The following is a 144,179-nucleotide window of genomic DNA, read 5'->3' as shown; positions in this document are numbered from 1 at the left end:
TGGACTCATTCACTTTGTTGATTGCCCCCTCTATATCTGTCTGTTCCTCAGTTTGTTCCCTGTGTCAGCATCCCTGTGTCAGCATCATGCCTGTTATTTATTAAATATTCACAATAAAATATAGAATCCATGCTTAAAAACAAAAACAAAGTTACCAGGGGATTACAAAAGCATTTTTGAAACTGTTTGTTTGGAATGATAATAATAATATACAAGTTTGAGTGGGGTTTTTTTGTGTGTTTTTTTTCTCTCCAATTTTTTGGCCACAAATACGACTGACTATAAGATGAGTCAACAACATTATTTGGGAATGAGCTAACAAAATATGACCTTTTAAAAGAGACATTTTCACTAGACAGTTACCTTATAACTGCTAAATGATCTTTCCATTGCCACATGTGTAGAATAGCATGAGATGAGCTATAAAACTGCAAACGTTTCTCTTTGGATTTCTTTTTAGACGTGCAGGAAGTTAGCCCCCCCACACAAAAAAAGGGGAATCCTAAAAGTAACCCTTGCTAGGAACTTGTGGGGCCTTGCGAAACTGCAGTACACCAGTACAACAGACACTAACACATAGTTCATTTGAGGTTAACACACACTAAAATACCAAACACTGCCTTCCTGTAGGCTGTAATAAAAACAACAGTCTACACATCAATCTCTACCCAGCTCAAAGCTATACAGCATTTGTATATTGTTCTAATGAAACTGGAAATAGTTCAGAGGAAAAGGTGAGTCACTTGACTCCAGTGGAGGCTCCTCAGAGGAGGAAGGGGAGGACCATCCTCCTCAGTTAAATTTCACAGAAATTAAAATAGTGAAACATTAAAAAAGTTAAATTACACATTTTTGCAGTAACTTCAACAGCACTGTCTAGGGTAGCAAGCACCCTGCTGCAGCCGGAGGACAGCTAGCGTCCGTCCTCCTCAGGCTACATTGACTTCAAAACAAAGCCTAGGAGGCTCGGAGGGCTTACCCACTTCCATAGACATATGGTAATTATGACTACTTCCAGAGGACATCCTCCAACCAATCAAAGCTATTGCAGTGTGAACTGACGTGTTGTCCATCCAATCATAGAATTAGGATCAGAGAACAAACCTTTTGAGTTGTGTTGGGATTGTGCCACAGAGTATTATGGGGGTTCTATGTGTAGAGAAGCTTGGTGACACTGTTGGATAGAGATTAAAAGTGAAAAGTGATAGTTGAGCATTTTTGGGATATTATTCAATTCAAATTAGTTTTTTCAAATTACAGGAGGCTGAGTCCGCCTGTATTGCTGGCCTTGTCTGCGTTTTTGGGCATGCAAGAGTTTGCTTTTAGAGGACACGACAAGATGGAAAGTTCCGCCGACAAGGGCAACTACAAGGAGTTGTAACGCTCATTCCTTCGACAATAAACGCGAGTCCGACCATCTCCCTTGGTGAGACAAAACCGCGACTTGTCAGTGAAGAGCACTTTTTGCCAGTCTTGTCTGGTCCAGCTACAGTGCGTTTGTGCCCATAGGCGACGTTGTTGCCGGTGATGTCTGGTGAGGACCTGCCTTACAACAGGCCTACAAGCCCTCAGTCCAGCCTCTCTCAGGCTATTGCGGACAGTCTGAGCACTGATGGAGGGATTGTGCATTCATGGTGTAACTCGGGCAGTTGTTGTTGCCACCCTGTACCTGTCTCGCAGGTGTGATGTTTGGATGTACCGATCCTGTGCAGGTGTTGTTACACGTGGTCTGCCACTGCGAGGACGATCAACTGTCTATCCTGTCTCCCTGTAGCGCTGTCTTAAGCGTTTCACAGTATGGACATTGCAATTTATTGCCCTGGCCACATCTACAGTCCTCATGCCTCCTTGCAGCATGCCTAAGGCACGTTCACACAGATGAGCAGGGAAACTGGGCATCTTTCATTTGGTGTTTATCAGAGTCAGTAGAAAGGCCTAGAAAGGCCTCTTTAGTGTCCTAAGTTTTCACAACTGTGACCTTAATTGCCTACTGTCTGTAAGCTGTTAGTGTCTTAACGACCATTCCACATGTGCATGTTCATTAATTGTTTATGGTTCATTGAACAAGCATGGGGCACCATGTTTAAACCCTTTACAACGAAGATCCGTGAAGTTACTTGGATTTTTACGAATTATCTTTGAAAGACAGGGTCCTGAAAAAGTTACTTTTCTATTTTTTGCTGAGTTTATTGAGAGTGAATGTGATCAAATTTAGTTTATATTCAAAATTGGGTTGGCTAGGCTGCCTATACATTTTTAATTCATAATGATTAACTAGAACTTATGAATCAACAGAATAGTGACGACAGATGTAAGTAAATGTTTTGTAAGGCCTACAGTTGCATAGGCCCGCATGATCAAATCAAATCAAACTTTGTCACATGTGCCGAATACAACAAGTGTAGACCTTACCGTGAAATGCTTACTTACAAGCCCTTAACCAACAGTGCAGTTCAAGAAGAGTTAAGAAAATATTTACCAAATATACTAAAGTGAAAAATAATAAAAAGTAACACAATAACGAGGCTATATACAGGGGTTACCGGTACCGAGTCAGTGTGCGGGGGTACAGATTAGGGGTAATTTGTACATGTAAGTAGGGGTGAAGTGACTATGCATAGATAATAAAGAGCGAGTAGTGGCTGTGTACAAAACAAATCGAAGGGGGGGTCAATGTAATTGTCCGATGGCCATTTGATTAATCTTTTCAGTCTCCTGAGGGGAAAAAGATTTTGTCGTGCCCTCTTCACGACTGTCTTGGTGTGTTCGGACCATGATAGATTGGACACCAAGGAACTTGAAACTCTTGACCCGCTCCACTACAACCCCATTGATGTTAATTGGGGCCTGTCCGGCCCTCCTTTTCCTGTAGTCCACGTACAGCTCCTTTGTCTTGCTCACATTGAGTGAGAGGTTGTTGTCCTGGCACAACACTGCCTGTTCTCTGACTTCCTCCCTATTGGCTGTCTCATCGTTGTCGGTGATTAGGGCTACCACTGTTGTGTCTTCAGAAAACTTAATGATGGTGTTGGAGTCGTGTTTGGCCATGCAGTCGTGGGCGAACAGGGAGTACAGGAGGGGACAAAGCACACAACCCTGAGGGTCCCCCGTGTTGAGGATCAGCGTGGCAGATGTGTTGTTGCCTACCCTTACCACCTGGGGGCGGCCCGTCCAGAAGCCCATGATCCAGTTGCAGAGGGAGGTGTTTAGTCCCAGGGTTCTTAGCTTAGTGATGAGCTTCGTGAGCACTATGGTGTTGAACGCTGAGCTGTAGTCAATGAACAGCATTCTCACATAGGTGTTCCTTTTGTCCAGATGGGAAAGGGCAGTGTGGAGTGCGATTGAGATTGCGTCATCTGTGGATCTGTTGGGGTGGTATGTGAATTGGAATGGGTCTAGTGTATCCGGGAGGATGCTGATGTGAGCCATGACCAGCCTTTCAAAGCATTTCATGGCAACCAACATGAGTGCTACTGAGCGGTAATAATTTAGGCAGGTTACCTTTGCTTTCTTGGGCACATGGACTATGGTGGTGTGCTTGAAACATGTAGGCATTACAGACTCAGTCAAGGAGAGGTTGAAAATGTCAGTGAAGACACTTGCCAGTTGGTCCGCGCACACTTTGAGTACATGTCCTGGTAGTCCATCTGGCCCATGGCTTTGTGAATGTTTGGCTACCGAGAGCGTTATCACAGTCATCCAGAACAGTTTATGCTCTCGTGCATGCTTCAGTGTTGCTTGCCTTGAGGCGAGCATAAAAAGCAATTCATTCTGGAACATATTCCAGTCTGTGCTAGTAAAACAGTTCTGTTGCGTAGCATCCGCATCATCTGGCCACTTCCATATTGAGCGAGTCACTGGTACTTCCTGCTTTAGTTTTTGCTTGTGAGCAGGAATCAGCAGGAAATAATTACTGTCAGATTTGCCAAATGGAGGTCAGGGTAGAGCTTTGTATGCATCTCTGTGTGTGGAGTAATGGTGGTCTAGAATTTGTTTTCCTCTGGTTGCACATGTGACATGCTGGTAAAACTAATGTAAGTTTGCCTGCATCAAAGTCCCCGGCCACTAGGAGAGCTGCTTCTGGGTGAGCATTTTCTTGTTTGCTTAAGCCTTATAGAGTTGGTTGAGTGTGGTCTTAGTGCCAGCATCGGTCTGTGGTGGTAAATAGACAGCTACGAATAATATAAATGAGAACTCTCTTGGTAGATAATGTGGTCTACAGCTTATCAGAAGGTACTCTACCTCAGGCGAGCAATACCTTGAGACTTCTTTAATATTAGACATCGCGCACAAGCTGTTATTGACAAAAAGACACACACAGCCACCCTTCGTAGCTTCTCTGTTCTGCCTGTGCATTGAAAATTCCTCCAGCTCAATATTATCCGTGTCATCGTTCAGCCACAACGCGGTGAAACATAAGATTTTACAGTTCTTAATGTCACATTGGTTCGATAATCGTAATCGTAGGTCATCAATTTTTTCCCCCAATGATTGCAGTTTAGCAAGTAGAATTGATGGCAGTGTGAGTTTACTCGCTCACCTACGGATTCTCAAAAGGCGGCCTCACGGGGGATGTGGGCCTGTTCCCGGGAGAGCAGTGTGTCTTTCTCATCAGACTTGTTAAAGGAAAAAGCTTCTTCCAGTTTGTGGTGAGTAATCCCAGTTCTGATGTCCAGAAGTTATTTTCGGTCATAAGAGGCGGTAGCAGCGACATTATGTACAAAATAAGTTTAAAAAGTTACAAACAATGCAAAAAACGAACAAAATAGCACAATTGGTTATGGGCATGTAAAACGTCAGCCATCCTCTTCGGCGCCATCTTAACTATGCAAACATGCATAAAGCAAGCTCAGCCCTGTGAGTTATATTGTCTATCAGTTGTTGTCTATGTGTCTGGGTAGAGGAAATCCCCCTCCTAATCTAGTCTAAATATAATTGATATGAACACATTTAAAGTAGCTGCAGTTTGAAAGGGTTTTCATCCCCCCCAGGGCCAGGAGTTTTTTCCAGTTTAAAAAAATCATGTGACCTGGTTAGGAAAAACTGGTCCCATCATAGCCCATATAAAACCTTTTTTCAACTGATTAATCACCTTATAGGGTCCAGAGTTTTCCTAGTTAGGTTAACATATAAGGAAAAACTCCAGGCCCCAGGGGGTAGATTGGCACCAGTCCGCTTGCAGTATGTGGATGATCACGGATTTATTTAGGAACGTTTCTTGGGATACTTTGATGTGTCAAGAGGGCGAGATGCGCACTCTGTGTTTGACTTTATGAATTTTAAGATGTCTGAGTTTAAGTTCATAGAGAAACTCGTTGTCCAGACCTACGATGGAATGGTACTGCTATTTGTATTTACAGCTAAGTCCCTTCCAGTTCCCTGACTAAGAGGTGATGACTACTCCACTACCTTTGGCAACTTTCTCCTGACATGAACTGAAGCAACGGCTCACGTGCCCACTCATCCACTGGCACATTGAATGTTTCCGCTACAAGCACTGTGAGTACCCATATACATTTTCTCTTTCCTTTATGTAGAGTCAAATCATATACACAATCACATTATTACACATCAATGATTTTACTCCTTGCTTGGACTAACTCATTCTGATATCTTTTGTCTAACTGTGTAGTGTGTTATTGTTTTTTGTCTTCCCAGTCAAATCATGCCTCATACCCTCATTCAATCACTGCTTTCCCACACGGTGTAAGTAGCCCTCTCATTCCCGTTCCCCGTAATATTGTACTATAAATGTCTTTATTAAATGCTTTAGGTAAAAAATAATTAGTCTTTGATGATTTCTGAAACACACTTTGTTGTCTCCGTGTGTTACGTGCCTATACCAGGGGTATCCCATCCTCCTAAATGTTTCAAGTCACCAGCCTCCACTGCTTGACTCTGTATGTGTCCTTTGACTCCACTCTTGCAGTAAATTCATTGCGTCTCTGGGGGGATAAAAAGCGAGTACGAAAATAACAAGCTTCCTCGCACACAATTTTACAGCGTCAAACTAGCTGCAGAGAAGTGTTGTCCGGCTCCCTTGGTGCTTTGAAACACTAGCCAATTCAAAGAGGGAGAAACCCGACTGTCTGTCGATGCAGGACTGTCTCATTACAGTATGTCAAAAATAGTGATATTTAACCATTGTAGTTATATGTCACCTGTGCTGACATATTAGTTATATTTCACGTGGTGACATATTACTTATAGGTCACTATAATGACGTATCAGAGGTATGGGGATGTGAAGAAAGGAAGAAAATCACGGGGCTAATGTCAGAAACCTTATACCATAAAAACGATAGCATGTCTGGATTTGGAAGCTGTAGCTCTGATCTTAGACCTGTTTTAACACATAAGCCAGTGAATGTCTGCCAAGCAAAAACTGATTCAAGGCCATTGTCATTACAACAGCACCAGTAATCTCACCGGGACATTTGGGGCCTCTTCTCAGTATGAGAGATTACTTAATGAGACCGAGAAAATACCCATGGCTAGACATTTGCACTCGGGCACCAAGTAGGGCAGTGTACACAGATTTGTTATGTTGCTCCCAACACGCCTACAGTAAAGATCCTAATAGCAGAGCAATGTTTTTGAAACAGCTGAAATGTATAGGCTTTTTCCTTATATTAGAGACTTTTTATTGACTGTTTACCTGAAATTGCAATACTCTGAAATTGACGCTATAGCTTTAAGCAAATCTCAGAACACGGTAATTTCTTTCTTTCAATGCAATAGCGAGCAATAGCGAACTTTTTCAGTCGCAATTAGCTTTTTTCATGTAATGATTTGCATGATATTGATGAAATTAAGCATGGTTTGATCTAAGGTAGGCCGAAATGCAATCTAATTATCGTTCAGCTAACCTTAGCATTCAGCTAACTTAACTAGGAAGTTTGAGGAGGATGCAAACATACCGTTTAGCTTGCTACCTAGCTCTGTATAATATGAATGAAACTGTATGATAACGTTTCTGTAATTTTACGTTTTTGTTATACTTGATGAAGCAAATGTTGTTAGCTAACGCTAACTAGCTGGCTAGCAGCTGTGCCACTTTGGCTGTGTTATTATCTTGTAGCTAAATTTAATGAGTGTATAAATGATTAAATAAACCATTTAAATGTCTGCACATGCTTATGAATTGTTGCATTATTTAAGTGTGTAAGATGGTTTTGTTGCATTAATCAAGAGTGTGTGGTGCATCAAAAGTTGCTTCCATGCAGTAGTTAATTGAATATACAGTGGGGCAAAAAAGTATTTAGTCAGCCACCAATAGTGCAAGTTCTCCCACTTAAAAAGATGAGAGAGGCCTGTAATTTTCATCATAGGTACACTTCAACTATGACAGACAATGAGGGAAAAAAATCCAGAAAATCACATTGTAGGATTTTTATTAATTTATTTGCAAATTATGGTGGAAAATAAGTATTTGGTCAATAACAAAAGTTTATCTCAATACTTTGTTATATACCCTTTGTTGGCAATGACAGAGGTCAAATGTTTTCTGTAAGTCTTCACATGGTTTTCACACACTGTTGCTGGTATTTTGGCCCATTCCTCCATGCAGATCTCCTCTAGAGCAGTGATGTTTTGGGGCTGTTGCTGGGCAACACACCTTCAACTCCCTCCAAAGATTTTCTATGGGGTTGAGATCTGGAGACTGGCTAGGCCACTCCAGGACCTTGAAATGCTTCTTACGAAGCCACTCCTTCGTTGCCCGGGTGGTGTGTTTGGGATCATTGACATGCTGAAAGACCCAGCCACGTTTCATCTTCAATGCCCTTGCTGATGGTAGGCTTTGTTACTTTGGTCCCAGCTCTCTGCAGGTCATTCACTAGGTCCCCCTGTGTGGTTCTGGGATTTTTGCTCACCGTTCTTGTGATCATTTTGACCCCACGGGGTGAGATCTTGCGTGGAGCCCCAGATCGAGGGAGATTATCAGTGGTCTTGTATGTCTTCCATTTCCTAATAATTGCTCCCACAGTTGATTTCTTCAAACCAAGCTGCTTACCTATTGCAGATTGTCTTCCCAGCCTGGTGCAGGTCTACAATTTTGTTTCTGGTGTCCTTTGACAGCTCTTTGGTCTTGGCCATAGTGGAGTTTGGAGTGTGACTGTTTGAGGTTGTGGACAGGTGTCTTTTATACTGATAACAATTTCAAACAGGTGCCATTAATACAGGTAATGAGTGGAGGACAGAGGAGCCTCTTAAAGAAGAAGTTACAGGTCTGTGAGAGCCAGAAATCTTGCTTGTTTGTAGGTGACCAAATACTTATTCCACCATAATTTGCAAATAAATTCATTAAAAATCCTACAATGTGATTTTCTGGATTTTTTTCTCATTTTGTCTGTCATAGTTGAAGTGTACCTATGATGACAATTACAGGCCTCTCTCATCTTTTTAAGTGGGAGAACTTGCACAATTGGTATCTGACTAAATACTTTTTTTGCCCCACTGTAGTTTGCATGCTTACTGGCTAGTAGCTACTGTGATATTTACAGTACATTTTCACTGCAAAGCAAGAACGTCCCCAGAGCCCTCAATGCTAATGTAAATTGAAAAGTTGATGTACATATTATGTAAATAGAATTTATCCCGATGCCTGGCTTCCAACTTTCCTCAATCTGAATAAGCTCATCCTTTGAACTTTGATAGAGGAAATGAGAATCTGATTATGTTATCAATTATTACCTATATACTGAAACATTATGATCATTGTTATGATTTGGATGATCAAGAAAATATATAGGTTTACAGCATATAGCATTAATTCATCAAGAGTCTGATAGTCCTACTCTCAAGTCCTCTTGAAGTAAAGGAGACAAGGAAAGGATATTGACTATTTGGACATTTTGAACATTTTGTTTTTCTAAGGGCAAGGAGACGAGGAAAGGAAACTCAAGTGAGAACTATTGGGATGTAGCCACAGTCTGGCTCTAAAGACCTCTGACGGAGCTGCCCTTTCCGTAAACAGGCCCTGACAGACTAGCACCCTAAAAAGCCCCACTTCAACATCTATTATTCATCCTGTGCTGGGCTGGATGTGGGGCCTTGTCAAGATCAGAACTGAAGCATGGTGGAGGAGAAGATGGGGTGGGCGAGAGAGAGAGAGAGAGAAAGAGGAGAGGTAGAGTAAAGGGGGCAGGCTATTTGAGAGAGTGACTCCATTATTGACTAACATGCAATAATCTTGAAACACACACTGAACTGAGTCTATTGCTATGGCCACTACGGGAAGAAATAGTTGAATAATTCCAAGTCTGTGTCAATCAAAATTGCCTCTCGGTCTCCCCTGCACTATCGGAAAATACAATCTAGGTGGCATTTTCTCCACTTTCAAGCCGTCACTCAAGGACATTTGCTGTTGAAAGGGGCCATCCCACTAGGCACATACTGGTTGAATCAACGTAGTTTCCACGTAATTTCAATGGAATGACGTTGAACCACCGTGGAATAGACATTGAACTGACATCTGTGCCCAGTGGGATGACACTGCAGAAAATAAGTTCTGGTCGGGACGGGCAAAAGAGAGCCAGCAGAGGAGAGAAAGAGAGAGAGAGATAAGAGGATAGAGGGCGATAGAAAAGAGTCAGAGAGAGAGAGAGCAGGATAGAAAGAGAGGGAGAAAGAAAGAAAGATGGAGAATAGAAGGAGAGACAGAAAAGGAGAGGAAAAACACCAGTTTTCCGTTATGATTAGCCTCATGCCTGCATTCCGCAGACGGGCGACATTTGAACAAACAAAGGCCAACAGTATTGTGGGTAAAAATAGAGCTTGAGGGTGGAGCTGACCCCAAATGGATGTCGCTAACTCAATCCGTGAAGACCGAGAGGGAGGGCACGTCGTTTTGATCTCGTTAGGGTAGATAAATGCCCAACTGAGGCCGCCCGCAACATGTGTGAATGCTCTGTGTAGCAGGCAAGCACATCTCTGTGAAAATACAAACTTGTGACTCTAGAAGTAGGAGTGTTGCGACTGTAAAGTTGCACAGATACTGTGTCTATAGCTTGGGGCTGCGATAAAGATATCAGAACAGAAGAGGTTTCAAAAACAGGAAAGTTGGTGGATGACTAGGATCAGTTTGAGCCTTGTTAGATAATTCTTATCAATGATGTCTTCTACCTCCTTGATACCTCTTTGATTGGCTAACCAACTGTCATAAACAAAGTTGCTTTCAGTGGAATGCAGCATTACAGCACATTACAGATGTTGACATAATGTAGAACAGACATACATGCCTCTTTGTCAAGTAAAATATGAAATCATGTCAGCTTCACAAAAGCATTGCTATCTGCAACATGAACAACATTCCAACCTCTTGAACACAACTCAGGCAAAGGTTGGAAGACCTTGTGGCAGGTGTTATTGGTGAAGACTGCAGGATGCTTTAAAAATGGGAAGTAATGATGTTTCAGTCCCATCAAATTCAGTTTCCGCCGAGGATGCGGTTCAGGACAGCCCTGGAGCGGGATCCTATTTTTTTTTAATAGTGAGCACAAATGCTTGTAACACCACTAGCATCTGCTAACTGTGGTAAAATATTAGGATACTATTAAATACTTGTAAATTAAAAGAAATATGACTAACCTGGGTTTGAAATTTAAAACACCCCTCTTACAATACTCTATACCAGTCTATGAACAGTCTATGACTAGGGTGGCTTGAGTCTTTGGCAATTTCTAGCTGACACCGCCTGGTATAGAGGTCCTGGATGGCAAGAAGCTTGACCCCAGTGATGTACTGGGCCGTACGCTCTACCCTCTGTAGTGCCTTGCAGTCGGAGGTCGAGCAGTTGCCATACCAGCCGGTGATGCTCTCGATGCTGTAGAATTTTGAGAATCCGAGTACCCATGCCAAATCTTTTCAGTCTGCTATGGCGGAATAGCCGTAGCCGTCCCCTCTTCACGACTGTCTTGGTGTGTTTGGATGATGACAGTTCGTTGGTGATGTGGACCCCAAGGAACTTGAAGCTCTCAACCGGTTCCACTACAGCCATGTCGATGAGAATAGGGGCGTGCTCGGCCCTCCTTTTCCTGTAGTCCACGATCGTCTCCTTTGTCTTGATCAGGTTGAGGGAGAGGTTGTTATCCAGGCAACACACTGCCAGGTATCTGACCTCCTCCCTATAGGCTGTCTCATCATTGTCAGTGATCAGGCCTACCACTGTGTCATCGGCAAACTTAATGATGGTGTTGGAGTCGTGCTTAGCCATGCAGTCATGGGTGAACAGTGAGTACAGGAGGAGACTGAGCATGCGCCCCTGAGGGGCCCATGTGTTGTGGATCAGTGTGGCAGATGTGTTGTTACCTACCCTTACCACCTGGGGGCAGCCCGCCAGGAAGTCCAGGATCCAGTTGCAGAGGGAGGTGTTTAGTCCCAGGGTCCTTAGCATAGTGATGAGCTTTGAGGGCACTATGGCTTTGAACGCTGAGCTGTAGTCAATGAATAGCATTCTCACGTAGGTGTTCCTTTTGTCCAGGTGGGAAAGGGAAGTGTGGAGTGCCATAGAGCTTCCATCATCTGTTGATCTGTTGGGGCGGTATGCAAATTGGAGTGGGTCTAGGTTTTATGGGATAATGGTATTGATGAGAGCCATGACCAGCCTTTCAAAGCACTTCATGGCTACAGATGTGTTTGCTACAGGTCGGTAGTGTCATGCCTGTGAGGATCCAAGTGGGTCAGATCAGGTTTGCAATGAATTAATTTCAACCAGACCCCCTCTCACCCACAGAGGGGGGAGGAGGGAATTGGAATGGGGGGTTGACACCTCACGCCCTGTTGTAAATTAAAGGAGAGGAGATCCAGGGTCTCTCTCTCCAAATTCACAAAGGAATATGCTTTGTCTCCAGAGACTTTTCCCGCTGAAACTTTACCACGTTCAAAAGTGAGTACTGAACAATATTCCTAACAGAGAACGTGGGGAATGGTCAGAGGCGAACTATAAAAAACAAGTGTCATATGGGTTGTTATTTTGTGATGTCATTAAACATGTTATAAAGGAAATAATGTAACTTGAAAAGTATACACACTATATGTGTGAAGTGTCCATCCTCTACATTGTGTATGAAATATGAAAAAATGCCGAACGTGTTTTTGTTAAGAGAGGGATGTGATCTTAGAAACTATAAGAGGAAATTGTTTCTATAACTTTGAACAAGCGAGTAGTCACCGCCCTCTTGAGTGAGATCAGAGAGCGTGTCAGCCTCACGAACCACCCCTTTCGAACTGTATAAAATATTGAGTTAAGAATTAACATATCAGACCAGGCGTTGAGCTGCAGCTCACGCCCAAAGTGGTTCGAACTCTGAAATCTCAACACGAGGTAGAGACGACAGTCACCCCCCGGACATTCACCGGTACAGCTGATTAGCATCCTAAGTAAAGTATCTAGAAAAGTGAACTTAAATGGGACTATTCTACTACTCTTCTCAAATCACTGTAGTACACTACTCTTATCCCCCAATGGAACCATCGACACGGCTGGCTAGCCTATCTTCAGAGAGGCAGCTTCAGGAGCGAATGGAAAATAGAATAAACTCTGTAGTTCTGTTCAGGACTACGTGACGGGTCGCCGGATGACGGCAGAGGAGAGCAACAGTAGAAGAGACGGGTGGGGACCCCTCTGGACAATCGTAGCCTTACAAGTGTGTCGCCGAAAGGCCCAACACCCTTTCTAAGGAGGCCTGGTTCCGACAGCGATACACAGCGAACCAGGGCATTTACACGTAAATTACTCCAAACGGGCGGCGGTTCGCATGCAAAGTATATGATTACTGTGAGAGTAGTTTCTAAAATGTACCAACGATAAGTGTCTCTCTCGCTCAAATTCAAATGTATTTATAAAGCCCTTCTTACATCAGCTGATATATCAAAGTGCTGTATAGAAACCCAGCCTAAAACCCCAAACAGAAAGCAATGCAGGTGTAGAAGCACGGTGGCTAGGAAAAACTCCCTAGAAAGGCCAAAACCTAGGAAGAAACCTAGAGAGGAACCAGGCTATGAGATGTTGCCAGTCCTCTTCTGGCTGTGCCGGGTGGAGATTATAACAGAACATGGCCAACATGTTCAAATGTTCATGAATTACCAGCATGGTCAAATAATAGTAATCACAGTGAACAGGTCAGGGTTCCATAGCCGCAGGCAGAACAGTTGAAACTGGAGCAGCAACAAGGTGACAACAAGGAGTCATCATGCCAGGTAGTCCTGAGGCATGGTAATAGGGCTCAGGGAGGGACGGACGGACGGAGAGAGAGCAAGCATACTTAAATTCACACAGAATGCCGGATAAGACAGGAGAAATACTCCAGATATTTTTTTATTTCACCTTTATTTAACCAGGTAGGCAAGTTGAGAACAACTTCTCATTTACAAGTGCGACCTAGCCAAGATAAAGCAAAGCAGTTCGACACATACAACAACACAGAGTTACACATGGAGTAAAACAAACATAGAGTCAATAATACAGTAGAAAAATAAGTCTATATACAATGTGAGCAAATGAGGTGAGATAAGGGAGGTAAAGGCAAAAAAAGGCCATGGTGGCGAAGTAAATACAATATAGCAAGTAGAACACTGGAAAGGTAGATTTGCAGTGGAAGAATGTGCAAAGTAGAAATATAAATAATGGGGTGCAAAGGAGCAAAATAAATAAATAAATACAGTAGGGGGGAGAGGTAGTTGTAATATGATCACGTTTTTTGGTTCTTGTCAGGATTCTAGCAGCCGTATTTAGCACTAACTGAAGTTTATTTAATGCTTTATCCGGGTAGCTGGAAAGTAGAGCATTGCAGTAGTCTAACCTAGAAGTAACAAAAGCATGAATTTTTCTGCATCATTTTTGAACAGAAAATTTCCCTCTCCATCTCTATTGTGTCAGTCCTCTAGGGACCGGTTTCTAATGTATTAAGTGTGAATGTGTATCCTGTGTTATCATGTAGTTAGCTAGTAAATCAAAAGTTCAACCAATTTGTGTAGTACTGAATCATAATTAAGGCTGTTTTTTTCCAGAAGTGAGGTTAAGACTGTTCAGAATGATGATATGGGGTTATGATTAATACGTTGACTGTTTTATGGATGTGATAAGTAAAGACCTTGAGATGGTAACTCTTTAAACAACCGCTCTCGTGGTGCCCAAAATCCTATTGAGTTAAGTGTTACATGATTCATTTCAATCGGGTAACAATTAAACATAGTTAGTTGATTAGATAAATAACAGTCATCAGATGAATGAAAGTAAAGTCACGACAGTAGTCATTTAGACAGGTTACCTTGGTGTTCTTGGGCACAGGGACTAAATGATAGCCTATCCACCGTTTTGGAAGATGAATTTGTGATGAAGTGAGGAGAAGCGAGTGTGATTTCCCCTGTGGTGGAGCTCCAGGCTGGAAAGGGGGGTGTCTTGGCTTGATTACCCCAGCCAGGGGGAGCTGTGTGTGGGGAAATTAAGTGTTGAAACCCTGCTTACCTGGTGCTTATCCATGGAGCTCCGAAGCTCATGATTGTGGGAACATTTTTTAAAAACCTTCTGTGCCCTTTATAAAACTTGCCTAGTCGTTTGTCAGTACCCCAGACAGTTTTTAGGTCCATTGCTTGAATATTTAGATAATAGGTAATAAGCTGATTCTACCCCCCGCCTTCCCCATAGAAACCCCATACAACATCAAAGTCCATCATAAATATCACCCAAACACACTGCATTGGCTTCCCATGACCACAATAGTCCTTGTAATGACTTTCTCTGCCCAATTGTTCAGTTAACCAATGTCTTTTGTCATACATATTAAAACCCAGGAAGTAGATTAATGCGTGCTGCGAGTCAGGACCTAGGTCGGGACTTCCGAGGTGGGTGTTGAAGGATTTAAACAACACTTTTCTGTTCTCACTCCCACACAGTATTTGCTGCCCTCATCAAATTGAATTAGAATAAAGAATGTCAGATCGAGGACGAAGAGGAAATTGGAGACCTGCCTTATTGTCAGAATGGTACTCTTGTGCCATATCGGTTGGAGCCGGATTATATTGAGGCTGAGTAGTTCCATTTGCAGGCTGGCTGAGAGAAATGAGCCAGCAGATGTCAAGGAAACACATGCACTTCCCAGAACGCACAGTGACTGGTGGTGCAGTTGCGGGAGATGCCTACCTACCTCTACCAACAGACAGTGAATGTCTTGGCTGTCAGAATGGAACCAGTTTATTCTGATAATGGAGGAGGTAGAACATCAGACTGAAGATGGCGTGTGTGTGTGTGTGTGTGTGTGTGTGTGTAAATAAACACTGTGAGTTCTTGTCTCATCAATCCTGATGTGTTGGAGACTTTCTTCAGAATGCCCAGGATTGACTGGAAATGAAGTGCATCACCAGACGGTCCCCAATCGGAAGCTCTCTGAAGCGTAAATGTTTTGGCTAACATTACTCACAGGATATTTATATTACTCTCTAAAATTAAAATAAATAGACTACCCTTCCGACTGTGTTTTTGAGTGTCCCGCCTACACCCCATAACTGGCTACTGTAGTCCCCTTCAAGTTTGTCTGACAATGATGACATGGTGGCTAGGTAAACCGTGTCTGGAACGACTGGATGCGCGCCATAGAAATAGATTGTATAGGACGGGCACTTCACAATCTGGGTTTACATCAACATGAATTTATATTTAATGAAACGTGTAAGAAGTATAAAGTCCATAGTGGTAATAAAGAAGAATATGTTACTCGCATTTGCCAGTCAAGCCTTTATACAAATAATAGCCTAATTAGCCTGTAATTCCACACACAAGAGGAAGAAAAACAGCCTCACACTAGACCAATAACACCTTTTGAACAATGATTTGGCTATACAGTCTTCAAGTATACAAGACCAAGAGAGCCATCAATAATATTGTGGCGGGTAGCCTTTCAGTTACAGTTATTGGACAGAAACTAAAAAGTTGCTGGTTCAAATCCCAGAGCCGACAAGGTGAAAAATCTAACTGCTCCCGTTAGTCGCTCTGGATTAGCGCATCTGCTAAATGACCTAAATGTAAATTTATTGTGCCATCATCAATACGGCTTATAAATGAATATGCTTAATGATCCCGAGCCTGTTATATCTTATGTTGTACAGGCCTAGGCCTATTTATTGTCTTGATTGTTGCATATAACAAGGTCATGCATTTCTTTTCGGTCTCTCTAGACAATACAGACTAGTCTCTTATCAGATCACTCTGGAGTGGATGCTGAGGGGAGAACGTTCAGGTTGAGGCCAACAACGGGTACTACCAGCCTCTGTGGTGGCAGAAATGACATCCAACTACCCTGACCCCAACAGCAGCCACAGTACATTGGATTCCAGGAAGTTGAGGAGGCATCTTATACGAATATCATTTTCAATAAATAGTTCAACTGTGTAGTTAACACATTTTTTTTATAAACAATTTAATATTATTATAAGCCAACAATTACACAGTTACTATGCCATTCACATGGTCACTTAGCATTAGTTAGACCAGGGATATACAAACATGTTCCTGGGTTTTCCCTCCAACAGGTGAGCTTCATTAGGGTTGAGTAGGATTGAAAACCTTTAGGACGGCAGCTTTCTAGGTTTGAGAACCGTGGGGTTATGTAAAACAATTGCATACTCTGTGTGTCCGCTCTCCTTCTCAAAACACATTGGATGAGAAAGCCAGAGGACCTCCAACGTGTTTTGAAAAGGACACGAGGAGAGAGGACGCGAGGTGTTTGCAATTGAGATCTTCCCACAGAATCCTACTCATTACTTCATGTGCTGGCTCACGCCTGGGAGGCAGCCCGGTTCCTTCATGCCTACCCGTGCCCCCAGGCCAGATTAATCTAATCCCCTCATTGAGGGTAGTGCGTACGGACCAGTACTTCACTGGGGCCAAGCTACCTGCCACCCAGGACCTATATACTAGGCGGTGTCATTGGAAGGCCCAAAAAATTGTCTAAGACTCCAGTCACCCAAGTCAAATAATTTTCTCTCTGCTATTACAGGGAAAGCAGTACCAGAGCTCCAAGTCTAAGTCCAAAAGGCTCCTTAGCAGCTCCTTAGCAGTCCAAGCCATAAGACTGCTGAACAACAATGGCTACCCGGACTATTTGCGTTGACACCCCCTCCCTCTTTGTTTTTTACACTGCTGCTACTCGCTGTTTATTATGTATGCATAGTCACTGTAACCTTACCTACATGTACAAATTACCTTGACTACCCCCACACATTGACACGGTACCGGTACCCCCTGTAGATAGCCTCAATATTGTTATTTTATTGTTACTTTAATTATATATATATATTTTAAACTTTAGTTTATTTAGTAAATATTTTCTTATCCAATGATGAAGTTTTAAGAAAAGAGTTAAGGGCTTGTAAGTAAGAATTTCATGGTAAGGTACCTATAGTATTCGGCGCATGTGACAAATACAAATTTGATTTGATTTGAATAGAACAGGTGTTCCCATTCAAGACAATGACGGCATAATGGGTGGACTGCCGGCCATTGCGAGAGCACCCAAAGGAGCAAAAGCAGGAAGTAAAAGCAGGAAGTGTACCCATCAATCTGTGCTGTGATTTGTTGAATCAACTGAATTGACATGACAACAAAGACATTCCATTGCATGAGCCACATCAGTTAGCATCATTTGAATCAACGGTCTACATTACCATGGAAATTATTGCATCACACATGGCAAGCAGTACAGATGTGCCAAGTCTGGAACCAGCAAGACCCTGAACAGCTTCTACCCCCAAGCCATGACTGCTAAATAGTTAATAAAATAGCTAGCCAGACTATCGGCATTGACCCTTTTTGACTCATCACATACGCTACTGCTAATGTTTATTATCAGTCACTCTATTCCTACAGTAGTTATATGTACATATGGTAATTACCTCAATGACCTTGTACCCCTGCACATCACTCGTGCTGGAACACCGTGTATATAGCAACGTTATTATTACGCACTGTGTATTTATTATTACTTGTATTATTATGTGTTATTACTTATCTATAATTTCTCTATTTTCCTGCTTTCTGTGTTGTTGGGAAGGACCTGTAAGTAAGCACTTCACTGTTAGTGTCCTCTTGTTGTTTACTAAGCATGTGACAAATAACATTTCATTTGATGACAACACCAGGCAGCCATTGCAAGGATACACATGAGTTGACCAGTCAAATTGCCATCATTAGGCTAGCACAAGTTAGTTGCAAAGTTAGCTCCTCCTTGGTTGGTTTTTCAACTGGGGCGATGTTGGAAGATAGATCTGGTGGGTCAACTTTGAAGTCTGGGTCTTTGTGTATGATCTGTTTATATCTTGACAGCCTGCTGGACCAATCTGGTTCTAGACAGCCTGCTGGATATGTAATATGTAATGGAATAACAACAAAAAATATATATAAATAAGTCCTAATTAGTCTATCCTTGCATCCTGGGTGGAGGAACATTGGATCCCCTCTTGAAAAAGGGTGTTTTAATTTAAATAACTCAAACGTTGGGCTAGTTTGTTGTCAGTACAGCTCATGCACCAGCTCAGGCCAAAGCCATATATTTATCTATATGTCTCTGGCTAGGGCTGTGTCCTTCTCATGGACATTAACAAGGGCAAATCATTTTATGCAATCAATAGCACTACAGAAAACAGTGATGGCTAGTATAAAATATACTATTTCTTATCAGTTATGTTATAATGAAAAAGGGAATTGCAACACAAAGCAAAATAAACAGTTAGTATGACAGGATAACGTTACCGCTAAAATACCACAAATTAGTCCAGGGAATGGCAAACAAATTACGTTATAAATGACTTTGTGGTGACTAGCTACAGGTGTTAGCAACTTAGCTAGCTAATAACATACCTTAAATGGTTGGCGCTTTCCCGGTGAGAACAGAACCCAGTTTCAACTGGTCCCCATTGTAGTCAGTGGCCACAAAGAGATTACTGTACATCAGTGGCGGTCGGTGCCGTCTAAGATGAGGGAGGACAATTTATTACTTTCATGAGCATGGCCTTATTTCTATTACAGCATATTGGGTGACTGTCATTCATATTCCATTCACCCAGTTCAATGTAACAGCGATAGGTTTAGGCTACTACATGATACACACATCATGAGGTTGCTACAACCTAGCATATGAATGAAAGTTTACAACGTAGGTGCACACAGGTCGATAGAAAATTGAGGTGAAAGTGAAACATGGACAGACAGTGACACATTCAAAGCCGCCATGAACACTCTTGCCTGCATCTAGCTGATCAAGGCTGTAATCTGATCCAGTCCAACAGTTGCAGTTTCTATTGGAGAAATTCAGGTATGTTTATCCCCGTTCTGTTTAAGAACGTTTTACAACAGAATCGGCGGAATGAATATACACCCCTGATCACTCATAAACACAGTTCACTTTCATAGCAGCCAAGTTGTATTCCTTCTCACATCTATGCACTCTCCTCCTCTCACCTTTTCGCTTCACATGTTGACTTCAATGCACAACACATCAGCTGTATGTGACCAGGTGAAAAAACCTTTCCAAGCCAAACCATATCATAACCGCTACACACAGCCCACATTGTTGTCACCATAGCTAAACTACCATCATAGTCAACATAGCTAATAGAACTAACGCGTTAGTAAACCCACTACAATCATACAGTAACGTTACAGTGTACAGTCAGTAAGCACAGTTTAGCACTTACACTGGCGGGCCCTGTGGCAATACATTTGTAAAAATAAAAGGTTGTCTTGACTTGGAAGAGTTCCAGTGTTGTGTTGAATAGTCATAGCCAGCTAGCTAACATAGCATCCCTCTGTTTGTGCAGGGTGTTTGAGTATGCTAAACTAGCTAGGTGCATTTGCTAGCTAAGTGAAACAAAGTTTAGCAAAAAGGACACTCTCTATTTTGCTTCTTCATTTTGGAAGAAATTAATTAGTTTAAAACTGTTCAACTACTGTCGTTCTCTCTCTTTGAGTCAACTACTCAAAACATTTTATGCACTACAGTACTATGTAGCTATACTTATGCTTTCAGTACTAGATTCATTCTCTGATCCTTTGATTGGGTAGACAACATGTCAGTTCATGCTGCAAGAGCTCTGATAGGTTGGAGGACATCCTCCAGAAGTTGCTGTGTAAGTCTATGGAAGGGGGTGAGAACTGTGAGCCTCGTAGGTTTTGTATTGAAGCCAACGTACCCAGAGGAGGATGGAAGCTAGCTGTCCTCCGGCTACACCATGGTGCTACCCTATAGAGTGTTGTTGAGGCTACTGTAGACTTCATTGCAAAACTGTGTTATAATAAATTATTTGGTAACATGAATATATTTAGTAAAGTTTTATCTAAAAAGGATAACTTTAATATTTCACTATTTCTATATTTATGAAATTCACTGAGGATGATGGTCCTCCCCTTCCTTCTCTGAGGAGCCACCACTGCTGGACATGGTCAACTGCAGCTGGTGAATGACTTCATGCGTCGTATCGACACCATAAGCAGGATTTTGGATGGTCTGCAGCCATACCTGACACAAAGCTCCATCGCTGCCAGGAAAAGAGTGGAAATGTGTAGTGTATTTCTATCTGACCGCAACACTATGGCACCCAGGTACAATGCATTTCATTTTGGCCAAAGTCATTCAACTACTCGACTACCAACGTTATTCGCCGAAACTTACTTTACTTCAGAGATTACTAACAGCCAGCCTAGCTAGCTACCATCTTTGTTCACTTCCTTTCGTTCTGATTTCCTTTCTTGAAGACCAATAGTAAGACGCTCCTTCAGCCCACCTCCTGTAATTATCCATTTTAGAACCACGAAGAAGAGTATCTAATGGATTACAGACTATATGGAAGATCTTTGCGCTAGCACAAAGTAGATCTTCGTTTTTTATACTTTTTACATTAAAACAACACCTTTATTTGGCAATTCAATGTCGAGACAAAAATCGTTGTTTATGCAACAATAAATACACAGTTTCTAATGCATTTTAAGCAATTTTGGAAATTCTGCGTTTTGATATAAAAAAATACAGAAATCTAAATACTCAAACAATGGACCTAAAAACTGTCTGGAGTACTGACCAACAGCCAGGCAAGTGTTATAAAAGGCTCAGACGTGGTTTTGGGCGAACTTCCCCTTTAATCCCGTAATGACTTCCCGAGATGGTAACATCGGATCAGCTTTCCTGAATGGGGTAGGAGGGGGGGGGGGGGGGGGGGGGGGGGTGAGAAGGGAGCTAGAGCTGGATACCTCACCTTAAACCTGGGGCATTGTAATTATATCTGCGGATGAGATTAGTGTTATATAAGTATTCATACACATAGCTCATATAAACAAAGACATTCCGTCGTAAGAACACATACACCCAGCCACAAGACTGACCCCCTCTATTGGTCGGATGCTCAGGATAAGGCTCTGCTGTGCACCAATGGGGCTTCTGCTCTGGCTAGAGCAAGGCCCGCCTCCAACCCTCCGACCAGTCAAGAAGACCGAAACGACAAGACTCCACCTACTTTATTCTATGTATAAAAATGAATGTAACCGTTGTATAGGCTCTCTTTTTCACCAGGCTCCTTGCCGAGTTATGTGAACTAGGTCCGTGCACGTAAAACTGCGGGACAAGATATCTCTGACTCATTAAAACTGTCTTTTGTTACAACTGAAATCCACTCTGTCCAGCGTCCGTGATTTGGTCTCAACTCTCCAGTATTTGAACACTAACAAAACTTGGTAGCAGAGTTTGGTTATTCTTGAATTCGATCTATTATAAGTTAGTGTGAGAGGACGAGACTGATCACGGCTAAAAAATCAGACGGAAGAGTGACTTCCCCAGCCATTCATCTTGCCTCAGGAAATCTGATCGGAGCGCTCTATATAAGGTGAGCAGAGCCCGTTATATCGAAATCTGCATATTATATTATAGCCTAAACCAAATTTTGATCAGAAAGTACTGGGCGTGAGTATGAATCGGTGCCCAAATTTTTACATAAGAACCTAAGACATTGATCGGGGAGATCTTGTTTTGCTCGTTTTTATTTTTTATTTGTATTTTTATTTTTTATCAATTGGCCTATTATTAGAAGTGTAGTATGCATGTAAAAGATCCTATTAAATAAGTGCTTACTGTTTAATTGGTTGTGTTTTAGAAGTGTAGTATGCATGTAAAAGATCCTATTGAATAAGTTCTAAACTGTTTAATTGGTTGTGTTTAGAGGTGTAGTTAATTAATAGATCGACTGAATCTGCATGTAAAAGATCCTATTGAATAAGTTGTAAACTGTTTAATTGGTTATGTTAGAGGTGTAGTCGAATAGATATAGGATATGTAAGTTTGGCCTTCCACAAGACAGAGATCGGGAATGATGTGGCTATTGCACATCAAACAATAAACATAATATGAACCAGAGTTGACATTCCATGATTTGGAGATGGGGGAAATTAAATTGAAAGAAACGTTTGTCGCGGAGTAGGTTGGGATACGTAACTGGGCTATTAGGCACACGTGCTGATAGACAAAGCCACCTTAGTATCGAATGGCCGTGCAACTTTGATTGACAGCAGCCGGGCTGGAATACTGATTTTCGCTTTTTTTTTTTTCATTCCTGTTGATATTGCCTAAAGTTAAAAATTATTCTGACAATTGCTATAGAATCGCTGGAATTTACTGATATAAGTTCATAAAGGAACTTACTGAATTGTTTCTAGAAAGTATTTAAATAAGCCGCCGAGCTTAGTACAGACTTTGTTTGACAGACGCTAAAAGCTACACACTGATTTTTGGGTTTTTCTATTCTATCCATATTTCCTAAAGATATAGAATTATTCTGACAATTGCTATAGAATCGCTCGAATTTACTGATATAAGTTCATAAAGGAATTTACCGAATGGTTTACAAAAAGTATTTAAATAATTCACTGAACAACTCTGAGTTGTCTAGAAATTCTATCTATATTTCCTAAAGAGCTAGAATTACTCTGAAAATTGTTATAGAACCGCATATATTCACTGATATATTGTTCCAAAAGGAAATCGCCGAATCATTTTTAGAAAATACCTAAACGAATCGCTGAACAAATTCAAATAAAATACCGGAGAAACAGACACGTGGCGGGCGTCACATACTGATAACCCCCTTTGTATGCGAGGGTGGGGGTAGAAGAGATAAGCCATTGCCAGTACAGCAGTACATCTAAGCATACAACGATAGAAATAAACACCACATAGTAAGGATTGAATATACCAAAATAACGCATTATACACATTATCAGACGAACTGGATAAAATGTCTGCAGCTACCACGCCCAAACTAAAATTCAATGAATATTTAGATCAGAGTATGATTGATAGATCGGGAGGTAAAGAACAGTATGGGAAAGTGGAGAAAGTGTGGAAAGGATTACGGATAAGATGGACACAAGCAGGTTATTTTAGCGGAGGACCACCTACAGGGGGGAAACTCCAAGATATGCAGACAGAATTAGAGAACGCAGTAGAGCATGCAAAAGCGAGTGAGGCGGAGAGAAACAAGATACACAGGTTCAAAAAAGTAGGTACAAGAGAGAGAGAGAGAGCGGAGGGGGAGCTCAAGATAGGTACATGGGCCATACAGGAGAGTAGGAGGGTACTACCAAAAAACACACCAGACATGATGTGCGTGGCTATTGTGGCGTCGGGGGATGTTAAAGCTCCGCCTGAGAACTTGCCCACGGCTCCCCCTGTGGCCGTTTCTCCCTCACTATATCCACAATTGACAATGGAGGCAGTTCAGCCCCCGCCATACTCAAAGGGACAAAATCACCGGAGCCCGTCACACAACCCATTCCTGCCCAGGGCACCTCCCACAATACAGGCTCCAGTTCTGAGAATAGACCAAGGGGAGATAAAAGGGGAAATTACCCTGGGGATAACGGCTGGCCATATGGTATGTGAACAGTTCGAAACTGGGATTCCAGGAGCAGGAGACCTCCCCCAGGAACGGAGGCCGCAATGCTCCTCTGTGAACTCTCTCACCTCTGAAACCAGAGGACACCTACAAACAAGATTAGATTCAAACCACTTCTATCAGACGGATAGGGAGGACTGTCATCAGAACATGGATATCGAAAACGAAGAAGAAATTGACATGGTGCTCACCCCAGCTCCGATGGGAGCTCCAAACGTGACTAAGATGCAGGAGCTGCTGAAATCATCAATAGCTCGAGCTAAGGAACTCAGGGAGCTAATAGCTAACCAAGATAACAACAGAGAGGGAGCCTACCGTGTGGAAGGCATAATGAGAGGAACAGTAACCAAAGTTACCGAATCAATGGGGTCCGAAACACTCCGTCGGTCCTCCAGAATTGCTGATAGAAGAGAGCGAGAGCAGGAGATGGCAGGACAGTACCCCCTGCGACCGACACCAGGTGATGCACACACTGTGGAGTACCAGCCCTGGAAAATGACTGATTTAACAACACTGATGAGACAGATGCCTAGCCTACATGGAGGAGCTTCAGCGTGGCTACTTCAACTGCAGACACTTACGTCAGGCCTGCAACTCTGCCTAGGAGACATGAAAGCACTTCTAGCAAGAGCCACCGACCACGGAACCATGGAGGCCCTCATGACAGCAGCTGACCTTGGATGGCGGGCCCCAACACTGCCCATAGACCACTTCCGTACCAGATTATGGGAAGTTCTACGGAGAGCATACCCTACAGAAAGAAACCATGCCACCTTATCCTCCTTTACAATCAACCCAGGTGAGCAACCTGCAGCATACCTGGACAGGGCTAAGACCACATGGAGATCGGTCCACGAAGAACCATTCGATCACACTGATACCACACTCAGCATGTGGAAGGAAATGGTGGTCAACGGGTGTCCCGGAGATGTTAAAACCAAACTCAGAGGAACGGTAGGGTTGATTGCACTTCCTCTGACCCAATTCAACACTCCTGTGCACCACCATGTGACCCAGCACAACAAGGAAAGAGGGGGTGCTGAGAGCCAGGTGCAGTCCCTCCAGGTACAACTCCTGAAACTCCAATTGAAGGAAGCACAACAAGGAGAAAAACCTAAGAAACAGATGGTGGCGGAAGAAACGAAGAAGACAGGCACCAAAACAGACATCTCTCAAATAGTGGCCCAGACTATCTCCCAGATGATTCAACAGCAGGCCGGTCCTCAACCAGCCAACCCGGGGCCTTGGTATCCCCCGCAACCACAATTTGCATACCAGCCGCAATGGATACCAGGCCATCCAAGAGGAGGGGTTTGTTTCAACTGTAGAACTCCAGGGCACTACTCACGAGAGTGTCCATACCCACTCACACCACAACAACGCCAGTGGAACTCTACGAGAGGTCCATATGGGAAGGAAAGGGGTGGAAATAGACCTCAACAGTACGAACATCAGCAACCAGGACCCACACCCATGCATCAGCAACCCGCATACAACCAACCGCAGTTCCAGGGAATGACTGGGAACACCATCCCCTGGCCATAAAAATGCCCACCACCCACGGCAGAAGAAGGAAACAGCAACTCCCAGACGGTTCACATGTCACCCTTCAATCAGCCATCATCCCTCAACCAGCATCGGCCAAATTAGCTGAAATCATCGGATTGACGCAGGTCCTCATCAGAGGAAAAGGAAAGACTGAATATCTATACAGACTCAGCCCATGCCCATAAAGCAGGCCACACTGATGGACCCAGAACTTTTATGAGAGTGTGGCCCCACACACGAAGGCAAACTAAAGACCCTCCAAAAAGGCCTCGCACATCTGGTGGCACCCTCACATAAAAAATATGACTGACTTATTTTATTACGATGATTTATTTTGTGACGAATGCAATGGTTGTGACAGACACAACCCAAAGAAACCATATCGAACACCAATGGGCTCATACGTAATACCTAATGCATGTTTTCAGGATATTAGTATAGACTACACCGACATGGGCCCCGAAAATTTATCTAAAGGCAAACTCTATCTTCTAGTCATAGTAGATAGGTTCTCCAAATGGGTAGAGGCAATACTAACAAAAGGGGAGGATGCTAGGTCAGTCTTTGAGTGGCTACAAACCAAACTAATACCCAGGTATAGCATCCCAAGACAAATCAAATTTGACAAATGACTTACATTTAACAAACACCTGAGACAGGTGGAAGAAAGATTTGGCATAACCCACAGATTTGGATCTGTGTACAGGCCCCAATCCCAAAATCTGGTGGAACGTCAAACCAAAAGCAAAAGCTAAGATAGCTAAAGTATGTGCCTCATGGGATAATGACTGGTAGAGTCATGCATGGTCCACCAAGGGAGGGAGGTCATATGCCCGCCCTTGATGTACAACAAATTGTAATGTCTAATTATGTGAAAAAACTGACGGTTCTCTCTGCAGCACTCTCTACCCAGGTTCACAAGGTCCAGGAGGGGGAGCTGCCGGGGGACACGCCACTACTGAAGGTAAAGGTTGGTGACGGGGTGAGGGTTACAGTCCACAAGAGAAAGTGGCTGGAACCCAGGTGGACTGGACCGTACGAAGTGAAGGAGGTTACTTCACACTCAGTCCAGGTCAAAGGTAAATCAGGCACACCCTGGCACCGCCTTACACATTGCACCCCAGCCCCAATTCCTTCTAGAACACTGACTGAAGTCAGAGCTGATTTGAGCGGCCTAAATTCGATTCCAAATGAAGACACTCCTTCCTCAGGTGATGCGGCATCAAACTCCGCCTCCCCTGAGAAGGGAACCTCGCCCAGTTAGAGGGAAATTTCTCCCTCTCTGGGTGAGGCTGGGGATATCTGGTCCCTTATTTGTGATATTCCTACTGATATTTGGAGTAACCCTAGGACTTTCACATGGTTAATTGAACAACTATTTCACCCTGCCACATCACGTACACCAACCCCTACACATGTCCCTAACTCCTTTCCTGATATCACTCCCTCCAATCACTCCCGTCCCAAACGTAGCACTACACCTACAGACCCACCATGCAAACCAGACAAGGTTAGGAGCACCACCTTATGTATACCCACGATTGCAACCGCCACCTTTCTGCTATAGTTTTCACGTCTAATAGACGTGAAGAGAGGGATTTGTTATATAAGTATTCATACACATAGCTCATATAAACAAAGACATTCCGTCGTAAGAACACATACACCCAGCCACAAGACTGACCCCCTCTATTGGTCGGATGCTCAGGATAAGGCTCTGCTGTGCACCAATGGGGCTTCTGCTCTGGCTAGAGCAAGGCCCGCCTCCAACCCTCCGACCAGTCAAGAAGACCGAAACGACAAGACTCCACCTACTTTATTCTATGTATAAAAATGAATGTAACCGTTGTATAGGCTCTCTTTTTCACCTGGCTCCTTGCCGAGTTATGTGAACTAGGTCCGTGCACGTAAAACTGCGGGACAAGATATCTCTGACTCATTAAAACTGTATTTTGTTACAACTGAAATCCACTCTGTCCAGCGTCCGTGATTTGGTCTCAACTCTCCAGTATTTGAACACTAACATTAGGACACAATGCACGGGCAAGCACATGAGCACACACACATGAAAACACAACAAATATACAGCCACACACCTCCCAGGTAGGTAAAGTGCTTCTACCCTTTTCCAACTGCTCTCTAACAGCCATAGACCTTGAGCCTGGAGGCCTTTCCAGTAGACGCTGAGTGAGTGAGGGATTTCTCAAACTACGCCCCTGGGCCAACGCAATGCCATAAACTAGGCAGTCAGAGAGTGGGAGGGACACACACATTTGAGCGATTCAGGGAATCTGGGTGCCGACGAAGCGAAAAGAAATGGGCGATAAAATCCTAATTTTCGCTCATTGCCAGGTCGTTTGTCTCCGTCTCAATGTTCGCCAGTCGTGGAAATGTTTGCAATGGCACTGGAGCTGACTCGACTCTGCGCTTCATCTATCATTCTAGTGTTCTCTCTCTCGTGTGCTTTCTTCCACTCTATCACTCCCTCTCCATCTCTCAGGATAAAGGAAAGTCTTCATAAACTTGTCTATTTGAAAAGACAGATGTTAAGGCACTTGTGGAATGAATGCAGCCCAAAATAAAACACGCGCAGTCGACTCATTTCCTTCTTACTAGAGCTGACATCGTTGATAACTACTTTGAGGAACAAATGTACTTACCGTGACTGTGATATGTGGTTGTCTCACCTAGCTATCTTAAGATGGATGCACTAACTGTAAGTCACTCTGGATAAGAGTGTATGCTAAATGACTAAAATGTCAAATGAATACAAACCAAGTATAACGTGACTAGTTCAGAACTGCTGTACAACAACAACAACAGAGAGAGAGAACAGGTGAAACACCCTGCTCTGCCAGCCTGAAGTGTGTGTGAGATGAATGAATGTGTTAGATTTGAGAGGGAGTGAGTGTTGTGTGTATGGAGTTTTCAAACTTTTGGTCATACAATGTCAAGTGAGTGTGTGTGTTTGTGTGTGTACTGGAGAGTTTTGTGTACAACTGTGAGAGTGTTGGGGTAAATTTAGAGTACGTTTTGGAGTAGCAGTGAATGCTGCTGCAAGTGGCAGAGTGTTGACTTGAAGTGTGCAAGCATTGGGGGGGGGGGGGGGCAGTGAAGGAGTGGGTGTGAGTTGGAGGGACTGGGAGTAAGTGACTATGTGCTGATGCTGCAGTGTGAAAGCTTGTGTGTGTGTAGTCACACGTCTGAGTGTACAATATTCTACAACTATCTTACTATCCGCAATTATAATTCAGCAGGTAGCTTACTATCCACATTTATCAGAGGAACTGGCCAGTAGCCAACCAGCCAGCTAGTCGCAACACTAAAGGGAACCTGGGACTACTAGATCCAAGGGAGTTTTTGTAGCAGAGCAGCGGAGGGTCACTGAAGGCGACTTCAATTTAACTGGGAACAGGCAAATGTCAGGGGGACTTTCTGAAGGCTTTTAGTGTTGGGCTTTCAACAGGATGACTCAGCACCCCCACAGGCCCAGGGGTTAGAACTGTTAGCGGTTAGCTTCAGCTAGTCATGTCTCAATGACTGCCTGGAGACACGTCCAACCTGAATGAACTGCAATCAGGGCTCTAAATGAAAATGTTTCATTGGTAGCACTGGTGATTCCAACTGAAAAAGTTTAGGAGCACAAAATAAAATCTAGGAGCACCAGAAGATATGCATTTTTTTATTGCGATATACCATATTGGGCCTAAATGGCTGCGCTCCTAGGCAGTCCAATTCTGATTGAAAAAAATCAGATCAGCTCAGAAAAAGAATTGGGCTGCATGTTTAAACGCAGCCTACGAATTCTAGCCACTTTTGAAGCGCATGTTGTGCTCTAGACACTAATATTTAACCCTGTAAAGACGTGTTTATTATCAAAAGCTAAAATGTCGATACAAAAACCTGTCATTGAAATTTGCAAAGTAATTTGTGGAATATTAGGTTTCTACATTGTGTAAAAGCACTACCTATTGAGATGCGTTACAATGAAAAGTTTAGATACTTATTTAAGTAACCAGGTTGTTTCCCCCAGTTTTTCACATTCAAAATCACACTTTGTTTTAAATAGAAAATCAACATAAAATGGGATGTGCTTAAACCACATCAGGAGAAAACTTTTGAGATCAGGGAAGGAAAACAAAAAATAAATTTTGGAGGGTAGGCCTATAGCAGCACTTTAATTTCAATTGCGCGCCTCACGAGACTGGTGGTGTTTCTGTACTCCAAGCGCAATATCAGTTTTTGCAAAAAAAAAGACCAACCGATAGATACAAAATCTGCCAGGTAAGCCGACTTTGCAGTTAATGTTTCATTTGGAAACGTTTATAGGAAAGCCTTTGGAAATTACTTTTTTGGCGTCACTAACTAGCTACACAAAGTTGTGGACAAAGGCATCCCTTCCTATGCCTTTATTTCTCCAGAAATCATAACGGATGCATTCTTTAAATGGAGGCTTTGGATTGAACTAATCTGCACTCACTTTTTTTCCTCAATTGAACTCGGAAACAATTGAAGAGTGCAGCCTATCATCACAACAATTATTAAGTTGGTGATTTTTTTCCCTGGTAGCACTGGTGTTCCAGAAATAGAATGTTAGTTCACACAAGAAAATATCTGGGAGCAGACAACAGTTATAGAGAAAGTGGGAAAAGACTACTACTGACAGGCAGGAATACAGACAAACCAGCGACAAACACAGCAGACAGACATACCCAGGCAGGCACTCTCAAACACACACCTACAATCAGCACGCGTGCACAGGCATGCAAGCATCACGCAAAGCAACACACAATGACAGTCACCCAGCCAGATATGGTAGCCAGGGCACATGCCAGAGTCGTACCCCAACGCCAAGCACAGCAGATGGGTGCACACACACACCAGAGGCCATTGCCAACTTCTCACACTCCACGGACTCACTGTCTGCAACAATTTGGCCTTATTTACACCCTTGAGTAAGGTGGTGTGTGTGTGTGTGTGTGTTAGTGTGTATATGAGTCAACACTCTCTAATGTGCTGGGTCACACGAGGTCAGAGAAGAGATTACTATTTGTGGTGTGCCGCTGTGGCAGCTATACAGGCACCACACCGGGCTAGGTAAAACCCTGACAAAACGACAGATATTATATCACTCTGTAAATCATATGAGTTACATTATGCTGAGTAGATCTAGTGCTACCCACATTTATTCAACCCCTTTGTTATGGCAAGCCTAAACACACTGGAACTAAATTATAAAACGCAACATGTAAAGTGTTGGTCCCATTTCATGAGCTGTAAAAAAATGTCCCAGAAATGTTCCATACGCACAAATATCTTATTCGTCTTAAAATGTTGTTTTTCCCTGTTAGTGAGCATTTCTCCTTTGCCAAGATAAGAAGAAGCTGATTAAACAGCATGATCATTACACAAGTGCACCTTGTGCTGGGGACAATAAAAGCCACTCTAAAACGTGCAGTGTTGTCACACAACACCATGCCACAGATGTCTCAAGTTGAGTGAGTTTGCAATTGGCATGCTGACTGCAGGAATGTGCACCCGAGCTGTTGCCGGAGAATTTAATGTTCAAGCCGCCTCAAACATTGTTTTAGAGAATTTGTCAGTACGTCCAAACGGTCAGAAACTGTCTCAGGGAAGCTTGTCATCCTCACCAGGGTCTTGACCTGACTGCAGTTTGGCGCGTAACCGACTTCAGTGGGCAAATGCTCACTGTAGATGGCCACTGGCAGGCTGGAGAAGCTTGCTCTTCATGGATGAATCCTGGTTTCAACTATACCGGGCACAAAGATACCATGATGAAGTCTTGAGGCCTGTTTGTCGTGCCATTTATCCACCGCCATCACCTCATTTTTCAGCATGATAATGCAAGGCCCCACATCGCAAGGATCTGTCCACAATTCCTGGAAGCTGAACATGTCCCAGTTCTTCCATGGCCTGCATACTCACCAGTCGTGTCACCCATTGAGCCTGTTTGTGATGCTCTGGATCGACGTGTACGACAGCGTGTTTCAGTTCCCTCCAATATCCAGCAGTGGGACCAGAGTGGGACAACATTCCACAATCAACAGCCTGAACAACTCTATAAAAAGGTGTTACGCTGCATAAGGCAAATGGTGGTCACACAAAATACTGACTGGTTTTCTGAACCAAGCCCCTAATCTTTTTTTAAAGGTGTCTGTGACCAACATGCATATCTGTATTCCCAGTCATGTGAAATCCATAGATTAGGGTCTAATGAATGTATTTCAAATGAACTGTAACTCAGTCAAATCTATGAAATTGTTACATGTTGCATTTATATTTTTGTTCAGTATAAGTTCAGGAGTAAAAATATGCCTTACAAGTCACATAATAAGTTTAACATGATTTTTGAATGACTACCTCATCTCTGTACTCCACACACACAATTATCTGTAAGGTCCCTCAGTCGAGCAGTGGATTTTAAACACAGATTCAACTACAATGCCCAGGGAGGTTTTCCAATGCCTTGCAAAGAAAGGAACCTATTGGTAGATGGGTAATAATTGAAAAGCAGACATTGACTATCCCTTTGAGCATGATGAAGTTACAGTGCCTTGCGAAAGTATTCGGCCCCCTTGAACTTTGCGACCTTTTGCCACATTTCAGGCTTCAAACATAAAGATATAAAACTGTATTTTTTTGTGAAGAATCAACAACAAGTGGGACACAATCATGAAGTGGAACGACATTTATTGGATATTTCAAACTTTTTTAACAAATCAAAAACTGAAAAATTGGGCGTGCAAAATTATTTAGCCCCCTTAATACTTTGTAGCGCCACCTTTTGCTGCGATTACAGCTGTAAGTCGCTTGGTGTATGTCTCTATCAGTTTTGCACATCGAGAGACTGAAATTTTTTCCCATTCCTCCTTGCAAAACAGCTCGAGCTCAGTGAGGTTGGATGGAGAGCATTTGTGAACAGCAGTTTTCAGTTCTTTCCACAGATTCTCGATTGGATTCAGGTCTGGACTTTGACTTGGCCATTCTAACACCTGGATATGTTTATTTTTGAACCATTCCATTGTAGATTTTGCTTTATGTTTTGGATCATTGTCTTGTTGGAAGACAAATCTCCGTCCCAGTCTCAGGTCTTTTGCAGACTCCATCAGGTTTTCTTCCAGAATGGTCCTGTATTTGGCTCCATCCATCTTCCCATCAATTTTAACCATCTTCCCTGTCCCTGCTGAAGAAAAGCAGGCCCAAACCATGATGCTGCCACCACCATGTTTGACAGTGGGGATGGTGTGTTCAGGGTGATGAGCTGTGTTGCTTTTACGCCAAACATAACGTTTTGCATTGTTGCCAAAAAGTTCAATTTTGGTTTCATCTGACCAGAGCACCTTCTTCCACATGTTTGGTGTGTCTCCCAGGTGGCTTGTGGCAAACTTTAAACGACACTTTTTATGGATATCTTTAAGAAATGGCTTTCTTCTTGCCACTCTTCCATAAAGGCCAGATTTGTGCAATATACGACTGATTGTTGTCCTATGGACAGAGTCTCCCACCTCAGCTGTAGATCTCTGCAGTTCATCCAGAGTGATCATGGGCCTCTTGGCTGCATCTCTGATCAGTCTTCTCCTTGTATGAGCTGAAAGTTTAGAGGGACGGCCAGGTCTTGGTAGATTTGCAGTGGTCTGATACTCCTTCCATTTCAATATTATCGCTTGCACAGTGCTCCTTGGGATGTTTAAAGCTTTGGAAATCTTTTTGTATCCAAATCCGGCTTTAAACTTCTTCACAACAGTATCTCGGACCTGCCTGGTGTGTTCCTTGTTCTTCATGATGCTCTCTGCGCTTTTAACGGACCTCTGAGACTATCACAGTGCAGGTGCATTTATACGAGACTTGATTACACACAGGTGGATTGTATTTATCATCATTAGTCATTTAGGTCAATATTGGAACATTCAGAGATCCTCACTGAACTTCTGGAGAGAGTTTGCTGCGCTGAAAGTAAAGGGGCTGAATTTTGCACGCCCAATTTTTCAGTTTTTGATTTGTTAAAAAAGTTTGAAATATCCAATAAATGTTGTTCCACTTCATGTTCCACTTCATCAACTTGTTGTTGATTCTTCACAAAAAAATAATGTCGTTCCACTTCATGATTGTGTCCCACTTGTTGTCGATTCTTCACAAAAACATACAGTTTTATATCTTTATGTTTGAAGCCTGAAATGTGGCAAAAGGTTGCAAAGTTCAAGGGGGCCGAATACTTTCGCAAGGCACTGTAATTCCACTTTGGATGGTGTACCAATACACCCAGTCACTACAGGCGTCCTTCCTAACTCAGTTGCCAGGGAGGAAAGAATCCGCTCAGGGATTTCACCACGAGGCCAATAGTGACTTTAATACAATTAGAGAGTTTAAATGGCTGTGATGGGAGGAAGGTCAACACCATTGTAGTTACTCCACAATACTATCCTACTTGATAGAGTGAAAAGAAGGAAACCTGTACAGAACAAAAATATTACAGAACATGCATCATGTTTGTAACAATACACTAAAGTAATAATGCAAAAAATGTGGCAAAACATTTAACTTTCTGCACTGAATACAAAGTGTTATGTTTGGTGCAAATCCAATACGACACCTTACCGAGTCCAACTCACCATAATGTCAAGCATAGTGGTGGCTGCATCATGTTTCGGCATACTTGTAATTGTTAAGGACTGGGGAGTTTTTACAGGATAAAAAAATTAATGGAAGGGAGCTAAGCACAGACAAAATCCTAGAGGAAAACCTGGTTCAGTCTGCTTAGAATTCAGACACTGGGAGATTACTTCACATTTCAACCTAACCTAAAACACAAAGCCAAATCTACACTGTCGTTCCTTACCAAGAAGATAGTGAATGTTCCTGAGTGGCCGAGTTAATGTTTTGACTTAAATCTATTTGAAAATCTATGGCAAGACCTGAAAATGGTTGTATAGCAATAATCAACCAATTTGACAGAGCCTGAAGAATTTTGAAAATAATAAATGGGCAAATGTTGCACAGGTGTGGAAACCTCTTATAGACTTACCCAGAAAAACTGACCGCTGTAATCACTGTCAAAGGTGCGTCTACAAAATATTAACTCAGGGGTGTGAATACGCATGCAAATGAGATCTTTCTGTGTTTAATTTTCAGGAGATTTGAAAAAGTTTTTAAAAAACACGTTTTCACTGTCATTATGTGGCATTGTGTGTACCTGGGTGAGAGAAATATATATATTTAATCCATTTTGAATTCAGGCTGTAACAAAATGTGGAATAAGTCAAGGGGACATTTTCTGAAGGCACTCTGTGCATATACTGTAGGTAGGGATAAAGTGTAGGATAGATAAAGAACAGTACCTGTAGTTTATGTGAGTTAAAGTTTATGTTTAAGGAGTTAGTGTAAAGGGGTCACAATGCAGATAGTTAAAATGTTAACCAATGGCTACCTGGATTACTTAGCAGTCATATGGCTTTGGAGTAGAAGCTGTTCAGGGTCCTGTTGGTTCCAGATATGGTGCATTGGTATTGCTCGCCATGCTGGTAGCAGAGAGAACAGTCTGAGGCTGGAGTCTTAAACAATTTTTAGGGCCTTCCTCTGACACCGCCTGGTATAGCGGTCATGGATGGCAGGCAGCTCTGCCGCAGTGATGCACTCCCCTCTGTAGCGCCTTGCGGTCTGATGCCAAGCAGTTGCCATACCAAGTGGTGATGCAGCCAGTCGATATGCTCTCAATGGTGCAGCTGTAAAACTTTGAGGATCTGAGGGCCCATGCTGCATCCTGAGGGGGAAGAGGTGTTGTCGTGCCTTCTTCACAACTGTGTTGGTGGGTGTGGACCATGATAATCCCTTAGTAATGTGGACACTAAGGAACTTGAAGCTCTCGACTCACTACACTACAGCCCCTGTCGATGTGGACGGCGTGGTGCTCAGCCCTCCGTTTCCTGTAGTCCACGATCAACTCCTTTGTCTTGCTGATGTTGAGGGAGAGGTTGTTGTCCTGGCACCACACTGCCTGGTCACTGACCTCCTCCTTATAGACTGTCTCATTGTCGTCAGTGATCAGGTCCACCACCGTCATGTCGTCAGCAAACTTAATGATGGTGTTGGAGTCGTGTGCGGTCGTGGGTGAACGGGAGGACAGGATGGGAGCATGCACCCCTGAGAGTTGAGAGTTGAGGGTCAGCGTGGAGGATGCGGTTGCCTCCCCTCACCACCTTGGAGTGGCCCGTCAGGAAGGCCAGGATCCAGTTGCAGAGGAAGCTGTTCAGTCCCAGGGCCCTGAGCTTAGTGATGAACTTGGAGGGCACTATGGTGTGGAGTGCAATAGAGATTGCGTCATCTGTGGATCTGTTGGGGCGGTTTGCGAATTGGAGTGGGTCCAGGGTGTCTGGGTTTATGTTGTTGATGTGAGTCATGACCAGGCTTTCAAAGCCTGTTATCCACAGCGACTTACAATAGTGAGTGGATACATTTTCGTACAAAATACAACCGTACGAAACTGAAAATACACATTTAGGTTGAACCTTGCAAGATTCTCTGGTTGACAGAATACCAAGAGTGTGCAAAGCTGTCAAGGCAAAGGGTGGCTACTTTGAAGAATCTAAAATTGAAAAAATATTTTGATTTGTTTAACACTTTTTTGGTTACTCCATGATGTCATATGTGTTATTTCATAGTTTTGATGTCTTCACTATTGTTCTACAATGTTGAAAATAGTCCAAATAAAGAAAAACACTTGAATGAGTAGATGTGCCCAAACATTCGACTTTTGAACCCACAAATGCTGATGCTCCAGAAACTCAACTAGTCTATAGAAGGCCAGTCTTATTGCTTCTTTAATCAGCACAATAGTTTTCAGCTGTGCTAACGTAATTGCAAAAGGGTTTTCTAATGATCAATTGGCCTTTTACAATGATCCACTTGAATTAGCTAACACAACGTGCCATTGGAACACAGGAGTGATGATTGCTGATAATGGGCCTCTGTACGCCTATGTAGATATTCCATAAAGCCGTTTCCAGCTACTATAGACATTTACAACATTAACAAAGTCTACACTGTCTTTCTGATCAATTTGATGTTATTTTAATGGACAAAAAAAAATTGCTTTTCATTCAAAAACAAGGACTTTTCAAAGTGACCCCAAACTTTTGAAACTTTTGCCCGAGACAGGAACATTTAATGCTTCATCATCCCCTCCTTGTCAGCTATTAGTCCAAGGCCCCATTCCAATACTTTCAGAAGGAATCCTCCCTTGAGTGCCTTTCCTCCTTTCCTTTAAGGGGGCAGAAATAAAAGCCTGCACACACAGTTGTTGCCCAGGATTGAAGAACACTGCTATAGAGCAATGTCATTTACAACCTTATTAACATTGGGGTCCAGACTCAAATCCACAAGAGCCCGTGTGTCTGCTGGTTGATGTCCGCGGATAACTTTATCTAGTAAATTGATGTCATCATGGCTAACCATGTACAGTGTTTTGGTAATCAACGACCAAAACCACAAGACACAGTGGGGATTAAAGGAAAACTCCATCAGATTTGGGTTTTTGTGTCATTTAGTCCACAGCATCGTATGACGCAAAACGGATCATCATGGGGGAGGTGGCAAGTGACACCTCGCTTCTTGAAAATCCTACGTCTTGAAAACTTGACTGCTGACATGCAAAACATTTTGGGACTGTAATGCAAGAGTGGACTAACGAAAAAAACGACCCGAAAGATAGCTTTTGAGTGGATTGTTCCTTTGGGCTTGAAACATGCAGTTCCTTATGATATAATGTTGTGTAATAATGACAGTGAATCATTTGTATTTCCATACCATAGGTAGCATTGTCAAGATGACTGGTCCAGGTCCCGACAGGTCCAGTCTCTGGGTAAATGTCTCTGATTAGTAATGCTTCCCTGCGTCCATCGGTACATTCGAGTTCGCTGTGAGGTTTATCCCAGTTGAGCCCGGGTGGACGTAGGCCAGAGCGGCGGTGGCGGGAGCGCCCCCAGGGTGTTTCCATGGCACTGCGTTGGACGTGAAGGTCACGTCGGTTGTCATCAGATCAGAGGGAATGCAGGGCCTCCACTGAGCACAGTGTTCATATTAGCAAAGCCTCCAAGTCACAAAGAGTTGGGCTGAGGCTATCATAATATGAACACCATAACCATTGTATGGCTTGTAGCGCATAGAGGTGCTGGTAGGCTCTGGCTACACCGAGTTGAGTCGACGCCCTCCATCTCTCCAGGGTCTTTCCCATTTACAACATGAAGGATGGAGTCAGAAACGCCATGCCCTTATTGCCCTCGCTTTCAACCCCTCATTTGGAGTGCTCTGGCTAGCTCCGATCCGCCACACTTCTCAGCAATGTTCCCTTCACTCCGTTCACGCCCCTTCAAACAGCTGTCAGTCAGATTATGTTTGTGTGTTCGTCACACTGTTGGAGTGAAGGGAGGGAGTGGGAGGAACTACATATTGGAATTCACTGTGGCTCTCCCCAAGCTTGAGGAAGACCATGTGGAAACGTTGCACAACAAAACTGCAGGATTCTATCTTTCTTGCATCAGTTGACTTGTTGTACCCTGCACTACTTCTAAACTAGTTCCTCACTATTGTTAACAAAGTGTTAGCAACATTCTGACTTGACACAACAGGTGTTTGTAGTAGCGTCCTACAGTGGTCCTAAAACAGGAAGGGGGCAAGAGGGGTCAGGGTTCGGGTCCTAAAGCTCTCACAGAGATATTTTTATTACTACATTGGAGATGAGGTCATTTGGGGAGGGGAGTTAGGAATAAAAGTGTCAAGTCTAAGTTTCAATGTTTATTTGCCACAAGCACAGGATTAAACAGGTGTAAAACAGTACTGAAATGTCCCAAAGTACAGTAATAAATGTAATAATATAGATAATACAAAATAAATAAAAACACAAGAGATACAAGATAAAGAAACACAAGAATGAAAATACACTACCGTTCAAAAGTTGAGTCACTTAGAAATGTCCTTGTTTTTGAAAGAAAAGCCAATTTTTTGTCCGTTAAAATAGCATCAAATTGATCAGAAATACAGTGTAGACATTGCTAATGTTGTAAAAGACTATTGTAGCTGGAAAAGGCAGATTTTTCATGGAATATCTACATAGGCCATTATCAGCAACCATCACTCCTTTGTTCCAATGGCACGTTGTGTAAGCTAATCCAAGTTTATCATTTTAAACGGCTAACTGATCATTAGAAAACCCTTTTGCAATTATGTTAGCACACCTGAAAACTGTTGTTCTGATTAAAGAAGCAATAAAACTGGCCTTCATTATACTAGTTGAGTATCTGGAGCATCAGCATTTGTGGGTTCCATGACAGGCTCAAAATGGCCAGAAACAAAGCACTTTATTCTGAAACTCAGTCTATCCTTGTTCTGAGAAATGAAGGCTATTCCATACGAGGAGTTGCCAAGAAACTGAAGATCTCGTTCAACGCTGTGTACTATTCCCTTCACAGAACAGCGCAAACTGGCCCTAACCAGGATAGAAAGAGGAGTGGGAGGCCCCGGTGCACAACTGAGCAAGAGGACAAGTACATTAGTGTCTAGTTTGAGAAACAGATGCCTCACAAGTCCTCAACTGGCAGCTTCATTAAATAGTACCCGCAAAACACCCGTCTCAACGTCAACAGTGAAGAGAAGACTCCAGGATGCTGGCCTTCTTATACACACACGTGTAAAGGGATAAAGAATATGTATATAAAGATATATGAATGAGTGATGGTACAGAACGGCATAGGCAAGATGCAGTAGATGGTACCCAGTATATACATGAGATGGGTATGTAAACAAAGTGGCAAAGTTTAAAGTTGCTAGTGATACATGTATTACATAAAGATGCAGTAGATGATAGAGTACAGCATATACATATGAGATGAGTGATGTAGGGTATGTAAACATTATATTCAGTGGCATTGTTTAAAGTGGCTAGTGATACATTTTTTACATCAATTTCATTTTTTAAAGTGGCTGGAGTTGAGTCAGTATGTTTGCAGCAGCGACTCAATGTTAGTGATGGCTGTTTAACAGTCTGATGGCTTTGAGATTGAAAAACAGCTTCTGTCTCTCGGTCCCAGCTTTGATGCACCTGTACCGACCTCGCCTTCTGGATGATAGTGGGGTGAACAGGCAGTGGCTCGGGTGGTTGTTATCCTTGATGATCTTTATGGCCTTCCTGTAACATCGGATGGTGTAGGTGTTTCATTTACAACATTAACAATGTCTACACTGAATTTCTGATCAATTTCATGTTATTTTAATGGACAAAAAAAATGCTTTTCTTTAAAAAAAAAAACAAGGCCATTTCTAAGTGACCTCAAACTTTTGAACGGTAGTGTATATACTGTGCCAGTACTGTACGGAATGTGCAGGGGTACTGGAGTGGTTGAGGTAGGTACAGTGAGCTCCAAAAGTATTGGGACAACAATGTTTTGTTGTTGTTTTGTCTCTGTACTCCTGCACATTGAATTTGAAATAATATGAGCGTTTAGAAATTACAGTACTTTGTGAACATAGTCGACCCATTGTAGGGGACCAAAAGTATTGAGACAAAGTATCATGTATTAAAGTATTCTAAAGTTTAGTATTTGGTCCCATATTCCTAGCACGCAATGATTACGTCAAGCTTGTGGCTCCACAAACTTGTTGGATGCATTTGCTGTTTGTTTTGGTTGTGTTTCAGATTATTTTATGCCCAATAGTAAATAAGGGGGAAAGTGTCTGATAGCGGGAATAAATTATAAATACAAAAATGGTCATAAATACTAAATGGTAATATTTACATGTAAACAAGGTTAAAAGTGACACACTGAGATAAAAAGATAAATACTAGTTGTAAGGTCAATCACAATAATAAGGTCAATCACAATAATAAGGTCAATCACAATAATCAATGAGTAGTATCATAATGTTAACACATTGAATATATAATATAATCATTATAGCAGCAGCATAGGTGTGAGTGGGTGTGTGCACGTGGGTGTATGGCGCCAGAAATGAGTGTGTGAGCCAGGATGTATGCAAGCATTTGTATGTGAGCACGTGTGCATGGCTGAGTCGGTAGAGACCTGTGGATTGTCCGTGGGAGTGGGAGGGGCAGGGGTTGTTAGCCATTTAACAGTCTTATGGCCTGGGGGTAGAAGCGGTCTCAGAGTGTGTTGGTCCGAGACCCGATGTTCCAGGACCGCCTGCCGGACAGGAGCAGAGAGTACAGTCCATGGCTCTGGTAGCTGTAGTCTTGGGCAATTTTCCAGGCCTTTCTCAGACACCACCTGGCACGAATGTCCTGGATGGCTGGGCGCTCGCCCCAGTCGGCTACGCCCTCTGTAGGGTCTTACAGTCGAGGGCGGTCAGTTGCCACAGGGCAATTCCACGATACCTGAATTACGCTTTTAACAAACCATACAACTCTATGCAGAAAGTCTACTTTGAACAATTTACGCAGACATTTTTATAAAAACACATTTACTGGAAGAACAGTGCAGATGGTAAATAGAATTACGGTCAAATCTCCCTCAGTTTTTTATGCGACCACGCTTTCCAAAAAAGAATGTGGTGTCAGCTATGACGTGACACCGTAAGTATTTATTTTGGTTATTGAACTACAGAAGGTGAAGTGGATTGACATTCGGTCAATGAATTACGGTAACGGATTTACATCCTGGGTCCGGACTTTTCACAGTCTTGCTTTGACAACCAGAAGACAGAATGAGAAAATAAACCGTTATGAGCGGAACATAACAGCATGCCAGTGGAAGGGAGGACAGTAGCAGGTGACCCAACCGTGGTTTGTGACAACTATGATTTCCCATTATAGCCCATTTATTTGCAATAATTCAGCTACATATTTTTTCGGTAATTCTGTTACCGATTTGGTAACATAATTACGAGTATCAATCACTTAATGATTCAGAAACAAACTTGATCTCAGTAAAAACACTAAAACGTATTGGTCGGTCTAACTTTACCTGTGAACTTTCGTTATCCTTCCTCCTCATGAGAGAGAGAAATGAGAAAATATCTTACAGATGTGGGTTTTTGGTAACGGAATTACAAGGCACAAGGCAATGTTTCTTAAAACTTACAGAAGGCAAATCATTTCTCCAAAACTAAATATAAATGTTGATATTAGTTGGCAGGGGTCTTTCCTTCATCATTATTGTGTTCTGATGTGCACTGGCCAAAAAGTATGTGGACACCTGCTCGTCGATTCCAAAATCATGGGCATTAATATGGAGTTGATCCCCTCTTTGCTGCTATAACAGCCTCCACTCTTCTGGGAAGGATTTCCACTAGATGTTGGAACATTGCTGTGGGGCCTTCCATTCAGTCACATAAGCATTAGTGAGGTTGGGCACTGATGTTTGGATATTAAGCCTGACTCGCAGTCGGCGTTCCAATTCATCCCAAAGGTGTTTCGATGGAGTTGTGCAGACTAGTCAAGTTCTTCCACACCGATTTCGACAAACCAATTCTGTGTGCCCCTCACTTTGTGCACAAGGCATTGTCATGCTGCAAGTTGGAAGCACAGAATCGTCTAGAATGTCATCGTTCCTTCACTGTAACTAAGGGGCCTAGCCCGAACCATGAAAAACAGCCCCAGATCATTATTCCTCCTCCACCAAACTTTACCGTTGGCACTATGCATTCAGGCAGGTAGCGTTCTCCTGGCCTCCGCCAAACCCAGATTTGTCCGTAGACTGCCAGATAGTAAGGTGTGATTCATCACTCCAGAGAACACGTTTCCACTGCTTCAATGTCGACAAGATTTACACCACTCCAGACGACGCTTGGCATTGCATTTGGTGATCTTAGGCTTGTGTGCGGCTGCTCGGCCATTGGAGACACATTTCATGAAGCTCCTACAAACAGTTCTTGTGCTGACGTTGCTTCCAAAGGCAGTTTGGAACTCAGTAGTAAGTGTTGCAACCAAGGACAGACAATTTTTACATGCTGTGCATTTCAGCACTCGGCAGCCCCGTTCTGCGCGCTTGTGTCACCTACCACTTCACGGTTGAGCCGTTGTTGCTCCTAGATGTTTCCACTTCACAAAAACAGAATTTAAAGTTGACCGGAGCAGCTCTAGCAGGGCAGAAATTTGACAAACTGACTTGTCAGAAAGGTGGCATCCTATGACGGTGCCATGTTGAAAGTCACTAAGCTCTTCAGTAAGGCCATTCTACTGCCAATGTTTGTCTATGGAGATTGCATGCCTGTGTGCTCGATTTGACACCTGTCAGCAACGGGTGTGAATGAAATAGCCGAATCCACTCAATTGAAGGGGTGTCAACATACACTATATATAAAAAAAGTATTTCTTTCTTTATACATATTTTTTGTGTATTTTAGCCTCCTTTTTCGTGATATCCAAAAAGCCACCCCGACCAATGCTGGGCCAATTGTGCGCTGTCCTATGGACTCCTGGTCACAGCCGGTTGTGACACAGCCTGGCATCGAACACCCGGGTCTGTGGTGACGCCTCAAACACTGCGATGCAGTGCCTCAGACCGCAGCACCACTCTGGAAGCCCGTATATAGTGTCTTTCTAATACCTTTTAAGACTTTTGCAGAGGGAACTCTTCAGTTCCAGGGTCCCAAGCTTGGTGACGAGCTTGGAGGGCACAATAGTGTTGAACGCTGGGCTGCAGGCGATGATCATCATTCTCACATTGTTATTCCTGGTCTAGGTGGGAGAGGGCAGTGTGGAGTGCAATTGAGATTGCTGTATGTAAATTGGAGTGGGTCAACGGTGTCTGGGATGATGGAGATGATGTGTGCCATGACCAGCCTTTCGAAGCACTTCATGATTACAGATGTAAGAGCTGCAGGGCAATAGTCATTGTGTTAGGTTGCCTTAGTGTTCCTGGGAACAGGAATGATGGTGATCAGTTTAAGACATGTGGGGATTACAGACTGGGACAAGAAGAGTTTGAAAATGTCTGTAAAGATGCCTGCCAGCTGGTCTGCGCATGCTCTGAGAACGCGCCGTGGAATACCGTCTGGCCCTGCGGCCTTACGAGTGTTGATCCATTTAACTTGGGATTTCCAATGTCCTGTTCTTTCGGGGAATGTACAATCCATCAAGTTGGATAGCCGTGGGGGGTGTCATGTCAGAGAGCCATGTTTCAGTAAAGCAGGGAATATTGCAATTACGAGAGTCCCGTTGAAAGCAAAATGTGTGATTGGAGGTCATCCATCTTTTTATCAAGTGGCCAATAAAATGGAGGGGCTGATTTTCCCTTCGCCTTAGTCTCACCAGAACGCCCATTCTCTTGCCTCTTTTTCACCTGCATTTCCTCTTGGGTAGCCGAAGATTGGGTCTGAGGTACACAAAGAGCCCAGGGCAGATGAGTCAAGGTCAAAGTTAAACCCGGAATTAAAAGGTTCAATGCAGCTGTTTTTATCTCAATATAAAATCATTTTTGGGTAGCAATTAAGTACTTTTCTAACCATGTTTCCATCCATAGTTTTAATGCAAGTAAAGTCATATCGAAAAAAAACAAATCAAGACAGCTGTCATGTAAACAGGAAGTTTTGGTACAAATTACCTACCCACCAGTTGCGACCCGTCATTCAGGTCAGGTGATGGACAGAGCCCCACCTGTTTTGAGCCCAACATTTTTTACATTGTTTTTAAACGGATACAGTGCATTCGGAAAATATTCAGAACCCTTGAATTTTGCCACATTTTGTTACGTTACAGCCTTATTCTAAAATGTATTAAATAGTTTTTCCCCCTCATCAATCAATACACAGTATCTCATAATGACCAAGCAACAACAGATTGTTTTAAATATCTCATTTACATAAGTATTCAGACACTTACTCAGTACTTTGTTGAAGAACCTTTGGCAACAATTACAGCCTTGAGTCTTCTTGGGTATGATGCTACAAGCTTGGCACATCTGTATTTGGGGAGGTTCTCCCATTCTTTTCTGCAGATCCTCTCAAGCTCTGTCAGGTTAGATGGGGAGCTTTGCTGCACAGCTATTTTCAGGTCTATAAACAGATGTTCGATCAGGTTCAAGTCCGGGCTCTGGCTGGGATACTCAAAGACATTCAGAGACTTGTCCCGAAGCCACTTCTGCATTGTCTTGGCTGTGTGCTTAGGGTCGTTGTCCTGTTGGAAGGTGAACCTTCACCCCAGTATTGCTTCTTAGCAAAAAGCAATTTCTCAAGCAAGAATGTTGTTAGGACTGTCTGGGAGTGGTCTGAGTGGGGAGGCAAAAACTGAAAATTACACAAAAATTTGAAAAGCATTCCAGGTGACTACCTCATGAAGCTGGTTGACAGAATGCAGTGTTGATAATGAAGTGTGAGCAACACGGTCATTAATGCAAAGGGTGGCTACTTTGAAGAATCTCAAGTATCAAATATATTTTGAGTTGTTTTAACACTTTTTTGGTTACTACATGATTCCATATGTGTTATTTCATAGTGTTGATGTCTTCACTATTATTCTACAATGTAGAAAATAGTAAAAATAAAGAAAAACATTTGAATGAGTAGGTGTGTCCAAACTTTTGACTGGTACTGTACAAACAACACAGCAAAATCACATTTTTTACTGCACTGGGCCTTTAAGTTTAGCAACAGCTGAAAAGTGCTTGTTGGTCACATAAAATTATAGCGGATACATTCTGTACAAAAAAAGTAAAGATAAACGCCCAAAATAATCACAAAATAGCAAAGTTGGCTAGTGATACAGCTCGCTAGATGGCAATCATACAGTACGACGCCATCAGAGCTATCAGCTATCAACAGGACAGTAGTGGAGAGTGTAGTACGTTTGAAGTTCCTCGGCGTACACATCACGGACAAACTGAATTGGTCCACCCACACAGACAGCGTGGTGAAGAATGCGCAGCAGCGCCTCTTCAACCTCAGGAGGCTGAAGAAATTTGGCTTGTCACCAAAAGCACTCACAAACTTTTACAGATGCACAATCGAGAGCATCCTGTCGGGCTGTATCACCGCCTGGTACGGCAACTGCTCCGCCCACAACCGTAAGGCTCTCCAGAGGGTAGTGAAGTCTGCACAACGCATCACCGGGGGCAAACTACCTGCCCTCCAGGACACCTACACCACCCGATGTCACAGGAAGGCCATAAAGATCATGAAGGACAACCACCCGAGCCACTGCCTGTTCACCCCACTATCATCCAGAAGGCGAGGTCAGTACAGGTGCATCAAAGCGGGGACCGAGAGACTGAAAAACAGCTTCTATCTCAAGGCCATCAGACTGTTAAACAGTCATCACTAACATTGAGTCGCTACTGCCAACATACTGACTCAACTTCAGCCACTTTAATAATGGAAAAATTGATCCATTTTTTTTTATCACTAGCCACTTTAAACAATTCCACTTAATATAATGTTTACATACTCATCTCATATGTATATACTGTACTCTATACCATCTACTGCATCTTGCCATCTTTATGTAATACATGCATCACTAGCCACTTTAAACAATGCCAATTTATATAATGTTTACATACCCTACCCTACATTACTCATCTCATATGTATATACTGTACTCTATATCATCTACTGCATCTTTATGTAATACATGTATCACTAGCCACTTTAAACTATGCCACTTTGTTTACATACCATACATTTCTCATCTCATATGTATATACTGTACTCAATACCATCTACTGCATCTTGCCTATGCCGTTCTGTACCATCACTCATTCATATATCTTTATGTACATATTCTTTATCCCTTTGTGTGTATAAGGTAGTAGTTGTGGAATTGTTAGGTTAGATTACTCGTTGGTTATTACTGTATTGTCGGAACTAGAAGCACAAGCATTTCGCTACACTCGCATTAACATCTGCTAGCCATGTGTATGTGACAATTAAAATTTGATTTGTTTAATTCTGTGCCCCAGCTATTAAAAATTGCATGTCATATTTTTGCAGCTCACAGTGACATTCACATATTAGGTAGGAAATGGACTATGTGAGAATGTGTTAGAGGCTGGAGAGAAGTGTTGTATCTGGGTCGACATTTCTCTACCTCTCAACACCTGTAGCAAACAGAAAGACACACACACACACACTGTGACATTGCTATGGATGCGATAGTCTTATTAGCTGAATGGACGTATGTATTAGATGGGCAGAAGACACTCGGCCACTCTTGGAGGAAAAATAAAAAAGTGATCCACTGTTGGAGGACAAGGGCAAAAATCTGTCAAAAAGTGCTAATTTATCATTAAAACAAAATCTTTAAAGGGTGCTTCAAAGATAACAGAGAACGAGGAGAGCTACTTTAAATATTGGCTTGATACGGTTAACATTTTGCTTCCTTAAGTGTTGAAAACACACATAGGCATGCATAATGCACATAAACACAGTGCATTGTGCAGCTAATCCCGCCTAAGCACTCCTGTCTTGAGCTGTCTTCTGAAGCGGACTGAAAGATAGATGCTAAGGAACGAGAGCCAGAGCTTAGCCTAGCAGAGCCTAGGCACGTAGCAACAGCAGGTCTTGCTTATTAACGAAGCGTGTCGAGTGGCAAATTAAGCGTGAAATAGCCCTATCGCTGACACCACACAAACGACAGGTATGGAAGGGAAGGAAGAAGATGCAGAGAGAGAGAGCGAGAGAGAGAGAGAGAAATAGAGAGGGAGAGAGGATGTAGAAACATGCTTTTGACATTCATTTAACAATCAGTGTTTCTTGTCGTTGTCGTGAAACTGCACAACTAGCTATTCTACAAATTGCATACTGGTTTGGGATGACTGAATGATGTCATTAGAGCTGTAGGTTAATACTGTACCATTGGCTAACGTGTTTCTGTACATGGGGAAATGTCTGTGATACAGGCATTGGGAAAGGTATAGAATGGCTAAGAGGTGGGTTGAAAATATACTGTGGATACGACAGTGCCATCTATGGGTAGAATGAGACATGATGTGAAGGGCCTCTGTCTGGACACACCTAAACCAGTCATACACCTTTACATCAGGAGGCTCCTCAGAGGAGGAAGGGAGGACCATCATCCTCAGTGAATTTCATAAATATAAAAATAGTGAAACATTAATGTTATCCTTTTTAGATAAAACTACACTAAGTATATTCACTTCACCGAATCATTGATTAAAACACACTGTATTGAAATGAAGGTCTACAGTAGCCTCAACAGCACTCTGTAGGGTAGCACCATGGTGTAGCCGGAGAACAGCTAGCTTCCGTCCTCCTCTGGGTAAGTTGACTTAAAAACAAAACCTAGGAGGCCTATGAATCTCACCCACTTCCAAAGAATTACACAGTAATTATGACAACTTCCAGAGGACATCCTCCAACATATCAGAGCTCTTGCAGTATGAATTGAGATGTTGTCCACCCAATAAAAGGATCAAATAATTAATCTAGTACAGAAAGCATAAGCTACAGCTAGCTAGCACTGCATACAATTTTGCGAGTAGTTGACTCAAAGAGAGAAAGACAATAGTTGAACAGTTAACAAATTAATGTATTCTTAAATTAAGGAGAAGCAAGAGAGAGTGAGAGAGAGTGAGAGCTAGCTACAGTGTATTTGGTTGTATTCTTTTAAAAACTTTCACTTTCAGTTAGCTAGTTGAATGCAGCTAGCTAGTTTAGCCTACTGAAACACCTGGCTCAAACAGAGAGGAATGCTATGTTAGCTAGCTGGCTATTTCTAGCCAACACTGGAACTCTTCCTAATCAAGGTAACCATTTGGATTTAGTCATTTTTTGCTGCCGGTGTAACTGCTAAACTGATTTCTAACTGTACACTGTATTGCATGATTTTTAGTCAGTTTACTAAGACGTTAGTTATAGTAGCTATGTTTACTATGAAGTTAATATGGTAACAACGATGTAGGCTGTGTGTTAGCAGTCATGATTTGAGGGTTTGGCTTGGAAAGGATTTTTCGCCTGGTCACAGACAGCTGATGTGTTGTGCAATGGAGTCCACAAGGGAAGGGAAAAGGTGAGAGAAGAGTGCATAGATATTGTTGTTTGAAGGAATTATATATGTGTATATGCACTGTATTCAGACCCATAGACTTTTTCCACATTTACATTACAGCCTTATTCAAAATGGATTAAAGTTTTTTTCCCTCATCAAGTTTTTTTCCCCCTACACACAATACCCTGTAATGACAAAACAGGATTTTAGAAATTTAAAATAAAATACACTGAAATATCACATTTACATAAGTATTCAGACCTTTTACTCAGTACTTTGATGAAGCACCTTTGGCAGTGATTACATCCTCGAGTCTTCTTGGGTATGACGCTGTATTTGGGGAGTTTCTCCCATTCTTCTCTGCAGATCCTCTCAAGTTCTGAAAGTTGAGATGGTGAGCGTCGCTGCACAGCTATTTTCAGGTCTCTCCACAGAAGTTAGATTGGGTTCAAGTCGAGGCTCAGGCTGGGCCACTCAAGGACATTCAGACACTTGTCCCGAAGCCACTCCTGCATTGTCTTGGCAGTGTGCTTAGGGTTGTTGTCCTGTTAGAAGGTGAACCTTTGACCCAGTCTGAGGTCCTGAGCGCTCTGGAGCAGGTTTTCATCAAGGATCTCATTTCATTTCAAGATTTCATCTTTCCCTCGATCCTGACTAGTCTCCCAGTCAGGCTGTGGGGAAATACATCCCCATAGCATGATGCTGTCACCACCATGCTTTACTGTGAGGATGGTGTCAAGTTTCCTCCAAACGTGACGCTTGGCATTCAGGCCAAAGAGTTCAATCGTGGTTTCATCTTTCGGTGCCTTTTGGCAAACTCCCAGAGGGCTTTCATGTGCTTTTTACTGGCTTCCGTCTGGCCACTCTACTATAAAGGCCTGATTGGTGGAGAGCTGCAGAGATGGTTGTCCTTCTGGCAGGTTCTCCCATCTCCAAAGAGGAACTCTGTCAGAGTGGCCATCCGGTTCTTGGTCACCTCTCTGACCAAAGCCCTTCTACCCTGATTGCTCAGTTTGGCCAGGCAGCCAGCTCTAGGAAAAGTCTTGGTGGTTCCAAACTTCTTCCATTTAAGAATGATGAAGGCCACTCTGTTCTTGGGGACCTTCAATGCTGCAGACACCCTTCCCCTAAGGTATTTCTGTTTATATATACACACACACACACACACACACACACACACACACACACGCATGCATTTGCTAACATTTCTAAAAACCTGTTTTCACTTTGTCATTATGGGGTATTGTGTGTAGATTGATGAGTATTTTATATATATATATATATATATATATATATAAATCCATTTTAGAATAATCCTGTAAAGTAAAAAAATGTGGAAGAAGTGAAGTGGTCTGAAAACTTTCCGAATGCACTTATCATGCTGTTTTTATATGTGGCTGCTATGAAAGTGAACTGTGTTTGTGTGTGATGAGGGTGTATTCATTCCGCCGATTCTGTTTAAAAACGTTTCTTAACCTTTCTAGTGCAGGCGTTCCGCTAGCGGAACCCCTCGACAACATTCCGCTGAAAAGGCAGCGCGCGAAATTCAAAAATATTTTTTTTAAATATGTAACTTTCACACATTAAGAAGTCCAGTACAGCAAATAAAAGATCAACTTCTTGTTAATCTACCCATCGTGTCCGATTTCAAAAATGCTTTACAAGTCAAAAAAACACAGCCATTTTTCCAGCCGAAGAGAGGAGTCACAAAAAGCTGAAATTTAGATCAAATTAATCACTAACCTTTGATGATCATCAGATGACACTCCTAGGACATCATGTTACACAATACATGTATGTTTTGTTCGATAATGTGCATATTTTTATCCAAAAATCTCAGTTTACATTGGTGCGATACCTGCAGTAATATTTGGATTCCAAAACATCCAGTGATTTTGCAGAAATACTAATAATAAACATTGATAAAAGATACAAGTGTTATTCACAGAATTAAAGATAGACTTCTCCTTAATGCAACCGCTGTGTCAGATTTCAGAAAAACTTCACGGAAAAAGCATAATCTGAGAATGCCGCTCAGAGCCCAATCCAGCCAGAGAAATATCCGCCATTTTGGAGTCAACAGAAGTTAGAAATAACACTATAAATTTTCACTTACCTTTGATGATCATCAGAAGGCACTCCCAGGAATCCCAGTTCAACAATAAATGACTGATTTGTTCCATAAAGTTCCATAAAGTACATAATTTATGTCCAAATAGCCACTTGTTGTTAGCGTGTTCAGCCCAGTAATCCATCTTCATGAGGTGCGAGCACTTCGTCCAGACAAAAACTCAAAAAGTTCCGTTACAGGTTGTAGAAACAAGTCAAACGATGTATGGAATCAATCTTTAGGATGTTTTTAACATAAAACATCAATAATGTTCCAACCGGAGAATTCCTTTGTCTGAAGAAAAGCACTGGAACGAGAGCTAATTGGAACGGGAGCACACGTCACGAGCCTGAGACACTCTGCCAGACCACTGGCTCCTTTATAGTAGAATCCTCATTCAAGTTTCTAAAGACGGTTGACATCTAGTGGAAGCCATAGGAAGTGCAACTTGACTCCATAGACACTGTGTATTCCGGAGGCCAAGCTTTGAAAAACTACAAACCTCAGATTTCCCACTTCCTGGTTGGATTTTTCTCAGGTTTTCGCCTGCCATGTGAGTTCTGTTATACTCACAGACATCATTCAAAACGTTTTAGAAACTTCAGAGTGTTTTCTATCCAATACTAATAATAATATGCATATATTAGCATCTGGGACAGAGGCAGTTCACTCTGGGCACGCTATTCATCCAAAAGTGAAAATGCTGCCCCCTATCCCAAAAATGAGAATAAACATACCTTACCGTTTCTCTAATAGAAACAGTAATTTGTAATCGTTGGACTAATGATTACACCCTAGATCAGCTAGATGCAGGCCTTGATTACTCAAAATTCTCTCGATCTGTGCACCTACGTTGTAAACTTTCACTCATAGGCTAAGTTGTAGCAACCTCATGTCGGGTACAGGGACAATTTGAGTATCATGTAGTAGCCTAAACCTATTGATGTTACATTGAGCCGGGTGAATGGAATATGAATGACAGTCATCCAATATGCTGTCATAGAAATAAGGCCATGCTCATACAAAAATAATCATCCTCCCTCATCTTAAACAGCACTGACCGCCACTGCTTTACACACTTGCATAGCCACACACACACTAGCATGTCCCCTCTGTCTCACACACAAATTCATGCTACGTCTTTGTAATATACAGTATTATCTTTTCTCATCTCCCCTCTCATAAATTAACCATCTGATTATCTCATCTCAGTAACTGGATCTAAAGTGACTTCCCCCCCAAACTTGACGCCTTAACCTTAATGAAGGCATCACAGCCAAAATGACTGGTTGTCAGTCGGATGCAAATGAGCTACATGTAACATTTTAATGAATGAGGTTAAGGGCCAATTTTAAAGTATTAGAATATATACACACCAAAAAAAGTGTTACTACTACTGATGTGTTTCTGACATTAAGCTCTTTTCGGGTGAAAATGTTACAGGTAGCTTAGCTCCCTTAAAGTACATGGCAAAATCTCGTCAAAATCAGAAAGATGGAAATTAGTAGTTTTCCCATACCTGTCATATGGTTTGTTAAGTTCGATGGATTGACAGATTCACTTAAACTGTTCATTGCCTAAAAAAATCGAATTTCTGGTTAAGCGCTGGACAGCGAGAGAGAGAGAGCGAGTGAGAGGAGGAGAGATGGATTAGGAGAAAGGGGAAGGGAGAGCGGGAATGATTAGGCTGAACTGATGGCTGCTAAATAGAAATGAAGTCAGAATCACCTAACCAGTTAGACAGATTGTGTCTAAACGTGGAAATACACCCCAAATAAACATCATGTAAATACCCCCAAATGCAGAACAAGCACAAGGCCAAGAGTGTTTTTGCCAATGTATCTATAAATATACAGTATTTTTTTTGTTGCTCTTTTGCACGCCAGTATCTCTACTTGCACATCATCTTCTGCACATCTATCACTCGTGTTGATGCTAAATTGTAATTATTTTGCCACTATGGCCTATTTATTGCCTTACCTCCCTCCTCTTTCTACATTTGCACACACTGTATATTTTTCTATTGTGTTATTGACTGTACGTTTGTCTATCCCATGTGTAACTCTGTGTTGTTGTTTATGTCGCATTGCTTTGCTTTATCTTGGCCAGCTCGCAGTTGTAAATGAGAACTTGTTCTCAACCGGCCTACCTGATTGAATAAAGGTGAAAAAAAGAAAATAATAACGAAATTAAAAAAGATATGGATAACAAAAGAGGTTATTAGTGTCACTTAAAGATGATCAAAGTTATGGTGTAGTATAGTACAGGCTTAACTGAACGACAACAGAGACAGAATGCAACATGAAATAGTTTGGGGTAGGCCTCGTCTGCTGATGGAAGACTGTTGTTTCAAAACAGCAAGTGAGACACACAAAGGGTGAGTTGACGTATAAATACTACCCTAGATGTATGCCCATTGGTTGAAAGAATGGAAAGTGATTATTGCACGAGTCAGCCCAAAGGTTAGCCAGGAAGCGTAGTGGAAATGCCTTAGTGTGCCATGCTCATAGGCTGAAGTTAATAGGTGATTGACCTTCAGCCCGCTTGCTAATAGTGAAGGAGGAGGAGAGACGTGACGCTATGCTGACGAGGTCACATTAATAACACTACCATGTAAATGCCTGCTAAGCTAAAGAGGTAGCCTTATAATCACTACATTATGAATACCTGCTATTGCCTGTGAGATAGGAAGAGATGTGAATTATATGGTGCTTACTAGATACATTTAAAAGTGACGAGCCATTCACACCAGCCTTAAGGACTGAACATTTGTGAACTTCATATCAACATTTTGTGACCGTGGAGGTTCACTTCACCATTGGAATCCTATACAATCCTAGAGAAAGACAATGCCCCACAGTCAATCAAAGCTGTTCTCAGTTTACACTGGATGTCCATCGGAAGAAGACACGATGAAGGTTTGTGTGTGTGTGTGTGTGTGTGTGTGTGTGTGTGTGTGTGTGTGTGTGTGTGTGTGTGTGTGTGTGTGTGTGTGACTGATCCTCTGTATACTCTCAGACAAAGCCGATAACACCGCCCCCTCTCTCTCCACCGGAGCCGATACGATCATTACACAAACAAGAAGCTGTCATTATTCACCGGGACTGTGTGTGTGTGTGTGTTCCAGCCTTGAAGGAGAAGGCCACAAAGGCCAGAGTCTGTGTTAGATGGGTATGTGTATTCCACACTCCAGAAAAAGCATAGTTACAAAACCAACTAGCCAGTTTACGAAAAAGTCTAGTCTCGCTATGTCTAGAGGTTTTAGGCCTGCCTAGCTGTTCCATAATCTGTCAATGTGTGCATTTAACGTGAAAGTAAGTATATGAGAAAAGGGTGTTGGATGCATTTGCTAAGGAGACAATGCACTTAACAGGGTCCAGGGCGATCTCGGTCCTTACCCTGTCAGTTAGTGAAGCTGGTGGCAAAAATAAGATATGCAAAAAGTCATACGATAACAACAAGGTAGCAAACAAATGTGTGAAAACCCAGCCGAGCCAAGGCCCTACTCAGTCCACCTATCACTGCAATCACTTGTCAATCACCCACACCTGTGAGCAATTAGCTGCTTGCCCGGCCTTGCTGGTACTTCAAGCACCTGGGCCGGTTGCCGCTGCCCCGGGGGATGGGATGTGATGTGTATCGTTGAAGTGTGCTGCCTAGCTATGGCCAACAACACTTCCCTACCTACTAACTATTTCTAAAGCCCTAGCGATTTAGCTGTGACAAATGTTAAACCTGTTGATCAAGTTTTAATTGGTGTATCCGTACGGTGTCTTTCACTCCCAAAACTTCTCAACATCACACTTTAACACAAGTGGTAAAGACGACAAAACCGAGCTCCTTCCCCAGAAAGTCTCCCTCAAATCCAGCCAGGAGCTCATAATATGAGTCAAAGTTACACAGAATCCACAAGCCCCTTCTGCAGACGCAGAGAAGATTCCCGGGGCTAGGGAGGGCCGCAGTAAGCCGCGCCTAGGGAGGGCCGCAGTAAGTAAAGCGGTGAGGATAAGGTAAAGGACAATGCTTCCCGTGGAAAAGAACAAGGGAGAAAAGAAAGAGAAAAACAAAGGGAGATTAGACTGTGGGTTTATCCCAGTTACTGGTGGGATTACGTGATGTGCCATTTTCATTGGTGCACACGCAGACCCACACACCAGTGGGGTTAAGGAGCTCAGTTGGCCCGAGTCTCTGTTATTGGGGTGTAATGACTTTAGAGGATGTCATGTGATAAAGAATAAAGCCGGGCCCGGTCTTCAAGCTGTTTCTCCTGGACTCAATGGACTGCCTCTCTTTTCTTCTTTCACTCTCTTTTCCCCAGACCCCTCCCTCACACGCAGTGTACAGCACCTGTCCTGTATAGCTACTTCACCCTCCCTTTCACCCCCCTCTTCTACCTGTACTTTACCACTCTCCACGCTATTTTTGTTTTGTTCAAACTTCAAACCTCCGTTCTCCTTCCCCTCCTACTTCTATAGTTCCTTCTCTCCTCTTTTTCTTTTTCTCCCTAGTCCCTGTGTATACAGCATTCTTCCTCCGTCTTCCTCCCTCTACTCCCAGTCGTCCTCCTCTTCCCTCTCCCAGGCTAGCTGATGGAGGGGAGTGATAAGGCGTTCCACTTCAGATACGCTGCATGGCCCCTCTGGGATAAGACCTTTATCTGTGTGTGTGTGTGTGTGTGTGTGTGTGTGGTGTGGTGTGTGTCTGTGTGCTTGAGGATGGGAGTGAGATAATTAATGGCTGAGGGTCAAGAGTCCCCAGTAAACTACACACTGGAAAAAGTGGACCGAGCTTGACAAACGTTTTGCAAATTCAACCCAGAAATGTCAGCATGCCGAAAAACTATGACATAATTCTGTTGATAAAATGTTGATTCAACATACCTTTGCTTAGTGAGTTCTCCCGTTGTGGTTCTCTCTCCATCTTCTCTCTCTCCCCCTCCCATCCTCCTATCTTCCAGGAGCTGTGGCTCCTGTCGTCCCATTGGAGAATGAGCTGGGTTCTAATTCAATTATCCAGTAGCCAGTTCCAGTTGTTCATTAAGACAATTGAATCAAAAGCCTATTCTATTAGCCCAGCCACAGTGATGTCAGCAAGCTGCGCCGATTGCAAAGCCACACACCGCAATTAGACTCATTATCAGCTAGGCTGGACTAGGCCTGTGGTGCCAAACCCCTGGGCGCACACTGGTTGAATGAATGTCATTTCAATGAAATTACGTTGATCCAATGTGGAATAGACGTTGAATTGACATCTGTGACAAGTGGGAAGTCTTTCAGAGAGAGAGCGAGAGAGAAACACACCGACAGTGTAACTTCAGGATCATTTCATGCATGTTCACAGATCATTGTGATATAGCTTCATTTTCAAGTTACGTGTACTCTAAAAAACAGGAAACAATGGGGGCTAAAAACCATTCAGAAATCTTTAGCCATCACTATGAGACCATCATTGGGAATGGTTATGGAAAGCATACTGCGAAACCAAACGCATTCCGATGGGCATTACTCTGTTTACATCCCCGTTCCGCATTCACTCACCCAGCTCAGTTAATTGCATGAATGGAAATCAATAGTGTAATAGAATTCAGAACGTGCCATGTCATTTTCAGACTTCGCACCTTCCAGCCGTCTCGTCAAAGTCTTTGACCGGAATAACGTGGAAAAGTAAGAGAGGCGGCGATGTTGGGGAGAGAAGGAAGGAGGGAAGATCATAGGACTTGTCTTTGCCTGACAATGTTGTTGCTATCCCCAAAAGCGATTTATAAAAGGTTAAAGTGTTGCTATGTTTGTTAGTCTAACTGCAAATATAATGTACCGTTCTCTCTCTAACACACACCCATGACCCTCCCCATACTGTAGGCAATGCCAGATCCAAGATCTTGTCAAATCACCCAAGATATTTCCTTAATTCCACCGTCTTAATTAAAACTGAAGGGTAGCAATAAAAGCAATAAGGCAGATAACATTCAAAGGGCTGTTTAAACATGGTCGTTGTGAATAATGGGGTAGGAGAGAGGATATAAGACATTTTATAGAGAGACTGGTATTTGTGGAGAAATGTCAGTGAGAAGGAGATGGGGGGGGGAAACCAGTAACCTATTTAATATATATGTATGTAATATACAGAAGACACATGTGGTGTACAAAAGGCTAATCTCTGGTGTATGAGGGAAATTGCATGCATGCACACTCGCCACCCAACACACACACACACAGATGAGATTGACAGTCCATCACAGTGCTAGTTGGTACCAGGAGCTGTGAGGAGTGATTTATTGATCTACCGTTTGACTCCCAGTCTGCAGTACTGTTGTTCTGGTGCTCTGGAATTGATCACACATAGTAGCAGAGAGAACAAGTCTGATTCCAGCAACAAACATCTATAGGGGTTGAACTCAAACGCATGCTAGAGGTGAAATGTGTGTCCGTGTTTCCATTAGCCGGTAATAACCGACTTTTGTAAAAAAAAAAAAAAAAAATCCGATAAAATTGTAGCAGGACAATTGTCCTGGAGGGGGGAATCCCATTGCGAAATAATGCGTTTTAGACTATTAATTGATTGAAATACCAGTCGATGTAGCTTGCGCCAGAGACGCTGCAACAGCGCACCAAACAGCTGTTTGTTGCTGCTGGAGTGAAACATGCGCTTTAATAAGCCCATTATCATTGCGCAACAATTCTAATGGCAATTGCGTGTAAAATAACAACAACAAAAAAAACAATGGCCACAATTAAAAATAACTAATTGTGTTTCTTCTCAACTGGTTTGCTACATATTATGAGGAAAGTCTTACCTCGTTTCAAACTAGCCTAGCCAAAGTCTAACCAAACCTGCAGGTAATTATTTTATAAAGACTTCCATATGCCATTGGAACAAGTAACATTTTTCTCTCGTGTTCTATTGGTTTTCAAATCAAGTTTATTTCATTGTCCAGTAGCCAGAGGCACAATCCTAGTCACTTTAGCCACCCATGCTAGTTGTTGCATCTTTAGATATCCCGTCGAAATTTCTAACGGATATTTTAATCTCTGTCACATGGCGTTTTCCCACTAATTGCATTATGGAACGAACATTTGCGTGTAGCCTACTGCCTTGGAGATTGACATAGGTTAGTGATGTTGTTGTTCGTTACTCCTCTTGTTGGCTGTGGGAAAGTAAATGTGGACAGTTATTCTAACATAGGTGCGTGTGGGTTTCAAGTTTGTGGAAGCTATTTACACCATAAAAATGCACCTTGATAATAAAGCATTCTATTATCCCATTCGTATATTTAGGTAAAATACCCTACTATCCTTAATGTAAGGATACCCTACTATCCTTAATGTGATATTCGATTGAATAGTCATAATTTAGGCTAATATATTTTATATGACTGGAGACATTACCAGAATACGACAAAAAAATACCGGGTAACCTACTTTGGGCCTACGAAAGGGGGAGACAAATACAATATGACCTACATCTAACCTAGAGGGGAAAAAACACATCTAGCTAATGATCCTCTGGTCAAATCATGCTTTCTGGAGTAGTAGCTTATTTTTCAATTATTTTATTTATGTATAGACAGGAGTAGGCTATATAAATTTGGCAATTTAATTCAATTTACTTCAGGGAAAGCTTCCCCTAGCCTTATGGACGTACAGCCTGTGTTCTCACATCTTCTAATTGCTCATCGGAATTCAGTAAGAATAACGCACGCCATTGCATCCGAGTTGCATGTCCTGTTACGATGAATTACCATAAACAAAATGTGATTTCTGGCATTCTGAGCACCGTGGTTGGACGCCCTAATCAGGTTGTGCAACCAATGCATATGGATCCAGTAAATTTAAATGTCCAGTAAATGAAAATGCTTCCGGTGAAATGTCTGGCCCACATTTTTATACCGGAAACCCTAGTGTGTGTGTGTGTAGTTGTGAATTTGAGTGGAAACGCACACACGCAATTCTTCCAGACAATGGATATGTGGAGTGAGATTTCAGCAATGGTGTGCGAGTGTGTGTTGGATGTTGCAGTATTGTATAGGGCTGTCAGCTGTACCTAGTTGAGCCTCTCTGCAGGGTGACCCTAAGGGTTATCTTCAAGGTTCCACCACACCTTGCTTTGCCGCTAGCGCACTGCCCGTAACCATGGTAACAGTGGAAAAGGGACAATATGAGGCTGCAAGACACACACACACACAGGTATTGTAGGTAGTGGCACTAGTATCCTCTTGGGGATAAAGCCATAGGGATTGAGAGGGTTGGGGACCTGTGATTGATTGAGTGAGGGAAAAAACAGGATATGTTAAAGGAATAGGAAGGGGTAGAGAACAGATGAAAAGGAGAGAAAGAAAGTAGTTCTCACAATCGATCCTAGAGGTGTTTTCATTCCAACACTCACACAATGGCGTCAGGTTATCCAGGGGTGAAAGTCGATTTAAAAACAAATCCCGTTACGGTACCTCCTATGTGTGCATGCTTTTTTTTAATGTACCTAATTGAAAAGACATGACATTTAACTGTAAAAATGTATGGCCTTTTAGTGTGGCATGAACACAACCAGTCCTGATGTTTTCAAACAAATCACTTGAAAACGTAGGCTATCTGCACCCGTTCGTCCACTCCAAAGAAATTCCAGCATCTGAAACACTGCCATTTAATGAATGGAAAGAGACGTCTATTAAAACACCAACAAGTGTTATGTCATTCGGTGATTGTCATTAGGCACATCTGTAGCCTCACTTGATTGATGGGTCCACTGCTGTCTGTCTTGGCCCCAGCCAATCATCTCTGCGTAGCCTATGCGTAGCCTATACCACCGGTTTTCAAGTCCATTTGCACATTTTTTTTCATGCTGCCGACAGGCAGTAATGATAAATGATGGTGTAATAGCCTAAATCTTTGTTTTAATTATTGTGATATGCTCATGTTCTACCGGCGTACCTCCACTATTTATTTTTGACAGTAGTCCGCAACGGAGAATACCGGACATTCTTCCCCCCCGAATTCATCCGATACCCATATCATTAGGTAATTTACCTTACCAATTGAACATAACTATGCAAGGCTTGAAATGAAAACTGGTGCTCCAGAATAATCACCGTCCTACATTCTACATCTGCATTATAAAATATGACTTTTTCTTAGCTACTAACTAATCTTCCATAAATCTTAAACTAATCCCTCCCCCCACCCACACACACACACACAGTCTCCCTTGGTATCTCCATGGAGTCGGCTTAAGGACGCCAGCTGTTTAATGAAACCATGAGCACCGTGCAATCAAGCCGCGCATTGTGGGTAGGAGGCACCCCGAGTGTGGGGCATTAACGTCAGGAGGTGCAGCGCGACAAAGAGCCATCTTCAATCTAATTTTGTCAGGATTGGAAGGATTTATTTGAGCCCTGAAGGATGTGCCAGTGCAATTTCAAAATAAATCAAGACAATGCACTACAGATGACAAATCAAGATAATACACTCCAAAACAAGGATATGGAAAAAGGGAGAGAGGGCATGCGGTAGGTATAGTGGTAGGTAGTGCTGGATTGAGTCCGAGTGGAGTTGGGCCCAGTTGGATTAGTTTAGACAGAAAATGGAGGGTGATTTAAAGTGATGGGGGAAGATGGATGTGCTGCTCTCCTCCTCCCCCGCGCCTTCCTTCTCTTCTTTGGTTTCTTGTTCTTTCTCAACCGTGGTTTATCAGCAGGGTCTGTGGACAAGGCACAGCAAGTGACCGTCAGTCATTCAGTCTATAGACATGGGCAAAGACACAAACGCAAAATCACAAAGATGTTATCATATACTCACAATGTACTTACGCACTCATTCAAACGGTAAGAAATTGTAGTCCTCCCCTCCACCCTAACACACTCCCTCAAACAGGTTGATGCTACATAGGTGTTCTGCCAAGACTCCAAAAGAAAAGCTCTCTAGCTCACCACACAGACTGAGTAATGACTACGTTCACACACACACACACACACACACACACACACACACACACACATAAAATACAGGTGGATAAATGCTGTTTGCAGTGAGTAAAGTAACACTCCCTATACTTTGAATGCATTTTTTTAATGCGAAAGGTAGGTAAACGTTTGCGCAAAATAAATAAAAGATGCATCAATGGCATTTACCCTCCACTACACCATTGCATTTGAGCTACTGTATACTCGCCCTATCCACAGTAAACCCCTAAACCCTACCCCCATGTACTTCTGAAATAAATATTGTAAGCAATATGGTGAAAATGACAATTCCACCTTGCCCATCAAAGGTGGGAGTTATAGCCTTATTGCTAGTACCTATCCAATCCTTTTTTAGACTTATCTGATAATAGGTACAGTCACAGGCTGATAGGCAATAGCGCGCACACACACACACACACTTCACTGACTTTTCTCTCGGAAAAACTACAATAATAGAAAGGAAAATCAATATCTGTCTTCTCTCGTCTGCACTAACAACAGATTCTCTCAGAACCAGTCCGTCAGTCACCAGCAAACCATCCAGCCAGTCATTTACAGTAGGCCCCAAAATATCTGGCACCCCTGATTGGCAATGCACATGCAATACTTAAAATATAAACAATATAATTGTAGAGAAACTCAAAATACCAACATGTGAGAAATACTGTACTTTATTAATGTCTCAATGGAACCCACCAAAATCATACAATTATTTAATACCAAATAAATTTCACCAAAAATCAAAGGTTACATAATTATTGGCACTCCTCATTTAGTACTTCGTGCAACCGCCTCTTGCAAGGATAACAGCATGGATTATTTTGCTGTAATGTTTGATGAGGTTAAGGAAGACATTTGGAGGGATTTTGGACCATTCGTCTATGGAGATCCTTCACATTCTTGAGTTTGAGCTTATCAACTCCCCTCTTCAACTCAGCCCACAGGTTTTAGATTGGATTGATGTCCGGCGACTGAGATGGCCATGGCAGAACATTGATTTTGTTGTCACATTACCATTTCTGTGTGGATCTGGAGGTGTGTTTCGGGTCATTGTCTTGTTGGAAAGTCCACCTACGGCAAAGTCCCAGCCTTCTGGCAGAGGCAACCAGATTGTCAGCCAAAATTGCCTGATACTTGGTGGAATTCATTATGCCATCAATCTTAACCAGTGCCCTTGGATCTCTGGAATTAAAAGAGCCCCAAAACATCATTGACCCACCACCATATTTCACCGTGGGTATGAGGTGCCTGTCCTTGTATGAATCTCTGTTTCGACGCCAAACATGCCGATGCTGTATCGAACCAAAACGGTAAATTTGTCTAATCTGACCAGAGCACCTTCTTCCAGTCATAATTTAAATTACGTTTGGCAAACTCCAAGCGCTTGCGTCTGTGTCTTGGGGTCATTAAGGGCTTTCTTCTGGCAACCCTTCCAAAGAGCCTGTGGTTGTGGAGGTGGCGTCTGATGCTGCTTTTTTTAAACCTGGTGACCCCAAGACGCCACCAAGGCCTGGAATTCTTTCACAGTGATTCTTGGGGATTTTGTTGCTTCTCTCACCATCCTCCTCCCTATCCTGGGGGCAAAATGCATTTGCGTCCTCTACCCGTGAGGTTTACAACTGTTCCATATCTTTTGAATTTTTTTCATAATTGCCCTGACAGTGCTCAGTGGTATATTCAATCGTTTGTGGATCTTCTTGTAGCCATTACCAGATTTATGAAGGCCTACGACCATCTGTCTCTTTTGAACTGCCAGTTCTTTTGATTTCTTCATGATTTTGGATGACAAAGGGATATTGCATGCGTGTTACCTCATTTTTATACCCTAGTGAAACAGGAAAACGATGTAATGGCTCAATATAGTTCCTTAAATAAGTGGAATTGAATTACTGGTTTAATTTTGGTAGATGTTATCTGCAATAATCTTTAAGGGTGCCATTCATTGTGATACCTTGATTTGGAATTAAATCAATAAATGATTTTGGTGGGTTAAAATAAAGTACAGTATTTCACACGTTGGTATTTTGAGTTTCTCTTTATAAATATATGTGTGTTTGAACCACAACAGTTGGTTACAGTGCTGTGGGAAGAGAGAGACCATCAGGCCATTCACACTAGTAGAGGTGACCTTGGCTGCTGTCAAAATGACTGGAGACAGTGATGATGATGACAGATGAAAAGGAGACACCACACATGCCATTGGCTGAAGCATGTGTGTATAAACCAATTTACTCTATATCTGAAAATGTGGTCGCAGGCACCGTGCGGAGCCTCTAGAGGTATGAGGGGCCAAATTGAGCTCCTTACCGCATTGCCGTGCGCCTCCAAAATTTTGGAACAATGCGGAGGGCTCCGCATAGACATGATTGGTTGACGGTAGATGTGGGTGCGAGGTCCAGTAAAAATACAGATTCACTTGACAACAGCTCTGCTCAGTGAAGTGCAAGAAGCATAAATGCCCTGACTTCTGCAGTGGCCGTATCGCAGTAAATGCTCCACAGCCACTGCAGACGTCGGATTAACCATGCATAGGGTTGTTGTGGTGACCGTATTACCGCCACACTGGTGGTCACGATTCAGGAAGGCAGTCAAATTCCACGTTACCGTTTAGTCACGGTAATTAGACTTCTCCAAGCTCTGATGCTGCTGCTGGTCATTAGTAGCCTACCAAACTTGCTAACTGCCTGGTACTCCGCACTCTATTGTCCCTCTAATCACTCTGACATCAACGCGAATGTAATCGAAAATCGAATCAAACACTTCATGAGAGCCCATGAGCTCAAGGTGCACAACATTTCTATAGGCTATGTAATTGCGCGAGAAAACAGAGTGATGGCCTCTTAAAAAAGGGAGGATCCCATCACTTTCTAATGGCTAGGCCTACTATATTTGTCAACTTTCATAATATTTTTTTTATTTCACCTTTATTTAACCAGGTAGGCCATTGAGAACAAGTTCTCATTTACAACTGTGATCTGGCCAAAATAAAGCACAGCAGTGGAACAAAAACAACAGAGTTACACATGGGAATAAACAAATGTATAGTCAATAACACAATAGAAAATCTGTATACAGTGTGTGCAAATGAAGTAAGGAGGTAAGACAATTAATAGGCCATAAATAATTACAATTTAGCAATTAACACCGGAGTGATAGATGTGCAGATGTGGATGTACAAGTAGAAATACTGGTGTGCAAAAGAGTAGAAAAAAAAATGTATACACGGGGATGAGGTAGGTAGTTGGTTGGATGGGCTGTGTACAGCTGCAGTGATCGGAAAAGCTGCTCTGACAGCCGATGCTTGAAGTTAGTGAGGGAGGTATAAGTCTCCAACTTCTGTGATTTTTGCAATTCGTTCCAGTCATTGGAAGCAGAGAACTGGAAGGAAAGGCGTAACAATGCGGAGGTGTTGACTTTGGGGATGACCAGTGAAATATACCTGCTGGAGTGCATGGGTGTTCCTTTGGTGACCAGAGAGCTGAGGTAAGGCGGAGCTTTACCTAGCAAAGACTTTTAGATGACCTGGAGCCAGTGGGCTTCGCGACGAATATGTAGCGAGGACCAGCCAACGAGAGCATACAGGTCGCAATGGCGGGTAGAATATGGGGCTTTGGTGACAAAACAGATGGCACTGTGATAGACTACATCCAGTTTGCTGAGTAGTGTTGGAGGCTATTTTGTAAATGACATCGCCGAAGTCAAGGATCGGTAGGATAGTCAGTTTTACAAGGGTCTGTTTGGCAGCATGAGTGAAGGAGGCTTTGTAGGAAGCCAATTCTAGATATCATTTTGGATTGGAGATGCTTAATGTGAGTCTGGAAGGAGTTTACAGTCTAGCCAGACATCTTGGTATTTGTAGTTGTCCACATATTCTAAGTCAGAACCGTCCAGAGTAGTGAAGCTAGGTGGGCGGGCAGCGATCGGTTGAAGAGCATGCATTTAGTTTTACTAGCGTTTAAGAGCAGTTGGAGGCCACAGAAGGAGTGTTGTATGGCATTGAAGCTCGTTTGGAGGTTAGTTAACACAGTGTCCAAGGAAGGGCCAGAAGTATACAGAATGGTGTCGTCTGCGTAGAGGTGGATCAAAGAATCACCCGCAGCAAGAGCGACATAATTGATATATACAGAGAAAAGAGTTGGCCCGGGAATTTAACCCTGTGGCACCCCCATAGAGGCTGCCAGAGGTACGGACAACAGGCCCTCCTGTTGACACACTGAACTCTATCTGAGAAGTAGTTAGTGAACCAGGTGAGGCAGTCATTAGAGAAACCAAGGCTGTTGAGTTTGCCGATAAGAATACGGTGATTAACAGAGTAGAATGCCTTGGCCAGGTCAATGGAGATGGCTGCACAGTACTGTAATTTATCGATGATGGTTATGATATCGTTTAGGACCTTGAGCGTGGCTGAGGTGCACCTGTGACCAGCTCGGAAACCGGATTGCATAGCGGAGAAGGTACGGTGGGATTCGAGATGGTCTGTGATCTGTTTGATCACTCGGCTTTCGAAGACTTTAGAAAGGCAGGGCAGGATGGATATTGGTCTGTAACAGTTTGGGTCTAGAAGAGGGGGATGACCGCGGCCGCTTTCCAATCATTAGGAATCTCAGACGACACGAAAGAGGTTGAACACACTAGTAATAAGGGTTGCAACAATGGCAGCGGATAATTTTAGAAAATTAGCCGCCAAATATTTTAAGCAAATATTCAAATAAAATCCAACTTTATTTGTCACTTGTGCCGAATACAACATGTAGACCTTACCGTGAAATGCTTAATTACAAGCCCTTAACCAACAGTGCAGTTCAAGAAAGAGTTACCAATATTTACCAAATAAAGTAAAAAATATATAAAAAGTAACACATTACAATAACAAGGCTATATACAGCGGGTACCAGGTCAATGTGCGGGGGTACAGGTTAGTCGAGGTAATTTGTACATGTAAGTAGGGGTGAAGTGACTATGCATAGATAATAAACAGCGAGTAGCTGGGGGTCAATGTAATAGTCCGGTGGCCATTTTATTAATTGTTCAGCAGTCTTATGCCTTGGGGGTAGAAGCTGTTAAGGAGCCAATTGGACTTAGACTTGGCGCTCCGGTACCGCTTGCCGTGAGGTAGCAGAGAAAAAAAGTCTATGACTTCGGTGATTTTAGGGCTTTCCTCTGACACCCCCTAGTATTTTGGTCCAGGATGGCAGAAAGCTTGGCCCCAGTGATGTGATGTTGCTTATCTTTACAACAGGAGTATATCCTACCTGGTTGGCATGAAAATGAACCACAGGAAAAGAGTCCTCCATTTGAAATTTAAGTGCAGAGATGACATGTATTTTTTCCCTAGCCTGTTTTGAGACGGGTGCATGACAATGGTCCATTCAAAATCAAAACTAATTTCACACATATATTATTTAGTATATGTGAAGATAAGAATAGTCTGATGGGTGACAATATTAGTCGATCACTTGTGAACTATATATTATCACAAGTATTATATATTACCACTTGTGAATGATTAGGGCAAGAAACATTGCCTTTTTTTGTGACTTTTTCTAATCCTAGTCACACACCTCATGTAGCCTAGCCCATAGGCCTATATGTTTTGATAAGGTTTGTATCACAACTAAAGTGACCAACTAACTTCTTAAAATTAAGCACTTTAAAATCAGCTTTACAAGGGATGTAGAGACGAACTGGCATACAGTGCCTTGCGAAAGTATTCGGCCCCCTTGAAATTTGCGACCTTTTGCCACATTTCAGGCTTCAAACATAAAGATATAAAACTGTATTTTTTTGTGAAGAATCAACAACAAGTGGGACACAATCATGAAGTGGTCATGAAACGACATTTATTGGATATTTCAAACTTTTTTAACAAATAAATCAAAAACTGAAAAATTGGGCGTGCAAAATTATTCAGCCCCCTTAAGTTAATACTTTGTAGCGCCACCTTTTGCTGCGATTACAGCTGTAAGTCGCTTGGGGTATGTCTCTATCAGTTTTGCACATCGAGAGACTGACATTTTTTCCCATTCCTCCTTGCAAAACAGCTCGAGCTCAGTGAGGTTGGATGGAGAGCATTTGTGAACAGCAGTTTCCAGTTCTTTCCACAGATTCTCGATTGGATTCAGGTCTGGACTTTGACTTGGCCATTCTAACACCTGGATATGTTTATTTTTGAACCATTCCATTGTAGATTTTGCTTTATGTTTTGGATCATTGTCTTGTTGGAAGACAAATCTCCGTCCCAGTCTCAGGTCTTTTGCAGACTCCATCAGGTTTTCTTCCAGAATGGTCCTGTATTTGGCTCCATCCATCTTCCCATCAATTTTAACCATCTTCCCTGTCCCTGCTGAAGAAAAGCAGGCCCAAACCATGACGCTGCCACCACCATGTTTGACAGTGGGGATGGTGTGTTCAGCTGTGTTGCTTTTACGCCAAACATAACGTTTTGCATTGTTGCCAAAAAGTTCAATTTTGGTTTCATCTGAACAGAGCACCTTCTTCCACATGTTTGGTGTGTCTCCCAGGTGGCTTGTGGCAAACTTTAAACGACACTTTTTATGGATATCTTTAAGAAATGGCTTTCTTCTTGCCACTCTTCCATAAAGGCCAGATTTGTGCAATATACGACTGATTGTTGTCCTATGGACAGAGTCTCCCACCTCAGCTGTAGATCTCTGCAGTTCATCCAGAGTGATCATGGGCCTCTTGGCTGCATCTCTGATCAGTCTTCTCCTTGTATGAGCTGAAAGTTTAGAGGGACGGCCAGGTCTTGGTATATTTGCAGTGGTCTGATACTCCTTCCATTTCAATATTATCGCTTGCACAGTGCTCCTTGGGATGTTTAAAGCTTGGGAAATCTTTTTGTATCCAAATCCGGCTTTAAACTTCTTCACAACAGTATCTCGGACCTGCCTGGTGTGTTCCTTGTTCTTCATGATGCTCTCTCCGCTTTTAACGGACCTCTGAGACTATCACAGTGCAGGTGCATTTATACGGAGACTTGATTACACACAGGTGGATTGTATTTATCATCATTAGTCATTTAGGTCAACATTGGATCATTCAGAGATCCTCACTGAACTTCTGGAGAGAGTTTGCTGCACTGAAAGTAAAGGGGCTGAATAATTTTGCACGCCCAATTTTTCCATTTTTGATTTGTTAAAAAAGTTTGAAATATCCAATAAATGTCGTTCCACTTCATGATTGTGTCCCACTTGTTGTTGATTCTTCACAAAAAAATACAGTTTTATATATTTATGTTTGAAGCCTGAAATGTGGCAAAAGGTCGCAAAGTTCAAGGGGGCCGAATACTTTCGCAAGGCACTGTATATACGCAGCACGTGAGTTTCAAGTTTGGGAAAGATCATTTTCACCATAAAAATACACCTTTACATGCATAATCGTATTTGAGGTCACTTTTGATAATGGTGTTTTCTCCAAATGGAACATTTGTGCTCATTGCATACTGCCGTGTGTGCATTGCTGCGCTTATAATGTTAATAAATAGCCTAATAGTTTTAAAAACATTTTAAGCTAAACGGTCTGTTGCATCAGCCTCTGTGTAAAAATGTTTTTGTTGTTGTTGTATTAATTTGTGATCTATCGCATCCCACAACTATCCCAGACTATGTTTGGAATATTTATTTCTCGCACAGAATAGGTCAACTTTTGTAAATGGGGATATATTGACATAGGCTAGTGCTTTTGCTGTTCGTAAAGCCTACTCATCTTATTGTCTGACAAAAAGTACATGTGGACAGTTCTTCCAATATCTTCAATATGCACGTCGGAATTGAATAAGGACACTCATAGTTGCGTCCCCGATGTGTCTGTCTTCACTTGTGGCCTGCGAGTGCTGCCTGCTCCAAAGCACTTCATCTCACTCACACAGCTCTCCATCACGATCACGTGATGAGTGAGATGAGATGCTTCGGAGCAGGCAGCACTCAGTGAGAAGGGCTGCAAAACGCATGGGTATTTTTAGGGGGCATTACGACCACACAAAGGGTATACTGCTGGAAAACTCGAGGCATTGTCAAGTGCTTCTCAAATTGTAAATGAGAGACTGATGAAGTGTGTACAGCCTGCGCCAAAAAAACTAAGCAGAGCTCATGCCTTTCAAGCTACTTTTTACAAATCATAATTAGTTGCATCATGCAGCCTTACAATGTATTGAAAATCAAAACATACAGCCCAACGTTTGTAGAACAACTAAAGTTATATTAGTAACTCTAAATGAAGCATATAGGAGTACCTATTTCTTCATTAACCGCTCAACACAGAATAGCCCCATGTGAGCACTCTCTCAAATTGTTTGAAGCAAATATCCTTTCTATTTCATTCAGCTTTGTTCAATTGTATTCTTAATATAAAATAATACCACGGAATTCTAAGCAAATCTTTTCTGCTAAATGAGCTAGTGTAGAACACATCCATATGGTATAGCCAGATCAGACCTTAGCATAAGGACAACTCAGAGTATGCTATTCTGTTCTTCTGAAATAGACTACATTTTCTTCATATCATTTTTCTTTAGACTTGTCTCAAATAAATAATGACTTTATTGTGAAGGTTTAGGCTATATTACATGGATTTATTAGACTTTCTAAAATGTAGATGTTCAAAAGGTTTGCATCAGTGGTTTGTTGGCTGTGTGTAGAATCCTGAAGATGCTAAATGTGTTTGTTCATTTACGGTCAATTACCATGAGACCGACAGTTATTTGCTTGACAATCACCAGCTGACGAAAGTTTGTGACCACCACAGTCCTAACCGTGTAGAACCTTTTAGCGTTTGTGTGTCTGTGTGTGCGTGCATGCGTGTGAGTGCATGCGCTTGCTTCATCACCATCCTACAGTCACACAGGTCATCACCACCCATCTAAATGAATGGCCTGATCACATGACATGCAATTACCCGACTGAGAATCGTACATTAAGGAGATGGCTGTTCATAGGTTTCAGTATGGATTGCATACTGTCGTGGTGTGACTGATAGAGTGCGTGTGTGTATTGGCTTGAGTGTTCTACTGTGCTCCTTGTCCTGAACGAGGATGAATTTATCATATGAGTGGCGGCAGACAGACACAGGCAGACAGGCTCTCTCTTTTCCTCCTCTCTGTCATTGTGCTGTATAAATACCATCTGAAACCCATGAGAGACAAACAGTAACACAAAACCTAGTCCACTTATTGCACTTACATATAAAGGGGATTGATAAAAGGGGGCACTGTCTGCAATCTGTTGGCCATTTGTATCCTGTAGTGTTCATACACACAATGCACATGCATGGATGCACTCATGCCACGCAAGAACACACACATTTGAGGCCTTGTGTTAGCACTAGCCACTAGGCCACAGATGAGCCGAACTGCAGTTTTTCATGGAATGGTGATCCTTGGTTTGATACCACTCGTAAAGTTACTGCTACACCCACTGTGAATGAGATGGAGAAACAATGGAGTTAAGGCTGAATACAGAGGAGGGGAATAGAGAAAGGGGAGAGAATTAACAAATGACTGAATGAATGACTGAATGAACAAACACCGAAACAAACGAACAAACAAAACAAACAAACAAACGAAAGACCAAATGAAAGAACGAATGGTAGAGGGCTGGAGAAGAAAATCAAGCTCTGCTGTGGCCTTGAAGAAAACTAGTTGTATACATACCCATTCAAGTACATGTAATGATAGTAAACAAGAGTATACAGTAGTATACAGAAGTATAATATGTAGTTTCGGAATATTTTTTATCAAAAAAGAACAACTAAATCTATACCTGCAGTACAAGTTATTCTACATTGTAGAAAATAGTGAAGACATAAAAACGATGAAATAACAGATATGGAGTCATGTAGTAACCAAAAAAGTGTTAATCAAAATATCTTATATTTGAGATTCTTCAAAGTAGCCACCCTTTGCCTTGATGGTAGCTTTGCACACTCTTGGCATTCTCTCAACCAGCTTCATGAGGTAGTCACCTGGAACACTTTTCAATTAACAGGTGTGCCTTGTTAAAAGTTAATTTGTGTAATTTCTTTATTTTTTATTGCGTTTGAGCCGATCAGTTGCGTTGTGACAAGCTAGGGTTCGTATACAGAAGATAGCCCTATTTGGTAAAAGACCAAGTCCATAATATGGCAAGAACAACTCAAATAAGAAGAGAGAAATTACAGTCCATCATTACTTTCAGACATGAAGGTCAGTCAATCTGGAAAATGTCAAGAACTTTGAACGTTTCCTCAAGTGCAGTCGCAAAAAACATCAAGAGCTTTGATGAAAGCAGCCACAGGAAGGACAGCCACAGGAAGACCCAGAGTTACCTCTGCTGCAGAGGATAAGTTAATTGGAGTTACCAGCCTCAGAAATTGCAGTCCAAATAAATGCTTCACAGAGATCAAGTAAGAGACACATCTCAACATCAACTGCTCAAAGGAAACTGCGTGTATCAGGCCTTCATGGTCGAATTGCTGCAAAGAAACCACTACTAAAGAACAACAATAAGAAGAAGAGACTTGCTTGAGCCAAGCAACACGAGCAATGGACATTAGACCGGTGAAAATCTGTCCTTTGGTCTGATGAGCCCAAATTTTAGATTTTTGGTTCCAACAGCCATGTCTTTGTGAAACACAGAGTAGGTGAACGGAGTATCTCCGACATGTCTGGTTCCCACAGTGAAGCATGGAGGACGAGGTGTGATAGTGCTTTGCTGGTGACACTGTCGGTGATGGGAGTGCTGCATCAGATGACCTGACCTCAACCCAATTGAGATGGTTTGGGATGAGTTGGACCGCAGAGTGACAGAAAAGCATCCAACAAGTTCTCATATTATGTGGGAACTCCTTCAAGACGGTTGGAAAAGCATTTCAGGTGAAGCTGGTTGAGAGAATGCCAAGAGTGTGCAAAGCTGTCATTAAGGCAAAGGGTGGCTACTTTGAAGAATCTAAAATATATTTTGATTTGTTTAACACATTTTTGGTTGCTACATGATTCCATATGTGTTATTTCATAGTTTTGATGCCTTCACTGTTATTCTACAATGTAGAAAATAGTAAAAAATAAATAAACATTGAATGAGTAGGTGTGTCCAAACCTTTGACTGGTACTGTACTCACCCTTGAATAACCTCATAGGGAACACCTACATGAAGCTATCCCGGAAATCCACATAATCCTAAAGTCAACTCGCCACTCTCTTTTTATTCAACATCTACTAAGAAATCCAGCTCTCTCTCCTCCCCCCGTCACTTACTTTAATCGTTCTATTTATTTTATCATCCGAGGGCAGTGGTTTCTTAATGGGTGAGTTGGAAGCCACTGGTGAGGTGTGTACAAATATTATTGGGTCACGGCAAAAGTCTGGACCTATTCAATCAGACCAGCTATTCAGGTTACCTGGATGAGGCAAAAATGGTGGGTCTCAACACAAACACACAGAGATGCGTGTGCGCACACACACACACACCTGCACGAGTGTTCATATCCCCATAACTGTGTCTACACCATCCCCACCCCTGAATAATGCCAATTATTATACATGCTAGTTCCAACATCCCACTTGCCCACCTAATGACTATATATACTGAGTGGCACTGGGAAACCCACTTACCCACCTAATGACAGTAGATACTGAGTGGCATTGTGAAACCCATTTACCTACCTAATGACAGTAGATACTGAGTGGCACTGGGAAACCCACTTACCCACCTAATGACAGTAGATACTGAGTGGCACTGGGAAAGCCACTTACCCACCCAATGACAGTAGATACTGAGTGGCACTGTGAAACCCACTTACCCACCTAATGACAGTAGATACTGAGTGGCACTGGGAAACCCACTTCAACCTAATGACAGTAGATACTGAGTGGCACTGGGAAACCCACTTCAACCTAATGACAGTATATACTGAGTGGCACTGTGAAACCCACTTACCCACCTAATGACAGTATATACTGAATGGCACTGTGAAACCCACTTACCCACCTAATGACAGTAGATACTGAGTGGCACTGGGAAACCCACACACCCACCCAATGACAGTAGATACTGAGTGGCACTGGGAAACCCACTTACCTACCCAATGACAGTAGATACTGAGTGGCACTGGGAAACCCACTTCAACCTAATGACAGTATATACTGAGTGGCACTGTGAAACCCACTTACCCACCTAATGACAGTAGATACTGAGTGGCACTGGGAAACCCACTTACCCACCCAATGACAGTAGATACTGAGTGGCACTGGGAAACCCACTTACCCACCCAATGACAGTAGATACTGAGTGGCATGGTGAAACCCACTTACCCACCTAATGACAGTAGATACTGAGTGGCACTGGGAAACCCATTTACCCACCTAACGACAATAGATACTGAGTGGCACTGGGAAACCCACTTACCCACCCAATGACAGTAGATACTGAGTGGCACTGGGAAACCCACTTACCCACCCAATGACAGTAGATACTGAGTGGCATGGTGAAACCCACTTACCCACCTAATGACAGTAGATACTGAGTGGCACTGGGAAACCCACTTACCCACCTAATGACAGTATATACTGAGTGGCACTGTGAAACCCACTTACCCACCTAATGACAGTAGATACTGAGTGGCACTGGGAAACCCATTTACCCACCTAATGACAATAGATACTGAGTGGCACTGTGAAACCCACTTACCCACCTAATGACAGTAGATACTGAGTGGCACTGTGAAACCCACTTACCCACCTAATGACAGTAGATACTGAGTGGCACTGTGAAACCCACTTACCCACCTAATGACAGTAGATACTGAGTGGCACTGGGAAACCCACTTACCCACCTAATGACAGTAGATACTGAGTGGCACTGTGAAACCCACTTACCCACCTAATGACAGTAGATACTGAGTGGCACTGTGAAACCCACTTACCCACCTAATGACAGTAGATACTGAGTGGCACTGGGAAACCCACACACCCACCTAATGACAGTAGATACTGAGTGGCACTGTGAAACCCACTTACCCACCTAATGACAGTAGATACTGAGTGGCACTGTGAAACCCACTTACCCACCTAATGACAGTAGATACTGAGTGGCACTGGGAAACCCACACACCCACCTAATGACAGTAGATACTGAGTGGCACTGGGAAACCCACTTATCCAGCTCCATACTACAGATACAATCACATTCTGTAAACGGTGTTGAAACGCTGTATTCAGGAGAGAGGTGAAGGGTTAAGTGTGTGAAATAGACAGACGTTGCCACCTGCAGCTGATGGGGTTTCAAAAGGCCTCGCCGTTAGCATTAGCATGCTTCATAAGTGCTGTTTATGCTAGCCGTTGACTATGGAGGAGTTCTACACGCCTCTTGCTAAAGTGATGAATTTAAAAAGGACGTTCTTGAATATGAGTTTTACTTTGCCGAGGTTGAGGCACGCGCACAAGTATACACAAACGCACGCACATGCACACACCCATCATTGGGGAAGGTAAAAACCAATACAAAGAAAAAAGACTGCACCTCTCCCACTGACACATGAAATAAGAACAACATAAAAGACGCCGTCTCCCCAGCTTTCAGAAAAGCAACGAGCAGACAAAAAAAAAAAAAAATGGCCGCTCTAGGGTTCATGTGAGGAAGAAACGATAAGCCACCGCCTTGGTCCACTGACATTTCCCTGTGACCCACACCATGAGAAGGTCTCATATGCATGACAATAACCGACCGACGGGAAACACTTGAAATGCTGGGCACATGAAGGGTCGTCACGGGATTGCCCTCTCTGTCTTTTGTGGATGGAACAGAGAGGGGAGGGGGCGGAGGAGGAAAAGGGGGACAAGGCCCTCATCATCACAGGTCTGTCAATGACATAAAAGAGCACAGTGACAGGAAATGGGATGAACAGAGAGATGGAGATAATGACAAGCAAAGAGAAAGGCATAAATACACAATTTGAGATAGTTACAGACATCGGACAGGCAAGCAGAAGCAGACAGACAGTCCAAACCTTCAGAACGAACTCAAAGACGTCCACAGAATGGAGGAAACATCAATCGGACAAAGAGATGAAAAAGAAGCGTTTATTTTGTAGTAAGCCTTCTTTTCAACATGCCTGAGTAGTGAAGAAAGAGGCCACTTTAAAATATCTTAAACACTCCAAAGAATAATTATCAAAAGAGCTCCAAAGTTATCAGGCAAAGTTTTCAATGCTGAGAGAGCTTGAGTGTCGAGCGACACATTGTTGCCCACCACAAAAGCAGAAGATAGCTGTGTCCAACGTTGCCGTTTCTCTTTAGTTGGATGCATTTAGCTGAAAAGAGTGCAATGTTTTTACTTTTTCTAGCACTTCAGCCCAAAAAATATATATACAAAATTATACGCCTACTGTTTTGTCTGCAACTAATGTTATATTATGAAATTGCACCGAAGGCAATGGTTTTTGTAACTCACGATCTGTATCACTCCGTGGGGATGAGTCACCTCCAAAATGGCTGCCCAGCTTTGTAGACACCAACTGGGTGACGCAGCTTGGCAGCCATTTTGTGAGAGAATGCTCACCGCATATTGAGTTGGACAGGTGAGAAGTTTTTGGAACCCATTTCCAGTTATGGGATGATTAGATGGCATGGTTTAAATGAGAGGGCTCAGATTAAGTATTTGGCTGGGACAATTCATTTAACATCCCAAGTCTTTCCAACCTAATAATTGCTGCAGGTACGTTAAGTGGCTGAAGAGAGTTAGGACATCAATACAAGTTCTGTTCGGTAACAGAGCACCATTTGCACCACAGTGTTAATGTAATTGAATTGGAGAGAACATTGACCTGTACCCACCTACACCAGCAAACTATTAAGCATCCGTGTTTATAGGGATAGGAGGGGTTTGTATGCTTAAACTATCAACAGACCTGTGGCTTTACTGAGTATTTAGCTTTTATCACCATCCACCCGGAGGTGGAATACCGTTGACAAAAAATACGAACGCCATACAAATAATGCCAGCGGACTGAACCCTGAACCCTGAAACACATTACCTCAAACAAGTTGGACAATTGTGCACTTGTTGGCCTGGTAACTGCCGAAGAAAGGTAGAGTGGAAGATTTTCACTATCTTAGCTGACAACTTTGTTGTATTATATACATCTTCTGTAGAGGACTACAAATACATGACAATTAACTGGGCAAGTCAGTTAAGAACAAATTCTTATTTACAATGACGGCCTACTCTGGCCAAACCCGGACGACGCTGGGACAATTGTGTGCCGCCATATGGGACTCCCAATCACGGCCTGATGTGATACAGCCTGGATGCGAACCAGGTACTATAGTGACACCTCTTGCACCGAGATGCAGTTCCTTAGACGCTGTAACCATAAATACAGCAGTTCTCCACTTGATCCCCCATCCAAGCACTAACCATGTCAGGCAGCCCGGAATGTGCCAGCAGTGTTAATTTCGTCAACAAAATTAGTTACTAAAATATGACCTATTTTTCAGTGGAAATTGACAAGACTAACTGACTTAATAGACCCAGAAAAAAACTACAACTAAACAAAAAATATTTTTAATTTCATTTGGACTGAAACGAAATTAGACAAAATGATCTCTGTGCAATATATCTATGTAGGATGAATTAGGAATTTACGTGGACAGATAATTGTTATAGATTAATATATTATTATTACATATGTTTGTCATATTTATGCTGTAGGGAAGATATGATATTATGCAGAAAAATGTGTTGGTCGGACAAGGCTATGTATGTCTGTGGACACGGAAGTCAATGATTATGTCTGCTATAGGTTAATTAAGTGATAATGCCCGAGAAGCCAGTGTTTGGAGGATATATTGGCACGGGTGTTGTTCGGCCCGAGACAAAGTCCAATATTTCGTCCAAACACCGGCTTTGAGGGCATTACCAACATATTAAATAATTTTTTTTTTAAATTAAAAACGTTATTTGGATGAATTTATTCATACTATTTCATCCTTCCACAAGATATAGTCCAGTCATTCGTTCTAAAATGTTCCATTGCTATACTGGCTGGCAACGTTCTTATCCCTTGCTTGCTAGCTAGCCAACTACAACGAACAGTCACGTCAGACAGAATAACAGCAAAGTAGCAGCATTTGGGCCTCCCGGGTGGCGCAGTGGTCTAAGGCACTGCATCGCAGTGCTAGCTGTGCCACCAGAGACTCTGGGTTTGAGCCCAGGCTCTGTCGCAGCCGGCCGCGACCGGGAGGTCCATGGGGCGACGCACAATTGGCCTAGCGTCGTCCGGGTTGTCTCATCGCGCACTAGTGACTCCTGTGAGGGGCCGGGCGCAGTACACGCTAACCAGGTCTCCAGGTGCACCGTGTTTCCTCCGACACATTGGTGCGGCTGGCTTCCGGGTTGGATGCACGCTGTGTTAAGCAGTGCGGCTTGGTTGGGTTGTGTTTCGGAGGTCGCATGGCTTTCGACCTTCGTCTCTCCCGAGCCCGTACAAGAGTTGTAGCGATGAGACAAGATAGTAACTACTAACAATTGGATACCATGAAATTGGGGAGAAAAAGGGGGTAAAATATATATAATTTTTTTAAAGTAGCAACATTTGCTTAATATGTAGCGATGAGACAAGATAGTAACTACTAACAATTGGATCCCACGAAATTGGGGAGAAAAAAAAAGGTAAAAAAAAAAGGTCAATTAAAAAAAAAAAATAGCAGCAGTTGCTTAAGCTGTTTTGTAGAGACATTTATTTGGGTAACAATGAGCTAATGAGGCGCGATTCCTCCTGGAATAGAAAATGTGCTCACTCGTCAGGACACTGTTGTTCAGAGGAGCTAGCCAACAACACAGTAACACAATCACTTCAAACTGAAGCTGGAAAGATTGCAAACTAGCTGCACTTTGTTTCGTTTTACATTTTTACAATTGACATTTCTTTGTATATATCCATAAAATGATGCCAGCTGATTCATGATTTAGACTGGCTGAGAAACGCTGCCTGCCTGTTTGTCTCGTCCCGACACGTTCATTACCATGGGACAGCTGGAGATCGAATTTGAATATTGAAACAATACTGCAAATGTCAGAGAGACCGACAGCAAGGTTTATACATATCTCCACTGTTGAAAACTAAATGTTAGTCTATAATAAATGTGAGATCATGTCTAGATGCTTTTTATAGTGGAGATCAAGTTTATAAATTGCTTGGCTGGGCTGATGAGACATTGGATTGTGCAGTTGGATGAAAATAGGCATTTTAACGTCATAGATTTAGCCGGTGGTAACTTGTGAAATAGACACTGGCAAGAATGTGGTTTTAACCAATCAGCATTCAAGATTAGACCAACCTGTTGTATAATGAGGCGATACGAATGTGATTTGACTAAAATGGCGACTGTTTTTGACAATAACCTGACTAAATCATAATTAAAATGACAAAAAATGACATTTAAGTCATAATTACTAAGACTAGACAAAAAAAAAGTTCCAAAATGAATAGTGTGTGTCAGGGGGGCCTTCGACTGCCCCCAATAATCATTCTTTCCTCCACTCAATCACTTACTATCCTCTCCCAAAAATGGATGAGAACACAAGGGAGCTACTGTACCACCGGCAATGAAGATAGCCCAACTCAAGCATGACGCCATGTTGAAAATGGGGACAACTGGGTCGAAAGCTGAATGGCAGCTTGGTTACCCCCAAGGGCCTGAGAGCCAGCACCTTAGCTCAGCTAACACGTTAGCTTTAGCTAACATACGCTGCTGAACCATTCAAATGACTGAGAACAGGAGACAGACTTGCGAACCTAGCCTAGCCAAGGCCTAATGGGAATGTCTTGGTGGGTGGTGCAGCGAATCGAAGCTAATGTACTCACTAATGTGACAAAGTGTGGTGGGATGGACAGCGGAAAAGGTTTTTTCTTTATCAGGAGGGAGGGAAGTGGAGGAGAAGAGATTGATGAAAAGTGACAGAGGCAAGGAGGTCCAAAAATTGGTGGATCAGAGCTGGAGGACAAATTGGGAAGGTGAGAAAGAGAGGAAATGGAGAAAGAGAGAGAGGAGGGAGAGCGAGAGAGAGATGATATGCAATGCTACAGTACATTGCTCTGCACTATTCAAACTTTGTATAAAGCCACACACTTTGACAACACGTAATTTGGCTTCCAACTTGCCATGTCCTTCAACAGGTCACTACAGTAACAGTATTCTGCTGTGCAGTTCAGTTGAGAATATCAACATAGAAATCACTATTATCTTCTCCCTAACCAAGTCATACATCCCCATAACATAACATCTGGGCTTACTCCACTGTCCATGGTGAAAACCTCATTCGTCTCCCATTACGATATGGTGAGTCAGTGAGTGAGTGGTCGGGGATGAGAATCGCTACTTTTTCATCCCGCAAGGGTCGTGTGGGCGCCAAGCCAATTCCTATTGGCTAACAGCCAGATAGGACTGCAGCAGCCAAGCTTTCAGTGCCAATACTCCTCCCGCTCCCTCATTCCATGAGGTGAGACAGAGTCAGAGACAGAGATTTCATCTTTGATTAGGGTTGAGGCCTCTCTCCCGGTCTTAATTTCCCTCACTCTCTTTCACGTTCAATGTTATGCCATACTGAAATCGGGAATTAAACTAGCAGCTTGTATTAAACATGCTTCTACTCCTTCAAAACACTCAATAACACAAAAACACACACAGCCTTTTCAAAAATACAACTACTCTCATCTCAATATCCAGAATGGGTCTTTTGATACAAGCTAAAAATGACTGATTGCCTTTTTTTGTGTGCTTTCCTTTGCTTTATTGTCAGTTTAAACCGTCAAATGCAGCCATTGTTGTTTGGTTTCTTTTATCTTTTCCTGGAAGTAAATCAGTGCTTTTTAGTCCCAATAACAATGTGCAAATTGGTTGATTCATTATTTGGTTTTGATGGAAAGAAGTGGAGATATGAGCACTTTGAGGAGGAACGCGATGTTGTTGAAATGCTTTCTGAATAGAATTGGCTGAGAAAAGAATGCATTTCAAAAGCACAGAGTGCCAAAATGGATTTTACCATGCTAATAAGTGTCATTTCACTATCAAATTGTTCCAAAACACAGCGCACAGTTGGAGACTTCGAACCAGCACATAAAAAAAATGCTCAAATGATGCAAATGCATTTACAGTCAACGATAAAGTGGCTTATTCGTCTGTGAAGTTAATCGATTTGGTAAAATGTAGTTTTGATAATGCCTGTACCACATAGTTCATTATACTGACATGCTCTGTATTGACGATGCATCTCCTAAGCCTTCACAACACTCCAGTATTCAATAGTATAACTCAACATTGGAAAATGCAAGTAAAAAAACACTTCTTGGATTTTTAGGGAAAGGCACACACTATGAAAACATGATTCTAGAATGGTTTGAGGGAAACATGGATAGAAACTAGTTAATACACACACACCCCTCCAGTGCATGCATACGCACAGCTGAAGAGCACACCCTGCCACACACACTCTAGAGGTTGACCGATTATGATTTTTCAACACCGATACCGATTATTGGAGGACCAAAAAAGCCAATACCGATTAATCGGACTATTTTTTTATTTGTAATAATGACAATTACAACAATACTGAATTAACGCTTATTTTAACTTAATATAAAACATCAATCAAATCAATTTAGCCTCAAATAAATAATGAAACATGTTCAATTTGGTTTAAATAATGCAAAAACAAAGTGTTGGAGAAGAAAGTAATATGTGCCATGTAAAAATGTGTGCCATGTAAAAAAGCTAACGTTTAAGTTCCTTGCTCAGAACATGAGAACATATGAAAGCTGGTGGTTCCTTTTAACATGAGACTTCAATATTCCAAGGTAAGAGGTTTTAGGTTGTAGTTAATATAGTATTTATAGGACTATTTCTCTCTATACCATTTGTATTTCATATACCTTTGACTATTGGATGTTCTTATAGGCACTATAGTATTGCCAGTGTAACAGTATAGCGTCCATCCCTCTCCCCTACCTGGGCTCGAACCAGGAACACATTGACAACAGCCAGACTCGAAGCATCGTTACCCTTCACTCCACAAAAGCCGAGGTCCTTGCAGCGCAAGGGGAATAACTATTCCAAATCTAAAAGCGAGTGAAGTTTGAAACAGTATTAGCGCACACCCAGCTAACTAGCTAGCCATTTCACATTGGTTACACCAGCCATTAGGCTGATAGGCTTGAAGTCATAAACAGCGCTGTGCTTGCGAAGAGCTGCTGGCAAAATGCACGAAAGTGCTGTTTGAATGAATGATTACGGGCCTGCTGCTGCTCAGTCAGACTGCTCTATCAAATCAGACTTCATTATAACATAATAACACACAGAATTATGAGCCTTTGGTCATTAATATGATAGAATCCGGAAACTATAATTTTGAAAACCAAACATTTATTATTTCAGTGAAATACGGAACCGTTCTGTATTTTATCTAACGGGTGGCATCCTTTAGTCTAAATATTCTTGTTACATTGCACAACCTTCAATGTATGTCATAATTACGTACATTTCTGGCAAATTAGTTCGCAATGAGCCAGGCAGCCCAAACTGTTGCATATACCCTGACTCTGCGTGCAATGAACTGAAGAGAAATGACACAATTTCACCTGGTTAATATTGCCTGCTAAACTGGATCAGTAGTTATAACTAGTGATTATGATTTGTTTTTTATAAGATAAGTTTAATGCTAGCTAGCAATTTACCTTGGCTTCTACTGCATTTGCGTAACAGGCAGGCTACTTGTGGAGTGCAATGGTTAGAGCGTTGGACTAGTTAACTGTACAGCTGCAAGATTGGATCCCCTGAGCTGACAAGGTGAAAATCTGTCGTTCTGCCCCTGAACAAGGCAGTTAACCCACAGTTCCTAGGCAGTCATTGAAAATAAGAATGTGTTCTTAACTGACTTGCCTAGTTAATTAAAAGGTATAACAAAAATTATTATTATTATTTTTAAATAATCGGAAATCGGCGCCCAAAAAAACGATTTCCGATTGTTATGAAAACGGCCCTAATTAATCGGTCGACCACACACACACACACACACAGTTGCGTACCTTCTTGGCAGCTTGGATGCAATCCATGTACTCCTTGGCCACGGTGGAGCAGTGGAGAGTCTGCTGCTGGTTCTCTTTGTAGCAGTGTAACACCTGGGCCTGCAGCTCAGGACAGATAGACACCGCAGGTCTGGGCCTGCATTGGAAGACACAGGGACAGGAAGTGGAAGTGCCGTGTGGCTCAGTTGGTAAAGCGTGTGGCGCTAGCAATGGCAGGGTTTTGGGTTCGATTCCTGCTGAGGTCACATACACCGAGTCTACAAACCATTAGGAACACCTTCCTAATATTGAGTTGCACCCCCCTGCGGCCCTCAGAAACAGTCTCAATTCGTCGGGGCATGGACTCTACACGTTGACGCCAATGCTTCTCACAGTTGTGTCAAGTTGGCTGGATGTCCTTTGGGTGGTGGACCATTCTTGATACACACGGGAAACTGTTGCGTGTGGAAAAACCCAGTAGCGCTGCAGTTGTTGACACATTCAAACCGGTGCACCTGGCACCTACTACCATACCCCGTTCAAAGGCACTTGAATCTTTTGTCTTGCCCATTCACCCTTTGAATGGCAAACATACACAATCCAATTGTCTTAAGACTTAAAAATCCTTCTTTAACCCGTCTCCTCCCCTTCATCTACACTGATTGAAGTGAATTTAACAATAAGGGATCATAGTTTTCACCTGGATTCACCTGGTCGGTCGATGTCACGAAAAGAGCAAGTGTTCCTAATGTTTTGTACACTCAGTATATACTAAAATGGAAGTTATTTTGGATAAAAGCGTCCGAGTGGTATTATCATCATGATGACTGACACACACACACACACACACACACAGGGGAAAAGGCATACTGTCGCTACCTCGTTTTCCAACCAAGATGCACGAATAAAGCAAACTGGACATGTGACAGACACTGTCCTTCGCAACTCTTGGAGGACAATGGAAGATGAGAAGAATGAGGAAAGTTCTAGCTACATGATTCACTCCAATGCGTTGCAGTGTGTACCGTAGCCTTCATCAAATGACATTGACATTCCAACTCCCTGCGTTGTCCTGACACACAGAATACGGCGGTGCCAAAGGCAAAGCAGCACAACTATGGTGGAGATGTGTTTTAGAGGGTAGTTGGAACTCTATGACATTTTGAAAGGCTTTTCGAGGCACAATGCATACAAAACGGAAGAAAATGCTCAAATGGGGGAAAGCAGCTTATAGCTAGCTGTACGTCGCCTCACTCTCTACACACACACACACACACATTTACCCACGCTTAAACACACAATTACACACACAAAAGGTGTGGTAATCCTACATGAGGGTAATCCTTGAGTGCTCTGTTGCTCATGGTAATTCACCTGCTGTTGTGACAGAGCCCGCACTAGTAGTACGCCAAGGTGAGGATAGAGATACACGTGGTCTCACTCACTCACTCCCTCCCTCATTACACTTACAAAAGAATAAAAGACATGTCAAATGTCATATTACGTTTTATATACAGTGTTGTAATGATGTGCAAATAGTTCAAAGAACAAAAGGGGAAAAATAAATAAACAAACATAGGTTTAATTTAAAATGGTGTTTGTTCTTCACTGGCTGCTGTAATGGCACACTGTGGTATTTCACCCAATAGATATGGGAGTTTCTTTGTGGGTGTGTGTAATCTAAGGGAAATATGGGTCTCTAATATGGTCATACATTTAACAGGAGGTTAGGAAGTGCAGCTCAGTTTCCACCTCATTTTGTGGGCAGTGTGCACATAGCCTGTCTTCTCTTGAGAGCCAGGTCTGCCTTTGGCAGCCTTTCTCAATAGCAAGGCTATGCCCACTGAGTCTGTACATAGTCAACGATTTCCTTAAATTTTGGGTCAGTCACAGTGGTCAGCTATTCTGCGACTGTGTACTCTTTCTTTAGGGCCAAATAGCATTCTAGTTTGCTGTTTTTTTGTTAATTCTTTCCAAGGTGTCAAGAAATAATCTTTTTGCTTTCTCATGATTTGGTTGGGTCTAATTGTGCTGCTGTCCTGGGGCTCTGTTTGTGAACAGAGCCCCAGTACATTGTTTTCACTGAGGAAATGTAGGAGTCTGCTCTTAATGATAAGGCAGAGGATTTTCCAAAGGTTGCTGTTGACGCATATTCCACGGTAGTTATTGGGGTCAAATTTGTCTCCACTTTTGTGGATTGGGGTGATCGGTCCTTGGTTCCAGATATTGGGGAATATGCACGAGCTGAGGATGATGTTAAAGTATAGCCAATTGGAATTTGTGGTCTGTATATTTTATAATTTAATTTAGGATACCATCAACCCCACAGGCCATTTTGGGTTGGAGGGTTTTTATTTTGTCCTGTAGTTCATTCAATGTAATTGGAGAATCCAGTGAGTTCTGGTAGTCTTTTATAGTTGATTCTAGGATTTATTTTTGATCAGGCATATGTTTTTGCTGTTTGTTCTTTGTTATAGAGCCAAAAAGAATGGAGAAGTGGTTCATCCATACATCTCCGTTTTGGATAGATAATTATTTGTGTTGTTGTTTGTTTCCAATTTTCCCAGAAGTGGTTATATTCTATGGATTCTTCAATTACATTGACATGATTTCTGACGTGCTGTTCCTTATTTTTTCATAGTGAAGCCGTAGGCTCAGGTTTTCTGGATCTCTATGTTTTTGGTAGAATAGTTCTCAATTTCTTTCTTAGGTTTTTTGCATTCTTTATCAAACCCATTTGTCATTGTTGTTAATTAAGTTGTCTGCTTGAAATGTTTAGATTTGATAGGGAAGCAGAGGTCAAATATACTGTTTAGATTTTCTACTGCCAAGTTTAGACCGTCACTATTACAGTGAAACATTTTGTCCAGGAAATTGTCTAGAAATGGATTGAATTTGTTGTTGCCTAATTGTTTGTTGGTAGAGTTCCACACTACTTTCCTTCCATTTATAACATGTCTTAATATTATTCCGCACCTTTGGCTTTGATGCCTCATGACTGAGCAAAGCTCTGTTCAAGTAGAGTGTGATTCTGCTGTGATCTGATAGTGTGCACAGTCAGTCCACTGACACCCCTAAGAGACTCTGGGTTGAGGTCAGTGATAAAGTACTCTACAGTACTACCGCCAAGAGATGAGCTGTGTGTACCTACCATAGGAGTCCCCTCAAAGCCTACCATTGACTATGTACATACCCAGCGTCCGACAGAGCTGCAGGAGTTATGACCCGTTTTTTTGTTGGTTATGTTCTTGTAGTTGTGTCTAGGGGGGAATATGGGGGAGAGAATGCTGTCAATTCCAGGTAGGTGTTTGTCCCACTGTGTGCTGAGGGTGTCAGGTTCTTGTCCAGTTCTGGCATGTAGGTTGCCACAGACAAGTACATGTCCCTGGGCCTGGAAATTGTTGATCTCCCCCTCTAGGATAGAGAAGCTGTCATCGTTAAAGTTTGGGGATTCTAGTGGGGGGGATATAGGTAGCACACGTGAGGATATTTTTCCTTATTAATTTCTAGCCAGATGTAAAATGTTACTGTTTTGACTAATTCAATAGAGTGGGTTAGGTCTGCTCTATACCAAATTAGCATACCCCCCTGGGTCTCTTCCCTGTTTCACACCTGGTAGTTTGGTGGATGGGACTACCAGCTCTCTGTAACCAAGACGTCAACCAATGGGTCCGTCTCCTTTATACCATGTTTCTTGTAGGATGACAATGTCTGTACTTCCAATTTCTTTGATGAAGTCTGGATTCATGCTCAAAGACAGATGACCTTGTATATTCCAGGATGAGATAGTAAAAGCCTTGTGTTCCATCGTGTCTGTTGTTTTCGTGTGGTTAAAGGCTTGGACCATCACACTAGGTGTAAGCAGAGCATGCTGAGCATCTGATACACATACGTCTTAGGTCGCAGGATGCGGCTTGGCCGGGGGTAATAGTGGGGGTTGGGCCTGTTGCTCTGCTCACGGCCTGGGCATATGTCCTGCTGTCATGTTGAGGTCCTTGCCGCAGGGGCAGAAGGGGCATAGGTCTGATATGGGGGTGTGGCCAGGGTTTGCTTGGGGTGGTCTTAGCTGGTTGGGGTGTGGCTGGTGATGCTGTGGTCTGGGTGTAGGTCCTTTAGGAGGGAGTCTTGCAGGTCTGAGAGGGTGTCTCGCTGGTCTGGACGGGGCGTCCGTTGCTCTGTTGCTCCTGCGTGAGGTGCTGGGGCTACGGTTGAGGGTGACGTCCTTCAGGGTTCTGGCAAAAGTTGGGACTGCTGCCTTGTAGAGGTGGACCTGGTCATAAATGCTGTTCAAGTCCAGGGTGGAGTGGTGGGCCAGGTAGACATTACTGGTCATAAAGGCTGTTCAAGTCCAGGGTGGAGTGGTGGGCCAGGTAGACATTAGGTTTTGAGGCCCAGTCTCGTGAAATGCTTGCATTCACCCACTGTATGGTGGCAGGGTGGAAGTCTTTTCATGGTAGCAGGCTGGGGAAAGTGGGATAAGCTTTTTAAAATCACTCCCTTGAGTGCTGTGGCCACCGTTTCCTGCTGGGCCCTCAGGTCATTTGTGCCTGTGTGAATTATGATGTGGCTGGGGGACCCTTGTCTGTCCTCTGACAACAGCTCCTGGACATGTCTATTGTTTGGGCACCAGAGCTTAGCCACTTTGTGTTTGGGAAAGTGTCTCTCTCTCTCGCTCCACATTTGAAAGTGGAAATTACACACATTCAAAGCCTTTTTAAACCTTGAATACACAAAAATTGTCATTCCCTGTTGTGCAGGACAATTCTCTGTGACAACAGTCATCAAATGAAGATAGTACACGTTTGCTGTATTTCACAGTCATATTTACCCGGTGTTGACTTAAAATTGACATAATTGAGGTAAATAATTTAATATCAGAACGTAAACGTCAGTATCTTGGTAAATACCAGGCGAATGCCACCCGAAACAGATCTATATGAACATTTTCATTATTCCATATGTGCTGCAGGCTTGTTCATAGCGTGTCTAATTTAATGAGTGAGCCAACCAACCAGTGTTCTATTTGACGAGGAGACGCATGACTTCCTTTGACATGACTGCACATTCTGGGGAACTCTGACCGGTTGACATGCACACACTCACAGATGCACACACATCCCCACAAACGCTGCCCTCCCGCCACCCTAACACTGCAATTACAGAACTATGCATCTTTCACATGTGAATGAGCTTGGAAGTCCCTGACCACACTAACAGATAGACGGTGTGTGTGTGGTGGAGGATAGCAAAACAGGATTGAATAAAATCACTGAGAATATTCTTGAACAGAGAAGTGAAAACATCCAGAAAGGGAGAAAGAGAGGGAGCGGGGGGGGGAAAGAGACAAAGAGAGACAGTGATGATGTATGGAACGATGATAAATAACCCTCAGAGCCTACCCGTGAACAAACGGTAACCCTGGCAACCATTCAGTGGACTCTTCTTTTTTTTCGCACCCCAGGACACCATGTGACAAGTCCATAGCGAAGACACCTGGTGTGAATATTAGCCATGACGCCTTTTGACATGCACCAACAGTCATTCGGTGTAACGAGCTGGGAGTAGTCCCATGACAAGGTGTTATCGAGGTCATGATTCAGACATCATTATTGATAGACTGCACCAGCTAATGGAGTTTAGATTAGAGAGCTGGTTTGCCTCTGAAATAGCCCCTGGCATTATTGCTGGCTACACACATGTTGGTTCATGGCCATATGAATCATACAGTTTATGCTCATATATCACTTGAGAGTTGTTTATGGCGAGCAGCTTCAACTGAGGCACACGCAATGTGTTGGATTTGTGCAGGGTTGAATTGCTTTCACTCAGTGCAAACAGGCAATATATTACTGTTTATGGCCAAATTGAAAGTGCTATTTGATTGTATTTGGCCATCTAACAAAAACTATATAGTCACATTACATAGAGTGCATTCGGAAAGTATTCAGACCCTGGACATTTTCCATATTTTGTTTCATTACAGCCTTATTCTAAAATTGATTAAAAATATATTATTTATCCTCAATCTACACAGAATACCCCACAATGACGAAGCAAAAACAATTTGACATTTTGCGAATGTTTATAAAGTAAAAAACACTGAAATATCACATTTACATAATAATTCAGACCCTTTACTCAGTACTGTGTTGAAGCAACTTTGGCAGCGATTACAGCCTCGTGTCTTCTTGGGTATGATGCTACAAGCTTGGCACACCTGTATTTGGGGAGTTTCTCATTCCTCTCTGCAGATCCTCTCAAGCTCTGTCAGGTTGGATGGGGAGCGTTGCTGCGCAGCTATTTTCAGGTCTCTCGATTGATGTTCGATCGGGTTCAAGTCCGGGCTCTGACTGGACCACTCAAGGACATTCAGAGACTTCAGTCCCGAAGCCACTCCTGCGTTGTCTTGGCTGTGTGATTAGGGTCGTTGTCCAGTTGGAACGTAAACCTTTGTCCCAGTCTGAGGTCCTGAGTGCTCTGGAGCAGGTTTTCATCAAGAATCTCTCTGTACTTTACTCCGTTCATCTTTGCCTCAATCCTGACTAGTCTCCCAGTTCCTGCCGCTGAAAAACATCCCCACAGGAGGATGCTGCCACCACCATTCTTCACTGTAGGGATGCTGCCAGGTTTCCTCCAAACGTGACACTTGGCATTCAGGCCAAAGAGTTCAATCTTGGTTTCATCAGACCAAAAAATCTTGTTACTCATGGTCAGAGTCTTTAGGTGCCTTTTGGCAAACTCCAAGCAAGCTGTCATGTATGTGTCTCTTACTGAGGAGTCGGTTCCGTCTTTACCATAAAAGGCCTGATTGGTGGAGTGCTGCAAAGATGGTTGTCCTTCTGGAAGGTTCTCCCATCTCCACAGAGGAACTCTAGAGCTCTGTCAAAGTGATCATTGGGTTCTTCTCTCACGATTGCGCAGCTTTGCCAGCCAGCTCTAGGAAGAGTCTTGGTGGTTCCAAACTTCTTAAATTTAAGAATGGAGGCCACAGTGGTATTGGGGACCTTCAATGCTGCAGAATGTTTCAGTACCCCTCCCCAGATTTGTGCCTCGACACAATATTTTCTCTGAGCTCTACGGACAATTCCTTTGACCTCATGGCACTGTGGAACCTTATATAGACAATTGTGAGCCTTTCCAAATCATGTCCAATCAATTTAATTTACCACAGGTGAACTCCAATCAAGTTCTAGAAACATGTTGTCTACACAGACCCAAATCAAACCAATCACGCTATATTTCCGGTGTTGCACAGCTACAGGTGGTGGCCATTTTGTTCCAGTCACCCATCAGGATAAGGTCAAAATGTAGCTCCAGGCTAGCACCACAGAGATAAGAAACTCTTGGTCTTTCTTTAGAATTCACTGCATTGGCTGCAAAGGACAGCTTTATAACAGGACGGTCGTGTTAATAAAGGAATCTGAAGCAGAAAATTGCCTTTTCTAATCTGCTACAACTGCCTTGTTTGAGTGAAATTAAAGGTGAGGTCTTATTAGAAAAACATTAGCCGTGCTACTTTGTTAGCCACGTTTTTGAGGGAAAAACACATTCCAATTGCTCCTGCCCGTCATGGTTTGCATCTGTAAGCATATCGCGGAGAGAGAATTACGCTCTAATCATTAAAGCTTCCCATTATTTTCAGCCTCTTTTTCTCAGAATCGGGGCTTTATGAAGAAAGCATGACTTGCGAGCCGTTGCAGAGACTATGTGGGGAACAAAGTAATATAAAGAAAGAAGAAAGTAATAAGAAGGGAAGGGATGATAATGGTGTAGCATTTATTATTCTCTGCGCATGAGAGGAGAGAGCAAAGTTATTAATGTGTGCTGTCATGGATTTAAGGTCTTCAAAAACAGCACAGTGAATTTTCTGAAGAGTGAAAGTGGAGCCGAATTCGCAGTGGCCTAGACTACAGCTTCGGAGCCTAGGGGTTGTGGCTAAGTTGAGATCTAAAACAGTTGTGCGTGAGCGCATTGCGTTCCAGATCTCTCTGACGCACTCCCTCGCCGCGCGTCTCTCGTCGTTTGAATTGCTCTTCCTTTTTCTTCTCTGGTCTTTAAAAAAAATTGCTTCTCCATCCCTCTCTCTCCCTGTATTCCTCTTTATTAGGTGTGGACTTGGTAGTGACATTATCTGGTGTCAATTTCTGCTACTCCTGATCATCCTCTTCCTCATAAAGCTGAAACATTAGTGGATGGAGGTATTGTGTGAGGAAGGGTCAACAGTGCTAAAACCATTTAGACTGGCTCAGGATCCTATTACAGCTACTAGGTCATGGGACGACTTTTAGCGAGTTTAACGAATCCTCTTACACAACTTCTCACCCCAAGGAAGTGAATATGATGTACTATAGGTTAAGACTCGTTCCACGTGGGCATCTGGAGACGAGGAGCGAATGGGTGTCAGTATCTTTGCAAGGGACATCACCTGGACCGGACTTTCTGTTTTTTTTTACTTTGGGTCAGCCCTGAATCTTGTGCGATGGTGGACATTTTTTATTTTTGGATTGTCAACTGAATGCGCCGCTTAGTTCATAGAGCCGTGGTTAGGTGAAAAGTCTACCAACTGTTAGAATACATGTAAAACAATTGCCGTGTGGTCACGTGTGGGACAGCGCCATTTCGCTGCTTTGATACAAGCATGGGAACTCATCTTAATAAAATCAATCAATGTCCCATTTTAGTTTTCACTGAACTCCGTTCAGACATTTGGTTACAATCAGGCTGGGAAATGTTAGTGAAGTTGAGGTGGGTGCTCATGGTCATCAGTTTAGCAATTTAAAGCAATGCAAATCTTATCTACACACACAATTATGCCTATATAGCCTATACATTATGTTTTCCTGAACTTCCCAAAACTTCTGATGCATTTCAGTCACTTAGCCTACTGATGCAAATACACACGTTTTACACCTCTCCCATTGGCTATTCAAGTCATTTGACATAGAAAGTGTGCTACAATGGTTAAAAAGGTCATACGGGCTACATAGTTTCTACAACAATGTAGCTAAAACCATTATTCTCTTGCAATTGTAGGCTACTTGCTGATAGATTATCTAACCTCATATGGGGTTACTGACCACAACCCATTGAATTAATAATAAGTATGGTTGATTATTTGGCCTTGGGGAGAGCACAGTGCATGGAAGAAAATAGTCTCGGGACGGGGTACTGGAAGTGATGTAGATAAATTGAAACACATTTGCAAAATTAAATAATTACTCCCGTCTGTACAGAAATAAATGAAATCATTAAAAACGACTACATCAGAGAGCATTATCGAGCCACAGAGGATCAATAGCTTCTTAAAAAATAAAATTGCAGTGGATTGTGTTTTAGCACATCACAAGCGCATATAGGCCCACAGCCCGGGCAGCCCGCACGTCAAGTATCAAACAGCTGATTGTTGAGTTGTTGCTGTCAATGTGGCTCTGGTGAGGCTCCTGCGCTATGCTGTCAATGTGGCTCTGGTGAGGCTCCTGCGCTATGCTGTCAATGTGGCTCTGGTGAGGCTCCTGCGCTATGCTGTCAACTATGGCTGATGTTAAACCATGTTCCCAAAAGTCTTAGTTTCTATCACGCTGTGCCATTTTGAAAACCATGTCACGAGCTGATATTGGGATCACACCAGCACACTATCAAATGACTTATGACCGCAATTTTACTTTAACTTAATCAACCAAAGAAATGTTTGAAAACTCATCAAAAATGTACTGACATGTCATTTGAAATACAAACAGCAAACAAAAAAACGAAACAAAAAGACTAAATCAACTAAGAGCAATTTGACAAACCACGGCAGGGACATGCCAAGTGAAATGAGTAGGCTCAAACGAGGGAGGATTCTATTCCAGGAACTGAAATGGCTCATCGAAGATAAATATATTGGAAATTAATATAAATATAAAAAATGTATATTTAACACAGCAAGAAAATATAAATGGAGAAAAAGATGGCTATTACCTCACATAGAAATGTGTCACTGAGGAGAGATGTCATTTGGGGGAAGACTAAGTTTGGGAGGAGTAGGTGAATGTGGGTGGCAAGATGGGTGAGGGGCTGAGACATAGGTTTTGGAAATGGAAAGATTAAGACTTAAAAAAGCCTGAAGAAAATCACAGAGGAGAGAAGCAAGCCGAAGGAATTATGCAGCTTTCGGGAAGATTTGTGAGAATCAGCACTCCTAGCCAGAAGTGAAAAGAAAAGCATTCTGGTTATTCCGATTCCTTCTCTTTTCAAGGAAAATAATGACTGGTGCTGCATAGACTGGTAGTATCTAGATACCGACAGTGCCAGCGTGGTGGCAATCACTGGCAGAATAAAAATGTCCTGTTTTTTTACATTTTTTTTAACAGGTGGCGGTTTCTGAAAAGCACTGTCCAAAGCACGACTGTTCCTTCAAATCCCCATCACTCTCCCTTTTATAAGTAAATATTTCATATTAGTGACCGTCTACCAATAAATTGTCCACCAATGGTCTTGAACAAAGTAGATCAGAAGTAGCCTTTAAAATAAAACATTTTTTAAAGGGTGGCAAGATTTCACATACCTGAGGTGAAATAAGAATGACATGTGTATATGTTGCTATGGTAATACATGATGAACAGCAGGAATTAGCCCACATTCTCTAAACGTCACTAGTATCGCTCCATGGCTGCAATAGCACGGCATATTCATTTGTTGAACCCATTCTCCTTGCGGTGTGACTGATTAACAGTAATAACAAACCCGACTACACAGTAAAAGTGTCGGGTGGTTAGCTAATGAATGGTTTGCTGACACCCATTTCAGTCAGTTCTCAAAATAAGCTACTTACTTGATATGGGCCTCGGCCTTGTCGGCTGCCTCGTTGTACTGCTCAGACGTCTGCTGGTAGTAGTCGAGATTCTGGGACAAAACACACAAAAATGAGAGATGACAGAGTAGTTGAGTTACACCAATTATCCGGTAACATCTGTACAAGTACCTGTCTTGGGGTTACGACTGTTCTATTGATTTGCGAGCTCTGATAAGCCCGCTAAGCTAAACACATCTTAAAATGTCAAACTCATTAAAATGGGGGGGGGGGGGGACTTTCGACCGAACAGTGTCACTAACAAATCTGATAATTGACGTTCTGGTGGATCGCCGTAAAGTTTGACTTCATGTGTGCAGAGGTGGCATTTAAACAGCAATTACATCATGAAGAGAGACTTGTACTTAAGAGGGCATGTACTAGGTTTATCTACTCTATTCTGCTCTAATCGGTGACCATCATGTCAGGTTTACCGCGGTCCTGTAAAAAAAAGAAACGCGGCGCGAAGTAAAGAACTTGCTTCGATTGACAGTCGAACTGGGCTTCGTCATAACTCTTCCCGAGTCCAAACCCGTTCACCATCGAGGTGAACGTTTAGCGTAGTTGTGTAACGTACTGCGTATGCCAGTACAATAAAATAAGTGCACCACTCAAACCTTATCCATTCTTCTTTTTCTCTCTCTCTCACACACAAGACACACGCTCACCACATGCACCCCATAGACTTCCACTTCATTGTTCCATGCAGTAATCACTATTTAAACCCAATAACCATGGTCCCGACTCCCTAGTCATTTTCCTTAATTATCCCCGATATTCCCAATGGGTAGAGAGATTGGGAAGAGGATAATTGAAGTCAGTAAGCGGGAAAAGAGATGGGATCAAACATGAACCTCCTCTACAGTCCCACCCACCTATTCCCACAGTCATTTTCACATTATTCCACACACTCTAATAATGGATTGGATTTATATGGGGCTTTTATGGGGGGGGCGACTCATCTTATCCTCTTCTTATCCACTACCAATGGAAGGGTTACTCTGATCCCTATTCCTTATAGTCAGGATAACGTGTCGTCTAGAAAGTAATCCCTCCTAATACCAGTCGCTAAGATCTAAAAATGTCTCTCTCTCGCTCTCCTTCACATATGACAGAGTTGAACCTCAAGATCGCCAAGACGAGATTCTCTCTAAATACATTTGCCCAAGTTAAGAAAGTTCTTCAATACCATTGTAGAGACAAAGACAATGGTAGGTGGTTGTCAGCTGAAATAGAGCACACCATCATCTGCCCAGCAGGAGTTCATCCCTAAATCCGCAGTCTATAATCCATTTGACTTCACTCCAGTGTCCTCCTGCTTTGCTGCCGTGGTTAAGTGTGACGAATATCACGTCTCCCAAGGTGGATGAATGACGCAATGGCACTGTCCCAAATGGCACCCTATCCCCTACGTAATGCACTACTTTTGACCAGGGCACATTGGGTTTGTCTGTAGTGCACTATGGAAGAGGTTTCCATTTGGGTAGAATCCCAAGTAGTACTGCCAGTGATCAGGTTGAGGAGCTGCACGGTATAGGATTAACCATGGAGGATTTGGCCACTGTAGTCTCTAAATCTGCCCATTGACGGTGCATCTGGACTGGGCTGAAATGTCACTTCTCCGGGGGGGGGGGGGGGGGGGGATTCAACGGGCATGAACGAGGGAGCGTTAGCCTCAATACAGACACTAGCAACTTAGAGCTAGTTAGTTCCAAGAGCTCAATGGGAATGCTCAGTGGATGACATTAAAGGGAAAGTAGCCAGGCTTGTGAACTTAACGACATGAAAGGAGACCCACTGGGGCTGGTGCTTTGTCCCAAGAGGTGCAGAAGACAGAGGCTATATGAGGTGGAGAGAGAAGGGCGACCAGTGTGTGTGTGTGTGTGTGTGTTGGCACAGATGGGAAGGTGAAAGGGTTTACAGACAGCCAACTTCTAATCCCACATCTGGCTCTTAGACCAGCCTCCAGACACACGTACACACACACAACTCCACCAGCTTCAATCCACAGGGCTGGATGAATGGAGAGTTAAAGGATAAAGTGATGGAGACATTGAAGGAAAGTATGATGAGGTGTTCCAGAAACAGACACCTCTCTCTGGTCAGATGTTCACACCACAGTCCCTACTGATGGAGGGATGGAGGAAGAAGAGATGGAAGGAGAGACGAGGAGAGGTGTAATGGGAACTGAGAGAATGGGAGTGTGTGTGTGTGTGGCTGGTTATACACAACAGTAACGTGGCTCAGTTGGTAGAGTATGGATGATGGCGAAGATACAACACTTGTCTGAAGCACGATCCAAGCGCTTGGCAGCCATTTTCAACAAAAGGAAGGAAGGAGAGGAGAAGGATTACCCTTAATGGTGGGAATGAGCAACGGAGAAAGAGAGGGATGGAGAAAAAGGGGGGGCCTTGTTTAGGGATTATCGCACAGTATGTGTACAGTGTGTACCTGTGTGACTGTAAGCATGTTGATGGGCATGTTTGTATGCATTCGTGTGTGTGTGTGTGTGTGTGTTTGCGCATGCGTGCACAGCGAGGGGCTGATGTCAGGATTTGGGGGGAGGGGGGAGTTTCACGCTTTAAGTTTGAAAGGCAGAGGGATTATTTTCAGTGGTGGAATTCGACAAATGGAAAGGAAGGGGGATTAAAAAAAGTTGCATTTTAAAAGATGACTTGTTTACAGATATGTTTTCACACAGCGACGACTTCTCAAAGATACATGGAAACTGAGGACCGATTAGTAAGCATAGGTGCAGAGAGAGGAGAAAAAGAGAGTGAGTGAGTCCCTCTAACGGGGATTCAACACACACACACACACACCTCTTATCAAACGATCAGAAGCACCCGAGTTAAGCCAGAGTCAAATATTGATTCAGGAAGATCAGACAGCAATTAGCTGTAGGATTTCTCCACTAATCTGTGTGTGTGGCTCGGCCTTGTCACTGGAGAGAGACTGGCTTGATCAAGACATCAAGCCTGTGCAGGTTTATGTGTGAGTGTGAGTGTGTGTGTGTGTGTGTGTGTGTGTGTGTGTGTGTGTGTGTGGCAAGTGCTGTCTGATTGTCGTTGTTTGAATGCATGTGGAAATCAATAGAAAGCCTATGAGGGAGAGAATGGCTGTTGGGTTCCTCTAAGGTTAACGCATTGCCTGTCATTCCCACGTGGACAAAAGGTTTGGTTAGCTACAGCTCTTTGAGATGTGCTAGAAGCCTTGCTGGAAGAAGCTATGCGCCACGCAGTGTCTTTGACTGAGTTGATTGAGAGACTCGCGCTAGAAATGCTACTGACTGTGAGAAAACGGTGCCTTGCGTCGGAGTCAAGTGACTCGCTTATGAAAGCAGCAAGCATTCAGAACCAGGAACTATATTCTTCTCATCTTACTGGTAAGCAATTTCCACCAAGGCAGGTACAATATAATAGAATGCAAGTAGGAAGATAAAGAAAGAGGGGCATATGATGGAGGGAGGGAAGAAAGAATGACAACAAAGGAAATAAATGAAAGAGGGGGAGAAAATGAAGCAGTGGGAGTTGCTGGGGGAAGAAGTGTGAACACCGGCGCAAAATACACTTTTTAATGAACAATATCCAAATCGCTCTATACTTCTCACTCTCCCTTTGGGGGGGGGCATGACAATGGCTAGGAAGACGGTTAATATTGCAGTGTGTGTACGTGTGCGTGTATGAATGTGTTTGTACGCCAAGCGGTTACAAGGATATGAAGGTGTGTGTGTGTGTGCGCACCCTTAGACATGCATTTCATCTTCCATCTTAATCCAAGTGTTGTCAGAGATAATAAAGCGATGGCCTCTTGGCCAGAGGGATCCGCAGAGGATGGCTGGGAGGGTGTGGGTTCTACGATGAGGCTCACCTTTCTGGACTCTTCGGACTGGTCTTTGGGCTCAAAGTGACAGTCACACACAGTCACACTCGTAGTCAGACTGATAGCAGTCGAATTTGACTCCTTTTCAAAGTCACATTGGCCCACCTCTCTCGACTCTTGTGACTGGTCGTCAGACACATAGCCGTAGCCAGCCGAGTTGGACTTCTCCTTATCAGACAGTCAGAGTAGCCAAAGTCATAGTGACGTGACATTTGGCGATAGAAAGATATCCAAGGTGTCTCAAAACAATGCATCTTTACAGCAGGTGGGATTGTTTATGAGGAGAATCTTGGCTCGGTCTCTAGACCCTCATTCGAGGGTTTTTCTTTATTTTTACTATTTTCTACAGTGCCAAGACTGAGAAAAGCTGCCATCAAGGCAACGGGTGGCTACTTTTAAGAATCTCAAATATATTTTGATTTGTCTAATACTTTTTTTGGTACTACATGATTCCATATGTTTTATTTCATAGTTTTGATGTCTTCACTATTATTCTGCAATGTAGAAAATAGTCTAAATAAAGAAAAACCCTGGAATGAGTAGGTGTGTCCAAACCTTTGACTGGTACTGTATATATACACAATTATAAAAAGATAAACATAAAATATTCCATGTGAAAGTGATATTTTCAGATGAAAATGTTTCACATATAAAACTGCAAATTCGATATTTCCCTGATTGGTTTTTGACATGTGAACTTGCACTTCCACAAAAAAAGATTGAATTTAACATTTACTCCAATGTTTGTAAACAAAGCAAACGTAAACAAACACTGTATAGCCTAAAAACATGGTTAAAACTATCATTTTGATATCATGGATGGTCAACCCCATCCCTCAGCTTTTTACTGAAACTGTGGCAGGGGAGTCACTTTGTTAATGTTTCAATTAAGGATAGCTGCTTTAAAAAACACATTTCATGGACTAATATTGTTATTATATGGTGCAATCCTCTAGTGAGTGAGTTACTTTTGTGCCAATAATACCAAGCAAAACTTCTGAAGTCGAGAACCAAATTCTTATTGGAAACAAAAACTAATGATAATGAAAGCAATACATAAATCATAGCAGTGTCCAAAATCCATGTGTTCTTTCATATATAGATTTATTTTTTTAAGGGTGTGTGTGTTTGTTTAGCAAGTAGTTTAGCCTCGGGCAAATGTTTTATCAGGTTAGGTCAGTTATTGGTGCTGAAGAGTGAAGATCTGTTTCGTGTAGGGGTTTTGTACAGTTTCACCAGTGCGGTTTTGATATTAAACTACCACCTCGTTTCACTCTAAGCCATGTAAGTGGAGGCAACATTTAACAAGACACTTCAAAAGTCGCTTTTACGTTGGGGGAAAATATCACAGGTACATTAGTGCCGAGGGAAGAAGAAAAAAAACGGAAGAGCTGGAACGGAGGTCCTTATTTCTTAAAAGCTCAAAAGCACTTTTGTGTTGTGTTTTATGACAACTGTTTTACAAGGTCCATGCAGAGAAACCAAAGTCAGGTCAATTTGATTAGCCACTAAGTCCTCTTTCAGAGACCACGCTTGTTGAGAACGTTTTCGAGTGCTACTCTACCAATACAAGCCGTATTTCTGAACACATAGAAAAACATTCAATTCATTTCAAACTAACTGCTGTGCACTCCGTAAGCAATTATTGGACATCAGTGTGCCAAAGAAATGCCAGGCATGAAATAAAACCGGCAGATGCTCAGGCCCCAAAGGACAGGAGTTGCTCATCCCGGTCCTATACGATTCGCCTGGTTCATTAAGTGCCAAAATCAATACGTTTGCAATATGTTAGATGGACCTCATATTAGACATCCTTTGTGCTTTACTTTTTCTTTTTTTTTCTCTTTTGTTGTGTTGCTTCTACTGTAAATGTGTCGCGATTTTAAAGAGAGTTTGATTGCATTTGTTTTCATGAGCACACATCTGTAGAACTTCCCTCCGCTCCTATATACTTTGCAGTGTCGTCCTTACCTTCTTCTCCAAGATGTGTAGCTGTTCCTTGTAGAAGGCCGCCAGGTGTTGCAGTTCAGCCTCTTTCCTTTCCAGCTGCTTGGCCTGAAAAGGACAGAGAGGCGGGAGGTTTGAACACGGTGGAACGGACTTCGGTAGAAGGTGGCTCCTCTAAAACAGCTGATGAGCGCCTGGCAGATTCAACGGAATTTGAATAAGACCTTGTTATTTTTTTAATTTTATTTTAAATTTCGAACCTGAAGCGGTCACTGAAAAGTGTTTAAGACATCATCTCAAGCATCATTGTTATCAATGGCACTAATGGACTGTATCGCAACGGGAAGATGTACAAGGTTGTATTCCTTTTCTACAGGTGGTTGGGGGGTAGGGCTAGGAATGGGTTTAGGTCGAGGATAAGGTTAGTGAATCGTTAGTTTTAATACTTTGTCGACGGTATGCTGAACACAATATAAACCATCTACGGGGAACTATCCAAATAAAATAAAAAGTGTTAGCCTATACCTCTACACTTTTTGAGAGTAGGGTCTGATCTCCTCTGTAACTTACGAGACCACACTGGAGTGGCTGTGTGTGTGAGTGCCTGTCTGCGTAGACCCTGCTTCCTGATACATCGCAACGGCAAGGCAGCGGCGGCAGCAGCAGCAGATAGAGGCAGCGGGTTATGAGGTGGAGGCCCTCAAGCTTTAGAGCCCACTGTGGCAAAGCTGGAGCAGAAACTGAGGCGGAGACCACAGCCTGGCAAAGGCTTGGCAGCATGCAAAATAACGAGAAGAAATGTCAAAGCTCGTAGCACTTCACTTAAACCCCCCCCCCCACTCCAGACAATCTATAGCTGACATAAGGTCAGTGACAGGAAGTCAAAGCTGCCAGTGTTACATTTACATAACATCCTTTTCCTGATGCACCATGCCGGATGTAGGCTAATAAGCAGTCCGCTATCCAACTGCGTGCCTTTGTATATCGTTATTCCAAATAGCAGCTATGTCAGCTGACACTGCTATCAATTGCCGTTTGGCGAGTTCAGCTGTTGAATTGCATTGCTGAACTAGACTCGACGTCAAGAGAGCTTTAAGTGAAGCGGTATCGTTTAGTCAGACAAACAGGCAAGCCCACGAGGCGATGGAAAGATGGAGCAGAGCTGCGGAGAGAGAGAGAGAAGAAATGGTCAATGAACATGAGTCAAGGCCTTTACGAAGCATTATAAGCACAGCCTATAGGCAGAACGGCAGCTATGTGAAGACGCCACTCTAACTTTCTACGAGCCGTCTCTCTAATGCATCTGTCTAGTCTCTTATAAGTAGCCATGAGGTGTTACGAATCCTTACAGCAAGTCTTATAATGCATTATAAGGTGATGAAAGGCAGTATACGCTCATTGGGTATCCCATTACAAATATAGAAAGTGTCCTTCACAAGCTGTCAGTCTCTAAATCATGGCCTGCCTAAATACAAAAAAGGCTGGGCATGCATACAGTTACGACTACGTCCAGGATCCATATTCCAGAATAGGAGGAAGACGACAACACAACAGCATATCACGACATGCCCTTCTTCTGCCAAATCATGCTGAGAAGAAGGGAATCGTTCTTATTCAAATGACGATAGAAGTGGAGGGTGGATTGGACTGGGCTGGATTTCCAGAGTAGACACAAGACCATAGCGTTCAGATTGAGGCACTCCCGGTGGTGGGCAAGAAACACAAGAGGAAGATGCTCATTCAACCGTCCACGGGGATACAGGTCGTGTGTGTCTTGTCGTGCTTTAGTGCAGCCTGCACATTTTCATGTAATGACATAAAATGTTGACTGATGGTTGGTTGCTGTATGTGCAATATGGTGCGATGACATTTACCTTTTGGAGATCGATGACGCATTCTCGTGTTACGGCACCTTCTCTTCACAAGTGCAGAACAGCGCACGCAAGCACGCACGCACACATCCCACCCCCTACATACACGCCTAGATTATATCCAATGTAATCACCCCCCCCCCCCCCCAACACACAACCTCCGCCACTCACTTTCTCTCTCTTCAACTCCAGCTGCTGTCTGTTGTGAGTGAGGGGGGGGGGGAGAGAATCACCTCAGCCCAGCAGCAGCAGATGATGTGCAATTTTCTAGCTGAATACCTCCCAAAGTGTTGTTGGTGACGTGGAGGCGGCGGGGGGGGGGCATGCTCAGAGCCTTGCTTTTAATGCACAATGAAAACATGACATTTGAATGGAGGGAAAGAGGAAAGTAAGATTAACAGCGAGCAGCCGCTCCTGCTTACCCAAGCATCCACTTCTGCTGTCTGGGAGAGAGAGAGAGAGAGAGAGAGAGAGCGGAAGAGAGAGGGAGGGCAGGGGGATGAGAGAAAGAGAGCGAGGGGGGTGGGGGAGGGGAGTTGAGAGAGAGAGAGAGAGCGGAAGAGAGAGGGAGGGCAGGGGGATGAGAGAAAGAGAGCGAGGGGGGTGGGGGAGCGGAGGGGAGTTGAGAGAGAGAGAGAGCGAGCGAGCGAGCGGGGGGGGGGGGGGGGGGGGGGGGGGCGAAGGGGAGTTGAGAAAGAGAGAGAGAGAGAGCGCGGGAAGAGAGGAGCAGGGCGAGACGGCGGATACAGTGAGAGAGAGAGCAGGTAGCGAGATCGGAGAAAGAAAGACAAACGGAAAGAAAGGGGGGAGAAAAGCAGAACACACAAGGTTAGTGCAGTGATTAAACGAGTCAGGCTGCAACAGCAGACAGCGCTGGGAGCTGCAGTCGGCTAGGTGGCGTTCGCCTGCCATGAAACCAAACGGGGTTAAAACACGAGCGCCGTGCCATAGCTCAAGATTATATAGACAGTACAGAGATGAGAGGAGGACAGAGTGATAAGGGGGGGGGGGGGGGGGGTTAATAGATAGAAAGAACATTGTGTAATCTCACAAAAAAGACCATTCTTCACCGTACAGAGCCCACGTGAGGCTAATTATTAAGTCTCGATGTACAGAATGAGCGCTGAGCGAGACACACGGACGATGAGCTGAGATTAAAGAGGGAGGTGAGGTTCGTACAGAGGAGGACCTGGAAAGGTCAGGGGAGGGTAAGACGTTAAAGTGTTCACATTCGTGATGTGGCAGAGGAAGGGGTTGTCGGTTAGGAGACACAGTCGTCTGGCTTTGTTACAACATCTGTCTGGGTACAACAACTACACCACTCCCCACCAGCTCTTTAAAGAACGTGCATCAGAACATCTAGCTAGGGCTAGTTTGCATCGGACCTTCAGCCTGTACCTTGACGAGTTGTAATCAGGTGTATTGCGGCTGGGCTGGAACAAACACCTTCACCTCGAGTATCTCTCCAGAAACATTGTCGGCATGGAGACCCTTGCACTAAAATGTAACGTGCGGTTTACACCATACACATGCTTCTACGGCATTTTTGACCCCTTTAAAATACAAGATGATCATTGGTCGCCCACATTTAAGACGACCCGGACTGCTCCTGCTCCGCAACTGCACCCAATAGTGGCGCAGAACATTTTCTCTCGGCCCAGCGCCAACAGCGCTGATCCAACTTGTCGACTAATGTCCCGAGCTCTTCATTCGTGGAGTCAGGTCAGACTGGTGCCGGACTGGAACAATACAAGCACAGTCCTGGGAATCCTATAGAAGAAGCAATTGGGAAACACTGAACGGCACTCCACCGCTGGACCCAGGGTCATAGAAGTAAATGAAGTAGAATGGCAGGATGGCCTTACACTGGACCCAGGGTCATAGAAGTAAATGAAGTAGAATGGCAGGGTAGGCTAATATAATATGGCCACGGCCCATAAAAAGTCCCATTGAGCTAAATGAGGTGAGCTCACAGAGGCGGTGTGAAGCGGTTACAGCCCCACCATCTGTTTGTGTTTGAGCCTCCCCCTCTCTTTAGAACACTCAGAGGCTTTGCCCCAACTGGCACCATATTCCCTATATAGTGCACTGAGCTCTGGTCAAAAGTAGTGCATTATATGGGGAATAGTGTGCCATTTGGGATGCGGGCCAGAGTGTTAGTGGATTGGAAGAATAAGGGGTTAGCGGAGACACACGCACATAGACCAACTTAAGGGATTTGAATTTACACACCATCAAGCTCCACAAATTATCTGTAAAATTGTCTGATGGCCATTCAGCAATTCAATTGTTTTGTCCATTGGTTCCCGTAGGGACAAGCAGTCAACTCAAACCTTACGTTCTACCACTTCTTCTCAACAGATGCTCGAAGACAAATGCTCCCAAGCATAATCAGTGTTGAGTTACATATACAAACGAGTGTGTGTTTGTGTGTGCATTGTTTCCTCAAATCATTTTGACCAAACACACACAGACCTCATTATAGTTCAACTCAGGCTAACCGTCTGGGCACAACACAGCCACACCCCTGTGTCCATCAGATAGGCTAGGATGTGGTGTTTTTTCATTGGGCTAGAGTGGCTGTTCACAGCCTGCTGCCACCCCTGGTAGATAACACAACCCCACCCCCTGCCAAACCGAGAGAGTTTCAACCGTAATCTAAGCGTGGCACAAGCAGTTGCCAACCTGGTGCATCTGGTGACCTAAGAGGCAGTACCATAGCAAACAGATATGCTAGTTAGCTCGAATTCAATATCCCAAATGTAATGGGAACTGAGAGAATGGGAGTGTGTGTGTGTGTGTGTGTGTGTGTGACTGACTGACTGAGGGGACGAGACCTTTGGGTCTCACAAACACACACACCGACTCGCATGGAGAGAAGCGCTTCCTAGGAAATCAATTATGCAAATGAGGAATTATGCAAATAGAACATTTGAATAAAATCTGTGTGTTTGGGGAGGAGGGTTTTGGCGTCGTTTGGTAGTCTGTGTTGGTGTCCAAACTGGAGAGAGAAGGAGATATATACAGATACAGAGAGGAGATATATACAGATACAGCGAGAGAGGAGACAGTTATCAGTATAAAAGACACCTGTCCACAACCTCAAACAGTCACACTCCAAACTCCACTATGGCCAAGACCAAAGAGCTGGCAAAGGACACCAGAAACAAAATTGTAGACCTGCACCAGGCTGGGAAGACTGAATCTGCAATAGGTAAGCAGCTTGGTTTGAAGAAATCAACTGTGGGAGCAATTATTAGGAAATGGAAGACATACAAGACCACTGATAATCTCCCTCGATCTGGGGCTCCACGCAAGATCTCACACCGTGGGGTCAAAATGTTACTTTGTTACTTTGGTCCCAGCTTTCTGCAGGTCATTCACTAGGTCCCCCCGTGTGGTTCTGGGATTTTTGCTCACCCTTCTTGTGATCATTTTGACCCCACGGGGTGAGATCTTGCGTGGAGCCCCAGATCGAGGGAGATTATCAGTGGTCTTGTATGTCTTCCATTTCCTAATAATTGCTCCCACAGTTGATTTCTTCAAACCAAGCTGCTTACCTATTGCAGATTCAGTCTTCCCAGCCTGGTGCAGGTCTACAATTTTGTTTTTTTGACAGCTCTTTGGTCTTGGCCATAGTGGAGTTTGGAGTGTGACTGAGGTTTTGGACAGGTGTCTTTTATACTGATAACAATTTCAAACAGGTGCCATTAATACAAACGAGTGGAGGACAGAGGAGCCTCTTAAAGAAGAAGTTACAGTTCTGTGAGAGCCAGAAATCTTGCTTGTTTGTAGGTGACCAAATACTTATTTTCCACCATAATTTGCAAATAAATTCATTAACAATCCTACAATGTGACTGTCAGGATTTTTTTTCTTCTCATTTTGTCTGTCATAGTTGAAGTGTACCTATGATGAAAATTACAGGCCTCTCATCTTTTTAAGTGGGAGAACTTGCACAATTGGTGGCTGACTAAATACTTTTTTGCCCCACTGTATATACAGATAGAGGGAGAAAGTGACAGCAGTAGAGATAAAAGGAGAAAAGAGAGCAAGGGGAAGGAAAGAGATACAATACAATCCCAGTCATACCAGGTAAACTGGTTGTGCCAGTTAGTGTGCATGTTTTGCCCTGTTATTGTAAAGGCTGAAGAATGGGTCAAATTCAGGTTATGGGAATGTCTAAGGGCTGAAAGTAAAACGTGTATAAAAGTGGTTTCTGGGTGTAAATAGTTTCCGGGTGGTTACCCCCCCCCCCCATCTGAAAATAACAGGTACGAGCTCCAGGTACACACAGGTACAGTAAGCCAAAAATACATCTTACTCACAGAAACACATGCAGTAAACCCTTCTCTCAGTCTTCTCCTTTTCAGTCTCAAATACACTCCCATTACACCTCTGAATGGACCAGGCACTGTCCTGATCTGTGCTTCCACGCACGCACGCACCCGCACACACAGGCGTAAATTAGTTAGTCTATCTGTATGCTCATTAAATGTGTGTACTCTTCACATAGCTCAGGGATGCTAAATGAATTAGCACTTTATCAGCCTGCTTATTCTAAGTACAGACTGGTTGGAATAATATGGAGAACGAGAGGGAGGGTGGGAGGGAGACAGGCGAAAAACTCCAGCACACCGCCATGCAATCTCCATAGACAAACATTGGCAGTAGAATGACCTTACTGAAGAGCTCAGTGACTTACAATGTGGCACCGTCATAGGATGCCACCTTTCCAACAAGTCAGTTTATCAAATTTATGCCCTGCTTGAGTTGCCCCGGTCAACTGTAAGTGCTGTTATTGTGAAGTGGAAATGTCTAGGAGCAACAACGGCTCAGCCGTGAAGTGGTAGCCCACACAAGCTCACAGAACGGGACCGCCAAGTGCTGAAGCCCGTGGCACGTAAAAATCTACTGTCCTCGGTGGCAACCTCACTACAGAACCTCACTACAACCTCACTAAACTGCCCCTGGAAGCAACATCAGCACAATAACTGTTCGTCAGGAGCTTCATGAAATGGGTTTCCATGGCCGAGCAGCCACACACAAGCCTAAGATCACCATGTGCAATGCCAATCGTCAGCTGGGGTGGTGTAAAGCTCGCCGCCATTGGACTCTGGAGCAGTGGAAATTCTTTCTCTGGAGTGATGAATCACGCTTCACCATCTGGCACAAATCTGGGTTTGGCTGATGCCAGGAGAACGCTAAGTGCCCGAATGCATGTTGCCAACTGTAAAGTTTGATGGAAGAGGAATAATGGTCTGGGGCTGTTTTTCATGGATCGGGCTCAGCCCCTTAGTTCCAGTGAAGGGAGATCTTAACACTACAGCATACAATGACATTCTAAACGATTCTGTGCTTCCAACTTTGTGGCAAAGGTTTGGGAAAGGCCCTTTCCTGTTTCAATGCCCCTGTGCACAAAGCGAGGTCCATACAGAAATGGTTTGTCGAGATCGGTGTGGACGAACTTGACTGGCCTGCACAGAGCCCTGACCTCAACCCCATCAAACACCTTTGGGATTGGAACGCACACTGCAAGCCAGACATAATCGCCTAACATCGGTGTCCGACCTCACTAATGCTCATGGCTGAATGGAAGCAAATCCCTGCAGCAATGTTGCAACATCTAGTGGAAAGCCTTCCCAGAAGAGTAGAGGCTGTTATAGCAGCAGAGGGGGGGGGGGGGGGGACCAACTTCATATTAATACCCATGATTTTTGAATGAGTCGAGCAGGTGTCCACATACTTTTGCTTATGTTGTGTATATTAGAATCCAGTTATGACCCAATTGGGACCTAATACTGCTGTATTAAGGGTTGGCCAACCCTTCTCCTGGTGTGCAGGATTTTGCTCCATCCCTGCTCAGAATCAAGTTCCTGATGAGTAGAATCAAGTCATGAACAGGAGCAAATACACCGAACCCCATTTTGATTTTGACAATTCAAAAACCTTGTCGTCGTCACACACTCTCTCTCTGTCCCCATTTGAACACTATGACCAGTATCTCAGAACCTAAATCCACTGGAACACACAGTGGTTGACAATCAAATGAGACCATTCAAAAACGCTCCTCTTCCCACTGCCTCATTACATCTGGCAATCATTTTGATCTGAGCTCACATTATCCCGATCCACACCGACTCACTTGCCCTTTGCGCCGCCAGGGTTACAGCCAGACGTCCCTCTTGCGAGCCACGGCGGGGATAAAAATCTCCTCAGCCCGTGTGGTCGACTAGTTGGCTATTGCCAGAGGCTGGCATTGGTAGGGAAGGTGGGGTGTGAAGGGGTGTGGAGGGGGGGAGTAGGGGGAGAGCTGAGAGAATGGAGCTTAACGGCTTTAACATGCACAAAAGATGTCAAGTCTGGTGATTACATAGACTGATAAGGGCCGGGTGGATCTGGAGCCTAACGTTGCTTATCTTTCCTCTTCTCCTCACAGCGTAGGTTCCCCTTGGAGAGGAGAGCTTACAGGGGGGTTTGATGGTGTGTGTGTGTGGGTCAGGAACTCAAATCATGGGACTGCACCCAATAGGTTAATCAACCAATTCAAAATCAAACCCTAGCCCCAGACCTGTAAAGGATTTCACAGGTTAATAGGTCAACACAAGCGAGCTCTCTCTCCTCCCCTCTCTCGTCTCTCCCATTCCCACTGACGAGCTGCCTTTCTATCCCGCTCAAGCACGGAGCTGTTGCTTGCTAGTGGTAGTCCAAAGACACAGCTAACAGCCGACGACCATAGCCGTGGGAAGCAGGGGTGCTACAGTACCCCCTGAATTAAAAAAAATACATATACAGTACCAGTCAAAAGTTTGGACACGCCTACTTTTTTTTTTTTTTTTTACTAAACTCCACAAAAAAAAGAAACGTCCTCACTGTCAACTGCGTTTATTTTCAGCAAACTTAACATGTGTAAATATTTGTATGAACATAAGATTCAACAACTGAACAAGTTCCACAGACATGTGACTAACAGAAATGGAATAATGTGTCCCTGAACAAAGGCGGGGGGGGGGGGGGGGGGGGGGTCAAAATCAAAAGTAAGTCAGTATCTGGTGTGGCCACTAGCTGCATTAAGTACTGCAGTGCATCTCCTCCTCATAGACTGCACCAGATTTGCTAGTTCTTGCTGTGAGATGTTACCCTACTATTCCACCAAGGCACCTGCAAGTTCTGGGGGGAATGGCTCTAGCCCTCACCCTCCGATCCAACAGGTCCCAGACGTGCTCAATGGGATTGAGATCCGGGCTCTTCACTGGCCATGGCAGAACACTGACATTCCTGTCTTGCAGGAAATCATGCAAAGAACGAGCAGTATGGCAGGTGGCATTGTCATGCTGGAGGGTCATGTCAGGATGAGCTACAGGAAGGGTACCACATGAGGGAGGAGGATGTCTTCCCTGTAACGCACAGCGTTGAGATGTCATTGCAGGCATTGCAGGCAAACAAGCTCAGTCCGATGATGCTGTGAAACACCGCCCCATACCATGACGGACCCTCCACCTCCAAATCGATCCCGCTCCAGAGTACAGGCCTCGGTGTAACGCTCATTCCTTCGACGATAAATGCGAACCCGACCATCAGAGAGATGAGACAAAACCACAACTCGTCAGTGAAGAGCCCTTTTTGCCAGTCCTGTCTGGTCCAGCGACGGTGGGTTTGTGCCCATAGGCGACGTTGTTACCGGTAATGTCTGGTGAGGACCTGCCTTACAACAGGCCTACAAGTCCTCAGTCCAGCCTCTCTCAGCCTATTGCGTACAGTCTGAGCACTGATGGAGGGATTGTGGGTTCCTGGTGTAACTCGGGCAGTTGTTGTTGCCATCCTGTACCTGGCTCGCAGGTGTGATGTTCGGATGTACCGATCCTGTGCAGGTGTTGTTACATGTGGTTTGCTAGTGCGAGGACGATCAGCTGTCCATCGTGTCTCCCTGTATCGCTGTCTTAGGCGTCTCACAGTTCGGACATTGCAATTTATTGCCTTTGCCACATCTGCAGTCCTCATGCCCCCTTGCAGCATGCCTCCGTGCGGTCACACAGATGAGCAGGGACCCTAGGCATCTTTCTTTTGGTGTTTTTCAGAGTCAGTAGAAAGGCCTCTTTAGTGTCCTAAGTTTTCATAGCTGTGACCTTAATTGCCTACCCTCTGTAAGCTGTTAGTATCTTAACGACCGTTCCACAGGTGCATGTTCATTAATTGTTTATGGTTCATTGAACAAGCTTGGGAACCTGTGTTTAAACCCTTTACAAGGAAGATCTGTGAAATTTGGATTTTTATTAATTATTTTTGAAAGACAGGGTCCATTGTTTATTTTCTACATTGTTGAATAATAGTGAAGACATCAAAACTATGAAATAACACATATGGAATCATGTACAGTGCCTTGCGAAAGTATTCGGCCCCCTTGAACTTTGCGACCTTTTGCCACATTTTAGGCTTCAAACATAAAGATATAAAACTGTATTTTTTTGTGAAGAATCAACAACAAGTGGGACACAATCATGAAGTGGAACGACATTTATTGGATATTTCAAACTTTTTTAACAAATTAAAAACTGAAAAATTGGGCGTGCAAAATTATTCAGCCCCCTTAAGTTAATACTTTGTAGCGCCACCTTTTGCTGCGATAACAGCTGTAAGTCACTTGGGGTATGTCTCTATCAGTTTTGCACATCGAGAGACTGACATTTTTTCCCATTCCTCCTTGCATAACAGCTCGAGCTCAGTGAGGTTGGATGGAGAGCATTTGTGAACAGCAGTTTTCAGTTCTTTCCACAGATTCAAATCAAATCAAATTTTATTTGTCACATACACATGGTGCTTGTGCTTCTAGTTCCGACAATGCAGTAATAACCAACAAGTAATCTAACTAACAATTCCAAAACTACTGTCTTGTACACAGTGTGAGGGGATAAAGAATATGTACATAAGGATATATGAATGAGTGATGGTACAGAGCAGCATAGGCAGATACAGTAGATTGTATCGAGTACAGTATATACATATGAGATGAGTATGTAAACAAAGTGGCATAGTTAAAGTGGCTAGTGATACATGTATTACATAAGGATACAGTCGATGATATAGAGTACAGTTTGGATCGATTGGATTCAGGTCTGGACTTTGACTTGGCCATTCTAACACCTGGATATGTTTATTTTTGAACCATTCCATTGTAGATTTTGCTTTATGTTTTGGATCACTGTCTTGTTGGAAGACAAATCTCCGTCCCAGTCTCAGGTCTTTTGCAGACTCCATCAGGTTTTCTTCCAGAATGGTCCTGTATTTGGCTCCATCCATCTTCCCATCAATTTTAACCATCTTCCCTGTCCCTGCTGAAGAAAAGCAGGCCCAAACCATGATGCTGCCACCACCATGTTTGACAGTGGGGATGGTGTGTTCAGTGTGATGAGCTGTGTTGCTTTTACACCAAACATAACGTTTTGCATTGTTGCCAAAAAGTTCAATTTTGGTTTCATCTGACCAGAGCACCTTCTTCCACATGTTTGGTGTGTCTCCCAGGTGGCTTGTGGCAAACTTTAAACAACACTTTTTATGGATATCTTTAAGAAATGGCTTTCTTCTTGCCACTCTTCCATAAAGGCCAGATTTGTGCAATATACGACTGATTGTTGTCCTATGGACAGAGTCTCCCACCTCAGCTGTAGATCTCTGCAGTTCATCCAGAGTGATCATGGGCCTCTTGGCTGCATCTCTGATCAGTCTTCTCCTTGTATGCTGAAAGCTGAAAGTTTAGAGGGACGGCCAGGTCTTGGTAGATTTGCAGTGGTCTGATACTCCTTCCATTTCAATATTATCGCTTGCACAGTGCTCCTTGGGATGTTTAAAGCTTGGGAAATCTTTTTGTATCCAAATCCGGCTTTAAACTTCTTCACAACAGTATCTCGGACCTGCCTGGTGTGTTCCTTGTTCTTCATGATGCTCTCTGCGCTTCTAACGGACCTCTGAGACCATCACAGTGTAGGTGCATTTATACGGAGACTTGATTACACACAGGTGGATTGTATTTATCATCATTAGTCATTTAGGTCAACATTGGATCATTCAGAGATCCTCACTGAACTTCTGGAGAGAGTTTGCTGCACTGAAAGTAAAGGGGCTGAATAATTTTGCACGCCCAATTTTTCAGTTTTTGATTTGTTAAAAAAGTTTGAAATATCCAATAAATGTCGTTCCACTTCATGATTGTGTCCCACTTGTTGTTGATTCTTCACAAAAAAAAATACAGTTTTATATCTTTATGTTTGAAGCCTGAAATGTGGCAAAAGGTCGCAAAGTTCAAGGGGGCCGAATACTTTCGCAAGGCACTGTAGTTAAAAAAAGTTTCACAAATGAAATTCTTCAAAGTAGCCACCCTATGCCTTGATGACAGATTTGCACACTCTTGGCATTCTGTCAACCAGCTGCATGAGGTAGTCACCTGGAATGCATTTCAATTAACAGGTGTGCCTTGTCAAAAGTTAATTTGTGGAATTTCTTTCCTTCTTAATGTGTGTGAGCCAATCAGTTGTGTTGTGACAAGAAACGACAGTCCACTATTACTTTAGAACAAGGTCAGTCAATCCGGAAAAAGTCAAGAACTTTGAAAATGCAGTTGCAAAAACCATCAAGCGCTATGATGAAACTGGCTCTCATGAGGACCTCCACAGGAAAGGAAGACCCATAATTACCTCTGCTGCAGAGGATAAGTTCATTCGAGTTACCAGCCTCAGAAATCGCTGCCCATTAAATGCCTCAGAGTTCATATAACAGACATCTCTACATCAACGGTTCAGAGGAGACTGCGTGAATCAGGCCTTCATGGTCGAATTGCTGCACTACTACTGAAGGACACTACTAAAGGACACTAGTAATATGAAGATATTTGCTTGGGCCAAGAAACACAAGGAATGGACATTAGCCAGGTGGAAATCTGGTCTGATGAGGCCAAATTTGGGATTTTTGGTTTCAACCACCGTGTGGGAACTCCTTCAAGACAGTTGGAAAAGCATTCCAGGTGAAGCTGGTTGAGAGAATGCCAAGAGTGTGCAAAGCTGTCAAGGCAAAATGTGGCTATACTAAAGAATCTCAAATATAAAATATATTTTGATTTGTTTAACACTTTTTGATTACTACATGATTCCATACGTGTTATTTCATAGTTGTTATGTTTCACTATTGTTGTACAATGTAGAAAATAGTGGCTGTAATGGGGATGGGAAGGTGTAGACTGGAGTGAGGACGTAGTCATAAGCGGTCCGTTCCCCAGCCTGCAGCAGCAGGGTGTCTGTGTTAACATGCAGAGCGTGAGCTGCTGATAGATGCCAGCTAGGGTGTGTGTCCGTGTGTGTTTTTCCCAGCCTTGACTTTAATGAATGTTGGGCCTTTCATCATCGTTCTTTTGGACAGTGTCGGAAGCACTGCAGAGTCTCATCTTTCCCAGTCATTTTCGCGCGCACACACACACACACGAGAGGTGGGGGGGGGGGGGGGGGGGGGGGGTGAATAAAATATTAAGTCTGGATCGAATACAGCACGTTGCTGTGCTGGGCACGGATCAATTCTGGTTCGTATCCTAGATATGGGAAATAAGCTCTACTACTGCCATCTAGTGGTGAAGATGGGAACGTTTCTGCTTTTTATGAGTCTAAACATAGGAAGACTGCTTAAAAGGGTAGACGTGCCATGAGCAGCACCACAGATATTGAGATCAGCGAGATGCAAGACCTCGCTCTCACACAGATGCTGGCCTTCTAGGCCTAGTTGCAAAGAAAAAGCCATATCTCTGTCCAGTGTCTGTTCTTTTGCCCATTTTAATCTTTTATTTTTATTGGCCAGTCTGAGATATGGCTTTTTCATTGCAACTCTGCCTAGAAGGCCAGCATCCCGGAGTCGCCTCTTCACTGTTGACGTTGAGACTGGTACTTTGCCGGTACTATTTAATGAAGCTGCCAGTTGAGGACTTGTGAGGCGAGGCGTCCGTTTCTCAAACTAGGCACACAAATGTACTTTTCCTCTTGTTCAGTTGTGCACCGGGGCCTCCCACTCCTCTTTCTATCCTGGTTAGAGACAGTTTGCGCTGTTCTGTGAAGGGAGTAGTACACAGCGTTGTACGAGATCTTCAGTTTCTAGGCAATTTCTCGCATGGAATAGCCTTCGTTTCTCAGAACAAGCATAGGCTGACGAGTTTCAGAAGAAAGTTATTTGCTTCGAGCCATGTTGATCCTGCAATCAAACCCCAAAAAGATGATGCCCCAGATACTCAACTAGTCTAAAGAAGGCCAGTTTTATTTCTTCTTTAAATCAGGAAACCAGTTTTCAGCTGTACTAACATAATGCAAAAGGGTTTTCTAATGATCAGTTAGCCGTTTAAAATGATAAACTTGGATTAGCTAACACAACGTGCCATTGGAACACAGGAGTGACGGTTGCTGACAATGGGCCTCCATATGCCTATGTAAATATTCCATAAAAATAAAAAAATCTGCCTTTTCCAGCTACAATAGTAATTTACAACATTAACAATGTCTACGCTGTATTTCTGATCAATCTTATGTTATTTAGGGCAATAAAGTTGCTTTTCTTTCAAAAACAAGGACATTTCTAAGTGACCCCAAATCTTTTGAACGGTAGTGAATACTTTCATATGGATTCTGGATGGTTGTGTACAGGAATGGTGTGACTTGCACCTCCAAAAACACACACACACAGACAGATAAACAGACAGAGAAAAACATACAGACACCTATAACACACTTCTAGAAAACCTGTCAGCACCAGCTAGCTTTTCAAACACTTCATGATTCCAAATTCAATCAACATGTCTTTGATGCAGATGGATATTCCTGTATGTGTGAGCTCAGAATGTATTCCCCCATTCTGGGATGTGTGTGTGTGTGTGTGTGTGGTGTCTGCAAAAGAAGAGTATATTTGCAGAGAGGGGTGATAGGAACGAAAGCAGGTGCTAATGAAAGAAAAGAGCGGTGGAGGAAACAAGTCTTATGCTAATGTGCTTTGTCATCTATTCTGAAAGTGCACTCCTGAGGTTAGTATATAGTTCAAATGAGAGGAGACCCTGCTACGCCTCCTCTTCCCCTCAGTCTCTTCCTTTCTCACCCTCTCTGAAGTGCACTGCAGACGTTAGTATAGTTACAATGAGAGGAGACCTGCATTTGAATATAGGAGGATGCTGCTAGTGTAGAATCACACACTAAGGCGATCAGATGAGACTGAAACTTTGAGATACAAAACACGATATACAACTTTATTGTCCATATGTTAGAGCGAACAGCGGAAATATGTATTCTGCTCTGTTCTCAACCTCCCCGCAGAAAGCACACATCCCACATACAGGGTCAAGCTGCGCCCCTGAATGGAGAGCAACTTGCGGCAAGAGAGCAATGAGCAGAGGCATATAGTAAAAACAGATATGGAATATAGATCTCCTTCTCACACACTCGCCCTCACACACACACACACTCCCTCTCACCCACACTCTTTTACCCTCGCACACACACTCCAACTTCACACACAATTCAAACCAACAAGTCGTTAACACAGTGCAGTTGCGATAGGTGAGGAAAAGGTCAGAAGGATCGGACGTAAACACTGTTCAGAAATACTCAAAAATCACTCCCCATTACCCATTTAGTCCTATGTGTGTGTGTGTGTGTGTGTGTTGGGTCTGTATCTGAGAGGAAGCAGGCATGTGAGAATACAGAGACAACGAGAGAGGAGAGAAAGAGAGGGACAGCAAAACAGGAGGAGGAATAGCAGTTATGTCAACACTACTATCTCCAGGGCATGATCTCTCTCACTACTGATCAAACTCTGAACACAGCCGTGGCTAAAACAACACCTGGTGTGTCAAACTAGGCGTGCACAGACAGACTCACACACACACCGAAATATTGCAGTTGTGATCGGTCTGACAGCGGGTTCACACCTGTCAAAAAGCCCCATGGTCAAAAGAAACTAGAAGTGATTTTCTATTCTATCACGTCTGTGGTTGAAAAACAATGCAAAGGTTGGTGTTTATCCTCTCCAAACGCACACGGACCAACGCTACCAATTTGTCACTAAAACAAACCAAAAAAATGACGAAAAACAAGGGCAATCACAGAGACTCAGGTGACTCATTCCAATAGAACATCATTAAGCTTGGTGGCCAAAGCAATGAAAACCCAACCAGATAAATACAGTGCCTTGCGAAAGTATTCGGCCCCCTTGAACTTTGCGACCTTTTGCCACATTTCAGGCTTCAAACATAAAGATATAAAACTGTATTTTTTTGTGAAGAATCAACAACAAGTGGGACACAATCATGAAGTGGAACGACATTTATTGGATATTTCAAACTTTTTTAACAAATCAAAAACTGAAAAATTGGGCGTGCAAAATTATTCAGCCCCTTTACTTTCAGTGCAGCAAACTCTCTCCAGAAGTTCAGTGAGGATCTCTGAATGATCCAATGTTGACCTAAATGACTAATGATGATAAATACAATCCACCTGTGTGTAATCAAGTCTCCGTATAAATGCACCTGCACTGTGATAGTCTCAGAGGTCTGTCAAAAGCGCAGAGAGCATCATGAAGAACAAGGAACACACCAGGCAGGTCCGAGATACTGTTGTGAAAAAGTTTAAAGCCGGATTTGGATACAAAAAGATTTCCCAAGCTTTAAACATCCCAAGGAGCACTGTGCAAGCGATAATATTGAAATGGAAGGAGTATCAGACCACTGCAAATCTACCAAGACCTGGCCGTCCCTCTAAACTTTCAGCTCATACAAGGAGAAGACTGATCAGAGATGCAGCCAAGAGGCCCATGATCACTCTGGATGAACTGCAGAGATCTACAGCTGAGGTGGGAGACTCTGTCCATAGGACAACAATCAGTCGTATATTGCACAAATCTGGCCTTTATGGAAGAGTGGCAAGAAGAAAGCCATTTCTTAAAGATATCCATAAAAAGTGTCGTTTAAAGTTTGCCACAAGCCACCTGGGAGACACACCAAACATGTGGAAGAAGGTGCTCTGGTCAGATGAAACCAAAATTGAACTTTTTGGCAACAATGCAAAACGTTATGTTTGGTGTAAAAGCAACACAGCTCATCACACTGAACACACCATCCCCACTGTCAAACATGGTGGTGGCAGCATCATGGTTTGGGCCTGCTTTTCTTCAGCAGGGACAGGGAAGATGGTTAAAATTGATGGGAAGATGGATGGAGCCAAACACAGGACCATTCTGGAAGAAAACCTGATGGAGTCTGCAAAAGACCTGAGACTGGGACGGAGATTTGTCTTCCAACAAGACAATGATCCAAAACATAAAGCAAAATCTACAATGGAATGGTTCAAAAATAAACATATCCAGGTGTTAGAATGGCCAAGTCAAATTCCAGACCTGAATCCAATCGAGAATCTGTGGAAAGAACTGAAAACTGCTGTTCACAAATGCTCTCCATCCAACCTCACTGAGCTCGAGCTGTTTTGCAAGGAGGAATGGGAAAAAATTTCAGTCTCTCGATGTGCAAAACTGATAGAGACATACCCCAAGCGACTTACAGCTGTAATCGCAGCAAAAGGTGGCGCTACAAAGTATTAACTTAAGGGGGCTGAATAATTTTGCACGCCCAATTTTTCAGTTTTTGATTTGTTAAAAAAGTTTGAAATATCCAATAAATGTTGTTCCACTTCATGATTGTGTCCCACTTGTTGTTGATTCTTCACAAAAAAATACAGGTTTATATCTTTATGTTTGAAGCCTGAAATGTGGCAAAAGGTCGCAAAGTTCAAGGGGGCCGAATACTTTCGCAAGGCACTGTACATTTCAATATTCATTAAAGCCAACTCCGTAAATTTTTAAAAAAAAAACGCAAGTAAACAATTTCCTTCACCTTCATACAATACAGTGTTTTATCAGAAATATGCTTAGTTGGGGTGGGAAATTAATGTCAACTAAGTAGGACTAGTTTACCAGACGAGCTAAATGACTTCGACGCTCACTTTGAGGCAAGCAACACTGAACCATGCATGAGAGCAGCTGTTCCGGACAACTGTGGGATCACGCTCTCCATAGCCGATGTGAGTAAGACCTTTAAACAGGTTTGCATTCACAAGGCCGCAGGGCCAGATGGACCAGCTGGCAAGTGTCTTTTCAACCTCTCCCTGAACCAGTCTGTAATACCTACTATGTTCAAGTTCCTCGGGTTCCACATCACTAACGACCTATGATGGTCCACACACACCAACACAGTCCTGAAGAGGGCATGACAATGCCCCTTTTCCCTCAGGAGGCTGAAAGGATTTGGCACGGGCCATCAGATCCTCAAAAAGTTATACAGTTGCACCATCGAGAGCATCTTGACTGGCTGTATCGCCGCTTGGTATGGCAACTGCTTGGTATGGCAACTGCTTGGCATCCGACCACAAGGCACTACAGAGGTTAGTGCGTATGGGCCGGTACATCACTAGGGCTGAGCTCCCTGCTATACAAGACCAGAGGAAGGCCCTAAAAATTGTCAAAAGACTCCAGCCACCTGCCATAGACTGTTCTTTCTGCTACCACCAGAAAATGGTAACGAAGTCTGGAAACAACAGGACAGCTTCTACCCCCAAACCAATAAGACTTCTAAAGAGTTAGTTAACAAAATAGCTACCCAGACTTTTTGCACAAACTTTTTTGCTGTTGTTTATTATCTATCCTGTTGCACATCGACTCGGTACTGGAACTCTGTGTATATAGCAAAGTTATCGTAACTCCTTGTGCATTTATTATTACGTGTAATTCATTTTCCTCAATTTTCTTTCTCTCTACATTGTTGGGAAGGGCCGTAAGTAAGCACTTCACTGTAAGTCTAGACCTGTTGTTTACAAAGCATTTGACGAATAACATTTCATTGGAGTCTATTGTGGTCAAGGTACAGTAGTTCACATAGGCCACGCCGTTTCATTTTCTAACCAGCAGAGGGCACTGTACACTAACAGAAAATTCTTATATCAGAGGGCTAATTGCTAATCAAATACCAGCCTAATATTGGCTCTTTCGACCTCGCTGTGCTAATACTCAATACTCATGATGTATTTGTGCAATTTCCCTTGACATGAAAGGTGACATACTCAGGTATTAGACACCATTATAGCATTTCTAGTACAGCAAAGGGCACTAACTCCGATATTACTATGGTACTCACACATATTATTAGGACATACTGATGTCATTAGTTTCTATGATAACAGAGTGCTAACTATGTGGAACTGAGTTAGGGAAGAGCTTTAGTTCAATACCAATTAGGCCCCGAAGTCCTACACCAGGGGTGTCAAACTCATTTCATGGAGTTTTTTTCTCTCCATTTTCTTTCAATTAAGACCTAGACAACCAGGTGAGGGGAGTTCCTTACTAATTAGTGAACTTACTTCGTCAATCAAGTACAAGGGAGGAGCGAAAGCCCGCAGAAACTCGGCCCCTCCATGGAATGAGTTTGACACGTGCACGACCGTAGAGGTCTTCACGAGTCCAAAAAGTTGGACCTGTTCCAAAATGGACCTGGGGCTTTCCCACCCAGACCCGATATACATAAATATAGAGACCCATTCTCAACGGACCCGAGGACAACTAGACCCGTTCCATAGAGACCCGGACGGATCTAGACCCGGTCTGATTAGATATGATTGAGGGAAGCAGCAGAAAAGTTATTTTATAAGCTACTTAATTAACAGGAGCTGATAAAGCACAAGAGGGAGAGAGGTGCCGCTCCAGCAGGCTGGAGGGAACGAGAGACAGCAACCAACCAAGCCGGCTCGCGCTCTCGTAGACTAATAGCTGCCATAGCTAGGTTATTTATCATCAAATATGATGACGTAGGACCTGTCTCGACTGCCTCAAACCGGGAGAAGCTAGTTAATTAAGTTAGCTAACATTAGCTAGCTAAGCTAGCTGAGGCTGCAGTGCTTTCTAAACCTACAATTACAAATAACAACAACTCCACTCAGAATATTAAGTAGCAGCCTGGCTACTTGCTGGCTCTTGGTTGTTGTAGCCTGTCCTTCTCCTTTAACTTTTAATTATGTCATTTTAATTCCATCTTCCATTGATTAGATAGCTCCTAACTTCCACACACGGAGCGAGGCTATATGACTGCTTTGATGAGTCACGATTGGCCAACAACAAGATACAAGCGCCACTCTCGTGAAAAGCAAGAGCAGCAGCATAAATTATACCATGTCTCTCTCTCTCTCTCTCTCTCCCCTGCAGCAGTCGCGTACGGGCCATTCCGGACAAATCAGTTAAAATTACACGTACACGAGACACGTGATATTATTTGGAATTCTGAATGCGGACTCGCTCGGGTCCCGGATCGAGTCTCGGGTATTCGGGTACAGGTGGATCCGTGAAGACCTCTACCATACACTATATGCACTTGTGGAGATCTAAGAGGAATTGAGTTGTATAATATTATGAAATGTCCACCTAGCCTATCAAAAGGGCAAGGTGGAGCTATTACCATTTTGCTTATACCAATCAAATCCTCTTAGACCTCGACAAGTGCATAGAAGTCAATTTGGGATTGGGCCCTAGAGGGCAGCAGAGAGGAGCCCACTGACTCACCAGTTGTTTGGCCTTCATCAGCTCCTCGTGGGTCTTGCCCTTCTCTCGGAGCACGGCAGGGTTCAGGCCGTCGTGAGCCTCTCCTTTCCTCCCCGCTGTGACTGCTGCTGCTTCTTTTTCCCTCTGGGCCAGTCGAAACAGTTGCTCCTGCACTTGGGCCTGCTCCCTCTCAAACCTACACACGGGACATACGATGAACATGAGACACACTCAACCTGTAATGTAGGGGTGGTCAACCCTCTGCGTGGGGAGATACTGTGTATGCAGGCTTTTGCTCCAGCCCAGCTCCAATACACCTGGCAACTAATCGGCTGCTCATCGAGACCTTGATTAGCTGAATCAGGCAGGATAGAGTAGGGCTGGAGCAAAAACCTGCATACCTAATCAGCCACCCGTGGTTGGCCACCCTTGCTATAGGAAAACACATGGAATGCAGTTTCATCTAGGCCTTGGCAACAGGCTCATGCCGTCACAAAGGTGGCTCATGAGAAGTTAAACTACACTGAGACGCTAGTTAGCCTAGCATTTAGCATGACACAGACATGAGCCGTTAGCATTCCAACCACATAGTGAGCCATGCTGTTGACATGGCCTACTGCCACCATGCTAGCGGTAAATAAGAGCAACCTGAGGTGTCGATAGCTCCCTTAGTCTACAAATTCATTCTCAGAATGACATGGCTGGCTAGTGTCTAGTTCCATACATTATATTGCATGAAAAAAGGTATTACGATCAACCTAAGGATATCACAGAGTAAATTTGATTAGTAAATCCCCGGGGGTGCCACAAGACTGGTCCTCCAGGAATGGATTGAGTGACACTGCACTAAGGTGTCAAATCCTAACTTCAGATAAGACTACACACGCAACAGTCGTAGTGATGTCAGTCAAGACATGATTTATGCAAAGGTTTGAGCAACATACACTGTTGCAATCAGGTGTGCTACTAGACTGGAATAAAATCCTGCACACCAAGGAATGGAGTTGGTCCTCAGGTGTAAAGTGTATAATAGTGGCAGTTGAACTCACTTCCTCCGCAGCTCCTCCTGTGCCTCGGCAGCAGTGGGGCCAGGTCTTGGACCTGCAATTACATCCAGCCATTTAAGAATGGTCTTTAAACACAGTCCATCATATTCATTTCCCAATTCCACGGTAATCACTTCCATAAGACGGTCGGCTAACATCACAACACAACTATTACTGTAGTCCATGATAAAAAAAAATCTCCAAAAATGTTAAACATTTATGTCCCTGGGATCAAAAGGCCTACTTTATCTCCAAAGTCACAGTTGAGTTGAGCACTTAGGTCGTCGCGCTCTTCCATACCTGGTGCAGGTTTGTGGCTGCCAGGCTGGGGTGGCGGTGGATTGACTCCGTCCGTTCCCTGCGAATCTCGCATCCGCTGCATCAGCTCCCCTGAGAGCTGTGTATTGCGTAATAAATAGGTTACATTGTGCAAAACTGGTCAGACGGACATTCAAAGCAATGGGTGCTTGCACAAAGACCTAAGTGTCAAGTAATATACACTAATAGGCTAATTATTATTTCAAAGTTTAACACTTTCCAGTGTATGTATTGGATTGTAATTACTCCTGAATAGTATATAGGCCAATAACTATAGTAACAGCATTGTTAGACTGCACTTACAGAAGTAGACTAACCCTTACCCTAATGTATAGCAATGAGTAGCCAAAACCGTATGAATTACGACTGTATTACAGAGATATTACTCAGTAATAAGAGCACCATAAGTGTGACCCAATTCTTTGAAACAAGTTGATTTGGGCACACGTATTATATAAATGTAAGAAGATACTGTCAATCCCACTTTGACACTAACTTGCCTAGACCAAATCAAATTTGTTTTTCATAACTTTATGTAGGGCAACTTCAAACAATTCGCCAATGACTTCCTTTACAAATTAATGATAACATTGACATATTGCGAGTCTCCCATCGGCCTACATTAACCGTCCATCTGCAGGTGATATGGGAATAAATCTATTTGCTCAAAGCTAGACCTGCATTATTATAAGCCATAACCTAAAATATTTGAGTTATAAATTGTGTTGGTCAAAAATGTGTGGTCTAATGATATTATTGTAGCAGCCTAGAACGAGTCCAGTACGGTTAAATATTCTCTGTAGCCTACAAAGAACCGCTACAGTGTACCGTCAAGTCCAGACAACGACGCATAGCGGACTGGGGGGGAACCGTGATCGAATTCACTTGAGGACACGGGAATACATGACATTAAATTAGAATGCGGGTCTGTTACTTGCATTTGCTTTAAAATACACAACTATTTCCGTTCTATACGTTCTATATTTACTAGAGATACGGTAATGCAACCAAAAGTCACGGACACACTAAATATAGCCCATTAGATCTATGTTGCATTTCATTTCTCTGTCGCCATGTCAAATTATTTTTTACTTGGCAATGAAAGTCGCCGTTTTCTAATCAGTCGCTTAACGTTACTTGCCTTAACTCCGTGAATGACTGTGACCTTCTCTTCTTCATCCAGGCCGAATGACACTTTTCTCCTCGTACTTTCACTGCCTCCCATGGTCAATGGTCGGCTTGTATTAACCTGTATTTTAAAAAAACGCTGCCCTACACAGGATATTTTACAAGTCTACAACAATGTGAAAGCAACCGTAGCCGCCACAGCGCGTCGCGGACAAAATACTCACAAGAAAAGGTCACTTTCCAGGACGGCCAGTAATCTCAACGCGTATAGGTGGAGAACATAAATCGGACTCCAATTACATTTTATCTTGTATCATAGGCGACCATAAGGGGCTGGGAATTGTAGTTCTGTAGTCATCCCCTGTCAACCCAAAAATCAAGTTATCCAAACGTCGTGTAGGCAGGCCTATGTTTGTACAATAAATATTATGGCTAGGCAAAACATGTAATGCCACACATTCCACGTCTTGGCCAATTCAAATCATATGAAACACTGCGTGCCACGCATCCCCAAAAAATTGGGACTAGACGAAACGTTTCAATTTGCAGTACCACAAGAAACCACCAAGGGGAGACATACATGTATAGGAATGAAAAGGAAGCAGGTTTAATCGTCTCATGGAATCCTCAACACAACATATGAGTTGAATATTCTACAATGATACATTATTAAATACAATTACAAGTTATTCACAGCTTGCTGGCACTGAGTATCCTTACTCTTTTTCAAAGTCCTTTCAATTAAATATTGTATTCAATCTTATGTAGCCTGCCAACACTTGCATTTGAAACCCATACCCCACTAACACCTTATAAATATACTCAATTTTTCATCAATAATGTTGACCCTCAAATGCAACCGTACAACATTTCTCTAGAAATATAAGCCTGTGTGAGAGCAAGTTACCGGGTTTCCTTTGTTGATGCAGGTCAAGTATTGGGACGTGCAAGGCAGAAGACTCATAATATACTACTATGGCAATACAAAAACACTTGCTTTGTGGTGGCTTACATTTATGAAAAAATAAACTTGTCTCTATATGACATACTGATGCCATATGTCACACGACAAACTCCACTCAAGACAATGTTTTACCATGCCAAATGTACACCATTCCAAGGGGCAATTCTTGTTCGGGGTGGGGGAATGAATATAAGTGACAAAATCACAAGGGGGGCATAAACAATGGGAATTGGTTTCACAGCAAGCCATGTGTTGTGGGGCTACTAAGTTTACAGCAGACAAAGTAGAATTACTGCAAGGAAGTAGTGCTTCATGCAAATTGGTCCAGTTCGCATTGAGCATTATCAGCAAACAGATTTAGTGTTTAAAGTTGCTCTTTCTTTGTGATGAAATCAGGGCTTACATTTTAAAGAGCACATGAGCAACCTAAGGTGGCCAATTCAATAATTTCATATATTGAAAATGACATTTCAATATTAGTTCATATTTGAGTCATAAAAAAAATGACCTTTGTTTTTCTCCGTTTCTTTTCAGTCGAATCCAATGCATCTTGGGATGAATATTTCTTGAAATAAAAAAAAAAGGTCTGAAAAATACATAGCCTAACCACAAGTGCTATTCCTGCCTTATCTCGCCCTCATTTGACGTGTGGGTTTGTAAATGTTGCTTTACTCATTAGAAACATTTCTTATACCAGGATTAATCAGCTGATGGAACTACCTTTCGACATAAAACCGAGCGGTCACTAAAATAAATAAAACAGACAGTAAATAATAACATAAAATAGGTAGAGATGACGGCTGCGACTCAGCATCCATTTTGATTCTCTCTATGCCCCAGCAGCAAATCACATGGATACCAGATGCACTAATAATGGTCTTTGACAAGGCATACCAAGCTCCTGCAGACTCAAGCCCGAGGTCCTCAATTAATACAATGAGGGTACATGACATTACGTCAAACATCAAAGACTGGGGAAAAGAAGCACTGATTTCAAACATAAAACATTACGAATTACGCAATTTAGAGAAGGGGCCTAGCGTGATAAGGACAGGTCTGGTCTATAGGGAGCAAGGCACGGCGAATTGGTGATTCAATACGACCTGGTTACCAAGTAGTCACAAATCTAACACAAAGCCACAGTTCGTGGACTTTACTTCACTGAGCTGTAACCCTTCGATGGGAATGTAACGGACATTACCTTTACACTTAACAAAGAACATTTGCTTCTTAGCTTTGTTGTCCACGCACTCAATTACTGGGGGGATAATACTTGACTGAAGTTGTGGAAAAATCCCAGGCAGGTATTAGGTAGAATGTAATGTTTGAGCCAGAATGGAGCAGGCAGCAAGAGCCAAAATGAAGGACATGGAGGACAAACAGGAGCTGAAATGGGGGAGCAGCTTCCTCAATGAGGGCCCTCCTCACAGTTTCTCCAGAGAGGGAGAGAGAGCCTCCAACCTCCACCCCCCCCCCCCTCACTACTCTCCACTTAACCAGTCCTACTAGCACTCTCCTACTAGCTTAGCATTCATCCCCTAACCTCCCCTTTCCTCTCATCTTTTTCCTTAGGCGTTGATGGCCCTCCAGCGGTCGCTGTCGATGCTGTTGATGCTGCCCGCCCCGAAAGGACCAGAGGCCACGTCGTCCAGGTAGGCAGCCATGCCGGTGGCAGTCAGGCCGTCTATCTGAGTGCTGGAGTAGAAGGAGCCTTGCTCCAGCTGCTCCTTGCGGCCCAGACCAGATGTCGAGGTGGGGGGCAGGTGGACGTCTGCCTGGTCGTCCGGCTCATCCACCTGGCACTTGTAGGAGAAGAGGATCTTGGGCTCTGAGCTAGAGCGAGGGAGGAGGAAGAGAGTTGAGGGAAAAAAGAGGGACAAGGAGAGAAAAGGAGGGACAGGAAGAAAAGGAGACCAAAAAGACAGAAAAGAGATGGTATCATCAGGCAGAAGTAAAATGCAACCAAACATGTCTCATGCATTGGGGGAACCTTGCCTGTGTCTCCTGTCCTCGTTTCCTCAATTAACCTCAAAGAGCATTGGAGGACAGGATCCAAGGTCCCTCTTGGATCTCTTCCTCCAATGAGCCTTGAGAGGAATTTAGGGGGAAAAAAGGACAGGAAGCAAGGATTTGACATTTAGTAATATTTTCAGACAGCCTTAGTTTTTGGCCTTTGACCTACGTACCCGAAGAAGCCTTTGAGGAAGGTGACGTAGATGAGCGGGGCGAACACGGAGAAGTAGAGGAAGGTGGTGACGTCCACGCAGCTGTAACAAATCACAGACACACATAAACCACAGACTAACAGGGAGCTCACCGACCTAGATAAACATCATCAGGCAGCAGTGACTTAACGATCTCTATAACCTAGCACCAGAATGACACGAGGCTTCAGTTAGACTACACAGAAAACATCAGAACATGGGCACTAAAACACAAGCTGCTCTAATTGAGGGAAAAGTACATTTTTAAAATGGTGCAATGCAGCCATTCTTATCGGGAATAGCAAATCATTTCTGCGTAACAATAGCTCATTCATCCCTCTTCCTCTCCCCTGTAACTATTCCCCAGGTCGTTGCTGTAAATGAGAATGTGTTCTCAGTCAACTTACCTGGTTAAATAAATAAATAAATAAATAGTACCTTACTGAGATTGACAATTTTAATTGAAAACAAAAGGACACAAAAAATAGCTTCTTGGCAAAGTTCAATTTCTCAAGCAAGAATGTTGCTAGGACTGTCTGGGAGTGGTCTGATTGGGGGGCGGCGACTGGAAACAAACTGTTATTGGCAGAAAGGTTTAGAACTCTCTTATTGTCTTTTAACCAATTTACCGCCTGGTGATTATTATTATTTTTTTTCAAACAGCTCTTACACTAAAAGGGAATTATCATAATTTTGACAGTATTATTCCAACCTCAGTGTGGAAATATATATATATATTTTTTTTCTTTCTTCATTAGGATAAATCATAGATCACAGTGTGATGATTTACTTGAATCTCTGAACAGTTACTTGAATGTCCATCACTTGTTTTCCACAGTCCAGACACTCACCAGAGCCCCTCTATGATGCCGGCACAGAGCAGGGCGCTGCCCAGGCCCTGGACCAGATTGAGCAGGGACAGGACGGCAGCATACACATAGAAACTCTTCTTAGCTGTGGAGGTAGGAGGCCCAAGAAGGGGTGTGAGTCAACTTTGCTGCTAACACAAGGCCACTCTCCAGCTAATCATAAAACATCAGGGAGAATAAAATGTTTAAAAAACACAAAAAACAGCACAGTGGAACTCAACGGTTGGTATATTAGTAAATGACCCTGAAAAAAAGCCCTCTGCCATCTGTTGATAGTTTTCTGGGTGAACAAATGTCCCAATAACTCACATGGCAGGGATATCCTCTCCCTCACCGGGGTTTTGGGAAGGATGACAATGAGAGAGTACACCTGAAAGCGCAAGTACCAGTGTTAAAAGGGGTACTTCGGGAGGCCCTTCATCTACTTCCCCAGAGTCAGATGAACACCATTTTCATGATTCTGTGTCCAGTATGAAGGAAGTCAGAGGTAGGGTTGCGAGGCAATGCTAACTAGCATAAGCACAATGGCATGTGGGTATGTGCTAGCATGCAGAAACACATGGGTGAAATTGGTGCCTTCTTGCATTACAAATAACAGGACAGCAAAATTAGAGGACCAAACAGGTGGCACAAAGACATCCAATTCTAACAATTCTCAAAACAGAAGTGATTGAAAACCCCTCTCTATTCATGTTATAGGTACAATTCCAGACAGTAGAACTATATACAATTACATTATTCTAAAAAAAATTACTTTGACAGCCCTCATTTGCTCTGTAACCGTTGGCAGCTCACCAGGAAGAAGAAACAGGAGCTGGCCAACCAGAAGTGGCGTCCCCCGTGGCCGTAGATATTGAAATCCTCGGCGGAAAGGTGCTTGTCAGGGTACAGGATCTCCAGGGTGCCCTGAGGAAGAACCATCAAATGGTCAACACACAGGGTTCCATTAACCAGTCATTTCTTTGTTTTGTCATTTGTAAACACTTCTTATTACAGAGTTTTGGGGTTATGATCTTGTGTAAGTTTGAGAGTTGTGGGGCTGCCATGCGAGTGGTGTCCAGTCTTACCTGTGTGATGGAGTAACCCAGTGCCAGAACAGCAGTGATCGCCAGCACACGCTTTATACTGGACTTGCTCTCCAGGTGGCCTGTCAACAGAAGAAACACATTAGTGGGCATTCTACAATTCCCCAGAGCAAAAGTGGCCCAAAACTTCTAGAACGTACGCAAGGGGTTACGTCGACTACGACACTGCCATAAAATGAAGAAGAAACCATTTGAATATGCAGTAAAGTAATAATGATGCTCTGTCAGCTTTATACTGTTTGACTACACAGCAAGCTTAGCCAAATTCCTCCCCCTCTAAGAATACCATAACTATAAATAACTTGTATATGCACTACCGCGTATACAGACAGTGCATGACTATATATGACTGTGTGTGCGTGCAACTATAGTCTCATCATTGGTGACTAAGTCATTCCAAGTGTTCGTCTTACAACAGAAGTGAGACGAGCCCAGAGGGAGATGTCGTAGTTCTAGGTTTGCAGTATTACACATTGTCATTTACGCTGCACTTTTAGTATATTGCCCTTACACACATTAGCCATGTACTTCCGCATATTGTCCCAATAAAACATACTATACTTTGTATTCAGCGTGTACTTTGTAGCTTTGGTTTTAATTTCATGTGTATAGTTAGCCTGGATGCCAGTATGTTTGTGCTATCGTGTCAACTCCTTGTCATTCATTGTGATTCCAAACAAGGAGTTAACAATGATAGCACCCACAGATCTGGAACCAGGCTACAGTAAAATAACTTTGGAGTTGAAATGTATGACATTTTATTTTCATGTTAAAATCACCAGTTGGCAACCCTTCCCTCACTGGATTCATTGACACAAACAAACATTACAATGATTCATAGGGATAATTATTATTCCGGTGTTCTGTGCAAAGTGCACCGCATAAAGAATTGCAGATAATATTATCCAAGCAATAATAACAATAAACCTAGAGCAGTAAAAACATTTATATTATTATTAGTATAATAATACAGAAAAAGGAAACATTGAAAGAGAGTTTTATGAATGAAATGTATTGCGGCGGTCATGAGAAGACATACCAAAAGCCAGTCCCAAGATAATCACACTGAGCTCAATGGCTAGCAGAAAGAAGCGGGTGATCTCCCACAGCACCTAAAGGAGAGACATTAAAAATGAGTCCACCTCGATATAGTCTCAAGAAGCCTCCTCTCCTAATCACCTTTCCTTCATCTCTGCATTTATCTGGGGGTCTGTTGGAGCAGAAACACAGATACAATCTGATACACAATTAACATGAAAGAACACAAAAATGTACTAATTAATAGGCTGGGAGCACTGCTTTCAGATCAGCTTTCTCTACCCAAATTCTGACCTTCTGAGGATCATGTCAACATGTCTGTTGAAATCAGTGCACACGAAGGGAAAATAAATATCTTCAAGTTATCACTAATAAAAAGTCACAGCATTTCTTAATACTTCATGCTCCCTACTGCTAATGACCAATAGGTCAAATAAATGTTCATTGTGTAGATAATAAACTTCAGTTAGTGCTAAATACTGCTGCTAGAATCCTGACTAGAACACAAAAAATGTATCATATTACTCCAGTGCTAGCCTCCCTACACGGGCTTCCTGTCAAGGCAAGGGCTGATTTCAAGGTTTTACTGCTAACCTACAAAGCATTACATGGACTTGCTCCTACCTATCTCTCCGATTTGGTCCTGCCGTACATACCTACACGTACGCTACGGTCACAAGACGCAGGCCTCCTAATTGTCCCTAGAATTTCTAAGCAAACAGCTGGAGGCAGGGCTTTCTCCTATAGAGCTCCATTTTTATGGAATGGTCTGCCTACCCATGTAAGAGACGCAAACTCGGTCTCAACCTTTAAGTCTTTACTGAAGACTCATCTCTTCAGTGGGTCATATGATTGAGTGTAGTCTGGCCCAGGAGTGTGAAGGTGAACGGAAAGGCTCTGGAGCAACGAACCGCCCTTGCTGTCTCTGCCTGGCCGGTTCCCCTCTTTCCACTGGGATTCTCTGCCTCTAACCCTATTACAGGGGCTGAGTCACTGGGTGCGTCACATGAGTGGGTTGAGTCACTGATATGATCTTTCTGTCTGGGTTATTATTATTGGCTATGAAAAGCAAACTGACATTTACTCCTGAGGTGCTGACCTGTTGCACCCTCGACAACTACTGTGATTATTATTATTTGACCATGCTGGTCATTTATGAACATTTGAACATCTTGGCCATGTTCTGTTATAATCTCCACCCGGCACAGCCAGAAGAGGACTGGCCATCCCTCATATCCTGGTTGTTCTCTAGGTTTGGCCTTTCTCTGGAGTTTTTCCTTGCCAACGTGCTTTAACACCTGCATTGCTTGCTGTTTGGGGTTTTAGGCTGGGTTTCTGTACAGCACTTTGAGATATCAACTGATGTACGAAGGGCTATATAAATAAATGTGATTTGATAATCCACTAAGAAAGCCAATGGTCCAAAAATCACATCTCTACCATAAGCCGTTCGAAAGTTAGAGTTTTTGCCAGAGAAAAGTGGTCAAAAATAAGGAAAATTACAAAGCATTGTGTCAGCGAGAACGAACGCTACCTGAGGATTACTCTCCCGTTGAACTAGTCCTCTTTTCTCAAATCCGCAAGACATAAAACAATATAGAGATAAGATAGATTGAGACAATGTAGAATTTTCATATTTTAGTGTACTTTTTTCAAATTAACGCAAAATGAATACGCTTTTTTACATTTATTTTCAGTCTTTTACCTTTAACTCAGATCATCAAGCTGATTTAGATTTTTTGCAACCCTACCAGCAGAACCAACTTTAAAGACGACCACCACATGTCAAATCTTCAAGAAAGCTGCAAGAAAAGCTGCACCACTCTGTCAACAGAGCTCGGTGCCTATTATCGGAAGTATTGGGTTAAGAAATCTGATATAGCATTAATTCAAGGTTAGGAAAATACCCCATTGAACAATTCAGATCACGAATAAATCCTATTCGTCTCGGTCAAATGTATTTTAGAACACAAGTGAAATTTCACCACCCAATGGAGAGTCATCGGAATCGTCCCAAACGTCACCCCATGACCTATATCAGCGGTATTCAAAGTCGAGGTCGCGACGGGAACTGCAGTGGGGTGGCCATATATGTCAAATGTTTTCATGGAAAATGTATTCATTGGTTACTTTTCATTTAGATAAGAGATGAAAATGCAATAAATTGAAGGTTATTTGTGGATGTAAAAATCTCAAATGAACGAATTTTAAGGTTGTGTCATTTGATTTGGTGTTGAGTCATGAGAAATCTTGGGTGAAAAATGTGGTTCCCATAAATTCTGGTGTGAGGGGGGGGGGGGGGGGGGGGGGGGGGTCCCCAATGAAACCATTTAAATACCACTGCCCTATACACAGTGTACAAAACATTAAGAACCCTTTCCTAATATTAAGCTGCACCCCCAACATTTTGCCTTCAGAAGAGCCTCAATTCATCAGGGCATGGACTCTACAAGGTGTTAAAGCATTCCACAGGGATGCTGGCCCATGTTGACACCAATGCTTCCCACAGTTGTGTCAAGTTGGCTGGATGTCCTTTGGGTGGTGGACCATTCTTGATACACACGTGACTGTTGAGCGTGAAAACCCCAGCAGCGTTACAGTTCTTGACACAAACCAGTGCACCTGGCACCTTCTACCATACCCCATTCAAGGGTACTTACATTTTTTTGTCTTGCCCATTCACCCTCTGAATGGAACACATACACAAGCCATGTCTCAATTTTTTCAAGGCTTAAAAATCCTTATTTAACCCATCTCCTCCCCTTCATCTACACTGATTGAAGTGGATTTAACAAGTGACATCAATAAGGGATCGTAGCTTTCACCTGGTCAGTATATGTCATGGGAAGAGCAGGTGTTATTAATGTTTTCTCATTTTGACCAGAGCCATATGGATCCTGGTCAAAAATAGTGCACCATATAGAGAATAGGGTGCCGTTTAGGACGCAGACAGAGTGAATCTCAATGGTTTCCAGGGTGGATGAAGAAGCCATTTATAGCTATGTGGCTCCAAATTCAATCGATACAGCACAGCTCAATGACTGACACTATCTCACCACTACAGCTATGTTGAGGGTAACACTTTCTGAGAAGCATCTGTATGTAAATTAATTGATTTACATGCTTCCATGCATTTACACTGTCATAAGGAGTCTTGAGCGCTTACGAATGCTGAAAATTAGTCTTTTGATCTACCAGAAAAGGGAGAAAAAAAATTACAAGATGACTCAGAAAAGAAAGAAGCACTCAGATGTTTGTCCTGATAGTTTCAGAAATCAATGTTTTGAGATTATAAACTTGTTAAGTCTCCTGGGTTTATATGTTTTTCTGGATTCCCAAGTCGCTCAGAGCACACATTTAATTTTTTTACAGAAGCTAACTTCCTTCTGTGTGTGGCATTACAAATCCAAATCTACAAGGGCTGTGGCAAGAAGCCTTGAGTTGTTATGAATTATTACAGCAAGTCTGTAACATGCTACAAGTGTAGGTGGTTCAGAGTGTCACCAATTGTGCCCTGCCATAGTAGCCTTACCTTGTCAATGATGGTGGCAGCACTGGATGCACTAACGGTCATGGACACTATGGCACGGGTGATTCCCACCGCTGCCACCACAAACACCTGGAAGGACATAGGTCAGACATCCATTAAAAGAGCCGGCAAGCAGGATCTCACTGGATTGTTATTATGGAAATGTATGCATTCAATTTCTAACAAGTCAACTTTCTACGTGTATATCTCGCTGTCCTATTTCCAAAGCTTGAATATAAGAGGTTGCCTACCAGTATGTAGAAGGTGATGAAGATGGGGCTGGAGGTGAGCCGGATCTTGGCCCTGGCTGAGGGCAGTTTCCACATCAGGAACATGAAGAAAGCCACATTGGGAATGAGGAGCACGAGGTCCCAAAACCGAACTCTAAGGAGGGAGAGTTAAAAATATATATGTTATTTTACCAGGTAAGTTGACTCAGAACACATTCTCATTTACAGCAACGACCTGGGGAATAGTTACAGGGGAAATGAGGGGGATGAAAGAGCCAATTGGAAGCTGGGGTTGATGGTATGAGGACCACAGTGGTAATTCAGCCAGGACACTGGGGTTAACACCCCTACTCTTACAATAAGTGCCACGGGATCTTTAATGACCACAGAGTCAGGACACCCACTTAACGTCCCATCAGAAAGACAGCACCCTACACAGGGCAATGTCCCCAATTACTGCCCTGTGGCAGTGGGATATTGTTTTTTTAGACCAGAGGAAAGAGTGCCTCCTACTGGCCCTCAAACACATTCTTCCAGCAGCATCTGGTCTCCCATCCTGAGACTGACCAGGATCATCCTTGCTTAGCGTCAGAGGTACACTAGCAGTGGGATGCAGGGTGGTATGCTGCTGGCCTGCACGGTTGTACGCGAGAGACATTGACAAAAAATCATGAAGACGTGAAACTCAACCCTCGTTTTAGACCAATCCGAACCACTGTTACCTGCTGTTTATAGCCATTAGTTCAAAAGAGGTAGTGTCATTCTTGTTACGCTACACCAGTCGTCATAACCACACTAAACACAGAACTGAACAGATCCAGCAATGTGAATGACACAAAGTGTTTCAAAACGTAGAATTGAGATAATGCAAGACGTTCAAAAGATGCACAGCAAACACAGTCCTATCTGGCTTACCTCGACTCGCCAATGTCCTCGTATAGGACCTGGAGACATCTGTGAGGCTTGGTGATGTTGGCCTCAAACTCTGGTTGCCAGGTTGGAATTGCTGATGTGTTCTCCACATAAGTTGGGAATATGCTGCCATTGTATTGTGCAAACCTCACCACTGCAGTCACGGTGTCAATCATAATGCACTCAAGGCCTAAGGGCAAATGTTATAACTTCAGTAATGTGGATGTTACCAAGTAAACAATACATAGTTATTCCAGCTCAGTACACAGCTGTTTGCTTATTTCCCAACATTGGTAATTATGAGCTAACGTTAGCTAGATAAGAGAAAATACCGGGGTACTAGCTCTAGTCTGTGCACTTGATACTTTCAAAACAACCGAGATCAAAACATTAACATCGGTTATATTCAGGTCGTTAAGTTCGAACTCTAGAAGATACCGTGTTTCCGACTTGATATTCAGAAATTAATGACATTTCAAAACGATGTATTTTTTTTGTGAGTTCCCAGTTGTTTTGAACGCGGCATCTGTCTGTTCAAACATCTTCCACGTCAGGTAAATGTAACGTTACGTAACCGTGACAGTGTCACGCAGCTTGTGTACAACAAAATCAGGCCAGCTAGCTAACGTTAGCTTCCAGCTAGGTTCAATAACGTTATAGAATATATAGGTAGTCGATGCTATGTAAGTGCCACGGCTGAGTGGCTCACATGTTGAATATCAAAACAAACATCACCGTGCCAGGGCAAGGCTGGCAGGGAGATGTAGTTAACAAGCCAGCATTGCAACGTTTCGACAGCTTGACAACAAACATAATGTTAGATAGCTACGGGTTAGCTAGCTAGCTCTAGCTAACAATGATCTTAAGGTTACCGTTTCAGAAGTCTCGAATTCAAGGGCAAGTTGTATATTCTTCAGCACTTTTCACGGACAATACTTTTGGTGCAAGCAACATAACTAGCTAACCTATCATACTGTTGTCTACTGTTTAATTAATAATTTATCCAACCTAGCTAGTCACCTGACAAACCGGATTTTAATTTCGATATCAATCTTTGCGCATGTGCATCAGAGGGAGGTATGACGACATCCGTCTGCTACAGTTCAGGGATGGGGTAAACACTGGGCTAATTCGACATTGCAGCGGAGAGTGAAAGAGACTGCCGACTGACTGATCTGAAAGTCACCTTGCATCATAAATAACGACATCAATTACTTGTAGGTCAGACAGTCATGATACATCACGGTTTTGATGATCTCGAACACGGCCACTCATGTCACTGCATTTAGATACTGATGTGAGTTTTTCCAAGCATGTTAGGAAGGAGACTGAGATTAAGGTTAGGAAAATGATTCTGACCTGCTACGAAAAATACGTTATATCGAAGTGCCCTAAAAAAAAAAGCGTGTGTCCTGTTAGGGATGGTGGTATACAAACGTGAAAATCAAATGGCTTTAGTATTACAAAAAATACTTCTGCAAATAAATATAGCAATTAATAGTAGTTATAACTAATGTTCAAAATCAAATCAAATGTATTGGTCACATACACGTGTTTAGCAGATGTTATTGCGGTGTAGCGAAATGCTTGTGCTTCTAGCTCCGACAGTGCAGTAATATCTAACAGTTCCACAACATATACCCCAAAAACACGTAAATCTAAGTAAGGAATGGATTAAGAAAATATACATATATGTCAGAGCGGCATTGGGCTAAAATACAGTGGCATAGCATAGAATACAGTATTTACACACAATTAAAGTGACTAACATACCGTATAATAGTATAGAGTACAGTTAATACATGTGAGATGAGTAATGCAAGATGCAGAGTCATTATTAAAGTGTCTAGTGATCCATTTCTAAAAGTGGCCAGTGATTCCTAATCTATGTCTATAGGCAGCGACCTCTGATGTGCTAGTGATGGCTGTTTAGCAGTCTGATGGCCTTGAGATAGAAGCTGTTTTTCAGTCTCTCGGTCCCAGGTTTGATGCACCTGTACTGACCTCACCTTCTGGATGATAGCAGGCTGAACAGGCAGTGGCTTCTGTGGTTGATGTCCTTGATGATCTTTTTGGCCTTCCTATGGCATCGGGTGCTGTAGGTGTCCAGGAGGGCAGGAAGTTTGCAACCCGTAATGCGTTGGGCAGACCGCACTACCCTCTGGAGAGCTTTGCGTTTGTGGGCGGGGCAGTTGCCGTACCAGGCGGTGATACAGACCGACAGGATGCTCTCGATTGTGCATCTGTAAAAGTGAGGGTTTTAGGTGTTAAGCCAAATTTCTTTAGCCTCCTGAGGTTGAAGAGGCGCTGTTGCTGTTGTGCCTTCTTCACCACACTACCTGTGTGGGTGGACCATTTCAGTTAGTCAGTGATGTGTACGCCGAGGAACTTGAAGCTTTCTACCTTCTCCACTGTGGTCCCATCGATGTAACCAGTAATATGTAATACTTTACAATTCTTATTACATATAAACAATTTAGGTTGGCATTCATTTATCTTGTATATATGAAGACAAACCCTAACTATTACTGCATTCAATACATTGTAGCACTCCATGCCAGGGGTCCCATCGGTATCTGTTTGACACAGGAGAATTACTGCCCCCTCTTATTGAAGCCATGAATGTTCATGGCCGACCACATACAGCAGGCATGGGATGCTTTCCTCTGCCCAGACGTTGCTGCCCCATGCCAGATTGTACAACGCCTGGATAGGTATGTAATGATAGTTATTTGAAGTATCAGCTTCAATAACCACATCATATGTTATAACAATCTGTCAGTCGATGAGTCGATGATGTAGCACGCAACCATTGGTTGATGCATGCAACATCTGAGCAGGGGAACTTGACTTGCGTTTGCTGAAAACAGGATTCCCCATTAAAGTGAATTGCTTCTAATACACCAGATGTATGTCCTTGAACCGATTATTTTAAAATCGCACACAGAATAAGTTATAAGGTTATTTTAGTTGCTAATGGCAGCCTGCAGTACCCACAGCCTTCAACTTGAGTTACTCAATGAGAAGGGGCAACACTTGATCTAGCCTGCAAAGTCACTTCCTGGAGTTGCTCAAACTGCACATGTTATCAGAGAGGAAGAGGCAATGCGAGAGGACCATGTGAGAGGGTTTATTCCCTCCAAAATCTGTCCAAACACAATCAAGACATCTTTGTTTTTCGTATTAATTTGGAAAATATTCTAGAATTATTCTTTAACTTTGGAAATGTGGAGTTGGTTGTGTAGATCGGTAGGAAAAATGTCAAATGTATTCTCTTCGGAGATTTAATTTTAAGGCAGCAAAATGTGAAGACTGTGTAGGCTTTCACTAGCAACTGTATACAGTCATTGGTTTGACGTATCATCAATTTATTGTCCCAAACCGTTTCTTTATTGACAAAAACATACATTCATTGACGAACAAGGGCATATTTGTTGGAGATTTGTAAATCATGTTGGGAAATCAATTAGTTTGGTCATTTCAATGAGGCCTACGCTACCAAAGGGTCATGTGTCATTCGATGTAAACCAGAACTATTTCTCTTTACTGTCATTCACAGGCCAAAACACCTCTGTCTCCACAAACACTTGAAACACAATTACATGTAAATAACAAAAAAGTTTGATATGAATACAGGATTAATAAAAACAAGAGTCAATGTAATCTTGTATGTGGCTCTCTATTGTTCCAATGACAGTTCAGGAGCATACTGTTATGTGTGCCTTCGGTTGGCCTGACATCATCCTATAGGCCAGATGCACCGGCTCCGTGAGGTTCGCCTTAAAGGTGTACACGTGAGTCTTCCCACTGCATTGGCTGATGTTATAGAAGCTCAGCCTCTGAGTCTTAAAGCTCAACGTGATCTCCAGTCTGTGCACTGCCAGGGTTCTCTTCAGGGGGATGTCATGGCTCTGCTCGAAGGCCCTCAGCAGGTTGTTGAACCACATCAGGCACCAGGAGCCCTGGCTGCTCTCCAGGGCGCTTGTTAGCCCGCTGCGTGCTACCGCCTCGCTGTAGCACACTCCAATTATCCACGGAGAATATCCGTCCAGCTCCACCTCCCAGCGATGCTCGCCTCCCCAAAAGCTCTGAGTGCTCAGAACCTGGAGGAAGCTACTGAACCTTGTTGGCAGGGCCGGGTAGGGCTGCTTTTTGGTGCTGAAGGTCACCGTCTTCAGGTCCTCTGACAGGACCAGGCTGGGGTGGGCCGTGTCTAGATCAAAGGTCACCTCTGAGGGGTTGAGGACGCAGCGCAGAGAGCGCTGGGCCGCCCCGACTCCTGCCCTTAACTCCGCACTCCTCCGTTCCAGCTCAGCGCAAGCACGGCCCGGGTTCACTTTTGACTTGTTGTCCAACTCCTCTAGAGGTTTCTGGACCATCAGCCTCATGATGTGCGGTTGTTCCGCCTGAAGCCCGTCACTGAACACCCCACTGTCTTGCTCGGTCAGGAGTGATTTGGCTCGGAGCTGGGCCTCCTTCAACTTCTCCCTGAGCTCAGAGGCTTGGCACACACGTCCGCCCATGCTCTCCTCACTGGGACGCAGTTCCATCTCGATCAACTCCGTCATCCCACTAACATAGTTGAGAGTCAGCTCCGTCATCTGCTCTAGCAGCTTGGCCACCCTTTTTCTCAACAGGGCGTTGGTGGTCCTGACCTCGGCCTGCCTCGCCTCCTCCTCCCTCAGTCGGTCCTCAGCCAACTGAAGCCTCAGCGTCAGCTCCGTTACCTGAGAGGCTAATAGTATTTTAGACTTGTCCATCATCGCCGTCTCCGTCTCGGTCCTTACATCCACCAGCAGTTCTTCCTTCTGAGGAGTAGGGGACACTGCAGACGTATCTCCCAAGCCTGTCTCAGAGGCCTCCTTCCCTGTATGACGTGGCTCCTGTTGCTCTATGTCTAATAGACACTCAGACGTCTCATCGTTGCTCTGGTCAGGTGACACTACCCCTTGGTGGCAATCACCACCATCTCCATCTGTGACGGAGCTGACCTTTCTTGCAGTGGTGGCTTCGTAGCTCTTGATGATGCTGCACATCTTGAAGTTATTCCCAAGGGCCTGGGAGACCTGGAACTCAACCTGGCACTCAGGGCAGAAGTGGCTGGCCATGTCAGTGTCCATGTACTTCCCAAGGCAGGCCAAGCAGTAGACGTGGCCGCAGGGCAGGGACTTGGGGTCAGAGAGGAGTTGCAGACAGATAGGGCAGCTCAGGTCCAGCAGCAAGGGTCCTTCAGTCTCACACAGTGACATGTTGGCAGGTTCTAGAATGCACAATATAAAAGCAACAAAAAAAGAGTTGTAACAACAACAGAAAAGACTAGGACAAAACATGGAAAGAGAGTAACCTCATGGAAGGAGAGTAACCTCATGGAAGGTGAGTAACCGCAAAATGAATTCAAGTAACTTTGCAAGCAATTAGGAGTGTATACAGTTGAAGTCGGAAGTTTACATACACCTTAGCCAAATACATTTAAACTCAGTTTTTCACAATTCCTGACAATTAATCCAAGTAAAAAGTCCCTGTCTTAGGTCAGTTATGATCACCACTTTATTTTAAGAATGTGAAATGTCAGAATAATAGTAGAGAGAATGATTTATTGCACATTTTATTTTTTTCATCACATTCCCAGTGGGTCAGAAGTTTACATAAACTCAATTAGTATTTGGTAATATTGCCTTTAAATAGTTTAACTTGGGTCAAACGTTTCGGGTAGCCTTCCACAAGCTTCCCACAATAAGTTGGGTGAATTTTGGCCCATTCCTCCTGACAGCTGGTGTAACTGAATCAGGTTTGTAGGCCTCCTTGCTAACAGGCGCTTTTTCAGTTCTGCCCACAAATTTTCTATAGGATTGAGGTTAGGGCTTTGTGTGTGATGGCCACTCCAATAACTTGACTTTGTTGTCCTAAAGCCATTTTGCCACAACTTTGGAAGTATGCTTGGGGTTATTGTCCATTTGGAAGACCCATTTGCAACCAAGCTTTAACTTCCTGACTAATGTCTTGAGATGTTGCTTCAATATATCTACATAATGTTCCTCCCTCATGATGCAATCTATTTTGTGAAGTGCACCAGTCCCTCCTGCAGCAAAGCACCCCAACAACATGATGCTGCCACCCTCGTGCTTCACGGTTGGGATGGTGTTCTTCGGCTTACAAGCCTCCCCCTTTTCCCTCCAAACATAGGAGGAAAAAGGGTCATTATGGCCAAACATTTCTATTTTTGTTTCATCAAACATTTCTCCAAAAAGCACGATCTTTGTCCCCATGTGCAGTTGCAAACCGTAGTCTGGCTTTTTTATGGCTTCTTCTTTGCTGATGGCATTTCAGGTTATGTTGATGTAGGACTCGTTTTACTGTGGATATAGATACTTTTGTACCTGTTTCCTCCAGCATCTTCACAAGGTCCTTTGCTGTAGTTCTGGGACTGATTTGCACTTTTCGCACCAAAGTATGTTCATCTCTAGGAGACAGAAGGTGTCTCATTCTTGGGCGGTATGACGGCTGCGTGGTCCCATGGTGTTTATACTTGCGTACTATTGTTTGTACAGATGAACGTGGTACCTTCAGGCATTTGGAAATTGCTCCCTTGGATGGATCAGACTTGTGGAGGTCTATAATTTTTTTCTGGGGTCATGGCGGATTTCTTTTGATTTTCCCATGATGTCAAGCAAAGAGGCACTGAGTTTTAAGGTAGGCCTTGAAATGCATCCACAGCTACATCTCCAATTTAGTCAAATGATGTCAATCAGCCTATCAAAGGCTTCTAAAGCCATGACATAATTGCCTGGAATTTTCCAAGCTGTTTCAAGGCACAGTCAACTTAGTGTATGTAAACGTCTGGCCCACTGGAATTGTGATACAGTGAATTATAAGTGAAATAATCTGTCTGTAAACAATAGTTGGAAAAATGTATTGTGTCATGCACAAAGTAGATGTCCTAACCGACTTGCCAAAACTATAGTTTGTTAACAAGAAATGTGTGGAGTGGTTGAAAAACAAGTTTTAATGACTCCAACCTATGTGTATGTTAACTTCCGACTTCAATTGTAGTTATTTCTTATTTTTAATTACGTTTTACACTGAGTGTAACAAAACATTAGGAACACCGGCTCTTTCCATGCCATTGACTGACCAAGTGAATCCTGGGATGCAACTTAATATTATGAAGGTGTTCTTAATGTTTTGTACACTCAGAGTAAATATTTCAATACAACTGAATGAGACCTCAATGTGTGTATCCCATGTCAGAGTATGTGTTTGGAGGGGCAAAACCTGATTTATGTGTGTTTTTACATTACTCAGGATTATTAAAGAAAGCCTACCAAGTACATCTTTAATCATTTCAGGTTAATCTAACAGAGAGAGTGGTGCTGAGGAGTATTCCTGTCTGTAATAAAGCCCTTTTGTGGGGGAAACTAATTCTGATTGGCTGGGCCTGGCTCCCCAATGGGTGGGTCTATGCCCTCCCAGGCCCACCCATGACTGCGCCAGTCATGTGAAATCCATAGATTAGGGCCTAATTTATTTATTTCAATTGGCTGATTTCCTTCTAAGAACTGTACTTCAGTAAAGTCTTTGAAATTGTTGCATGTTGCGTTTATGTTTTTGTTCAGTATATATTAGTACATCCTCTTGTAGAGTAGGCCAAATTATATTGAGTGCATGTGTCAACTCTATTCATTTGACTTGAACTAGTCTAGAAATGCAACGAATCTTACCCAAAGCATGTCATCTAGTTCTTCTGAGAGTGAGGTATAGTCTATATTTATTCATAATTAATAAAGAAAGTCAGCAATGTTTATGCTTTGGAAATCTAAAAACAATATTCCAATTGTGGATTGAGTGACTAAGCTAAACTCTGGCAACATGTCAGATGACCTCACCACAAAATGTATTGTCCCTTATCAGGCTCAAGGTCCAATATGGGTTTAGCATATGAGGGGCGTTGCAATGGGATAACACGATTAGCCTGGGTACCAGACTGTTTAGCTATCATTCCACTCCTTGTCATGCTTAAAGTTTGGCGAGACAATTCCATCAGGAGTTGGCAAGAGAGCAGAAACAGACTGGCACCCAAGCTAAGTTTAAACTCCCTGTGATCTCGCTCTCTTTCTCTCTTGACATCTGAATGCTCGGCTATGAAAAGCAACCTGACTTTTAATCCTGAGATGCTGACTTGTTGCACCCTCCATAACTCTTTGGGGGTTTAGGCTGAGTTTCTGTATAAGCACTTTGTGACATCTGCTGTTGTAAAAAGGGGTTTATAAATACATGTGATTGATTGAATAGTAATGGCATTTGGTATTTTTGTAGGCACGAACGGAGGGTAACTCTCGTTGGCCAAAGCCTATGGGGAAATTAATTGTTTTTTTGGAGGGTTTTTGGATAAAAGCTGGAAATAAGGTCTGTGGTAAACACAGGCTTAGAAGATCTTGTACATTTTGTTCTGAGGTCATCATCATCAGCTCACATCACTTTTTGAATTGTGGATCATTTATGTAATAAAAACAAGCACATAAAGGCTTCATAATTCATAAAGGTTAACTCTTTGATTTTATCTCATAGAACAAAATGTATCAGATCTCCGTACTCCTTACTTATCCAAAACCCCCATAAATTTACCCTTTAGGAATGGCCAACGAACCAGAGGTCACCTATTTCTGGCGTTTAGACAGGCTGCTCAATTCTGATATTTTTTTCACTAATTGGTCTTTTGACCAATTAGATCAGCTCGGAAAAAGATCTGATGTCATTGGTCAAAAGACCAATTTGTGGAAAAAAATATCAGAATTGGGCTGCCTGTCTAAACCCAGCCTATGCAGCATCAATTAACCAAAACAAAAGTTTGACTTACCTACAATCCTGTTGTTTGGTAGTGATGACTGAATTTATAATGCAATATTTGTTTTCTCACACGCAATGCGTAGGAATTTTTGGATTGGCAGGTGAGGAACTGTCATGTTCAGAGCACGTATTTTGAATGACAGCGCAAAAATCCCATGTAGATTGTTAGGCCTGAAGGTTAAATAGTCAAACGCAAACTGTATAAAATGTATAGTTGTCTTAAATTAGCCATAGCCTACTTCTACCAAGTGCCAGCCTGTCCATGACGATAAGAAATATTTGCCTACTTCCTGATATGTTGCACGTTACCTGGGCGTTCACATTTAGTCATAAAATCGAGAACAGTCATATTCTCTATTACTAAGTAGGCTAAATATAGAGGTCCATCACCATGAGTGAAATGCAACTGGGTCGTTCCACGAATATAGTACATTTTTGGTGTATATAAAAATATATATATACTCATTTTATCATTCTGTCAAGACCACATGGGTGAGTTTCCCTGTGGGTCCTGCTTTTTGTTACACATCAATGGGCTTATCACCACTAAAGAGAAGAATTATATCATTAATATAACATTCCTTTCTGAAAAAAAATGTCAACGCTGGCTATTCTCTCTTGGAATTGGAAAGGCCCTGCATTGTCCTATCAAACGTTCCAGCAGTCTTGATATCCTAGCAAGAAACTATATTGCTCCAATAAACACACCTGCTCCACAAGGACGCACATAGAATGCAGAACCATTTGTACAAACTGGCTGCTTAAACATCCCAAGGAGACATCCCAAGGAGCACTGTGCAAGCGATAATATTGAAATGGAAGGAGTATCAGACCACTGCAAATCTACCAAGACCTGGCCGTCCCTCTAAACTTTCAGCTCATACAAGGAGAAGACTGATCAGAGATGCAGCCAAGAGGCCCATGATCACTCTGGATGAACTGCAGAGATCTACAGCTGAGGTGGGAGACTCTGTCTATAGGACAACAATCAGTCGTATATTGTACAAATCTGGCCTTTATGGAAGAGTGGCAAGAAGAAAGCCATTTCTTAAAGATATCCATAAAAAGTGTTGTTTAAAGTTTGCCACAAGCCACCTGGGAGACACACCAAACATGTGGAAGAAGGTGCTCTGGTCAGATGAAACCAAAATTGAACTTTTTGGCAACAATGCAAAACGTTATGTTTGGCGTAAAAGCAACACAGCTGAACACACCATCCCCACTGTCAAACATGGTGGTGGCAGCATCATGGTTTGGGCCTGCTTTTCTTCAGCAGGGACAGGGAAGATGGTTAAAATTGATGGGAAGATGGATGGAGCCAAATACAGGACCATTCTGGAAGAAAACCTGATGGAGTCTGCAAAAGACCTGAGACTGGGATGGAGATTTGTCTTCCAACAAGACAATGATCCAAAACATAAAGCAAAATCTACAATGGAATGGTTCAAAAATAAACATATCCAGGTGTTAGAATGGCCAAGTCAAAGTCCAGACCTGAATCCAATCGAGAATCTGTGGAAAGAACTGAAAACTGCTGTTCACAAATGCTCTCCATCCAACCTCACTGAGCTCGAGCTGTTTTGCAAGGTGGAATGGGAAAAAAATTCAGTCTCTCGATGTGCAAAACTGATAGAGACATACCGAAAGTGACTTACAGCTGTAATCGCAGCAAAAGGTGGCGCTACAAAGTATTAACTTAAGGGGGCTGAATAATTTTGCACGCCCAATTTTTCAGTTTTTGATTTGTTAAAAAAGTTTGAAATATCCAATAAATGTCGTTCCACTTCATGATTGTGTCCCACTTGTTGTTGATTCTTCACAAAAAAATACAGTTTTATATCTTTATGTTTGAAGCCTGAAATGGGGCAAAAGGTCGCAAAGTTCAAGGGGGCCGAATACTTTCACAAGGCACTGTATGTACAACGAACACAATTGCATTTTATCAACGGCAATTTGAATGCACAGAGATACCGTTATGAGATCCTGAGGCCCATTGTCGTGCCATTCATCCGCCGCCATCACCTCATGTTTCAGCGATAATGCACAGCCCCATGTCGCAAGGATCTGTACACAATTCCTGGAAGCTGAAAATGTCCCAGTTCTTCCAAGGGCTGCAATCTCATCAGACGTGTCACTCATTGAGCATGTTTGGGATGCTCTGGATTGATGTGTACGACAGCATGTTCCAGTTTCCGCTAATTTCCAGCAACTTAGCACTAGGGTTGAATGGCGGGAACCCGGTTACCAAGATTTACCAGGATTTACTTCTCAAAACCACTCCCTTTACCCGGGATGAATAACTGCAAGAACCGTTAAATTATAATAAATTATTCATATGAACAGCATGGCGTGAAATGGAACTGTTAAATTATATTTGATGTGTAAATATGAGATCACACAGTCGTCAGGAACAGCTGGTACTCTCATTAAAGAAGAAATCTTCGTCCAGTTCGAGATGAGCAATCGCTGTTCTGATATCCAGAAGCTCTTTTCGGTCATAAGAGAGGGTAGCAGCAACATTATGTACAGAATAAGTTACAAACAATGTGAAAAAAAACACACAAAATAGCACAGTTGGTTAGGAGCCCTTAAAACGGCAGACATCCCCTCCCTCATGGTTTTCATGGGTATCATACCATTCTGTTCATTCCATTCCATCCATTCCACTCAATTCCAGCCATTATTATGAGCCGTTCTCCCCTCAGCAGCTTCCACTGTCGACCTGTCATCTGTCTCATCATGGTAACTTTTTTTTATTATGACAGGTGCAGCATAGCCTATGCTACAGTAATATAAAGACAGAATGCACATTTAATTTACCTATCTCCATCTGGTTTTCGGGGTCACCTTGTTTTTTAATTATAAAGAAAAAACATTTTTAATTACAGCTGCATAGTTATAAAACCTATTACTCAAATATCGTTGCTTTAAATCAGTGCATTTGCTAGCACTCTCTCGCAGTCTCTCTCCATCAACTAAATTCAAATTGCATCCAAAATAGATCCTGTTCTAGATTTATATATAGCCCTTTAAATATATGTCTATGCCTACCTCTTTCAGGTAATACATTCAATGCAGTATTAGCCTTATATTTAGATCATTCATGATGGTTTATGCAGAATAAGCTTCTAACTTACAGCCTCTGTCTCTTGAGCAATACCTGTGCTCTGCTGGCCTCTCCTTAAATAACGCTCCTTAGCTCTTGGAGTACCATGCAGGAAAAGCTAGACAATAATAGCTTGCTGGGCATTTCTTATACCAATAGACTATTCCAAGAAGGACCGAAGCAGTTTTTTGCTGAACGTTAAATACAGCAACCAATAAAACTCACGG

The 144,179-nt window shown here is 43.0% G+C and overlaps 3 protein-coding genes across 3 annotated transcripts; all 3 read right to left on the bottom strand.

Annotated features, from left to right (window-relative positions):
- Positions 1-59,910: 59,910 nt before the first annotated feature.
- On the bottom strand, positions 59,911-121,474 carry LOC139370757 (MICOS complex subunit mic25a-like). The gene is made up of 8 exons (XM_071110448.1): positions 121,185-121,474; positions 120,026-120,122; positions 119,729-119,780; positions 118,701-118,875; positions 98,245-98,328; positions 92,374-92,444; positions 81,582-81,717; positions 59,911-60,247 (listed from the first exon to the last, which is right to left on the bottom strand). Exons 1-8 carry the CDS (start codon positions 121,266-121,268, stop codon positions 60,224-60,226), a joined length of 723 nt encoding a protein of 240 aa, XP_070966549.1. The 5' UTR covers positions 121,269-121,474; the 3' UTR covers positions 59,911-60,223.
- Positions 121,475-121,754: 280 nt separating this feature from the next.
- LOC139370756 (transmembrane protein, adipocyte asscociated 1) lies at positions 121,755-133,067 on the bottom strand. The gene is made up of 11 exons (XM_071110447.1): positions 132,875-133,067; positions 132,006-132,192; positions 131,112-131,244; positions 130,864-130,950; positions 127,333-127,405; positions 126,276-126,355; positions 126,004-126,114; positions 125,518-125,578; positions 125,191-125,293; positions 124,322-124,402; positions 121,755-123,968 (listed from the first exon to the last, which is right to left on the bottom strand). Exons 2-11 carry the CDS (start codon positions 132,176-132,178, stop codon positions 123,704-123,706), a joined length of 1,167 nt encoding a protein of 388 aa, XP_070966548.1. The 5' UTR covers positions 132,179-132,192; positions 132,875-133,067; the 3' UTR covers positions 121,755-123,703.
- A 2,633-nt stretch (positions 133,068-135,700) lies between these two features.
- Positions 135,701-137,251, bottom strand: LOC139369723 (E3 ubiquitin-protein ligase TRIM39-like). Its single transcript, XM_071108983.1, has one exon. It carries the CDS (start codon positions 137,249-137,251, stop codon positions 135,701-135,703), a length of 1,551 nt encoding a protein of 516 aa, XP_070965084.1.
- Between the last annotated feature and the right edge of the window lie 6,928 nt (positions 137,252-144,179).

Source organism: Oncorhynchus clarkii, chromosome 17 (assembly GCF_045791955.1).
Source record: "Oncorhynchus clarkii lewisi isolate Uvic-CL-2024 chromosome 17, UVic_Ocla_1.0, whole genome shotgun sequence".
Classification (NCBI taxonomy): Eukaryota; Metazoa; Chordata; class Actinopteri; order Salmoniformes; family Salmonidae; genus Oncorhynchus; species Oncorhynchus clarkii.
This window is presented reverse-complemented; position numbering and strand designations above follow the sequence as displayed.

What these genes read in the sequence shown, in the direction of transcription:
- LOC139370757 (XM_071110448.1), bottom strand. Translation starts at nt 121,268, where the DNA reads ATGGGAGGCAGTGAAAGTACGAGGAGAAAAGTGTCATTCGGCCTGGAT. An exon ending in CAGTCATTCACGGAGTTAAG is followed by an intron (nt 120,123 to 121,184) that starts GCAAGTAACGTT and finishes CGCAATACACAG; the next exon opens with CTCTCAGGGGAGCTGATGCA. An exon ending in GCATCCAAGCTGCCAAGAAG is followed by an intron (nt 60,248 to 81,581) that starts GTACGCAACTGT and finishes CCTTGTCCACAG; the next exon opens with ACCCTGCTGATAAACCACGG.
- LOC139370756 (XM_071110447.1), bottom strand. Translation starts at nt 132,178, where the DNA reads ATGATTGACACCGTGACTGCAGTGGTGAGGTTTGCACAATACAATGGC. An exon ending in GAGGACATTGGCGAGTCGAG is followed by an intron (nt 131,245 to 132,005) that starts GTAAGCCAGATA and finishes CTCCCTCCTTAG; the next exon opens with AGTTCGGTTTTGGGACCTCG. An exon ending in CTGCCACCATCATTGACAAG is followed by an intron (nt 127,406 to 130,863) that starts GTAAGGCTACTA and finishes TCTCTCCTTTAG; the next exon opens with GTGCTGTGGGAGATCACCCG.
- LOC139369723 (XM_071108983.1), bottom strand. Translation starts at nt 137,251, where the DNA reads ATGTCACTGTGTGAGACTGAAGGACCCTTGCTGCTGGACCTGAGCTGC.